Here is a 140,796-nt window from a genome sequence, read left to right on the forward strand (position 1 = left end):
TTTTTATTTTGTGGAACGAAAGGACTTGGTGAGTATATAATAAAACTGGGTTGTTTTGTCAAATTACTTGCTTTTCATTTTCATCTTCAGCCATCAGAGGGGAGATTTAAGGCCGATTCAAGAGTCGAAATTTTCGAGTTTTCGGGTCGCAACGCTTCAAATCAAGTACGTAGTTTTCCCTATTGACGGTTCCTCAGTATTCAGGTACATTTGAACTGCTTTGCACCAATATTTCGTGAAAACTAGATAAATATTACATAGAGCAGGAAAAATCAAAGACACCTTACCGCGTCGCTAGTCAGAAAAAACCGAAAACTGATCTTGAAATGCAAGAATTAAGATCTCAAAAGCGGTACCTAAACTAAGGTCAAAATGGCATTTACAGCAAAAATTTGACCAATTGTAAATTATAATTTCAGGTGTCTGTCCGCTTATTCAAAATAAAAATTAGCCAATAAGCGCGCGAGATTTCATTATCCTCGAACCCAGGGTCAGTTAGTTTTGGGCGGGAGGAAATAAATCGGTCAAAAATTGAAGCGTCGAGCTCGACCAGCCCCAACTAACTGCTGCTGGGTCTCCGAGGATGAAGCAAATTTCTGCAGTTATTGTAAAAAAACGTTCACAAAATTCAACCTGTCTCAAAACATATATTTAAATTTGTATTTTTTTAATAGACGTTTGTCCGGCCGTTGACAACTCACGCTGACAAATCAACTTTTTGATTTGACGGCTTTACCAATTAGATTTCCGTGATAATTAAGTGAACGTGTTTTGAACTAGAAGGATAGCATTTATTCAAAGTAAATATAGTAAATCAGTAGAGTCTCAAAAAAGATCATCAAATCGTGGCAGATGTGACACCATTTTCTGGTCTTTTTCGTCCTTTTCTTGACCTCCGATGTCATTGATCTTCGTGGATCTTCATGGTACTATAATACAGACAATCTTGATACAAATTATCGGAATAAGTCAATTGAAAATAGTTAAACTTTGCACAAGGACCATGAGCTTCAGTGTTGTTTTTTGTTCATTTTGTCGACCGATCATTTTTGACAGTGCATCAGACCAAGAGAATACATGACACACCCTATCCGAAACCGGCTATATCGTGTAAAAGGTCTGAACGAATTTCGTCCAAAAGGGCTGAAACGATAACACACATTAGAGTTTGGTGTCCGATTTTATACCGCTCGAGAAGACAGTGGTGTAAGCAAAGAAAGACTACACAAGGAAAACGTTTGTGTGCCACGTAATGAAGGTCGTGATAAAGACTTAACTGAATTTAAAAGCCACGTTATATACTTTACAGACATAACAATTAGCCTAAATTTTTCAAGATCGTCAGTTGTAATATGTGTTAATCTTCTCTGTCCTTAACCATCCGTGTTCCTTCATGGTTCATTATTATCAGTCTCTTTGGTGCTTTTCTATCCTTGTAAACTAGTATTGTCATATTTCCTTCGATTTAAAGGAAATTTTGCACGTTCCCAAAATAACTCAAAATGCAGCGACCGAGTTCCGTTAAACTCTTTGTATTCTTAAGGTCCATCTGTAAGGACCTAAAGTGATGGTGGTGTAATTTTTGGATATACGTCAACGCATGAGAGGTTACCTGGTCTTACATTGTTTGAATTTACTAATGCATCTTTAAATAGAGTCCGCGTACTATATTTTTGCACCTAACTGGCTTTTATTCAAAGATAAGGCTCCATAATATATTTCTTATCTTGCTACCTCTGCTTGTACGCAATGACACTCCGTTTATTTCAGAACTCCCGAGAATACAGAAAACACTCGCCTTTGTTTCGTGTTTTTACAGTTCTCTGGTGTTCTCAAATCCGCGTCTTTGAGTGTTATACTTCTCTTAGAATCTGTAATCCTATCTGCTCACTGAAACGTAAATGACGTGGATGGATGCAAATAAACACATCTCCCTTTACAGAAACAAGCTCCTCGTTAATATAATTAGAGTTCTGCATAAAAGTAAAAACCGTCTATTCTTGTGATCATTATATTCATTTCCCCTGTCATGTTGCCAACTTAAGTTTAAATTGATTTCTATACTCGCCTATTACCAGCATGATATCACGAATTGTTAGGTTCTATCTGTCTAGACTACGAAAAGGTTCTCTTGAACTAAGGGAGAGTAGTTCCGACCATTCTTGTCCTATCTTACCTTTCTATTTTTCCTTAACTATTACGTCTTCAGACACGTGACCTTATGACTTTAAGGAATTTGAGGACGTTAGAGTATTCCTTCTCTTTACTCGAAGTGGTGCTACTACAAAAATAACAGTTTCATAGGGGAAAATATTTCTGTTTACATACTTGACATGGGATTTTACACAGGAAAGAATTGCCCATGCTACAAATGAATAAAATATGCTAAAGTTTAGAGGACTGACAGAAAACGTTTGGTTGTGACGCCTAGATAGCTACCCAGTGACATACGCTACCTTATATAGCCAAGCAGTCAAGCTGTGTTTTATCATGTACTGAGAAATATTTATTTCAGCCTTCCTTGAAGGTTTTTAAAAGTCTAGTCATGTCAAGTCATATGTAGGTCGTGTCGTGTGATGTCATGTGATGTCATATAATGACATGCAATGTCTTGTCACATCAATATTATTTCAGGTCAAGTGAAGTGATGTCAAGTGAAGTGATGTCATATCATATCATGTCATGTGGTGTTATATGTTGTCTCATCATCGAGTCATTTCTTCGCATGTGATGGCGTGTCATGTCATCTCATGTAACGTCATATGTCATGTTATGCATTTGATGTAGTGTAATGTCACGTCACGTCACGTCATGTCATGTCACATGTCATGTTATCTCATTTCATTTCGTGTCAAGTCATTCCATGTTATGTCTTCTGATCGGTTACGTTACGTCATTTCACGTAGTGTGACTTCCTGCTTTATACTTCCTGTGAAGATGATCTTGTAACTTGGTGATCCCAAATAAGATCAGATGGAAAACAGGCAAACCCACGAGAAGGAAAACGACAATCAGGCCTCCAACGATAGGCTTGAAGTTGTCGTAATCCAGCACTTCATATATGTAAGAATTCCCTTGAATATCGGTGCCACCAAGGAGCCAATAAATAACGGTGAAGGCGATGTAAATTAGAATGTAAAGCAAGGCGTACAGGCAATGCAGGAGACGGACTGGGATGGCGCTCAGGCTCGTGTCAATCACCATGAAGACGGAATTGAGTGCGTGCTTTGTAATATTATTGGCATCGACTGGGTCATTACCTTCCATTCCGCTCCAGTAAGCCGCGGTTTCCAACAAGCCCGTAGTTGCTACAATGACATGGATAAACCACAGGAACTTGTGGTGACACTGCAGGGCGTCTTTATCGCTGACGTCGTCATGTTCCTTGTCAACTGCGCCGTAGTTGCCAGGCTCCGTTTCAATCTCCACCATCTGTTCATCTGTAGCTAGGGTTGTGCTCTCCGTTTGCTTCTTCAGGTCTTTATAAAGGGCGATACAAGAGAGCGTTGTTGCAAAGACAAAGTAGATGTTCAATATAGTGTAAGTCCAGTTGGTTAAGTAGATGAACAGCTTCGCTCCGAACAAGTGGATGTTGTAAAACAGCCATGCAAGGTTGTAAGCCGTTACAATCAAGCGATACGCCACAAAAACCGGTGGAGTCAGCCACTGAAAAAGTTAGGGAAGAGTCAGCGTAAGTCAATTACTTTTTGCTATCGCTACTTTTGGAAAGTTGCTTCTTTTCATGGGGCGGGTGGGTCGTGCTAATGTCGGTTACCTAACCTATAATGCCCAAGCCGTGGCTAATGCAAAAATAAATGTTTTGGATACGATTTTGTGAAAGTCATCGGCCTTCGCTTGATCAAAAGGATTACTTGTTGAAATGAAAGATATCAGTTGCACAATATGAAAATAGGAAAACCGATATTGCCTTGGGAATGGTCACACCACCTGTCGTGAGTACAGTTGTATTATATTAACGTCCTTAACTGCAAAACATCTGTAATAAATGTTGTCGTAAATTGTAATTGCTGGCGTGTTTTTTTTAAGAAGACCTGTTGCGTTTTATAATAAGGTGACTATCGTAAATATCATTTAGTTACTCATTGTCGCAATTTGTATAATAATACTCGACAGCTGTGAAAGATAAAAAAATACTGTCACGTTTGTAAATACGCACCCTATCAAGAATAGATCGTTTTTACTGTGACGCAATAAAAAAATAAATCGAAAAACATCCAGTGGAAAAAGCTGAGAAATTTTGATATTATAGAAGGTAACTAATTAAGACATTTCTCCAAATTTTAGGCCTGTGCGTTTCCCCAAACTTCAGATATTCGTCGAAATGTTTCGCAGAAATTTAGATTCCCAGTATAAAAACGCCATGTTGGTGTACATCCGTGGTACCGATCAATATGGCGGCCGGGAATCATAGTGTAAACATCTGGAACTTACTTTGGCTATCTAGGAACTGATTATCAGTGCTGAACAAACAAGCATTTACATAAGCACATTTCCTAAAGTTCGAACTTCTAAAACAGCTCAAAATCACGAGATAAGTATATATTTTTCAACAAACTCGATCGTAGCCTAGTGTCGTGCACCTCCATAACCCCGAAATTCAAAATGCTCTGGTTTCCAAACGAAGCACGATATTGAGCTCTATAATTATAAAGAGATATAAATATAGCGCCTCCTATACCTGATGAGGATACTGGCTCATTAGTTTTCGATTTTAGAAAGTCATAACGTCACGTGATACTCTTTGAAGGAATTTGAATGGATAGTGTCGTAAAGTCAAGACACATTTCTTCAAGTGGAAATATTTCCAGAACTACTTGCAAGTAAAGCACTACAGTAATAAAATTATTTTGCACTAGCGATATATGCAACACTATTTTAAAATACTTGTGGTGCATAAGAAGTGATCACGGACACGTAAGCAGTCGACTTTTGAATGTTTTACATAATGTTTTTCTCTAGGTTTTTTCTTTATTTCTATTCTAGGTTTAATTTGAAGAATGTTTGCTTCGCATTAGTAATCGATTATAAGAAACCATTGCTCTCTTCAAGTTCCACAAACCACAGTAAACAACAGCATGGTTTGTGTCGAACCATTTTTAGCCTAATGATTAACGTACAGTGGTTGCAGTATGGCCGTAAGTCACGTTAAAAGGAGCCAACATATAGGTACTGACTGATTAGGAAAATAAAAACGAAAATAGACTGCGATATTTCTAAAGAAGAAGGTGTTTTTCTGTGAAAGTAATAGTCCCCTACCTCGCCACTGTCTTCCCAGGCCAGCATCATCTAATCACACCCGTTTAACACGTCTTCAATTCAACATAACGTTATAACGTAACTTAGCCTGGAGTCGGTAAAATCACGGCGAACTGGATACCAGAAGGTAAAGTTTCTCAGACGGAACTCTCCTCGACACATCTTTGGAAGCTGTAGCTTTGTCGATCGTCTCGACTGTGCGTGCGGCTCAAGGTATCACTGTATTTACAATGTTCAACAATTATTGGCCTCAGGCTCAGTGAACATCGGTGAATATTCACCGAGACGAAGTCCAGGTGAATATTCACCGATGTTCACTGAGCCTGAGGCGAATAATTGTTTTAGTATAATTTTCAGAGGTGAATATCAAGGACTACAAAACAACGAACTAAAACATAAAACGCTAATTGTTCGTTAACATACACGTATGTACATCGATTGTGACTCAATTTACTCATCGAGTTCGGCAGTAAAACAAACAAGCGAAACACTGCGAAAAATAAATTCATCCGTACCTCTTTTTTACCGTTGTTGACTTCATCCACAGTTGTCATCATCGTCTAAGTATGAGTAGCTTTAGTTTGAAGAAAAATAAATTTCGGTCAATCGATCTGAGCTGCTGGGGATCAACGTAACCACTGCGATTCCGATTCTTAAATGCCTTGAGTGCGAGTTCTTTATAAGATTTATTACATTTGTGGTTAAAAGTTGTTACATTTGTAGTCAATTCTTATTACATTTATGGTTGGTATTACATTTATGGTTTTTATTACATTTATTGGTGATAAAACTGTTGGTAATCAAGTTTCATATTTACCTTTGAGTGAACAAGATGCTGAAGTTCGTTACGTTGTTGCTCCACTTTCTGTAGATTGCTCTTAACCATAGAACAACCCTCGTATGTGGAAGGGCTTGGCAAAGTCTGAGTTAAAGACTACGGGTTCTGCGAAGAGTTGAAGGTGCAATCCTCTGCAGTTGACTGGTTTGAGGCCGCGAGCGGACATTGCTGAGTGTCACAGTTCGGTTGAAGAGCAAGCAGGTTTTCCTTCGATGCAAAGAGGTTGCCTAGTTTTTCTCGCAAGATAGCGCAACGAGAGTCTTGAGTTTGGACGGTATGAGTTGAAGAATACCACTTTACTATGATATCACCCACCTTGAATGAAAACATTTTCTGGGCTGGATCCTCTGAGATTTCGCCATCTTCCGTAAACTCGAGTAATATCTTGACCAGACAAATCAAATCTTTAAAATCCCCATACCACGAATTGATCCTTCGTGTCCAAGTAGTTGAGTCGACTAGCCAAAGATGCAATTGATGATCACTTCTCGTTTGCAAGAGCCATTTTTAACGATTTGAAAACCGACTTACAAAATACAAAATAACGGAGCGCGATGAAATACGTGTGAACTCTCTGGGAGTAGACAAGAGAAAAGCACCTGATCTCCAAAGATTACAGAAGAAAAAAGCTACAACCGTCACTAGGGCACATCCTCCGATATCCATTTTCTGTAATCTTAATTGTTCTAAATCTAAGGAATATTGCATATTACATTTAGCGACCGTCGAGAAAGTAGTATGTATCAGGTACGTGAATAGCCCGCTTGGCTCCACATGAACTGATAACAACTGATTTAACGAGAAATTATTATAGTTGCAGAACCGATTTAATGAGATGCGTTATCATTATTAGCTCATTCATAACCGGTCACATACCTGGTATGGCGCTGATCCTCTATGCACTCTACTGTGAATACAAAAAGCGCAGAGGTCCTAGCTCCAGTACTAACGAGACACAGGCATTAGTAGAGAGGGGATCTGGTGACGACAACGCCAACCAGAATCAAAAAAAAAAAAACAACTACAGAGGCCCCTGAAGAAGATGCTCTGCGGCTGCCACAGAAAATTTTCTGGCTTCTCTACATCATCAGTGCCAACGTTGGCTTAATAATCACTGCGGGCTACCGGACCGTTCTGCTCGAAGACGAACCGATTGACGCAAACAACATAACAAAGCATGCTCTTAACTCTGTGTTCATGGTGATTGACACATTCCTGAGCTCCATCCCAGTCCGTCTCTTCCACTCGCTCTATCCACTGCTGTATATTATTATGTACCTTGTATTCACCGTCATTTACTGGCAGCTTGGTGGGACGAACATCCAAGGCCAGACCTACATTTACAGATTACTGGATTATAACAACTTCGAGGCGTCAACTGGTTACCTTATCGGATTCTTTCTTCTGCTGGTTCAACCAGTTTTACAGCTGATTTTGTTTGGCCTCGTCAAGCTAAGGGATTGCGTTCGTCCCAAACACAAGACCATGGACTGTTAATTGTCAATTGGATGCAGTCAGATTTACTGTACTCAAACGCGTATTCTACCACCAAGAGGTCGAACAGTGGGTGGTACTTTTTTAACTTGCACTACAATCCACTTCCTTCAGTGCACATTTTTATAAATTGCGTCTTACTTGCGTAGCCCCTCCCCCCCTCCCCGTTCCTTCCCTCTACCAACTGTAAAAACTAAGAAACAACATTCAAACCCCTACAATTTCAAGCACTCAAAGCTCCATGGCAACAGCATAATTGAGATCGATCAGGGCTTAAAAGTCCTTATCACAAATTTTTGAGCAGTTTTTCTCTCTTTTGAAGGGGTTCATCAGGTGGGTGATATTTTAGGTATATATGGCCTCCCATTTATAAACGAGGTGGGACCTCCTCAAGATCACACCAGCGTGACCAATTCACTTGTTTTGATTTATGGGTCAACGCCCGTCCTCCTTGCTAATGCTGCGGAAGAAGCCACGCTGAGAAAATCAGGGCTTAAAATCGATGGAAGAGTAGTTCGTCATAAAAGTAATAATAATGAGTGATTTGTATCAACAGAATTCTACTTTGTATAGTGGGGTTTTATCTGTTTTCTTTTTCAAATTTTACATTTGGCTTTCACGGGTTTCATCTGAAACAATTTAAAATAATTCAATATGATTTTTGAACTGGCGCGCGGAAGAAAAATTTAGTGGTGAACAATAAAGACAATAGATTATTTATGTCTAGGAACTATCAGCCGATAGTTCCTCGACAGGAACACTACTGTTCAAATAGAAACCTCTAACTCATAATCTAATTTTTATTAAATAGAAAATAAACAAGGCGAGAACCAGGATTACTATAATAAATTGTTGAAACCAAGTTTGGCTTGCTACATGCAATACTTACGGTTACTACTTACAATAGGTAGATAACTCGAGATAGCTGTATATAGTTTCTGCTGACTCAATAAAAGGAGATGTAGATAATAATTACAATGAGGAAAGGTTTACAAGATTTCGGCTCTCTTTCAGAGTGATGGCCATCAGTGTAAATCAAATCGACCGATAAGAGGTAGCTTATATATCAAGGCTAATTACGAGTATCGAAACAAGTTATGATATAACAGGCATGATGTAAGAAATAAAAAAAAATTCTAACTCTTTAGGAGCTTAATGTAGAGAGCCTAAGAAATGCTAATTGGAACCAATTGCGATTTCGGTCAATGTCCTCAAGTTAGTGTGAACAACATTACAATGTAATTATTTGTAATCTGTTTACATCAGTTCTATGAAATGAGATAACCTTTTTTAGCCTACCGCGGGGTGACTTAAAATTATAGAGGCTTAAAATACATTGTATTTCACCACGTTTGATTAAGTTAATAAAATTATGTGATTTAAAAAAAAAAAAGATTTTAGGTCTGCATCAGAACGAGACACTAAGGGTTTCTGACATCATACATTACTAGATTAAGTTCCTTTGCCATGGGCTTTCCATAGCAAAGAAGAATTTTAAGACTGCTAAGCTTAGGTTGGAAGGTCAGTAGCACGACAAGAGCCGTTAAAGTGCCGGCTATGGTCAAGTCCCTACCCCTTGCCGGCAATTTCAATGGTTATCATAAAGAATTCCACGAAAGATTGTAATGTTTTCCGTTTTCAAATATCTTTGTCAGTTCCGGAGATATTTCAGTTTAAATAAATTTGTAAAGCATGCAAATTAGGGACGTGGTGACGTCAGAAACAAAACTCTATCTACAATTCAAAAAGAGCTATGTCGGTCAATTTGATGTGAAGACCACTGAAATTTGGTAAACCAGTGTATTTAGAGGCAACACACCTTCAGCTATATATAGAAAAAATTATTCTTCTGGTAACTAACTCTTTTCTACTTCCCTCCAACCTGTTTGCAAAATTTTTAGGAATTTTCAGCTCAAAAAACAAGGCCAAGAACTCGACCAAACATATTTATATGCTTGTAAGATCATGCAGATGAGGCATCATTGGGAAATATCAAGATAAAACGTCAAAAATGGTCAGAAAAACCTTAAACATTGGCGACATTTTACTGTGGCACACAAAATGTTGCCATAGCAAAAAACGTACAGTTAAGCTCGTATTTGTACACCATACATTTCTGATACAAATTGGTTGAGATATCTTTATCTGCATATTTGATCAAAATTTGGTTGAGTTTATGACGTCATCACTCCGCTAACTTGAATATCTCTGGAAGAAAAAGAGATATTTGAAAACCGAAACAGCATTTTTGTTCTCAAACAAACAAATTACTAATGTTTTAAAACGGCATAAATAGGACAGGTGTGAATTTCATCACGGTAACACTTAAGCTGACTTTTTTTTGAGCAAAGGCAAATACGGTTTATTTAATTTCGGTTATCGAACGAAATCAAACCCACAAATTGCGTACCGAACAAAATTGAACGATAAAGCTCGATTTTTTTCAGTTAACAAAAACTGGTTAGAATACGTCTTGTTCGAGTACAATAAATGTGACTGCATCCGTAACATAAAAATTAACAGTCCATTCCCTTGTGTGTAGGGCGCACGCAATCCCTTAGCTTTACGAGGCCAAACAACATCAGCTGTAAAACGGGTTGAACCAGGAGAAGAAAGAATCCGATAATGCAACCAGTTGACGCCTCGAAGTTGTTATAATCCAGTAAACTGTAAATGTAAGGCTGGCCTTGGATGTTCGTACCACCGAGCTGCCAATAAACGACGGTGAATGTAAGGTATACAATGATATACAGCAGAGGATAGACCGAGTGGAAGAGACGGACTGGGATGGAGCTCAGGAATGTGTCAATCACCATGAACACAGAGTTAAGAGCATGCTTTGTTATGTTGTTCGCGTCAACTGGTTCGTCTTCTTCGAACAGAACGGTCCAGTAGCCTGCGGTGACTAATAAACCGGCGTTGGCACTGATGATATAGAAAAGCCAGAAAATTTTTTGTGGCAGCCGCAGAGCATCTTCTTCGCGGGCCTCTGTGGTTGCTTTTTCATTCTGGTTGGCGCTTTCGTCACCAGATCCCATCTCTACTACTTGTGTCTCGGTAGTGCTGGGGCTAGCTTCTCTTCGCGTCTTGCATTCACAGTAGAGTGCACAGAGGGTCAGCGTCGTAGCTTGCAGGAAGTACAGGTTTAGGATCAGGTAAGTCCAGTTTGTCAGGAAAATGAACAGCTTTGCCTGGTATTTGTAGATGTTGTAGATGAGCCACGCGAAATTATAAGCAGTCACGATCAGTCGATAGGCAAGAAAGAAAGGTAACGACAGCCACTGCAAAGCAAAGGACAGAAGATTAAAAAATTAGCTTCGAACTTGAAAACATAAAAACTGAGTTTTTACGATAACTGCAGAAATTCTCGCGCGCTCATTGGCTAATTTTTATTGTCAATGATAGGACAGACACATGAATTTATAATTTATGCGATGCGTCAACGAGCGAGAGCGGACAATTTGACAATTTGCTATCGTAAAAAACAGTTTGATGTCAGTTTTTAATGTTAATGTTAATTTCTGTCTTGTTATTGACAATGAATTTCGTTATAACATTGTCAAAGTAGTCTGCGGATCTACTCGGCTATTGCCTCGTGGATCTACAGTGGCATCCTGAGTATCCGCTACAGTCCACAATAAGCTTCCTCGACACTCGAAAATCGGCAATATTGCGCAACACTCGAAAGAAAGTACTTGGACGAATATGGACATGACGTCATTCGTCCCTGAAGAATTGTTTTTTTGGACGGGGTGGGGGGGGGGGGGGGCGGCAAATTGGTGTCCACCGATAGATAGATAGATATATAGACAGATCTCGAATTTTTATGTATTTCGCGATTAGAACTGCGTTCTGTCGAACGCAATTAGCATTCTCATCTCCAGGAACCTCTCGGGTATTCTTATAGACCTTGGGAACGAGGCAACAGGTTACGCAGCAGGGGTGGAGTCTGTTATTGTGCAATCATTTGTACCTCGCTCGTACCCAAAATGTTCACTAAATTGTTGGTTAATTGTTCCATTTGCATTCGATTTGCTTTAAATGCTTCGACTAGTACGAATCGAAACGGTAGTTCGCAACGAGTTCAGCAACGATTTCGAGGAAATACTTAAAGCATTTTCACTTTCCAGTCGCCGTGACAATGCTTCCGTTCTGATCTTTAGTTTTGAGGTCTATCCAACTGCTTAACTGCCATAATCCACTTAGCAACACACAGTGGGAAACTTTTACTTTCTAGAGACAATTTTTTCTAAACATCAATGCTATAGTTTGGAACATAGCACATATGGCGATTTGGCCCACAGACCGAATATAGCGCATGTATGAATCTTACAATGTTTCCTTTTCGATACAGATTCAGTTTAAAGAGCCAGCCGGAATAGAGAGATTAATTTCTCGTCTTGAGTTCCTTGAAGTTATTAAAAAGAATCTAAAGAATCCCTGTCTCACAATGTCACCGGTTACAATTATATTTTCGACCGCGAGACCTTCAACACTTGACCATTATTTTATCATGAAACGGCAGCGGAACATGTCTGAATCCGCATGGTCGACACTTTGATTCTGCAAACTAACGGTCAGTTTTTATACGTGCTCAACTTTGTTAACAAATATTCGAGCAAAAACAGCGATAAACCTTTCCACCGATCCATCCTGCATACCTCGTACTAAGAATTGTCAAGTACATTCAGAATAGGGGTGTAATTAATTACTGAAAGCAGTGTCCAACTTGTTATATTCCCTTGAATAAAAATTCTTAGACGATTGTTTTGTTAATAAGTTGTAGTTCGATTTATCCACTCACCCGTGAATGCGTAAAATCGCGCAGTATTGGATGCCACAATTTGAAATTTCGAAGGCGAAATTCTTCTCGACACATTGTTGAATCAGCTGCTGGTTTCCAACGGCGCAGACTGTTTGGCAGCTTCGATTTCTACCACTGCAACCCAACGCAGGGCAACACTTATAAATGTATCGGTGATCAAGTGGAAACAACGCATTAAAAATTTAAATGTGTTTTTCAGGTCACCGTGTTTTGATGACCCAGTTGTTTGTTTTGCGGAGTCCGGGTGCTACCAAGGCCCGCGAAAGTCACGCAAAATTTGAACATGTCTCCTCATTTCCCAACATCTTATTGAAATAACACCCAAACGAACAAGCAGAGAAATTTCTCATTATAGAAAACCGCAAAAAATGAATGGAAAATGAGGCAGAGAATTTCTTGAGCATTTACGTCAGTGACTGGCTTGGTTACTAAGGAAGCTTTATCCGCGCGTCACTGGGGCGAGAAAAGAATCCAAGATGGTGGGTTATTTGCACGTGTTTTTGTTTCGTTGCCGATGATCACAAATATTTCTCGTTTTGCTCACTTACCTAATATTGTTTATCGTTTTTGAACAGCTCAGAAGGCAGGCGAGACTTAGGAGGGAGTATCTCTATCGGAAGTCGGCAGAAGAAAAAGAACGCTCGACCTATGAACGAAAGAAGAAGCTCAAGACTGCTTTGGAAGGTCAGTTGTATGACACGAGCTTAAAAGTTCAGATTTCTTTTGCGCAAAGGCAAATGCAGTTAACCTCTTTTCAATGTTGTCATTATCTAGGAGAGGAATGACGACCTCTATTTTCGTTTACCTACATAAGCAAATAGTACATAACTACAACTGGATGTCTGAATGGGAAGCCCATGGTAAATGAACTAAATTGAGTTTGTTATATTTTTTTCCTGGGTTTATGCATAACATGCTTAAATGATTCGAGTGGATCTTTTTCCATTAACTGAATCTAATAAAGATTTTCTTGAATATTTTATGGGAGTAGCAAATGTGCCTTCAAATGGTATTGTTATACCTTCCAACTCAAATACGTTTTCCGATTAGTGGAAAACGTGTCACGTGTCATAGGTCAAAACTCACTAACTCCCTAGGGCGAACAAAACTCACTAACTCCCTAGGGAAACAACAACTTGAACTTTTGACTTGCACATGATCAGGTTGTGCACCTTGAAACTGCGGCAAACTTGTGTGCCAGTCGGCCTGATGTCAAAAAACCATTGAAGTTGGGCAAGGCATTCATTGTTTAAGAAAAGGGATTTATATTTGCAAAAACATATCTGATTAACAAAGTGGAGAATTTGAACATTTTGTGTCTTCAAGGTTTTAATTTGTCACCAAAACATGGGCCGCCTTTGCTCTTCGATCGCTGGCACCAGGTGGGAAAATAGTTGTCTCATTTACAACAAAATATGCCATTCCTCGTCAAATCAAACACAGAACTCTCGAGTTAAGCATTAGTAGAAGGCAAAGTAACTTTAGTATTGTCTTTATCGTTTGTTAGCTACGAAGAAAAACACTGTTATTGTTTCCTTTTGGTAGGACAGCTCGGATAGACTGCGGCTCATACACCATAGGCATCAAGGAAATCATTTTTTCGCATTTTTTTTCTATTTTTGAGTTGGGAGGTGTAACAAAACACTTAATGACTGACCCCTCGGGAAACTGAGTTTTGTTTCCCCTCAACCTTCAATGCTCCCCTCGGTTTTGCCTCGGGGAACATTGAGGTCTAGGGGAAACAAACCCACTGCTTCCTTTGTGGCCAATCATTAAGTGCTTAATGATCATGTAGAATTGGCCAGGTTTATGCCAGGATCTTACCATCTCATTTTCTTTGCAAACACAGTGAAACTCTTGGGTTCACGACTGTATTAGTCTCACTGTCTCAAAGGTTTCAGTTGTTCTATTTGTGAACCCTTTGTACTGGTTTGTTTACACATGGAATTACAAAAAAAGTTATATTCATTTTTCTCTTACTGTTTTCAGAGGGAAAGCCAATTCCAACAGAGCTAAGAAAAGATGAGGCAGCCCTGAGGAAAGCCATTGAATTTGATGATGAAAAACACGAGCGTATGTTGAGTAGATCTTCCTTGTTGTTTTTAAGTGTTAAGGCCATCTGAGTTAGTTTACACCATTGGGAAATACCATAAGCAGAATAGAAAATAATAATGAGTAGATGAAGTGCATTTGGCATTTTCACCAAAATGAAATTTTTTTAGCAAAAATTATCAAAAATTGCATCATAGTAGTGTAGAGAAAAGTGAAGCGAGGGGATGAATCAGTCTGCAGTCTACAGAGAGTAAGGTTTAATTTTTGTACTCTTTTAACAAACTAATAAAGAAAAAATAATTTCTCAGTTGGTGTAGCACTTGTGATTGTTCAGGTTAGGCTAGTTCTGAACAGAAATGCTGATGATTGACATTTGAGCAACTTAAAATCCAAGTGAAAAGACTGTACATGTATCTGTCAGTCAATTGTGTTACCAGTTTCACTGGTTACTTTAAACTTGATTGGTGAGTTAAACCATGATGGTATTGGCTGTAAGACTCTTACAGAATTTGTCAACAGTTCTGGTATCTTTGACCCATCTAAAATTAGCCTCTGTCATAGCCGCCCCTCAGCTCCTCGCAAGAAAAGTTCAGAGACACGTCTCTTCTATTTTTTCTTTCGGGGAGGGGTGGTTGTGGCACAGGCTAAGCTAGAATGTCAGCAAAAGTAAGCCGTTCTGTTTAAGGTCTCTTGATCTAATGTTAGTATTGCTTGTCTGTGTTCAGAGACAGCCAATCATCAGGATGATGAATATGCCTGGGCTGGAGTGCAGGATCCCAAGATAATGATAACGACTTCTCATAATCCAAGCTCAAGGCTTAAACAATTTGCCAAGGTAATAGATCGACATTGTTAGGCATAATTTTTACAGAACTTGTCCTTACCTACACCACACTTACATGTACAAAGATTATTTTGACGAAGAAGAATTACACCTCCAGTGTTCAACGATTTTATGGGGTACTAATGCTCAAGCATTGAGTTGGTAATGGAAATGGAATGAAAAATTGTGTACTAACTGAAAGATAAATGGAAAATGGCATTGTGCTTTTTCCATGTTATCATGTAGCAATCCTCATTGTGCGTGTCTGCACAGACACGCAAGATAACCATCATGGAATGCCATCGACAGCTGTCCATGGACATGTTTGTAGAAAGTACCCCCAACTTCAACCGTACTCTGTCATCTCTTCAATGCCATACCAGTTGTCTCTACATCTTCTTTGGTCAAACCCTTCCTGTTGCTTACCAGCTTGTCCACTTCATGGTCACTTGTTGAATTTCCAATGATGGTACTCTGCAGATGTGGCCAGTCTATTTCCATCTGGGAATCTTCACTACATCAGGGACAGGCATAACAGTTTGGTCATGCCCTTTCTCTGTTTCCATGTACCCATTAAGAAAGGGTGGTACATGTAAATTTGATCTTCGTTGTTTCAAAAATGTTCACAGTGGATACAATGTATGTTCTAAACGTAAAATTATAAATTAAAGGATCTTTCATTTTTCACAAAAAATTCTTATACATGGACATGTACACAACATGGAGGGCTAATGTTTTTAAGAGATGTTGTGTTTTGTCTTTTAGGAGCTGCGCCTAATATTTCCTAACAGTCAGCGGTTAAACCGTGGCAACTATGTATTGAGCCAACTGGTTCATGCATGCAAAGCTAATGAAGTCACAGACCTAATATTGGTTCATGAACACAGAGGAGAACCTGGTATGTTTTGGAGACTTCACATTTTAAAGTTTTGTTTGAACATTAACGGCTCTCTGTACTATTCTTCATACAGTCATTACAATGTGCCAACTTTTGATATGTCTAATAATAATAATAATAATAATTGTACAGTTTTATTGTTATATTGTAATACTGTACAGTTTTATTGTTATTATAGTAAATTGGTCCACAACAGAAAAGAGAATTCTGATTGTTTTCTTGAGCAGTCCGAATTTTGTTATACATGTATGGACCGCTAAGATGGACTGCTCAGAAACAGTTTCAGCAAATTGCTTTTTAAAACATTGCAGAACAGAAAACAGTTTCTTCAGAATTTCTTTATGCCTGGAGGATAATTTCAGTTAAACTGTCATGAAAGGGGTCTGACAAATGCAAATATATATGCGTACGTGAGCTTGGGTACGTGTGCTTACCAAGAATTGATGCATTGGTTTATCAGCAGAATTTTTCCAAAAAAGAGGCATTATTAATAATAAATACTTTATTGAACTAGCCTGTTTGGTCCTTGTTAGGGAATATTGGTCTTGTTCTTTTTTGGCAAGGTTATGGACTGGCCTTCGGTTCAGTCCATAAACTTGCAAAAAATAATTAGACAAATAGTTCCCCAATACATTCAGGCTAGTTCAATAACATTAATTTTATGTTTCACATACATGTAACCCTTGAAAGAGGTAAGGTAAAGTCTGCATACGAGCCAAGTGGCCCATCAGGCTGGAGCTTATCCCGGTTTCTGTAGCATGAAGCGACTAGGAATATTTCTACTCCCCCCTGGATGGGATGCTAATCCATGGCAGGGTTACCCCCAGCATTAAGTTCGCCGGTACCCATTTATACACCTGGGTGGAGAGAGGTACTGTGAGAGTAAAGTGTCTTGCCCAAGAACACAACACAATCAAACCTGGACTGCTCGATTCGGAGATGAGTGCACTAACCATGAGGCCACTGCGCCTCCCATAAATCACATACATTGTATGTATATTTACCAACACACAATTCCTATGATCATTGCCCAAGTGAAATATGCCATCTCAAAAACTGGTATCTCTTTAATTTTGTGTTGATTTTCTTTTCAGATGGTCTTGTAGTATCACATCTTCCATTTGGTCCAACAGCTTATTTCACTTTATCAAACACAGTAATGAGACATGATATTCCCAAGATTGGTACAATGTCCGAGGCATATCCACACTTAATATTTCATAACTTCAATTCAAAACTTGGAGAAAGGGTATGTTGTGAACATGTCATATCTGTCATCCTTCCAAAAAAATTGTCTAACCTACAGTGTACAGCTACACATGTACACAGAGTGACAAAAAACATGCACCTTTCTATTTTTTGGAACAGGTAAAAAGCATTTTGAAATATTTGTATCCAGTTCCTAAAGATGATAGTAGAAGAGTGATTACATTCGCAAACCAAGAGGACTACATCTCATTCAGGTGGGTGATTTTTAAAAGGATTTTAACACATTTGGAACTTTTTACATGTAAAGTAAACATTAAATACATGTACAGTTTTAAAAAGCATGTGAACTACCAAAGGGCTGGTACACGAGTCTGTGGTTTAAATGTATCTCAGATTGTTCAGATGGTCATAGGTCAGAAGAAATGGAGGTAGCAACAGCATGAACCTTGCTGTAGCCACTGAAAGACAAATACCCTTTATTGCATGCTCATCTCCACTATCCTGCAAGTGAGAAGTGTCAGATGTTAGCTGAAATGTGGGTTTTCATTTGCATTGATCCACATGTACTGTCAAGTAAACTGTGTTATTTACAATGATATATAACTAGCTTTCGTCCCAGGTTGGTGTGGAGCAGATGAGGTACATGTATCAAGAAATCTCAAGATAATATGTGTATTTTTTGAGTCTCTACCTCCGCGCTGCTTTCAAAACTATACACATGTGCATTTAGTGCCACAATTGTTTCTGTAATACAGTTTGTGGCTTCACTTATAACATGGGTTGCAAATGACATTGTATATATATATGTATTTTTTTCATGTATATATATTTTTTTTCAGGCATCACACATATAAGAAAGTAGATGGACAGGTTGAATTAACAGAAGTGGGACCAAGATTTGAAATGAAAGGTAAGTTGTCAACTTAAAAATATTTTTCCCCATCTCTTTTTAAAGCAGTAGGCAAGGCAAGGTAAAGTCTGCATACAAGCCAAATGGCCCATCAGGCCAGTGCTTATCCTGGTTTCAGTTCTGAGTATCATGAAGCAAGTAGGAGTATTTCTACTCCCCCCTGGATGGGATGCTAGTCCATTGCAGGGCTACCCCCAGCATTAAATTCACCAGTAGCCATTTATACACCTGGGTGGAGAGAGAGGCACTGTAAGAGTAAAATGTCTTGCCCAAGAGAGCAGCATAATGTCCCTGGCCAAGGCTTGAACCCAGACCACTCGATCCAGAGGCAAGTCCACTAACCATAAGACCTCTGCTCCTCCACTTTTGAAGTAGTACTCATCTAAAACTGGGTTTTGTATTCTTCTCCAGTTTATGAAATCAAACTTGGAACAGTTGATCAGAACGAAGCTGATGTGGAATGGAGATTACGACCTTACATGAATACGTCTAAGAAGAGAAAAATGCTAAGTAGTCAGTAAGTAGCTAGTAAGTTAGATCTCTCTTCAGGAGCTGGAGTAGTTAGTCAAGAGCTAGTCAATTGGAATACATGTACATGTTGTTTGATGCTTATAGTTATAACATTTGAAATATATACATGTAAATCTGTTAGTGCTTTTTCATCTCTACTAATATTATTCTTACGATATTCAAGATACATGCAAAATTGTTAAAGAACCAGGTTTCAAAATATTGCAATATAATTGATTCATTAACACACACATTTTGTTGTGCTTTTCATTATAGAGTTATATGTAGTCTTAAAGTAAGTGATATTTTTGCCAAGCAATCTCTCCCATTCTTCATTTCCTTTTTTTTTTCTCTCTCAAGGTTATCTTTGCCTTTTCATTGTTTGTTTTTTTAATCCTTGTTAGCTTGTTTTGAGTCAGACGTACACATGTACGATACAGATTAGAATCAAGAACATTTAACCAACCCTTCCCCTTCCAACCCACTCTGATATTGTGAGTGGACCCGTCAATGTACAGTAGAACCCAGTTAATCCGGTCACCAGCAGGCCACAAAACTCTCGTCGTATTAACGGGGTGGTCATATTAAAGGGGTTCTTTAAATAAGAAAATGACTGACTGAGCTTTTGTTCGAGTCAGAATAAAGTGGCCGTAATAACGAGGTGGTCGTATTAACGGGGAGGTCGTAGGGCGGGGTTCCACTCTACATACAGGTAATTAGAACAGTTTCAAAGCAAATTTTAATTTATTGGGGTAAAGCTATATGGATAACGTTAGTTACATGCATCTTACTGTCCAAAATACCACTTAAACGTCTTTTGTCCACAAACGGGTGCAAAGTAACTTGCCCAATATCCAGCGATCTTGAATTGACGCTTGGTGAATAGATCTTTATCCGTCTATATTTATAAATATTGCAACGGTTTTAGTTTGATTGGGTTGTGATGACATAGTTTTAATCAGTTAATTCTATTGTTTAGTGTTACGAAGACCTTGAACTTTACTTGAACTTTAATTTTATTTTGCTTTCTTACACATATATAGTTACAATTGCTTGCCCCCCGCAACTAGTTCCAGAACTGATCGAGGCGGGGTAAGAGTTTATATTGAAAACTTGTTTCTCCTTACAGCAGTACTTGAATGTTGTTAAGTAAGCTGTGGGGGAGGGGAATATGAAATGAAATCAACTAAAAGATGAGCTTCGTTTTACATTTCTTAAATCAACCTGAAGATAGGCAATCAAAGATGTCTCACATTGAAGGAGTTCAAGTAAGCTCTGTGTGCGAAACATATTGCATATTTTTCTTGAATAAACAAACGCAAGCAAATTCGGAATGACACACCAGTGACACATTCTCGAGGTACGATTATAGCGGAACAGAAGCTTCAATAAACTAAACAAGTTCAAAGCTTACTGCTGTTGATCCACGACAGCTTACAGTGCAAACAAGTCATTAGATGTTCCTGTAGCCATGAGCGTTTAGTCCCTTAGAATTGCGGCACTAGTTTTAACGCAATGTAAGTCTCTTACTTCATTTTTCAACATTAATGTTTCTTACAAAACGCAGTAACGTCAAAGAATTTCAACGATTGACTGTATACTTGCATATTTAAAGCCCACGGGCAACTTAGAGAAGGTGTTCTTCTCTGAAGTTTGCTAAGAGAGGTAGTTTATTTATAACGATAGTGCCAGAACACCTAAGCTTGCGATTGGTAGCATCTAATGCCCTCTTCAATAGATTAATCTTAGAAGGTAAATACGCAAAATAAGCAATAAGTTATCAGCCCTCCTTATTTGCTTGGCGAATATCAATATTAAAACCACCAAACAGCTCGCATGTTTGCATATCGCGGGACGTTTAGGGCTCTCGGACATCTGCAATTTTGAATTTCTCCACAGAAGTAGCCCAAATGAAAACATAAACGACTGGGTTTTCTTTGTTATTTTTTTTTTATTGATAATACAACGAGAAAATAAAAAGTGTTTTTACTTTATCGTGTGTCTTACTTTACTCGCCGCCATGTATGGGTTAGGTAACGAAAACATGGCTGTTTGCTATTTGTTTTCTTAAATTAAATTTTTGGGATGTTGGGTGACCATTCACTCAGATCAGTACCAAACCCCTATATTTACTCTAGAGCTAATTAAGGGGCTCCATGTAGATTTTGTAACAATAGGGTGCGAGTTTTGAAAAATTAAAATTCCACCAACCCTAGTTTTTCACTTTTGACAAACTACGCCAAAGTGATAACATATGAGCCGAGTTATTTGTTTTTTGGGTTTCTTGGCAACAGAGGTTACCATGCATGGGAACGGCTGAAAGATTGTTCCCTTCAGCGGGCGGATTACTAATTTGAAATACATTTAGGACCTTAAGTCCAGTTTCCAATGCATTTTAAGCACTTCCCTAAGTGCTGCCTACCTCTTAAGCGGACTATCACATAATACGAAGACCATGATGGTGGCTAACGTTCATACATGTAGGGTAAAGGTAAAGTCTGCATACGAGCCAAGTGGCCCACCAGGCCGGAGCTTATCCCGGTTTCTGTAGCATGAACCGACTAGGAGTATTTCTACTCCCCACAGGATGGGATGCCAGTCCATTGCAGGGTTACCCCCAGCATTAAGTTCACCGGTAAACCTGGCTGGAGAGAGGCACTGTGAGAGTAAAGTGTCTTGCCCAAGAACACAACACAATGTCCCCGGCCAGAGCTCGAACCCAGACCGCTCGATCCGGACACGAACGCACCAACCATGAGGCCACCGCGCCTCGCAGCCCATACATGTAGGGCTTATTGTTAACTAACGATAGCTTCGGCAAACCCGTGAATATTGGTATTTGACATTTTCAGAATTCTTGTTCTCAATACTGTCAATCAGTTTAATTGGAATGTAATTAGTAACTTCGCCTGGTTTTATTCATTGATCTATTATTTTATTTTTCTTTGTTCGGGTATGTTAGCACTACCATGCTACACTGACACCCGAATGAAAGTAAAGTTACAGTTAAAGTGAACTTGTCTGTTTATAAGTATTATCGATAACGATGAAACGTCTCTGATGGAAGTTCATCGGATGAAAATGTTAGCATGGGGATTAGCCACATTTTTCATGTAAGTCCATTGGCCAGACGTTACACCACAAGGATCACTGATAGGCCAGTCCTTCCGCGTACAACCGTCGAAGTAGTAGTATGCGTCAACCCAGAATGAGGTTGAGAGAAACACTGGCCCACAACGCAAACGATCACTCGGTGAAACTGAGGAAGGTGCCGGCGCCTCCAAACACTTGTCAGTCATGCGTTTGACGATCTGACAACTGACGCTCCCTTCCTGCCAATCAACCAAACTTCCTGTTCCCGGATTACATATCAACCAGTTGTTTATGTTGCTCTTGATGAGGACCTGTCTGCCAAGTTGTTTCCACAGCGAGAACTCCATGGCGTTGTAGTCTGTTTCGCTCAGTGGTGGAGTTGTTGATATAGGAACATCCGCTTTCTGGTGCACAAACCAGTTTGGTCTTGGTGTGACTGCGTTTGAACTGGCCATAAAGAACTCATAATTAGTGAAGGTATGGCTCCACACTAGAGTCCAGCCTCCTCCATTAGTCTCCATGTCACAGTAAGCCTTGAACGCGTTGGTATGGGACCCACCGTCTGGATCAATCCAATAAACTCCCGAGGGAGGAAGTGGCAATTGACTGCGCAGGGTCTGGCACGAGGGGACTGCTGAAGATTGAGTGGTACCTGCGCCTTGTTAATCAGTGTAATATACATTTGTTGTCAATCATAATGATATGTTAATAAGTTGCAGCAAATTATGTCAATCTAAGTAAAGACACCTGAGATTATCCAACACTTCATTCTCTTCACCTAGTTACTTCGCATAACAACGTCAAAGATGGCACCAGATTCTGCGGCAACATTAAGTTGTGGTATATTTCTCGCAATCGTAGCCATCGCCATTCCTTTCTCCTCTGAAAAGTCAACTCTTATTTTGGTTTTCCCCTCAGTTTGAAAGTGATCCTGTGCATTATTAGAAAAACGGCTTTAGAAATGTGACAGCTTCTTTAAGTTCTGCTACAACTGATGAGAATCAGTCAGCCTTGGAAGAACTGGTAGAATGTTCTTAAAATGTGACACAATCACACATCGCGGCTTGATGTAGTTAAAGGAGAAAAATGAGAACTATTGCTTAGTTTTTACATCGGAACTCGAGTAAGACTAATGAGAAGAAGAAAAAACTGTTCAGCTTACCAAATGAAGTTACAGTCGACGGCGATGTTGTTGAGGTGTTATATATAACCTGTGTAACCTTGTAAAGAAATATATTCATGAATGATCACTTAAAGGGTAAACATGCAGGAAAAAGCGGGTTAAAAGCAAGTTTAGTCAGGATAGAAGGGTACTCCTTTGAAACGAAATAGTGACTGATCACATGTTCAAAACCTGACTAAGTTAAAGTTTGAGGCCCAAAGATCAAATTAAGTTTCCCTAATTGTCTCCCTTTCCTAAAACAAAACAAAACTGCACAATACACCTTTTTCAAATAGAACGAGTGTTCTCGTTGTAAAAGCAAGTGAGAAAGCTTCGTTTGTTTTTCATTGTGTAGCGAGCATCTTCCTTCACTTGTTGTAAAACTGGCACTTCTGCAAGTAGCTTGCTTTACACACTTTTGTGAACAGGAAAGTAAGGAGGCAGCCTTTCCATTCCAAATAGTATTTTCATCAGAGAGAAAAGAGTTTTTTCTGATCTTGAAGAAAGCGCCATCTAGTTCTGCTCTCATCGATGCTGTTAAGAACAGTATGAATACAACTGTGCCCCGCGGGTTCTGCGAAGAAAGCCGATGGACAGGCATTGAGCTAGGGAAATGAACGTGGAACGAACGGCAAATTTGAGTTAATATAATGCTTAGAAATGTAGCAGCTGTACATTCAAAAAAAAATTTGACGTGATATCTTCGAAATTTAACAGCCCTACCATGGATTTTTTAAATTTCCTTGTGTGCACTAATGTTCTTGTAGATATATCGAGTGTTTTGTTTTCCTTCAAATAACCGAGCCCATGTGAAGCCTTCTCATTTATGATCTTTGAGTATGTGTGGCACTGTGTTTTAAGCTGATTTTCCTTCAGCACGTGCGTAAATAGTGAATTGTCGAGCTATAATATCTTTGTCGCGATTCGACATTTAATAAAACCTATTGTAAAGAAACACTTAGCTGTTCTTGAAGCTGAAGATAGCAAAAGTAAACCGTTTAGTCGAGGTTATTGGCTTGGTTTACCAAAATCTTTTCGTAGCTTTTATTAATTGTCAGTTCATAAAGTTAGTTTGCTATTTTAACGTCTTAAGCTTCAAAACTGAAATTAAAGTGTTGTACACTAATCCTGGTTTTCCAGATGATTGAATTGTAAACTAGTGGAACTAATACAAGAACATAATTTCCTACAATAAAATAATGCTTGCAATAGTCTTTCTAATAAACACGTCAACTCACACACGGACACAAACTTCTGATCCTTAAGTGTCAGTGCTTCAGCCCTTTTCTTTGTTTACATTCCTCATAACACTATAATCCAGCGCGTAAGTGATGCAAATTCAGCCAATCTCGAAGTTTTTGCCCGAAACTCCCTCGCATTCACTTTAGATTACATTGTTTTGGAAATAACAAAAGCAACCCGTGGAAAGAATAAAAGGCTACTGGCGAGATGTCTAAAATTTCACTTTTTTTACAAACACATCAAATACACACTGCTGATCTTCAGTTGTCAGTGCGGTTTGTGTCCACCATGTTAGATTTTACTAATGGTTTAATTGCATGCGAATAAACAGATATCTTATCACACGCTTGTCGTAAGTTCTCGGTACAAAGTAAGTTTTAAACTCAATACCTTCGCTCACTCGTAAAATGCCTTCAGAAAACCAGGTGGAAGATATCCTGTGAAGTTTTGAAGAACGAGCAAATTGTACTTGATAGCAATTCAGTTCCAAATCACAAGGACAAAGTTTGAAAACTGTGCTCGACTTTTTTTTAAATTTTGAGATCAAACCCTCTCCCATGCGTATAAATCATTGCAACACCTCATTAATAAATTCAGAGCACGAGAATCGTAACTTTAAATATATTTTTATTCTATTTTAATATTGTGACTTAAAACTACACGCCTACTTTAACTTTTATGATGGTTTAATTAATTTTGAAGTGGCTGTTAAGTCGAATAATGCTCCCATGTGGGTTCAGTTGATTTGCTCCACAAGGAACAAATGGGTTGGCCAGTCAATGTTTTGTTATTTAGCCTTTGAAATAATGTAGCATGCCGCTGCACAGTAGCAACTTGATTAGGACATCGGTACAGGGAGTAAACTGTAATTTCCAGTCAATAGTCAAACTACCGAGTAGCACACGCACGCTTTTGAGTTATTGGTACGTCACAGAGTGGTATACACACTTAGATTTGATTTCGTGTTCAATAGTCAACTTGTTGAGAAGCGCTCTCTGCTAATACATACATTGGAAACTGCGAAAGTGTCAATTCAGCATACTTAGCTTCGCTCTAGCTACGTATGCTATAAACGTAAAAGATGCATTGCTTTCAGAGCTTTCTTCACTTAAGTTCATCGTCTAGACCTCCTTGTCTAGATTTTTTTGCATAGGGTATACAGCTATTAATTTACTGGTATGTCTTTGAGGTTTTGGCTCGACCTGGTAAAAGAACGCAGCCGAAAAAAATTCCCATGAGGATTTTCCACATTTTTCAGGCCTTTATTCAACATTTGTCCTTAGGGATCATGAACTGGGAAATCTCTTCCTGTGCATCCGTCAAAATAATAATAAGCAGCCCCTGCTGATCTTCCCGGCTGAGTCCCCTTTAAACCTGGAGTGCAGGGATATACAATACGGAAAAATAAAGGCGGAGGCACCTCTGAACACGTGTCTTTCACCTGCTAGGCGATCTTACAAATGAATTTTCCCTGCTGCAATTCAACCAGACTATGTTTCCGGTAAACAAACCAATCAGTTGTTGATGTTACTTTTGACGAGGAATTCCCTCCCAAGCTTCCTCCAAAGGGAAAACTTTACAGCGCAAAAGTCGGTTTTATGCGATGGCGAGGTAGTGGGTACCGGAATATTCACATCAAACTTGGCTGGCCAGTCAGGTCTTTGAGAAACCACGTTTGCCCTATTGGCAAAGTTGTCCTAATCAGCTTATTGTTAACGAAGCATAGCTTCCGCTAAGATAATATCAGTATTTTTGATTTTCAGGCTTCTTGTTCCCAATAATGTCGATCAGTTTTATTAAAGTGTAATTGGTGACCTTGCCTAGCTTTATTCATTGATCTATTTATTATTCTTTGTTTGAAGATATTAGCACTACTATAATACTCTGACATCCGAATGAAAGTAAAGGTACATGCGAATGAACGCTATTATGTATTATTATGTATTATGTATTAATTAATTTTGTACAAGACTTGTATCTTACCCCATCTGGAATACTGTAGTCCACATTTGTTAGGAATAAACAAAACTTTAGTTAACAAACTTGACGCTGCTAATCATTATGCATTGAAGACTCTTTTAAATACTGGGTATGATTTGGATTACAATTCCATAGTGTCCATAGCGGGAATGAATTATTTGGAATTTAGAAGATATGAACACTCACTTTCATTACTATATAATGTATTAAGGGAAATGGACCCTGTTATATTTCTAGTTTCTTTAAGTTCCTGTCTCACATTATAACTTAAGGGGTGGAGGTGTATCCCTGTTCAACACTCCGATAACAACCAATACTTCCATAATTCTTTTACTTACAACGTTACTACACCTGTTAAGCAGTCACCCAACTTAAGTGCATTTCAAAAAAATTTGATCTTTTAAATTTAAGGACAAATTGTCTATGTCATTACTGTCAATCTTAAATTTTTATATTTTCGTCACAATTTTAGGTTAGCTGTGTTTATATTTATAACTAAATAGTTATTATCGCGCTTGTTGGATAGTTGGATAACATGATAATTGTTAAAAATTGCAGGTATGTATCTTTTTTACATATAACTTTGTTATTACTTATTTAATTTTCTCTGTGTTATTTTAGTCATGCATTTTATACATGAGCCTCTGGCTCGGATACTGAGGGCAACCTCAATCCCACGCAATGACTTTAATAAATTGATTGATTGATTGATTGACTGATTGATTGATTGATTGATTGATTGATTGATTGATTGATTGATTGATTGATTGATTGACTGCTGAACACGTTTTCAACCTTTGGTTAAGAGTGCCATTGGTCTCTATTTTGAAGGATTATCGATAACGATGAAACGTCGTTGATGAAAGTTTATCGAATGAAAATGTTACCGTGCGGGTTCTCCACATTCTTCATATAATGCCACTGGGAAGACCTTACACCACAAAGATCATTGATAGGCCAGTCCCTCCTCTTACAACCGTCGAAATAGTAGTATGCGTCAACCATGAATGAGGTTGAGAGAAACACTGGCCCACAACGTGAAACCCGAGCACTAGGTGAAACTGAGGAAGGTGCTGGCGCCTCCAGACACTCGTCCGTCACGCGTTTGACAATCTGACAACTGACACTCCCTTCCTGCCAATCAACCAAACTTCCTGTTCCAGGTTGACATACCAGCCAGTTGTTTATGTTGCTCTTGATGAGGACCTCTCTGCCGAGTTGTTTCCACAGAGAGAAGTCCATGGCGTTGTAGTCTGTCTCGCTCAGTGGTGGAGTAGTTGATATGGGAACATTAACTTTCCAGCTCGCTGGCCAGTTTGGTCTTGGTGTGACTGCGTTTGAATCATCCTTGAAAAAATAATAATTAGTGAAGGTATAGCTCCACACTAGAGTCCAACCTCCTCCATTAGTCTCCATATCACAGTAAGCTTCGAACGCGTTGGTATGGGACCCACCGTCTGGATCAATCCAATAAACTCCCGAGGATTGACTGCGTAGGGTCTGACACGAGGGGACTGCTGACGATTGGGTCGTACCTGCGCCTTGTTAATCAATATAATATGCATTTCTTGTCAATCATAATAATACTGATGTCAGTCTAAGTAAAGACACCTGAAAGTATAACTGGGTTATAGATTCTGGAGCAATTTTAGTTTTAGCCTGTGAACAGACTCCGGCTGCAAGGGCCAAAAAAGATATGACTGAGGGGGAAGTGGCCGAGAGGAAAGCTTTCCTTTTTCCTCCGCTTTCTCTTCGCTCTATTCTCGACTAGAGAGTCTTTTCACAGGCTATTTTAGTTTATATCTCTTTTCTTATTTTTTTTTTTTCGCAAATTGTCACAATCGTAGCCATCAACGTTCCTCAATCCCCTGAAAAGTGAACTGTTATTTTGGTTTTTCCTTCAGATTGAACTTAATTCTGTGCATTATTACAAAAAAAAATGCCTGAAACATATGGCAGAGCTTCTTTTTAAAGGTTCTGTTACAGCTGATCAGTTTCGTCCAGTTACAATCAGTCAACCTCGAAAGAACTAACAGAATATTCTTAAAATTTGACACGTCCAAGTTTGATACAACTAAAGAAAAATAAGAACAGTTGCTTAGTTATCATATCCGAACTCAAGTTGATAGAAAAAAAAAAGGCAAAAAAAAAAAAAAAAAGCTGACTGCTCAGCTAGCTTACCAAATGAAGGTGGAGTCGATAGCGAAGTTCTCGAGGTCTTATTTATAACCTTTATCACCTTAAAAAGAAATATATGAAAGATCAGTAGACGCATGAACATGCGGGAACAAGTGAAATAAATTTTATAAAGCAAGTTTTATCAGAATCAAAGGGTATTTTTTTTGAAACTAAATAGTGACTGATTACATGTTCAAAACGCGACGAGGTTAAAGTTTAGGGCAAAGGTCAAAAAAGTTTTCCGTTATTGCTATCTGGCCACTTTCGATATATTAAAACTCAGCTTGATAGTGAGGCCTAGAGGACACAAACAAAAGAGATGAATAAACATGGTCATTCAGTTTCCTTTGTTTGTTTCCCCTAAGCCTCACTGGCAAGCTGAATTCTAAGTATCGCAAACGGTCTATTGGCCCCTGTTACTAAACCAGAACACAACTGCACAACACACCTTTTTCAAATAGAACGAGTGTTCTCGTTTTAAAACCTTGTCAGAAAGCTTCGTTTGTTTTTCATTGTGTAGCAAACATCTTCCTTCGCTTGCCATAAAACTGGCACTTTTGCAAGTAGCTTGCCTTACACACTTTTGTGAACAGGACAGTAAGGAGGCAGCCTTTCCATTCCAAATAGTGTTTTCATCAGACAGAAACGAATTTTTTCTGATCTTGAAGAACGTGCCATCTAGTTCTGCTCTGGTCGATGCTGTTAAGAGTAGTATGAATACAACTGTGCCCCGCGGGTTCTGGAAAGAAAACCGATGGACAGGCATTGAGCTAGAGAAATAAAGTGAAACGAACGGCAAGTTTGAGTTAATCCTGAGAAATGTAGCAGCTGTACGTTAAAACAAATTGACCTGATGTCTTCGAAAGTTAACAGCCCTACCATGGATTTTTTTAAATTTCTTTGTGTGAGCTGATGTTCCTGTAGATACATCGAGTGTTTAGTTTTTCTTCAAATAACCGAGCCCATGTGAAGCCTTCTCATTTATAGCTTTTGGATATCCGTGACACTGTGTTTAACTGTTTTATGCTGTTTTTCCTTTAGCGCGTGTATAAATAATGAATTGTCGAACTATAATACCTTTATTGAAATTGTTGATACAGTGTTTCCAAAAAACACATCGCACTTGAATGACTGTCTTCTGTATCGTGTTTCATTAATTTTTTCTCTTCTTTGGAGGTAAGCTGTCTAGTATTCTAAAACGCGATTCGACATTTAATAAAACCTTTTGTAAAGAAACACTTAGCTGTTCTTGGAGGTAAAGATAGAGAAAGTAAACGATTTAGTCGAGGTTATTGGCTTGGTTTACCACAAAATTTTCGTAGCCTTTATTAATAGTCGGTACAAAAAGTTATTTTTATAGTTTTTGGCTTCAGCTTCAAAACTGAAAAGTGTTGTACACCAATCCACGTTTTCCAGATGATTGCAAACTAGTGGAACTAAAACGAGAACATTATTTTGTAACCAACAAAATAATGCTTGCAATAGTCTTTTTTATAACCACGTCGACTCACGCACACATGACTTCAGATCTTTAACTCTTTGCTGTTTTAACATAAGCAATCTTACCGAAAGACTTCTTGGCGCAAAATTTACCTTGGAGCAAACACATTATCATGGGTATAACAATGATTATTAAAACGTTATCAGTGATATTGATACAACACACACACATTGAAACAAATGTGAAAACAATACTCTTTGCCAACTGAGCTACCCGTTTACCTTGTTATGATAATCGTTTAATCATAAAATTACCTTAAATCAAGAATAATATAACATCCTTTTATGTCTAAGAAATATCATGTTACATTTTCGGAAAGAAAACACATTTCGACCTTATGCAGTAAAAGGCGTTTAAGACATTTTGGTTGAACTTCATGATGACTAGACGTTCGATTTATTCGCGGTGTTGTTCTAAGTTGTGAAATGATAGAAAAAAGAATGATGACAGAACCCTTGAAGCTTTGGGGTCATCAACTTCAGTGCTATGAAACGTTTCAATGACAATTTCAAAAGATTACTTTGCTTCAGGCCATAATTTGCATGCCTTCCTAGCTATAATGGCGTGTCCAAGTCAATCCCTGAACGATCGACTTGTTTGACTTGTTCAAATCAATGTACAACTGTTGTTATTAATAATGACCTGGACGAAACGAGCTGTGTAAGACTAGCCACGAACAATGTATTATCACAAGTAACTGTCAACTTTATGGTCAGTTTTCACTCGTGAATTTGTGGCGGGTCTAAAACGCAGGTCACGGGTCATTGTTTTACTAATACTGGAACAACCTTAAACCTTTGCTAATACTAACCTTAAGCCCAAACATTGTCTTCGTGTAGTATTTAGGCCTAAGGTTAGCATTAGGAAGGGGTTAGGGTTGTTCCATTATTGGTAAAACAATGACCCGTGACCTGTGTTTTAGACCCGCCGGTGAATTTGTGCTGTCAGCAATCCATGTGCAATATAAGACGAGATTGCTGTCATCATTTTGTAAGCGAACGGGACTTTAGGCGCAATGCTCAACGAGTTTGCCGAGCAGAAAGGTCTCTAATGAGTCCCTTGGCCTAGACAAAACAAGCTGCGTAAGACTAGCCACGAGCAATGTATTATCACAAGTAACTGTCAACTTTATTGTCAATAATAACAAACTAGTAGCGAAAAATGTGCCATGGTATTTTCTTACAAATTGAGATATTAAACTTGTTCGAGCTCTTCAATTCAAACAAAACACTCCTCTACAATACGTAAACAGGAACATGCAAATATTTGCTGATGGTCAATCAAGCAAGGACTCAATTGCAAGTGTCTTGATGGAAGGCATATTTAATTTTTCGTTCGGTCGGTCAAATGGCTTCACGAAACCTCAATTTTGGGTTGATTTCTTAGCTTGTGGAAAACACATCGATTCCAGTCGTTTTATTTGGTGAGATGCTGATTAAGCCTTCCCTTACAAATTACTAGTGAGTATAACACTTTTTATTACATGGTAAGCGTGGAATTCAGTGTGAAAAAGCCGTGGATAAAATTCATACCGCCAGGGAAGTGATTACGCCATTATTTCCCGGGAAATGATACGATATCACTCCTCGGTTTGTATTAGCCAATCAAATATTTCTTTTTAAATGTCCAAGACCAATCGGGTTACTCGTTATATTTTAGCTGACTCCAGCGTTGACGTGAGTACTCGTGAAAGAAATGGTGGCTTTGGCGACCTTCTGTTTTTCTCTAGTCTTTAAAGGTGATGGTGCTTGACATTGCCCGTTTTATTGAAGAATCCGAGAATAAATACTGATTAAGTTGAGGGTAAACTCTTACTATTTCGGAGGCTGTTTGCGTAAAAGAAAATGATTAAACTAAACTAGAAGACTCGCTCGTTCGCGTTATGGTATTACCAGTAAATACTCGTGAATAAAACCGATATTAGACTCTCAACATGTAGTAACTGCTATATTTAAGACGATTATGCCAAGCGCGGAGCATAACATAGAACTAAACATACTGAAAAACAAATGAATAATCCGAATTTACTTCAAGAAAAGAGCGAGGGCGTCCTATTTGTCTTCCAGCAGTGGCTGCATCATTCAACTCCAGAGCTACGATAACGTGGCCAAACGAAACTGAAGGATTGGCAACCAGGCAGTCAATGAGTCAAATTGTCAGCTATCTCAGCAGACCTTAATTGTTTTCTCTGTCAGAAACCGCAACTGCTCGCTTAAAAGGAACTACAGTTCCACTAGACTTTTAGCCACGGTAAACTGATAAGATAATTGTGCGTATAATACACTGAACTAATAACAAATGACCTTGCTTTAGTTAAATCCTTATATCAAGGCTTGTAGCAACAAAATTAAAGTGATCTATATTGACTGGCAGTGATTACCAGATGCAAAGGGTAAACACTAACAAATATTTGTTGTAATCTACGGTTTATTTTTGAAGATAACACGGTTACTAGAATATTAAAAACATATGATTAAATCTGGTCCAGCAGTAGATTAGATTACCCGCAGTAATCAAAGGGCAAATTAAATACAAAATTTTCCATGTCAAACCTAACTTCTCGAAATAATGTTATATAGTCGAGCCACTAATAAGGGCACACACTTGTACATACAAATTGTCTCTGTAGCAGAGGTATGGAAAATTTAAAACGTAATGTCAGAGTTCTATGTGACTAGAACACTAAACAAACATCCTCTTATGAGTGTCCACAGGAATGTCTCTCGGAATTAGTTGAGCTTTGATCATATTCTCACACTAAGCTCAATCTACATCTAACTCAGGTATCGTGATGTAATCGAGTTTACGTTTCATTATTTCTTTAGAATGCAAAATTAATTGGCTAACATAGTCAACAACAGCGCCTATAATGTAATTCTCGGGGACCAATGAGAGGAGCCATTTGAGACGCTGTTTCAAGAGAGCAAGCCCTTTGTGACTACCTTCTTTCTCTGTAACACCAGCAACGTCTTTGAAGAAGCCTGAGGCGATGAACTCAGAAGACACTGCCTTGTGAATAATTGGTAAGGTTGAGTTGTTTTCTTCAGTATAACAATCAACAAGATCTTCTAACCATCCGAAAGCAACTTGACACGGAGAAATCTGCTCGACCTTTTCTTCCGACAGCTCCTTGTTCTCAGACTCGAATTTCTTTTTCTTCTCCCAGGTTCTGATATAGAATTTACGAGCTAACATGTTTAGTTCCCCTTCAAGAGTATTCAGTAACATCTTGAAGAAAGCTTCCAACCCATTCCATATTTGCTTCAACCTTCTGTAGGCATCTTCATCAAGTTCTGTAGTGTTGAGGTCAGTTAGCTGATTCCAAAACCAGCCAAACTTGCGAGACTGCGGAACGTTACTAACGTTCACAAACATTTTGTTCCAGACAGCAGTAGGGTTTTTCCCAGCACGGATGCCTGAGATCATGTAATCTATCAAATCAGTCATTTGTAAAACTCTGATCTGTTGTTTTCTCTTTCTGGCGCCCTCTGGTGTGTACGCCAATTCCAAACCCTTCATCTGATTTAACAAGTCTTCCAGGACACATTGGCGCAGTTTGTTCTCGTGATCACCCACTGTTAGTAGATTTTGTCTTGGTATGAAGAAGTTCTGAACTTTCTCCGTCTTCACGCCTTCCAAAGCCAACTCTAAAGCTTGAATTATTCTTTGCGCCCGACAATCTTTTTCCCAGCGATAGCGGCCCGTTATGAACAGCTCAGAAAATAGGACGGTTTTGAACATGTAAGATGGAACCAAAGATGAATCCCATCCCAGCATCTTCGATATCTCATCTCTCACGACTTTCAGGACTCGGTAGCATGTTTTCAAGCCTTCCGGGGAAGAGGCCAGAATTTCTTTTTCTACCATGGAGAACGAGATGCGCCAGCTGTCAAATCCAGCGGGAACAACGTGGAATCCACACTTCTGAAGAACTGGTTGTATTTCTTGTGAAAGCTTTGTCAACTCAACGGGTAGCTTGGATTCTTGGTAATCCAAAGTCAGTGTCAAATCCACACTTACAGCCAGATTTCTGTAACTATTGCCGCCTTGCCAGTAGATTGTAAGGGTTGTAGCCGGGCCGTGTGATTCCGAGTACATCAGACCAGAAGACCTTTCTTGGCCATCGACATTTCCTAGTATCTCAGAATACACAGGCCACCATGTTTCCTTAAACATTCTTTGTCCTACTCGTTGGATGACCAGTCCTTCAGGTACTTCGGCGTCACTAAGAGATGTATTGACAAGCTTTTTGAAGAAGCGGGAGAGCATATGTGGGTTGAAGAAGCCCTCTTCATCTTTGAATTCTTCCCACCCTTCTTCGTCAAGGAGGAGTTTGACGTAGCCTTCGCCTTTGTCGCATGGACGAAATGATGGTTTGTCGGTGAGTGAGTCAATTCTTATCATGAAGTCGAATTCATCTGGCTGGCAAACCTTCGTTCCTTCGTAAACACTTCCGCTCTTAATAAGAGTGCTCTGAAATCGCTTGTCTCGCTTTTCCACCTCCGCTAGAATGTTGGTCACGAATTGCTCGAGTTTCTCTCGAATCAATTCGGCCTCGCTTTCGTCTTCAAACCTTGCATTTTTCTCAAAACGTTCCACAATTTCGGCCATGACGGTGGAGTTTGTCCACTACGATTGACTCTGCCAAAAACTGGCTTTGCATCACTAGCGATTTGTGAATATTGGACCGTTGTTGAGATACCTAGCATAACATGTCAACATCTTTTGTTCCTTGGAATGCAACTATCCGCAAAACACATCCTTTATTCGAATAACACATCAAACAGACACCGCGGAAATACGCTTTTTGACGTCACCGTAACTGGTCAGTGGTCATCACCATCAGGCTGTGCTGTCCTTCGATCGATCAGTTCTCCGAGATCAGTATTTTGGTTCGTTTTAAGGTCGAAAATATCCTTGATACTTCTCGTTATTGGTGAGTTTGACGTCCTTAAATGGGTTTTTAATACTCAAACAATGTTTCGGTAATGAATAGGGGTACAGGGGAGTCATTTTGTGTGGAGTAATGTGTAGTTTGCTGACTCGAGCCTGGATCGTGTTGCTTCAGTCGCCCTCGCCTCAGAATTGTCGAAAACAACGATGGGTATCCAGCAAAGCAGAAGATTGGTTCTGTATGAAGCTTTTGCAAGGATTTTGAAGACTAGTTGGATTGCAAGTGTAATTTGCATGAAGTGGTTAAGGTACATGTAAGTCGGGACCGTTTTATTCACACTCACTTTGCGCCGACATGTGGTGCTTGTTCATTTAGATTATATTTCGCAACGCGTCAAAGAAACTTTGATAAGAATTTGTCTTTAAAGACTGGCTTGTTTGGCGTTTCTATCACCTTTCTGACTTTCTGCGCCTTTTGGAACAGGTGAAATAATGTTTTTGTACCTGCCGTTTGCTGTCAGAATAAAACATTTGTTCATTTCATTCACAAGATATTTCTCTATCATTAAAGATTGTTTAAGCCTACATTTATATATAATGGTGGCGTTTGCGAAGGGAGTAGAGATCGAAATTGTGATTTGTTGGCCGCAGCGAACGCTGGAAATACTGAAAACATTCAAGACCGCTCAATATGTTCGGTTCATAGACCATTTTTCCTCGCTTGAGGTCTTTTTTGTTTACATCGATTACACGTTGATAGTACATGGAAATTTTCAAGACCGTTTCCTTGTACATGTATGCACAGGTAACTAAATATTTTAAAATGCCCAAACACCTGAATTTGTTTACACGAAACCGCTTCCACTTATGGGATGTGGTCAAGTTTCACATCTTTTGATGCTGAAAAGACATTCAACATTTCAGAGAGGCAGTAATCAACTCTTCAATGAAACCCACTAGTTTGTTTTGTTTACTCAGTCATTTGAAGGTTTTCGATTTCTATTTCCCAATCTTACATGTGCAGTGTATCAACTGATATAAATAATTGCTGTTGTTTTTCCTTTCATTTAATTTAATTCAGATGAGCTTTGCTCAATCACTACAAAATAATTTTTACATTGTATGTGCTTAATGAATCAGACATGTACATATCATGTGCTTTGAATCAATATGAAATTAATTATGATTCCCTTAGTCATAATATTGTATCATCCTCCCTTCTGTAAGATTCTTACTTAACTTGTAACCACTTTATTACAAGACATTATAGCACCTGATGGCAATAAATTATATAATTATATGTATTTATTTTTTTTCCTGTGATATTTGGCTAACAAGTGGGTTTGTTTATGCCACTGTGTCTCTGAATTGGCTTACTGTCGTCTACAAACCATTGGTAATGTATCTTCGCTACATCCAACTCAGATACTAGACACAAAAGCATGTATTAAAGAACAGATACATTTCTTACAAATTAATATTTATTGCATTTAGTTCATCACTTAAGTTCTACAACATCGCTTTTCTCCAGTGAGAAATTTTGTGCAAAGTCTGAAGTTGTAAGTTGCAAAAACAAGTTCCACTAGTAGTTACGAATCACTTAAAATCAGGCTTTGGTACTGTAAACTGAATGGCAGAAAGCGAGGAAATTAGAAATTGTCTCAAATACACAAGTGATAAAAGAGATAAACTTGACTGAAGTCTACAGAGTCCTTTGTTTAGGTTTAGGGTTAAGGTTAGGCCTAAGGGACAAGGTGGGAGGTGCGGTGGCCTTGTGGTTAGTATGCTCAGCAATGGATCAAGCGGTCCGTGTTTGAGCCCTTGTCAAGGACATTGTGTTGTGTTTTTGGGCAAGACACTTTTACTCTCACGGTGCCTCTCTCCACAAAGGTGTACATATGGGTACTGGTGAATATAATGCTGGGGGTAACCCTGTGATTGACTAGCATCCTATCCGGCAGGGGGTAGTAGAAATACTCCTAGTCGGTTCATGCTACAGAACCCGAGATAAACCTGGCCTGATGGGCCACTTGGCTCTATGCAGACTTTACCTTTTACCTAGGAACAAGGTACTGCATCAAGTGGGGGAAGAGACAGTGGAGTCAGAACCTCCCACTTCCCATACCCTGTTCTCCCACTTCCCATACCTCTATCTCTTGACTCCCACCCTTGTTCGTCCTGCTCCTGTCCCCTGTAAATTAAGAGGCCCAAAACACATCTTAGTCATTTAGCTGCACACCCCTTGGGCATTTCCTTTTCCTTCGTTTTCTTTCTTTCAAGTGAATGACCTATGACGTAACCACTGTCAAAGGGTTTCATTTGGGGCCTCATTTTGAGCCCAAGGGTGAATTTTTCTTTGCCCGTCGGCCTAGAAGTCTCTAAAGACACTAAATGAAAGTCAAGTAACATTTTCAGTTCTTGTTTTTGAAAGTATTTGAAGCCTTAATGAATGACAAAAATTAGCATTTTGCATTTCTCTCTGGATTCCTGCCCCCTATTCTCCCGGGCTCCCGCCCCATATTCTCCTGGGCTCCTGCCCCCTGCCTCTCCCCACCATCAACAGATGGCTGAACGTTCAGGAGAGGAGTTGCCATATGGAGAGCATTTGTCACTGTTCTCTCAGTTGGTGTTTTTACAGCATTGATGTTGTGGAAATCATCCATGGACAGTATCTAAAAGGATTTTTGCTGAGCCAAAATAGAAAAAAATTTACAATAGGAGAAGTTTTCTATTGGGAAATCCAGATAATAGTAATATGTAAACAAATATTAATCTTAGAAAGTTATACAGAGTCTCAGGCTCTAAGGTAATGTGGTCAGAAATTATCTGGGTGGCCTTACAATCAGAAGATTGCTGTGTGAATACAGGGGGGATAGCCTATTTATACCTAAAAATGAAATTCATTTATTGAGTTTTAATTGGAAGTTGTTATTACCCAGATTTTATGGTATTTTTATTGTCTTGCAATAACATATGCATGTATTTTTAATTACCCTTTTAACAGCTTTGTATTCCATGTCTTCTGCCATCTTAAGATAATCAGATGTCATGTACTTCTTGTGGTTTTTTCTAATAGCTAAATAGCTTTTTTTCTAATTTCTAATAGCTATGCAACTAGTTTAAAATAATCTTCACACTTTAGAGGCGCTAAAAGCAAAATACAGAACTGCAACAATTCGAAATTATGATAACAAACAAAGAAACAATAATAAACATGAAAATTTAAAATTTTATTTTCGCCAGCCTCAAGCTTACTGAAGTACAGTATAATTAAAATTGGATATTTTATGATAAAACATACCTCGGTGAATTCTTCCCAGAGTTGAGGCCAGATTTTGAACCCTTTTAGGGATTCAGTCCTACACTTGTTACACCAACGTGTCCAAGATTTATACGAAGCACTGCTTCGATTTCGGCTAACTTGGTCCATAATTCGGTGATACCGAGTGATGTGAGACCAGGATGATCTGAGAGGCAGTTGTTGATCGATGAGAATACATCGGAAGGTTGGGATTCGGGGCTGCTGGCACTGAAAGCCGCGGTTTGCCAAATACACTGTCGACAAATCCAGCTAATTGTGTTCTCTTTGATGCGCATAAAATCACTTGGTTTAACATTTCCACACTTCATATGGTAAACGCACCCACAGTTCGAACACGTTAGCGATCGGTGATTTATTGCTATCGTTCTTAAGCATTTCTGGCAGCTCGGTTTTGGTAAGGGTCCAGGGTTTGGACAAATGTCTCCACTGATAATTAATCTACGTAGTTGGAATGTAGAATCGGTGTTGGGATAGCGGCTGACCCGGAGACCAAAGTATCTCTTTACTTTAAGTCGCATGAAATCAACATGGCCTCCGCTCGTTAGAGTAAACTTACTTAGCAGTGGGTTGTTTCGTGTTGGTTCTTGTCCTGGAGCTCCTGATATGATCACATTGCGATGACCAGGTACATTTGGGACACGAAGATCTCTTCTGAGATTAAAAATACTCGAGAAGAGCGACAGAGAAACTAAAAGAACCATGGATAGTTTCAAGGCACGTCCGCCCGCCATTATGCCAAGTGAAGCGTGGCAAAGAGTAGGGAAGACTCAACGGAGGCGGTTTTGTTTTGCTTCGACGTCACTGGCAGCAAAGCGCGCGAACTTTGCAGGCGACGATATTGTTACCATTGAAAACTAGGAAAGAATGCCGTGGCAACACCGTAATTGTATGTTGACCATGTTTACTTACGCGAGTGCCCTCAATCGAACAAGTGGACGAACACGAGCTTGTCTTCCCGACGAATTTGATCGAAATGCCGTTGACATACCGACTCACACGGTTCAAGCCCATCAATTCAACAAACTTGAGAAGTTGATGTCCTCAGAACACCGCTACAGCAACACAAAAGCTGCTTAGTTTTAGCCTTAGCGCACATCGTAACGTAAATTGCCACTGGCTCGCCGCTTGCGAGCATGAACTTTCACGAAACAACAACAATTTCACACCGTGTGCAAGTTCAGTTTGGCTTTGGCACAATATATAATATTAACTGAGAACTATCCAACAAATGAGCGGAGTTTAAAAGCTAAGTTTACAGTGTGCGCTCTAAGTTTTGTATCTTTTTCACTGTCGACAAGACTAGCTGCGATAACAATGTAAAAGTTGCAGGCATTTTGTAGTTTTGTTAAGGTGTACCGCTGACCAGCAAAATACTGTATCGCGCCCCAAAAAACGTATTTCCGCGGTGTCCATCAAACAGGAACTGTCATTGTAAGTTGATAGACTTTGCCCGAGGAATACATTCATACACTTGTGCTAATTTCATTCTAGAAGTGTGAGATATGGTATCGAAACGTGGCCAAATCAATCGAAATCAAGTCGGCTTCGCTTCGATCCTCAAACCATGCTTTTTTTTTCTCAAAACTTTTAAAAAATGTCTGCCATGACGATGCAGTTCGACTTCTTCAATAGACTTTCCCAAAAGTCGTTTTGCATCACTGGATATCATGCAGTGTTCAAATAACTAGCATAATATTTCAGCTTCTTTTGTTCCTTGGAATACATGTTCACCCGCAAAACATATTCTTTCAAACAGGAACTTTTTTGCCCAATGAATACATTCATACACGTGCACGGGCATTAATTTAATTTTACAAGTTTTAAATAATTATGGTCTACAAACGTGATCGGATTTTTTGCACTATTTTTATCACTATTTTGCACAGTACTCTGGAATAAGGTAAGGGTCTTAACAAGAAGGTCCATTCTCCGCACCAAAAACTCCCCTCCTTCCCCTGGATTGATCAGTGCAGTATTCCCTAAACTATAAAGTAGATAGTTGGGGTCTTTGGAAGGTATTTGCACTCTGAGCCGTGCTAGGTTATGCAGAGTGACAAACGGAACCGGATTTTTTGCACTATTTTTATCACTATTTTGCACAGTACTCTGGAATAAGGTAAGGGTCTTAACAAGAAGGTCCATTCTCCGCACCAAAAACTCCCCTCCTTCCCCTGGATTGATCAGTGCAGTATTCCCTAAACTATAAAGTAGATAGTTGGGGTCTTTGGAAGGTATTTGCACTCTGAGCCGTGCTAGGTTATGCAGAGTGACAAACGGAACCAAGCAGTAGCTCTTAGTCGTTTTTAACAATAGCAACCTTATTGCAAGACTGCTCGGCGCCAAGTTTGCCTTGCAGCAAACACATTAACCTAAGTGTAACAATGATTATTAAAAAGTCGTCAGTGATATTGGTACAACACACAGACAATGAATCGAATACCAAAAAAAAAAAAAAACCACAACAACACTCTCAGCCAAATCAGCTGACCATTTACGTTAATATGATAATCATTTAGTAATTCGTTTTTTTCCTACTTAACTTAAATCCCGAATAATACAAGACCCTTTGATGTTTCAGAAATTTAATGTTGCGTTTTTGACTGGAAACTAGAAAAACAAGAACGGTTGATCCTTATGCAAGTGGCATTTGAGAAATGATTTTGGGTGAACTTCTTGATGACTAGACTTTGGATTTATCCGCGGTGCAGTTCCAAGATGTGAAATGATAGAGAAAAGAAATCTAGGATGACAGAACACTTGACGTTTTGGAGCCATCAACTTTAATTCCATGAAACGGTTCCTTGACAACTTTACTGATGTTACTTTGCTTCAGGGCATAATTTACATGTCCTTTATTAAGACTCTTCCAAGCTTTAATAGCGCGTCCAAGTCAATACTATTCCTAAACGACCGACTTGTTTGATCGTTCGAATCAATGCACAGATCGATGTTCTTATTAATCTAGTGACGAAAAATTTATTTACGGTCTTTTCTTACTAGTTGAGAAAAAAAAATCGATCTCTTCAGTTTCAAACAAAACACTCCTCTACAAGACGTAAACAGGAACATGCAATTATTTGCTGATGGTCAATCAAGCAGGGACTCAAATGTCTTGATAGAAGGCGTTTTTGCCGTTCTGTCAGTCAAATGGCTTCATCAAGCCCCAATTTGGGTTGATTCCTTTGCTTGTGTAAAATACCTCACTTCGAGACGTTGTGTTAGTGAGATATTCATTAAACCTTTCCTTATTATAAATAAACAGTTAGTAACACTTCTTATTAAGCAAACCTCGGTGCTTTAGGATGATTTCCAGACCTGAGGAGAAGTGTAAAATTACGACAATTTCACTTTGATGATATCTATGGCGTAATGTGTTTGACCCTTTAACTGAACTTAAATTTCAGTTGTCAATATTTTGCTTGCAACTTTTCTGTTTACGTGACACTTACGTACGATAAAGACGAAAGTAAGCTTTTGCTATTTCGGAAGCTGTTTGCGTAAAAGGAAATATTGACTAAGCTCGAAGACTCGCTCGTTTTCCATATGGTATTCTTGGTAAATAATCATAAACGAACACGATATCAGACTCAGGTAATAACAGCGATATTTAATACGATTATACAAGCGCTATGCAGAACATAACACAGAACTAAACAAACCGAAAAGCTAATTAAAAAAGATCTGGAAAGACGCAACAAACAGGAACTGTTTTCTGTTCAGTTGGCGGCGTGTAAGACGTCATTTTGGTCACACTTCATGATGACTGGAATTTGGGTTTATTGGTGGTCTTGCTCCTAGATGTGAAATGATGAAAAAAGAACTTATGATGATAGAACTTATCGTGTTCCACTTCAATTCCATTCAACGTTTCAATGAAAATTTTAAAATTGTAACTTTGCTTCGGGGCATAATTTGCATGTGCTTTATTATGACTCTTCCTAGCTTTAAGGGTGCGTCCAAGTCAAAACCATTCTGGAACGACTGATCGACTTGTTTGACTTGTTCCAATCAGTGTACAAATGTTCTTATTAATACCAATCTGGTAGCGAAAAATGTATCTTGGTGTTTTCTCACAAGTTCGATCTGTTCAATTCCAAACAAACCAGTTTCCTGTAAAGACGTAAACAGGAACAAGCAATTATTTGCTGATGGTCGATCATGCAGTTAGTGTCTTAACAGATCTAAAGGCATATGTTTGACTCGTTCCAATTAGTGTACAAATATTCCTATTAATACCGATCTAGTAGCGAAAAATGTATCTTGGTGTTTTCTCACAAGTTCGATCTGTTCAATTCCAAACAAACCAGTTTCCTGTAAAGACGTAAACAGGAAAAAGCAATTATTTGCTGATGGTCGATCATGCAGTTAGTGTCTTAGCAGATCTAAAGGCATATTTTCCGTTCTTTCAGTCATCAAACCTCAATTTTGGTTGCTCATTCCTTGGCTTGTGTAACAGCTCATATATATCGATCCCTAAAGTTTTGTTGGTGGGATATTGATAAGGTCTTACCTTAATATAATTGCGCAAAAAGGTTAGTAGCAGTTTTTAATAGGTCGGTCGGTCACACCAAGTTTGATACCGGACCGATCATTAAGTGTCAGTGCAAGAGCCGTTTTCACTGTTAACTTCACTCATTTGCATAACACTCCAGCGCGTAAGTGTGGCAATTTCGGCCAATTTCGAAGTCTGTGCAAAGTCGGTAGCCAGAGAAAATTATAAGTGAGGAAAAGTATATGGTTAAATTCTCTTCCTAGGTATTTAGCAGTGTTTTTCTTTCCCTCCTTCAAAAAGCAACAAGACAACAACCACAACAACAACAAAAAAAAGACTGAGGGATGCCTCGGTTCGAAATTGCCTCGTATCCACTTTTGATTACATTGTAATGCAAATGAAAAAAGCTAACCGTTACAATGATAAAAGGCTACTGGTGAGTTATCTAAAATTTTAATTTTCTTTAACAAACATATCAAATACACACACTTCTGGTCTTCATTTGTCGGTGCAATTTGTGTCCACCATTTTAGATTTTACAAATGGGGTAATTGCATGCGAAAAAATACAGATATCTTATCATGCTTATCACACGCTTGTCTCAGTTTCAAGGGGCATTATCGCGTGGATTTTGTTGCATTTTAGGTAATAAGTTTTTAACTGAATTCCTTCGCTAACTCGTAAAATGCCTTCAGAAAACCAAGTTAGTGGGATGTATTCTGTGAAGTTTTGAAGGACGAGCAAGTTGTTCTTGATAGCAATCTTTCCAAATCATAAGGACAAAGTTTGAATTTTCTGCTCGACTTTTTTAAAAATTTGTGATCAAACCCTCTCTCGTGCGTAAGTCATTGCAACACCCCTTTAATAAATTCAGAGCACGACAATCGTAACTTTAAATAATTTTATAACATAACTAAAGCAAAGCGCGCGCTCTGATTGGTTAATTTAGCGTCTACTATTTGCCCATGGGTGTACGCTGCTGACGTGTGTCCTAATGTTTACAAAGCAAATCCTTTGACAGACATTGTTTCCAAAGTAATGGCCGACGTCCTTCTCCCAGAAATGCGAAACTGTCTTCACAGTTGTGTGAAGATGAAACTTTATCGAGTTACTGGTGCGCAGTCGGTTGTCATGATTGAATTTTCGCGCGCTTGTTTTCTCTTGTCATGTAAGACTACACGAACATTTTTTTGTGATGTAGCTCAATAAAAGGACTTCTGTTGTTCTAATGTCTCAATGTTATGTTATAAAACAAATGGTAAACGCCATAGTGTGCCCTGTTGAGTTATGGATGCACTTGGGAGGTTTGCTAAGCACTCAAGAAGCTAGAGTCGCACTCGGCTATCGCCTCGTGCGACTCTTACGCTTCTTTCGTGCTTAGCAACCTCCCGCGTACATCCATAACTCAATAGTACACGCTATGGCGTTTACCATTTGTTAAAAATTTTTATTGTATTTTAATACCGTGACTTCTGAAATTACACGTTTATTTTTGAAGTCAACATTGATGATGGCTGAATTGTATAGTCGCTGTCATAGTCGAATGATGCTCCCATGTGGGTTTAGTTGATTTGTTCCATAAGAAATCAATGGGTGGGCCAGTAAATGCTTTGTTGTGTAGGCTTTGAAACAATGGAGCGTGCTACACCACGGGCACCCCCCCCCCCCCCTAACAGGCGAGAAAACGACTGTCGGCTTTTCATACAACGAATTCGTTCTGAGCGGGGGTCCAAAAATGTCACTGAGGTGACAGAAATTGCTTGACAGCTGAACCCACATCTTCCAGCGGTTATCAATCACACGCGACCTTCAGCGCAAAAGCATCTAGACAAAACCTAAGTTTTGGTGGACGTCTCGTTGCCGACTGTGTGCGAAATTTACCTGAAAAAGTGAAACCTTGCAGCGGTCCACTCGTAAAAATTTTCATTTTACTTTCGGTATGTACAGCTACTAGGTCGCTAAATACATTGGCATTATTTCTTCGTTTGTCGGGGTTTTCAACGGCCATTCGCATGCATGAATGACCCCGAGAGCAAGCATATCTACACGCAAACAAATTATTTCTGCACGTATTTTTCCTGTTTTTCTCAGACTGAACAATACTTACAAAATTATAAGGTTTATAGGACGTTTAAGTCTTGTTCAGTCCGTAGCCCCAAGAAAAATACGTGCAGAAATAATTTGTTTGCGTGTATATTTGCTTGCTCTCGGGGTCATGCATGCATGCGAATGGCCGTTGAGAAACCCGACCTGCCCGTCTTCAGTAATAAATTTCAAGGAATATTGCCAAAGTATTTAGTGAGCTAGCCGTTCATACTGAAAGTAAAATGATAATTTTTACGAGTGGATCGCTGCTAAATCGCTCGCAAACGCATCCAACTCGACGTCGCCCGTTTTCCCGCGAGAATTACTGTCTTTACTGTGAAACTGATACGGCGTCTATATCTTTTTGATGAGGTGTGAGTGACATTTGATGACAGGTTGCGTCAGAATTAAACCAATGGGAATTTCCCGTTGCTGGAAGAACGGGAAATTCTGAACGAATTTAACATATGCATGGTGGACAGTCGTATTTTTTAGCGTCTCTCCCCATTCTCCCTCGCCGTTTTTACACTCGCTCCAGACCTTTCGTTCGAGTATTGACCGTCGCTCGCGTTCGCAAAAAAATACGCCCGTTTGCAGTCTAAGGAAAGGGACTTGCACGAGGGAACAGCCAGCTCCGGCCTGGAACCTACGCGATGAATCAGGCGGATCTGGGAAACAACCGACAATTTTAGTATTTCTAACTCCACTGAAAATTACAATAAGGTGATATTGTTCAATATAATTTTTAGTGGCAATATGACACAAACGACCACATAATTAAACCAAATTAAGTAAATCCCATGAAGCAAATATCTTTAATAGTCAGAGAAAAGTAATTTATAAATTCTGTCTGAACTTACCAAGGCCTTGATTGATCTGCAAAAGATCATAGCAGTAAGGTAAATAAATATTATTGAAATGAGCCATAGAGTGAGGATACTTTTTATCTTAATGTCGATTAAATATTCCTGCTATTAATACTTGGCTTCACACTAGAGCTTGTAAGGACAATCTAAGTGCACTTGGAACCTACTTTGAGTGTGAAGGGGTAAAATGTACTTACTTGGACTTTACTTAGTGACCATGGAAACGTTCGTAGATCAAAGAAGCCGACGTGCGCCGCCAAGTATAGTCTACACCACACTTGAGAACGCACTTGACCAATAGGAAATAGAAGCCAACTAAAAGCTATGTGCAGCGTTGCTACAATTCTGATGAACGGACCGATTAACAGCTTAATTGTTTGAATTTCATTTTCATAGATAGCCTAAACGTAACCATCGCTTTTCATATCATCCGACCCCAAATGCTCTTCTTGAAATTACAAACCAGCTGCTGTTTCAAGTTTCAACCAGATCATTTCTTTGCACTCGAAAAACTCGGTTGAACATTGGACGAGTCACACGGAAATGCATTTTCTAGGTTAGATAAAGCCATACAGCGATTTCTTTGCCGAAAACCGCGTTGAGTCATTCTGGAGAAATACAGAAGATGTCTTTTGTTCCTTTGCTCTTTAGCAACGAAGCAACTATATGCATTTCTTCACGATTTTACTGACGAACAATCGCATTTGTGATATCTACGACTGATTTTACTGCGAAAATGCTTCAAGTGACACACTTTGTCATCAGGTGTGATGCCAAGCGTTGTGTGTTTTCTAAAGTGCGACTTGAGATTTTCAAGTGCACTTGAGTCAACTGCTTATTTGAAATTAACTTAGCTACTAGTGTGAAGCCAAGTGATAACAAGCTGACAGCCTTTCCTTCCTAATTTTTTTACATTAACGTTTGATCATGTGTCTTTTCATCGCATTTTTAACCAATATCTTTTGGTATGAAAATGGCTGTAAGCTGGCATTTTTAATTAGAGCATCCACTGGCGAGCCGCTTTCAATTTGAAACTTTAATCAGATTTTCTTGTTTTGAAAGAAAAGATATAAAACATTTGAGTAGGAAACTTTCCTTCCTTTCAGATACCATTTGCATGATGAATTCCGTTTTAATTGTTGTAATTACAATGTTTGCAATTGGTAACGTAACTTTAGAATTATTGAGTGATATTTAGATTTAAATTTGCGTCTTAAAATTTACAACGATAAGTTTTGAAAAAATACCCTATAAAATAAACTTTCGTCTTCTGAAATTAGAGGAATAAAGCAACTGCACCAGAAACCCAAAGAGATGTTTTTAAAAACATTTTTAAAAAAAATGATTAAGTTTTGAGCTTCGTTTAATTACTGTATCTTTGTCAAATATGCGGCATCAAAAGAAGCCGCCCTTTTTGAAGCAAAACGTTGAAGCCTACATGAATATATTTTTGAAGCAAAACATTAAGTCTAGATGAATATTTATCAATCCTGGACGCCTGGCAAGTTACTAAAATCAAACCTTTTCCAAACGAAAGTGATCCCCTCGTCTTATAAGCTTTTGTGGTTGTTTAGCTTGTTCTTCGCGAAGAAGACAGCAAGTTTCTTAGCTTGCTATAAAATTTGCTATTTTGCAATCAGCTCGCCCTGCACATATTTGTGAACATGACAGTAAGGAGTCGAGCTTTCTACACCATATGGTTTTCCATCAAAAGGAAAGAAGTTTTTTTGATTCTAAAGAAAACGCCATGCTCCTCTGCTTCTTTTTTGACCATTAAAGGCAGAATAAATGCAAGTGTTCCCAGCAACGTCTACTGTAGAGAACGAAAAAAAATCTTAAACAGATTAAACCTATTTAGTAAACACCTAGAGGCTAAAATAAGAAATTATTTATGAAGACATGAATTCGACACATTAGCAATCAAGTTTCAAGGCGTTAGTTACCATTTTCTTGTGCAAAAACAGCCAAAAAGCGTAAAACATTACGTGATTCAATTTTGACGTACTGTTTTTCTTTTTAATAATACATCTTGCCATCGCTCAAGTAATGATGTGGACGTTTTGGAATTTTATTCTAATTCAGTTTTTATCCACTTTCTCAAGTTTTGGGAACATCACATAATTTTCTTCAGAAAACGCTACATGCTTGCACGAAAATTCATCTAGTTAAGAATAGCTACTGAAGATGTACTCCATAGAGTAAGTTCATCGTCACGCAATAAAAAAGTAAAATCAAAAACCATTCAGTGGATAAAGTTAAGAAATTGGGATACTATAGACGATAAATAAAGAAGACAGTTCTCCAAGTTTAAGGTGCGTGCGTTGTCCCAAAGTTGAGATATTCTTCGAAATGTTCCGCGCAAAATTATAGAGCCTAGTATGGAGCCGCCATGTTGGGGGACCTCCTTAGTCCTCCAGTATGGCGGCGGGAAAACAGTGTAAACATCTGGGACTTACGTTGGCTGTCTAGTCGACTGATTATCTTAACCGAACCAAAAAAAACTTTACACAAGAACTTATCCTAATACTACAACTCCTAAAATGGCTAAAAATTACGAGATAAGTGTATACTTTTCGGCAAACGCGATCTTAGCTTCATGTCACGCACCCCCATAAACTCTTTTATTTCGTTAATTTTGCGTGGGACGCCGTTTGATTTTTTTTTTTTGGGATGGGGGGACGACACGATTACACCTTCATAGGTTGTTAACTTATTTTGCCTGGCTTTACTTACTTCTTCTTTTCTTGAAGGCCACTAAAATACACTATTTTATTATCATCAGAACTTTACATGCTTACTCAGTAAAATTAGATCATCAAACTATTTCGCTCATCAAGAAATATTGCGATTCGTTGGTAGTTGCGTTGAAATCAAACTAGACAGCTGGCCATTTTCCCATTTTAGGCACGCTCAAACTTTTGATTTAACGAAGATATAATATTTCTTCTGACATCGAAAGTGTGGACCTTGTCTTCATGCACTTAATATAGCAAACGAAAACATCCATTTGACAAGCACTTTATCGTAGATTCAGTACACGATTTGTTTTTGTCAAGAGGTTGAGTCGGAACGTTCGCAAAAGAACTTTAGTTTAAAACGTCACATAAGACCCACTCAGATTTGTGAGGAAAGCGGATACCCCCGAATATATTGTTATAAAGTATGTTTGATAAAGCCTCAAATCATTGAACACTGTAAGAAAATGACATTGCTCTCATAGAAGAATTCAAATAGATTTAATCTTTTCTTTACAAGAAAGCCCCTGCTCTTGTTTTCAAACCTCAGTTCAGTTATAATGTCTTCAAACAACTTTGCTTACCAGTTAAACGAATAACGACACTCGTCAGCAGTAATTTTTTCCATGTAATTAAATTGTTAATGATAAGTAAGTAAAAATATAAAATTGCTAAATTAAATAGCTGCAGAATTGAAAGTAGGCTGATCCATGACCTTTAAGTTTTGATAAGTTCTCTCAATGCAGTCTAAAATATCTTATCGGATTATTTGCTTACTTCTTCACACATAGATGCAAACTTGCGTCATTCTTATTGTTAATGCTTTTCAATTAACTGCGTTTCGAATGAAAATGTTTCCATGTGGGTTAACCACATGATTTTCTTGGTTGGCATGGTTTGTGCCGCAAGGATCATGGGTAGGCCAGTTTTGCAATGTGTAACCATCGAAGTAGTAATAGGTACTACCAAAATAAGTGCTGGTGTAGAACATCGGTCCATAACCCTGACTCGGCGAAAATTTGCCAGGTGCCAATTTATCTTTACACGTGGCTGTCACGTGTTTTACAATCTGACAACTGACGCTTCCTTCTTGCCAATCAACCAAACTTCCACTTCCGGGATGGCATATCAACCAGTTGTTTATGTTGCTCTTGATGAGGACCTGTCTGCCAAGTTGTTTCCACAGCGAGAAGTTTATGGCGTTGTAGTCTGTTTCGTTCAATGGAGGAGTTGTCGAGATGGCAACATCCACGTTCGGGTCTACTTGCCAATTTGGTCTTGGTGTGATTGCGTTCGAGGGACTCGCGAAATTGTTGTAATTTAGGAATGTATAGCTCCAAACTAGTGTCCATCCTCCTCCATCGGTTTTCATGTCACAGTAAGCCTTGAACGCGTTTTCCTGGGACTCACCGTCTGGATCAATCCAATAAACACCTGAGGGAGAAGAAGGAGATCGGCTGCGGAGGGTCTGGCACGAGAGGACTGCTGAAGATTGAGTTGTACCTTAATAAAGCATATTTTGTTAATGATCATATTATACATCTGTTATAACTGATTTCTCATAGTATTCATTTACCGAACTTGTTGCTACTAACCAGGCGGCAGACTTAAAGGAGTGTACATCACATCATATCACATCGCAGCATTTCACCCACATCGCATCACACCACACCACACCACACCACACCACATCACATTACATCACATTGCATCACATCACATCCTGTCACGTCACGTCACGTCACGTCATATCATATCACATCAGATCACCTCACATCACATCACATCGCATCACATCACATCACATCACATCATATCACACCGCATCACACCACACCACACCACATCACATCACGTCACGTCACTTCACGTTAAGTCATGTCACGTCATGTCATATCACATTAAATCACATCATATCACACCAGACCACACCACACCACATCACATCACATCCCATCAGATCACGTCACGTCACAACACATCACGTCACATCACTTCCCTTCACTTCAGTTTAAACCACATCAAATCACATCACTTCAAATCACATCACTTCACATCACATCATATCACGTCACGTCACATCACGTCATGTCACAAAACAACACATCAAAATATATCACATCACATCAGACATCAAGAGGCTCCAAAGATTATATCTTCTCATAACATCTCATTATTCACTGTGCTCCTTACCCAGAATTCCCGGAAAATCCACCTGTAAATTAAGTAAATATGTGTAAGAAAACGTGGCATAGAAAAAAATGAAAGTGGAAAGACATGGTTGGTAATGCGTTAACTAGCTGACTTGTAAGAGGAGAAATCAATTTTCACCCAAACTTCTTTTGAGTGGTTATTTGAACTGATATACAGTAAAAGTTCAGAGAGATTAATCGTAAGCATATTCGAGCATGCACAGTAAATTTCCTTCGTTTCGGCTATATTCTTTGTGATGGGAAAGTATTAATCATTATCTTCAAGTTTTGTTTCCTTTTTCATAGCTCTACGTTTGTTTTTTAACTTGAAGGGATTCATTCAAATATGTTTCTGAAACGATTTGAAGGTGACAACACCCGAAAAAAAAAGAGGTTAATTCGGTAACGTTGTGGAAACTTCAACGAGAGAAGATTTCAACACAACCTAAAGAGTAATAATAGTTTCGAATTTATCCATTTATTTAATGTGACATCGGAGAGAATCCCGCATTGAATTATTTTCTTTCTCTGGATATCGAAAGCTTGTCTGCATAAATTAACATAATGCTTGTGTCTGGACGACAGACTGTCAACAAACCTTTTCCAAATAGAAAGAACCATCTCCATTTAAAAGGTTTTTGGGTTGATTTGTTTGTTCCTCACTGTGAAGGGAGCAAGTTCTTTGACTTGCTATAAAATTTGCACTTTTACAAGCAGCTCGCCTGGCGCAGATTTGTGAACAGGACAGCAAAGAATCAGCCTTTTCATTCGAAATAGTGTTTCCACCAAATAAAAGAGCTTTTTCTTCGATTTTAAAGTAAACTCCTTTTTCTTCTGCCTTTATCTTCGCCGCTAAGAACAACATGAATACAAGTGTCCCAAAAAACATCTGCAAGAAAGAAAAAAAAGTGTTTAACATTTGGTCAATATATGGAATTTAAAAGAAGAGTTTAATGCCTTACGGGAAGTTAGTTGAGTTATGAAAGATTGAATTACTTACGATTTTCCCGACGAAAACAGGCGTAGGGTGAAACCTGGGAGCGACAACAGGTACAACGTTAACTAAAGGCGCCCGTGAGAAACGACAGCTTTCGAACTATGACAAATGCGTAATAGAAATTTATTAGCGTGCAAAACACTATTTCTTTAATTGAGGTTGACATGCTGTTTTTCTTTTTTTAACATTATTTTTGCTATTAACCAAATAAGTCGACATTTAATGATAAGAGTGCGTGCGTAAATCGAAATCATTATGCCCAAGAAATATACATTTTAATAAGAAATTTTGGACGCGTTTAATTTTCGACCAAACCTTTTCGGGCTCAGCTTTGCTTATTTTGGACAAAAAGCGGACAAAACTCTGCATACTATGATATATATTGGGATTTTTTTTAACAAGGTAAATACAGACTTTTGAAATGAGAGACTTCAACTTGTCAGAATCCTAAGTTTAATATTTGCTAATTTAATGTTGGATACATAGTCTAGATCTTCAGATTCAATTTCCGCGTTAATTGCTTCCTCCTTTCAATCTAAATCACATTTGTAATCTCCGCTCTGTCGAATGAGCCATTTAGCTTGATACGGCCTATCAAGGACAATTCTGGGCCAATGTAGACATCCGCAACCTTAGTAACCGATGAAGTGGGTGTAGTTATGTATATGATTGATGATAGCATGGAGGAAACCAGCAAACCAAAGATGTAGTGATAAGCGTTTTATACCTCAAACTATTACATTATGTAAGATGATAGAAGGGAAGAGGAGGATCTCGGAACGAGGTTGGCTCTTACAATTTTTTCTCTGGTTCGCAGCGAACAAATGTCACTGAATCTGATCTTCTTTAAGAAAAAAGAGTTTTATTAAATAGAATAGGGATGTTCACTATTTTCAAGAAAGTTTGTAATGATTCTTGAGCTCTTGCGCTGGTTGTAAAAAGATTCTGTTGCGCAGCATCGGTTGACAAATTTAAAAAGCATGTGTCAAAGATGAAGATCATCAGATTAAAATTTTCAAAAGTGCTCAGATCGATACGTAATCAAAAGGCAATGGTTTTGAGAGATTTAATGTTATTCTAAGGTTTGATAGGGATAAAATACAATTTTAATACCATTTTGTGACATGCATGCATGAGTTCAATAAAAATTCAAAATGTCGATATTGAAGCTTCAGAACAACACTTTAAGAAACGTTGCTCAAGGCAGGAAAAATATTGATCTAGTTAACAATCAGCCATTGCGTTGTTCATGCAATATGAAGCCCCATGTGCCGAGGTTTGTGAGTGGTTTCTATTTGGGTTTCTTGATAAGCCATTGAAATCGAACGGCTGGTTATATATCTGATTTTTAATTATTTACCACTTGAACTGAAACAGAACGAATTCTGAAATCTTCTTCATTGGAAATCCGTATGTCACCTCAGTTGAAAATAAAGCTCAGCAGGAGATACAAGACGGGGCTTTTTTAAAGCTTTTCAAAAGCAACGTTCATGGATTCAAGACGGATATAAAGTGGCAGTTATTCGTTTATTTTAAACGTTGCATGTGAATAAATCTATATTTAGGTTTTCTCATTTGACTAGAGCGGTTTTCGATTAAGTGTGGAAAGTAATCAGGCAATTATAGTTGGTTTTGGTTTTGGTTTTCTTTCGAGTAAAGATTGCCCAAGACGTCTAATTGGTAAGAAATTGGTTTGGTTTTGGTTTTACGACACTCAATTGAAAACCGCTTTGTCAACCTAATTAAAACTGAGGGATGGAAGCAACGACTTCGTATCTAAGAGGAACAAACAAGATCATATATATATATATATATATATATATATATATATATATATATATATATATATATATTTTTTTTTTTTTTTTTTATGAAAAGGTTGTCCTCTTGGTATGGAATTAGTTTTAAATTGTTTTAGAAACTTGTTTAAGTTGTAATCCTTGAGTTTGCAAACGCTAGTTTATATATTATCACGTAGCATTCGGGCTATCTGATTTCACGTTCATCACTTCTCTCAGCAGTAAGCAAGTATATGTAACTTTGATACATAGAAGTCTACAAAGCAGTTTGCAAAAGTCAAAATGGAAAAAGCTGACAAACGGGATGTTTTAATACATTCTGAGGCAATATTTATTTCTCACAATCAGCACGAGTACGCATATTCAGCCTGGACGAAATAGAGTATGGTTATTTATAAAGGATGGCTTTTATTGGCATAGAGCTATTTTCAATTGAGTGTCGAAAGCAATGAGGGATTTACTTTGCTTTTGGTTTTGGTTTTACTATGGTTTGAGATCGGCTTAGTAGTCTAATCTAATACGCAAAATGGTCCTAGAACACTAAGATTATATTACATTGAAAGATTGATTAAGGGAGAGCCCGTAAAATCAAACTTTGGAAAAGTCTATCCGACAAGCTAGCTGGTGCTTGTTTAGTTTGAGACCACAATCTTGTCGATATGTGACTCATAATAACACCACTTAAATGGCGTCAATGCACTATACTATTGGTTATCAATTTCCACTAACGTAACTATGTCTCTGGGGTTTAAACTCTTCGTAGTCATATGCTACTTTATTAATTAAGAATTTAGAATCTCCTTAGCCTAGATCGGTTGCATACGTTGTGACGCTTTCTGTACATCCGTCAAAGTAAAAATAAGCTCCCCGCTGCGTCCCCTAACCCTAAACTAGAAAATGCAAAACAATATATACCTCCGTTACATGCTTCGCCTTCACTGGACACCTATATCATTCCAATGTATTCAGCCTCGTGACTGCCAAATATTGAAACGAGTCTTACAACTATCTTTTGAACTAAATTACTTACTTATATATATTTTTGCAGGTAATATGTCGTTGTTCCTAACGAAAGTAAGTTAACTGTGGCGACTTGCAATTGAACCAGAGCTATTAATCAAATACAAACAACTCGTGATGGCGTTAATGGGGCAACAGTGCCTTGCGTTTGGTTAGCCCATGCGACTTCCGGCGATAGCGTAACAAACAACCTCACTTATCTCCTCACCAGTGCGAGCTGAATGACAGACAGCACGTGCTGGATCGGACAAGAGTATCAGTTAGCAAGCGATGTTCCTTGGGGTCGCTGTGCAGGCTTAACCGCCACTGATGCATGCAAGGCAATGCATCCCCCAAGCCGTGGAAAACCAATTCACCGAAAAACGTTCAACAACGGCGACCATCCTGGGCGCTACTGACTCTAATGTAGATTGAGGAGTTCTTATATAAAGCTGGTAACAGTCTGAGGACTAGCGACCCATGACTTGAATAAGCCAGTCTGGCAAGCTGGCAGCAGCGGCAACCGACGCAGCACTATGCGGAAGCTATGGCCCTTGAGACTCTGGTAAGGAAGACCTCCGACCCTCGAAGTGTCCCCGCGTAAAAAGACCACCTGACTGGAAGTAAAATAAGGGACCCTGTATATGTTGTGGCCGTGCTAAGAGAAAGTACTCTCGCACAGCCGACACGGAGCAAAGGGTGGACGAAGTGCAAGCGATGGTGAGAGATTACCCTCGCCTGTATGCATCTGTTTTTGACGATTTTAGCTGCACCGTCATGCGCTGCGAGCATGCCAGGGTTGGATGAAAGGCTACACAATCGGTAGAGAGATCAAACAACAGTCTAAATTAGCGGACACTGTTGTAGGTAAATTCACTGCAGCGCAGAAACGCGAAAAAAGCTAAATTAAAGGCGGCTCAGATCATGGAGAAATCCCGGTAGCTAAGCCATGATTGCAAAACAGGACGGATTACTGAGAGCACCTGAAGGGTGACCGGTTCACGGCGAATATGCTGTTCGCCTTGATAGCGGAGAATACCGCGTAAAACCTAGGGGAGAAGAGGCGTGCCCTTAAGATGGTCACTATACCCGACGGTAATATGGATGTTGCGAACAGCCGCTAAATAGGGCTTAATTGTGCCATGACGCACTGTTCTAGCGAGATAGGAGGCAAAATAAATAATTGTTCCCTCGGGGCGGGAAGTACATCCCCGTCTGGCCCTAGGAGGCGATTCATCAGGCAGAATTGTAAAAAGCGTTTTTTTCCCCAACTGTAGGCTCGATTTGTGTTCTTGGATAGACCCCAAGAAGCATAGGTGAGCACTTCCCCTCTCAAAGGGTCATTAGTAAAGGCGAGACGGTACAAGGAATCGGGTTGGCGTCGGGTGCGAGGACCCAGAAGCACTGCATCTGAAAGCGGAAGAGGGTATCAGCAATCTAATTTGAAACCCCAGGAACATGACGGGCCCTGACGAGAAAATTATGTTCCATAGATACGAGAACAAGCTTTCTGACCAGTTCCATGATAAGGGGGGCTTTTGAATGCCACGAATTTATGATAGATACCACTGACTCATTATCACACCAAAACTGCAAACGTTTTCTAATAAAAAGTGAGTGCCACATAGCACAGGCAACAACGATGGAGAAGAGTTCTTGCCACCCAATGCTTATACCCTGCTCTCGGTTCAAAAGCATATGGGGAAGCCAGTGCCCTTGGAACCACTTTCCCTGAAAATAACCACCAAACCCCACGGAGCTCGCTGCGTCAGGATAGAGCTCTAGGTCTGGAGTAGGGGTAGTGCTAGACTCAAGTAAAAGGGAGCACCCGTTCCATTTGGAGAGGAAAACTTTCCACATATCGAGGTCCTTAAAGATCTCCTTGTTAAGCCTGATATGGTGAAAACGACTTGAGACACCTTAAGTCGAATTAATCGCGCGTTGAAGGAAGGTCCTGCCGAGGACTACCACTTTACATGCAAACTGGAGAGTTCCAATGAGTGATTGTAACTCAACCAAGCGCACGAAGCGGCGTTTCTTGAACGATGTCAGCAAGTCATAAGTCCTGGAAAGTTTGTCCTGGGGTAAGCGGGCCTCCATGTGAATGCTATCTAAAACGATCCTCATAAATTCTATTTCTTGAGAGAGGCCTATCGTCTTGGACGCTACTATCGGGGCCCTAGGTAACATGAATACCCGTAGAATAGTGCTGAAGCTAGTGAGACAAGCTAATCTAGAACGTTCAGCAATGAAGAAGTCGTCCAGGATGTGAATGACATGCTGGATACCGTAGTTATGTTTTAGGATCCTTTCAGGCCCATCGGAGAGCTGTTTAAAAATGAACGGGGCACTGCGAAGCTAGCCCAAAGGGTAAGTACATGTCCACGTCATTGAGATTTCTAAAGAATACCCAGTAAGTTCCAGTAGTCGTGGTGGATTGGTATAAGTCGAAAGGCTGATTTAAGATCAGTCTTAGCCATAAAGGCTCCCTTCCCCAGGGACTGGAGGATATGAGTTGCATCGTCCACCCTAACATAACTCAGGGAATAGGGATCCTTAGCAATGTGGTCATTTATACTATTTCCCTGTGGGTAGGACAGGTGATAGATAGTTCGCCAGTCAGATGAGTGTTTTTTAGGAATAATTCCCACTGGATGACATTGGAAATTTGCTAAGGGAGGGGTGGGATGGGGGCCGGCTACCCGTCCTAAATTCACTTCCTTTTGCAGGTTGGAAGAAACTACATCAGGGTGCTGCGTTGCAGAGATAAGGCTGGGGGAAATCCGGGCTGAACGGGCTGAAATCCGCCTTCTTTAAGTGTACTTAGCAAATTAAAGACAAAATAAAGATCTGGATGATCAGTTAATTCCAAATTTGAGCGATAAATGTCAATAGGTGAGGACACTGAGGGCTGCTGATGACGCCTTTGCTGCTTCATTTTACTTCTTGCCTCGCTCACTAGGTCTGGGGACTCCCGTGTTCCGGACTGGGACCACTGGATTGTTGTTGAGGGCAGTCTGGGAGGGCATGGCTGTTGGATTGGGAGCGGCGGCACACGCGCGGGTAGCTGCAGTTTCGGCGCCGGCACCCGGAGGACTTGTTGAAGTCAAAGCACACCGTCTGGGACGACGCTGTTTTCTGTAGGGGTCAGCGGAAGGAGAGAGACCTTCAGCGTGATAGGGACTCGAGCAGATACCGCAACGGGGCTTAGCTAAGCCTGAGAAGGTCACCTTCCATAACTCATGGTCAACTTTGTCCCACTGAAGGGACAAATTGGAAGAGCCACGGCGACGAAATTGCTGGTCGTACGAAAGCCAAGCCACACCTTTAATTTTAGTTACCGCTCGACTAATTATCTGCTGGTACTTAATAAGCTCAAGCCGAGGGCCCGTCTTGGATAGGCAGTTACAATTATCAACATGTACAGCATGTAGGCCTCCAGCCACGTCTGAAATGAGTCTATAACGGGTTTTCTTTTCCTAACCACGGTGACCAAGGAACCCATGGGACATGAAGACAAATCGTCTAAGCGGAGCTGGATTTCAGGGGTCTGGGACTGGTATAAGTTGTCAGGTAAGAGTAAGGCAATATCAACGTACTCACCCCGGAGTATTTTTTCCCCTATATGCCGGTCCACTGGCCTCGAAAGACCCAAAGGAGACGCCATACCCGAAGCAGCGAGAGTTTGGTTGGAGGGCGCTGTTTGTACGAACGGTGTGCAGAGCGTTGTGCACAGACTGGGATATAATGTCCTTGATGGCAGAACGCTTCGCTGGACTAAGGGCGTCTCGAGCTCGTTGATTGCTAATCTGATTGGTTTGCAAGAGATCTTCCTCTGCATCTGACTGCAGAGTGTCCCCGATAGAAGACAGCGAGGCGCGGTCGAAGAGGGCGCTGTCCTCCGAAATGCTGCGACGTCAGCTTTGCGTGGCGTCGATTCCACCAGCAGCAGTGGACGGCCGTTGCAGATCTTCGTTTGGATTGACTGGCCTTTCCCGTCGATGCTCGCTTGAGTCGGGCTAGGAGTTGCCTTTTGGAGCCCGTTATGGGCAAATTTAGGGCTTGAAGACGAAGTTTTAGGACCTCGCTGGAGAGCTTCGATAGGTCCTTGCTTCTGGTAGCGCTCTTAGCACTGTTCGACGAACGGCGAGGGGGAGCCATGGAAGGTTTACGAAAATTTAACGATAGATTTACAGAAACTAATAGCCACTTTGCTTAAAAGAACTCAAAATGGACTCTGAACAGTTGTTCAAGCTTTTATAGGTAGACGTTCGTCTGCTGGTAAGCCGGTAGAAAAGGCTGTACTACCGAACAGCTTACCCTAGCACGTGTAACGTCTTAAACATGAATGGTGTTTTAATGCTTTGCACCAATGCTATGGTTCGTTATAACGCTCTGAAGGTAACAAAGCTACAATGTTTTAGGTTTAGCTACAATAAGGCTCACAGTATGCTGACCCTTGGAATACAACTGCTCAATAGCTTTACAGAAAGCGATGCAGCCATGAACGGCTCCTTGAGAACGTACGTCACACGCCATTAATTAACTATATTTTCCTGGTGTTACAGTAAAATCTCAATTGTGATGTCAATTGATAAACAAATACATGCGACTTTGTGTGCTCGTGGCGAAGATATTGTGAATAGAAACAAAAACTGAACTAAACACAGCAAGGAACCCAATTGATATATTTTTGGCAATAACTGTTTATAGTTACCTGTTGGTCTCTAATTGGACGCCGAAGAAGCTTAGTCCTCAGCAAACAAATTAACGCGGCATGGTCACTTTGGTGAAAATATTATGAAACTCAACAAAACAAAGAAGAAAAGAATAAAAAAACAAGCAAAAGACAGAACCGAAAAGAATTTACTGGACGTGCATGCTTGCTGGTCTAGCCCTCGCCAAGACTGTTTTCTAAGGGTACCTTCCTTTGACATGATCTGGATCAGGATCAGTGATCCAAGATCTGTCTGGATCATGATGCACCAAAGGAACCGATGAGTTCGTGGTCAGGGTTGGATTCATCGGTTTCTTTGATGCACCATGATCCAGACAGATCTTGGATCACTGATCCTGATCCAGATCACCCCTAAGGAACGCACCCTTAAAGTCTAAATGGGCGGTCCACTTTATTTCCAAGACGCAAGGAAATGCAAACTCACACAACTTAAAGTAATCATCACAGTTTCGCAAGGATTCATTTCTTTACTTTTCAGTTGGAAGAACAATCATTTATCTTTGCACTGTTAACTTCTAAAGATAATCGTGTTTCTTAGCAATGATTCAAATCAATTTAATTTATTTGCACTTTAATGAGGAAGTGTATAGAGCTTTATTACATTAGAACGGTGAAACGCTTCAAAGCTTTAAATGCAAGCAGAGCCAATATCTTCCTCTTGAAATAGCGAAAACACAACATATCATTTTAATAGTAAGGTTTACATATATAAAGATGGCTTTCATTATCATAAGCAAACCCTAAGCTGGAGGTCATGAAGAAAGGAAACGCTACAGAAATACCCATTAATTTCTAATTCCAATACGTTTTCACAATGTTGCCCTCTACTTTATGTACGCGCTGGTAACAACTTCCAAGACAGCACTATCAATAGCGGTTAAGTTTCAGAATTATAAAAAGAGTATTTTCTCTATTAAGCTGCTCATTTATTCCTCCCCGAAACTTTAAGGTGAGGTGTCAACTGTTTTTCCTCGTCAGTTTACATTGCCATGGCGATCGCATTTTGCCATGTAGGTTAAACAATATTTGTCTTTTTTGCCAGTTTTCTTGAACATGTGTCTGCTTGCCGTCATGTATGGGTTAGGTTATGCCCCATAACTGGCTGGATTTTACTTGTTTTCTTCGTACAAACTTCTGAATGGTGCGCTATCATTTGCCATGCGCATGCAACCTACGAAGACCTGTGATAGTCTGGGACAGTCAGGGCCGAATTTGCTGAGTTCGGTACCAAGCCCCTATATTTACTCTGTTATTAATTAAGGGGGCTAAATGTAGATTTGTCAACGGTAGGGTGAGAGTTTTGAGAAGTTAAAATCCGGCCAACCTTCGATTTTTGACAAACTACGCCACAACAGAGGTTACCATGGAATTGTGTGGTAGGTTGTTTCCTTCAAGAGGCTGATTATTAGAAATGTATTTAGGAACTTTGCCTCCCGTTTCCAATGCATTTTAATGGTACACTACAAAACCAAGATGGCGGGTATTGTCTGTACATGTGCATGTATAGGGCTTATTGTTAACTAAGGAAAGCCTCCTTAAAGATAATATCGTTATATTAGATTTTCAGAATTCTTGTTCTCAATACTGTCAATCGGTTTTACTGAAATGTAATCAGTGACCTTGCCTAGTCTTATTCATTGATCTATTTATTATTCTTTGTTTGAAGATATCAGCACTGCCATGCTACTTTGACATCCGAATGAAAGTAAAGGTACATGTGAATAAATATATCTTAATAGATGTTTTGGTGTGTAGTATCGCTGTTTATTTTTTTCTCAAGCATCTGAGCGGGCCGGATTCCTAAATCCTCGAATTTGATTGGTTAATCATACGCACGTGACCGGTCCAGCTTTTTACGATACGGCCCACGGGCCCGAATTTTTCTTCGCAGCCTAAATTTCGCTCCTAAAAGTTGGCGGTAATCGTCAATCTTTTGCCTTTTTTACACGTCCATCGACGATTAGTCAACGCAAGTTTATCTCTGTTCACTTTAAAATGCCAAGGAAAGTCACTGTAAGTAAATTCAATGGAATGTTTTGAAGTTGTGAGAGTTTGCTTGGTTGTTAGTAGCTTGACGCTGTAATGGCGCGTAATCCTGTGTTTCTCTCGCCATAAAATTTGAGTCAATTTCAGTCGAGTTTACCTCTCTGATCGTTGCTGTATTTAGGAGAATTTCTGTGGAATACACTTAACGAATTTCCTCGCTTTCTGCTATTCAATTTACGGTAGAAAAGTCTGATTTCAAGTGATTTTAAAAGCAACGACTGACAGAAATTGTTTTTGTAGTAAAACTTCAAACTTCGCACGAAATTTCACACTGCAAAATAATAATAATAATAATAATAATAATAATAATAATAATAATAATAATAATAATAATGGCATTTCGGGCAGTATATCCACAGGGTGGCTCTTCGCCTGCCCGATGCTAACTAAATTTACAATTAAAAAGATATCTAAGAATTTTAAGAATTTATATCTATATGTAAACGAGATAAAATTGTGTTTTAAGATATGCTAAAATAAGTAAATGAATAAATAAATAATTAAAATTATGCCAGGTGTTCTAAAGCTCTCTTAAAAATAATGTTTTTGGTGTCTTTACAAAATTTAATATAGTCTTGGCAGCACCTCACGTTGCTGGGCAACGTGTTAAATAAACTCGCAGTCTGGTCCTGTAGAGTATTATTAATTAAAGATCTCTCTAACTGAATGCTGTTACTAGATCTTAAGCATCTTTCGTGTTGAAATACATTAAGTTTCAGATAACTTGGCCAATATGGGTTGTGAAGGGCTTTGTGAGTTGCCTTAAGTAGGTTCCATTTGCGTTGTTCCTTTACGGGAAGCCATTTGAGTTTCGTAAGGATGTCTTCGGATGACACAAATCTACCAAGCACAAAACTAGCTGTAGCCTTTTGTACTCTCTGGAGACGTTTCGTTAAATAATCTGGGAGTGAGTGGTATACTATGTCATTATAAAACAATTTTGGAGAACTTAACTGGTGAAATAAATGCAACTAACACAACGTAGTTCGAAAAAAATCTGTTCTTTAATACATGTTTCTTAATTTGTCTACTATCTGAGTTACTCGCTCGTTGCCGAGAGTTTTTTTACAAATCGTTAGTAGACGGCGCGGAAGCCGATTCAATGATAAAAGTTGCGTAAACAAACCCATTTGTAATCTGTGAAACCAATTTACTGCAGGAGAAAAAAATAAACATGTTATTTGCCGGCTTAGGGTCGGTCCGTATAGTGAAAACCTGTGAGCTCGGGCTTGACCTCGACCTTTCAAGACCTCGGTCACAGTTTTTCACCATACGGACCCCCCAGCCGGCAAATAACATATATATATATTTACGAGTTGTGCCGTATTTTGACGAGCAAGTAACAACGAGTAAAATATTTAAAGCGATACTGCGCACCAAAACATCTAATAAGAGATTTATCATCCAACTCTGTAGTCAATAATTTATCAATGAAAGAGGGAGAGTGTGACAGTTTTGTGCGCGCGCGCCGAACTGTGCGGCTGATAGGTTTTCTATTGTAAAAATAACTGTACAATATTGCTGTATAATTGTACTGTTATTTGGACGGTATTCGCTGCAGTTGGATAATAAACGCTATTATGCAGTTTGGTTAATATCACGATGTTACGCCTGAAAACTTTTTCAACCTTTGGTTAGAAAGTGGCATTTTATAAGGATTATCAATAATGATGAAACGTCTATGTTGAAAGTTCATCGGATGAAAATGTTAACATGGGGATTAGCCACATTTTTCATTTGCCAGACGTTACACCACAAGGATCGCTGATGGGAAAGTCTTTCCCCGTACAACCGTCGAAATAGTAGTATCCGTCAACTTAGAATGAGACTGAGAGAAACACTAGCCCACAATTTGAACCATCACTAGGTCACGCGTTTGACAATCTGACAACTGACGCTCCCTTCCTGCCAATCAACCAAACTTCCTGTTCCCGGATTACATATCAACCAGTTGTTTATGTTGCTCTTGATGAGGACCTGTCTGCCAAGTTGTTTCCACAGAGAGAACTGCATGGCGTTGTAGTCTGTTTCGCTCAGTGGTGGAGTTGTTGATATGGGAACATCCGCTTGCGGGTTGGCTGGCCAATTTGGTCTTGGTGTGACTGCGTTTGACCCAACCAGGAAAAACTCATGATTAGTGAAGGTATGGCTCCACACTAGAGTACAGCCTCCTTCATTAGTCTCCATGTCACAGTAAGCCTTGAACGCGTTGGTATGGGACCCACCGTCTGGATTAATCCAATAAACTCTCGAGAGAGGAAGGGGAGATTGACTGCGCAGGGTCTGGCACGAGAGGACTGCTAAAGATTAAGTGGTACCTGCCCCTTGTTAATCAATATAATATACATTTCTTGTCAATTGTAATAAGTCAATAAGGCACATCAAGAGAAACAACATAATCTCTCGGTCAGATAAGGTCAAACTCAGTAAAGACATCTGGATTTATCAAACTCTTCATTCTCTTGATATAGTGCTACTTCGCATAACTGTGTCGCATGGCATAATTCTGAGGCAATGTTAGGTTATAGTTATTATTATTATTATTATTAAAGATTCGCACAGCTATTGATGATATTGAAGCTGGTTTCGTCATTGGCTCCGGGCAACAACAAGTTGCCTAGGGAAGCCAAGAAACACCCCTTGTTTACTTTTTCTCTTCTTTCTACATCTCCAGCACCTTTCTAAGTGTCTTTATTATTATTGTTATTATTATTATTATTATTATTATTATTATTTTGGTTTTTGCAAACGTAGCGATCAGCGTTCCTCTCTCCCTTGAAAAAATAAACTATTATTTTGGTTTTCCCGTCAGTTTGAGAGTAATGCTCCGCATTATTAATTAAAAAAAGGGCTTAAAACTTGTGACAGATCCTCTTAAGGTTCTGTTTCAGTTGACAAGTTTCGTTCAGTTAAAATATTTCAGCCCTGTAAGAACTAATAGAATGTTCTTAAAATGTTGCGCAATCACATATCCTGGCTTGATGTAAATAAAATTAAGAACAGTTGCTTAGTTATTATATCGGAACTCAAGTTAATGAAAAGAAGAAAAAAAGCTCAACTTACCGCATGAAGCTGGAGTCGACGGCGATGTTGAGGTATTATTTATAACCTGTATTATCTTGAAAAGAAGTGCATGAAAGATCACTTGACGCGTACGAACATGCAGGAAAAAGAGGGTTAAGTTAAAAAAAAAAGGCTTCATATCATCAGAGTCCAGGCTTTTTTTTAACTAAATAGTGACTCATCACATGTTCAAAAACCGACGCGTTTAAAGTTTGAGGCCCAAAGGTCAAATTAAGTTTCCCTTAATAAAAGACTACTTTCGATATACTAAAACAGTTCAGCTTGATAGCGAAGCCTAGAAGACACAAACAAAACAATTGAATAAACCTGCTCATTCAATTTCCTTTGTTTGAGTCCTCTAGGCCTCATTGCCAAGCTGAATTTTAATATATCGAAAACAATCTATTGGTTCCCGTTACTAAAATCAAACACAACCGCGCAACACACCTTTTTCAAAAAGAACGAGTGTTCTCGTTGTAAAAGCAAGTCAGAATGCTTCGTTTGTTTTTCATTGTGTAGCGAGCATCTTCCTTCACTTGTCATAAAACTTGCACTTTTGCAAGTAGCTTGCCTTGCACACTTTTGTGAACAGGACAGTAAGGAGGCAGCCTTTCCATTCCAAATAGTATTTTCATCAGACAGAAAAGAGTTTTTTCTGATCTTGAAGAAAGCGCCATCTGGTTCTGCTCTGATCGATGCTGTTAAGAACAGCATGAATACAACTGTGATCGGCGGCTTCTGGGAAGAAAATCGATGGACAGGCATTGAGCTAGAGAAGTGAAAGTGAAATGAATGGCAAATTTGAGTTAATGCTGAGAAATTTAGCAGCTGTACATTAAAAAAATAAATTGACGTGATATCTTAGAAATTTAACAGCCCTACCATGAATTTTCTGAAGTTCCTTGCACGCACTGATGTTCCTGTAGATATAACAAGTGTTTTATTTTTCGTAAAATAACAGAGTGTACGTGAAGCCTTCTCGTTTATAATTTCTGGATATGTGAGACACTGCGTTTAACTGTTTTACGCTATTTTTCATTCAGCAGCCAGGCAGGTGTGTAAATAATGAATTGTCTAACTATAATATCGCTTGTTAAAATTGTTGATATTCTGTTTCCGCGAACAAACCACATCGCACTCGAGTTACTGTCTTCTGTTTCGTGTTTTATTACATTTTCTCTCCTTTTGGGGTAAGCTGTATAGTATTCTAAAACGCGATTCGACATTGAATAAAACCTATTGTAAAGAGACACTTAGCTGTTCTTACAAGTGTATATATGAAAGATCATATATTTGAACTGCGGAGAAAGATATGACCAAATGATTGATCATCCCAGGTATACACCCACACAACTTAAGCAGTTGTGAACGGGTATGAACGGGATTCGAACGTAACCCATGACCTCTGCGATACCGATGCAGTGCTCTACCAACAGAGCTATCAATCCAGCTGGGAGCTGGTCACATTGTGACTTCGGCATATACCTATAGATGGTGAGGAATACAATCGACTATGTAAAAGATCATATATTTGAACTGCGGAGAAAGATATGAACCAATGATTGATCATCGCAGCTATACACACAACTTAAACAGGTGAAATTAAAAGATGGTTCGATACAGTTTTTTTTTCTGGACCATACCTAGCATTTTCAATTGGCGTTTTACCAACCTTGCCTTACACCAGTTGTTGGAAAAAGATTGAAGTTTGGTTGAATATGATTTTTAACGTAATCGATATTTCCATGGAAACGATAAACCAAAGATATGAAAATCTCGGTAAAGCATGAATTTTGCACGAACCAGGTCTGTTGTAGAAAATTTGATGCCAATTTCTGAAATTACGATGTATGGCAAGGGCCGGAATATGCAAGAATAAAAACAATCTGTGTGTTTGATTTCGAATAAATCGCGAAAACATTTCAGAACATGCTTTTTGTTTAATGAAATTAAATGGACTGAAGGAAGGACACGTGGTGGGTCTTTTTTTTTCTTGAAATAGTTTTTAAACCCGCCAAAAGATCACAAATTTGTTACGGCCCCACGTCTGGTCAAAAACAAGCAAAATTTAGGGACTCAGACCTTATCAAAAACTTCGCTCTTTCAATCTGCATCACAATAACACTCCCGTGTGAGCCTGGAAATGCATTGTTGAGGGTTTTACAAGTATTTTTGAGGCCAATCATACTTCTGTGGGTCAATTTTCAAGCTCACGACTAGCCGCTTAAAATCACTAAAATTCGCTTCCTCAAAATTCTTAATGACGCACACTTTTTCAATAGGCAAATTCCCTACCCGGTAAAACGACTATTACCACTTTCATTGTTAAGTTATCAGATCTAGACTCTCTGTTAAAGAGTTTGCTCCGCTCTTTAAACAATAAAAATGGAAACAAGCATACTTTAACAACAACAAAAATATATCTACTCTTTCTACTTCGTCTTCAACACCTATTTATTCCAACGCATACAATCCCGTTACAGCTGAATATTGAAATGAATCTTACAAATATCTTTCGAACTAAATTATTTACAAATAAATATTTTTGCAGTTGTCATAGCAGCGGGGATATTGTGAATAGAAACAAAACAGAACTAAACACAGCAAGGAACCAGATTTGATATATGTTTGGCCGCAAAAGCTGTTTTACCTGTTGGCCTCTAATCAGACGCCGAAGAAATTTCGAAAAACGCGGAAGTTCAATCCACATGACTTAAAGAAAACATCCCTTCTTCGAATTCGTCAAGATTAATTTTTTTTTGTTTCAATTGGAAGAACAATCAATCATATTTGCACTGCACATTTCTAGAGATAATGAGAAAGTGTATGGAACTTCATTACGTGAAAAAAGCAAAAAAAGGGTATTAGAACGGTGAAAGCTTAAAATTGTTGTTTTCCCAGTCTTTGCATGAAACCAGAGCCAGTTCTTGAAATATAATAAACTCAAAATATCGTTTAAATAGTCAGGTTTATAGAAAAAGATGGCTTTCATCGGCATGAGCAAAGCATACATTAAAGGTAACGATAAAAGGACTCATTAAAAAAACACGTCAATTCTCGGTTTACAGTTAAAGGAGCTAGGTCATAGTTTGCGCTTGTTGATAAGGTTGGCGTACAGTTTTCAAGTGCGTCGCTTGTAATCCATATTAACTTCTCCGTCCTTAATCATCCTTGTTCTTTTATAGTTTATTATAACTCAGTGGTGTTTTTCTATTTCAGTAAACTACTATAAATACCGTGACTAAGTTCCTTCGCAATGTCAAATAATTTGCCACTTTCAGTTAAGCTCCATGCAAACCCTCATATGACAAAGCGCAAGAAACATCAGGAATCTTCGTCAAAAGTCCGTATGTACAGTATATTGACTTAAACTTAAATCAGACACTACAGGCAGAAATGATCGAAATTATAGACAACTATAAAAACAATAATTTTAAAACTGATCAAAGAAAAGGAAATTGCGTTTTTCGCATGAGAATGGTATCCACTCTCAGTCAAGTCCCGGTGTGATCAAGTTGACATGCGCATCAAATCTTAGCGAACAAAAATATTCCCATGAGGATTTTCTACATTTCTCAGGCGATTGTCCTCGCCCATTCTACAGGGGTTATGTGCAAGTTTGCCTCTTCCTGTGCAGCCAACGAAGTAATAGCACTGTCCACCACCTTTCCATAAAAGGGCTGGTCCGCAAAAACCTCCAGCCCTGAGATGCGAAGGTGGAAGCCCATTTGAACATGTGTCAGCCACTTGCTTGGCGATCTTACAGGTGACGTTCCCAGTCTTCCACTCTACCAAACTTCCTGCATCTGGTGAACAAATCAACCAATTGTTGATGTTGCTCTTGATGAGGAATTCCTCCCCAAACTCCTTCCACAGTGAAAACTCCATGGCATTGTATTCAGTTTCATTTGCTGGTGATTTCGTAGATATTGGAACATTCACACCAGGCTGGGCTCGCCAATTAGGTCTGGGGGTAACTGCGTTTGTGTTGGCATCAAAATTCCCGTAATCAGTAAACGTGTAACTCCACACTAGAGTCCAGCCTCCTTCATCAGTATCCATTTCACAGTAGACCTTGAACGCGTTGGCATGGGATCCACCATCTACATCGACCCAATACATGCCACTAGGATGGAGGTTTGAGTGCAGAGCCTTGCACGAGGGAACAGCCAGCTCTTGAGTGAAACCTACGCGAAAGAGGCAAAATTCTGTTAGCAACACAACGGATGATAAATTGAAATTTTACAAACGTTTTTAAAAGTTTTCGAAAAACATAATTCATCTGTTCAAATAAATTTGCAAGTGTAGCGATAATAAAGGTTTTAAAAGAAAACAGTGATGAATTAAGTGAGGCCGAACTTACCAAGGTCTGAATCGATCTGTGAGAGACCAAAAAGAGAGTATTACTGAAATGAAATTGAGTACTTGCTTACCAATCATAAAATTATTATTTAATGATTGAATACTGTCTCAAGATTTTCTACTGTTGTTACAATTTTTATTCTCGGATTATTTCCCATACCTTTAGCAGGTGAATTGTGTTGTCTTGTCTTTGAAATAGTAGCGGATGTGTTCTCCGTGTTTTCTTCGTAAGAGAGCACATCTCTTCGCTTTTGATAAAGTTGGCGCTCTTGCAGCGTTTGTCCCTGGTACATTGCCGTGAACAGGATGTCAAAGATTCAGATGTTCGTTCAGAAAAAGGAGTTTCATCAAAGAGAATAGAGTTGTTCACTATTTCAAAGACAGCTTGCATTGATTCTTGAGCTCTTGTGTTAGTTGTTTGGAAACGGAAAAAGATTGCAATGGCCAGCATCTGTTGACAAATATAAAATGCATCTGTCACTAACAAATAGAGATCATCGGATTAATTTTTTTTAAAAGTTCTCAATTCAATGCTGCAATAAGAATCGAGCAGTTTGGAGTGATTTTTCAGGCTGAGATTTGTGCATGTATTTGATCCATCTTTTTTGCGAGTACAGCATAATCAAGCAACGAATGTTTTACTTCTTGTTTTGGGGGTTTGTAAAGTGTTTCATAACAGTTGAACCGCACCAATTTGAACTCAATTATCTCGAATATCCCGTCATTTCGAACTCAAAACCATTTTCCCTGGATTTTTCTTTCAGTCATTTACTATCGGCTGTTTTGAACCCCCACCATTTCGAACTATTTTTCGTTTCCGCTAAGAGTTCGAAATAACGGGCCTCAGACAAACCATCGAAATGGCTAGTTATGCATTTCGTTCTTCAATTATTAATAACTTGAAATGAAACGAACTTAATTTAATTTCCTGTTGAAGGATGCACAACCTGAAGGCAAGCACAAGGACTTTCTATTTCAGGGGAACAATCATCTTGATAATTGATATCAAGGCTGTATTTGGGAGTGTGAATTTACTTTCGAATCTAGTTTAAAATTATGTCATACAATTATGTAAGTTTTCATGCCTGATTCCGATTAAAATTATGATTCTAGTGTCAAAGTTATCAGAATCCCTCTAATTTTAAGAGTTTCTTTCGCTCTTTAAAGACGAGAAGAAAACGAGAAAATATGACTCAAATATGTTACAGTAATAAGAATCACTAGTAGAAAAGATTGATACACTACAGATACCTCCATTAGATGCCTTGTCTTCAATACTTGCGTTACTACAACGCGTTCAATCCCGTGAATATTAAATATTGAAATGACTCTCTCAAATAAAGTTTGAACTAAGTCATTAACAGATAAAAATATTTTTCGGTTGTCATTAAAATTAATGATGTTTTCATGCACTCACGTAGCAATGTTTAAAGATCCACTAAGAGAACCCAAAACATAATCGTGATCAAACAATGCAATCGCAGTTTAATGAAATACATGCTAACTGTGATTAATCATTGTCAGCTTGATACTGTTTTTATTGAGTTTCCTTCGTGTCAGTTCAAGTAATATTTTAAAAACGAGGTAGTGTTTCGACATCGTTTACAACTCTTGGAGGAGAGTTCAAAACATGACGCAAAGAGAAATATTTTTGACGATCTTCGAGATTCTTGGAATCCTCAGTAGGAATAAAGGTGGCGACCGGTATATTTACCCATAGTTCTTAGCGCACGAGAGCTTTGACATCACTCATGAAAACGTACACTACATCAAACATTGCAAAAATATGGCTTTCGATCTTCTTTGTACTTTGTGCGCTATGTAGGGCTCGCTTGGTATTGTGGCAAAATGTACAGCCGCCATCTTTGCTCTTACAGAAGATTACAGTGAGTCTCAGTCCTTGCCAATTTTAGATCAGATGTCCAAACCATCAACTATTACTTTCATCCAAATTGCAGTTTGTTATCGTGTTAATTGATCACACATAAATTTAATATTTCAGGAAACGTTTTCCTTTTACCTACTCGATTACAGTTAAATTTGATAATCTTATCCAGAAAAGTCATTTTTTAGGTTTTTGGTTGTAAGGCAAATGGAACATCATTTTCGGGTTTTGGAAACTTTTTCTATTTTTTTCCCTAAAAACAGGATAACCTAAGACTTTTGATAGTGTCTTCCAGGAAAGTTTGTTTCATTCAGTTTGGCTCTCATAACGTTCGGCGATAAGTCTGTATCTTGGACATTAAACATAACTCTTTTTCGCATTTTCTTGACACGACTGATCTTCTAAACTATCCGTACAGATAACCCTCTAACAGTGCGAAAAAAAGATGACGAGGAACAGCTGATTCGGCAAAATTTCGTCAAGGAATAGGTGGGCAGACCAAAAGAGTAAGTTCCCTTCAAAATTCTGGACCGTAACCGCTGTCATGAAATGTCGGACAAACAGTACAACGCAACATTTTGAAAACGTACTGAAATTTGATATTCATAGATGTTTCCAAAACAACGTTTTTCTCTTGATCTTAAAGTTGTGCTTTGCTTGTGCCAGTTTTGCACCTTAGCTATTTCAAGAAGTAAATATCGGCTCAGCTTACACGGAGAGATTGATAACACGCTATTTTTCAAACTTTTTCGCGGTCCAAATAATCTTCCAGTGCTTTCATTCTTACGTAATAAAGTTTCATACACTTGCTCATTACTAAGAAAAATGTTTATGTCACGAGAAATTTACAGTGCAAATGTAAATTAGTGTTTTTCTTTCAACTGAAAAAAGAAATCCTTAGGAAGCTGTGATGTTTTCTTTACGTCGTGTGGTTTGCGTTTCCTTGTATCTTGAAAACAAAGTGGTCCACACATTTACATGTAAGCTTACAAAACAATTTTGGTGAAAGCTAAATGGCCGAGCATGTCCAGTTTTAATCTCTCGCTTCCCATAATCTTTTGACCAACGGGACAAAACCGCGTGTTTTGAAAGATAGCTTAAGACGTTTTTGCGTCTGATTAGAAGTCAGGAGGTTGATCTACTATATGTGTAAATAGGTATTGCTTACTATATATTAGATGTGATTTTTTTTACTGTGTTTGGTTCGGTTTTCTTTTCTCTTCACCATTTCTTTGCCACAGATACACAAAGTCGTTGAAGCTGGAAATCCTCAAGGTACGAGGTCCTTCGCATCTTCATGCATGATGCTTCTGTGGCATATCTGATTAGTAATCATCCAATATATAATTCAATTTTCCCAGTTTTTTTTTTTAAAGAAACGCAATCAAATTAAATTGCGAGACAAAATACTGAGACAAACATTAAAGTTTACACCTTATTAGGTTAGTGGATTATTACCTTATGGCCTTAGCGAACAGCAGCCCCCTAAACCATCCCAGTGGTGCACTCTGCATTAAAGATGGTGTTTACCATATTTCTACTTTCGTGTTTCTATTCATGCATGTGGTTATTTTAATCAAATTTAATTATAGACGTAACGTGAAACAGAACAAGGCAAAGCAACAGGAGATTGGAAGTCCATTTACTACTTTCAAAAGGAACAACGTCGGGCTACTGCTACAGAATTCATGGATTTCATGCGACTAGTAGCAGTTCATTGTTTTGCCGGGACTACAGTACTGATAGTTTTGAGCTGTCACATGTTGACCAACATGGTTGGAGTTATTAAAGGTCAAATGATACAGAGAATAACCGGAAGGGAAACGCGGAAAATTAAATCAAGTTAGCAGAAGGTTCCAGTTACATGGTCAGTTATCGGGGGGGTAAAGTTGCAGTAAATTTATGACGGAATTTAGGAGAAATCAATTTTGGTTCGAGTTAGAGCGAGGTTCGAATTAGTGAGGGTTCGAGTTATCAAAGTTATTAGGAGTCGACTGTAGCGTGTTTCTCTAGACACTAAATGGAAAATACATAAAGATTTGTTAGTTGTAGCGAAATTTACAATAAGCAAGCAGCCGCTGAATACAGAGAGCGCTGTCAGATCTGTTTTTTGCAACCGACTTTTTTCACCAAAAAGGCTCTCAGGCGTTGGGAAGAGTAATGTGACAAGGGAACTTCCCAAACAATGCAAATTTCACGGGGGTCTTATAAACTTTATGCAGTTTTTCATGTGTCTGGTTGTTTCAAGTCTCAAGTTAGGTAACGCTGTTTACTTCCAAGAATGTCTCCTTGTTTAAATGAGTTTTGAGATCGATATTAATTTGAAGTGGTTTTGTGGAATATCAAAACCGGAAAAACCTACGATCATTGCTGGCAACAGAATAAGACCATGCTATTGCGTGACGATGTTACAATCAAATTGGTTCTTGTTATAAAATGAGTTAGAAAAATTATCCAGAATCAACACCAATCTGCCGTTTACCATTAGCTACAAACTCCATGATGTTTAGCTGTCTTGCTGGGAATAGTTCCGTGTGATTCTAATAACAAAGTCACCAATCAGTTGTTTAAATTAAACCTTGATAAAAGTATGCCAGATGATATCACGTTTCCTAAGGTAAAACAAATTCTTAAGTTGCTTTCTTTTCCGCTGTACATCGTAACCAGGCAAACTTGTTAGATTAACTTTATCACTCAATTGTTAAGAGTCCACTGAGTGTTGCTACCGATTTCCAGGGGCTTTTAATTCACAGACACAAAAAATAACTCTTGGATCTTGCATCTGGCGTCCCCGCGTTAATTTCTTTTACGCGTAAAAGTAACTCCAACGTTGATTATTCACGTGAACCCATTGTCAGCCCCTCCTTCCGTTTCCAGAACGGGTAGGAAAAACGACTAGTTTATGCAATTCTAACAAATACAAAATACCATCCAGATAACTGAGGCAGTAACACTTGTTTTTATTTCCATTCTCTTCTTTTCATTGACCTTTCAGCTGCAACATTTTATGAGTTTCTGACCAAAGAATCTTAGGTATATTATTGGCCATGTAAAATTATGATTTGCAACTATCTAGATTAGTAAAGACCACATTCAAATTATTTTTCTGATTATAAATCATTTCTGCAACAGTCTGCTTGTCAAAATCACTAAAGTATAATCATTTAACGTGATCTTGATAGAGAAAAACTGCATTCAAATCTTATTTCAACACACAGTTACACTAATATATACAACTACAAAAACTAGTTTCGTTTATGCTCTCTTAATTTGGTCCCCATGACAGATTTTAATCCAAGATAACCTCATGTAACCATACATGAAATATAAACCTTGATACCACATGTTCAACTAATATTTTTCATTTTTCATTTCTACTTATTTATTAATGTACTGGTTTATTTGTATCTTATTATTATTGTTTCTATCTGTTTATATTATTGTCAGTTGTTATTCTGTATCAAGTTCTATTTTTTGTACATGGTTACATGAAATCATCTCAAATTCAAATCTTTATTGGCGATCAACTGAAGAGGTCACAGACAAAACAAGTCTTGAAGTCGCTTATACTGTGTAACTATGTATCAAAGGAAAATTCGAACGAAGCTTTTCCCAAATCAAGATGCTGTTTAGTAATCATACTTTCTTGCTTTAACAAATAGAACTTTGTGGAGACTATTGTGTGTGGTTTTATATATGCTCCCACAACAATGCAATGCTCGAGTGAAAGTAAGTAAGTGAGTGGCGAAAGCGTCCATAGAGGGGTGAAGCCATATAGATTTTTCTATGTTTTCTTCCTTAATGACTAGAGCAGGGCTTGAAAAATTAAAAGTGCTGTCCAGTTGTCAGGGCCAAGTACATTTTGCTACTGGGCAAGTTACATTTCATTCTCACTTGGCCGATGGGCAAGGGCCCAGGCAAGTCATCCTCCAACTAAATAAGAAACCAAGTAAACCAAGACTTTCCCAGGGCAAGCAAAATTTGAGAGCTGACTGTCCGAAGGGCAAGCTTGAATTTAAGTTTTTTTCCGAGCCTTGTAGAGGAGTATATTTATTTTAACAGACTTCTTATCCTTCATTTTCAGTACAGTGTTCAAACTGTTAATTCTCCTTCACTATCCTTCATTTCTCTTGAGTTCTGAGAATTTGTTGGTACATTGAAGACAATAGCTTCCAGTTGATGGTTACCGTAATTCTCATCACTGCTTTGATTGATAGGAGACTGGCACTGTAAGGAGAAACCAGTGGTTGATCACTTGGCCACAGTCACATTTGTCCAGCTGTATAAATGCCACATACTCAAGAACCATTTTTTGAAAAAAGTTCTTGTTCCTTCAATCACTTATCTCCATTGTTTTCCACTTGTGGCAGTTTGGAAGTGACTACTTTTACGGCATTTAGTGTTGGTGAGTTAGTCCAAACAAATCAATAAAGGCTTGGCCGTCTTCTAAGAATTGCGTTAGACTGGGATCCAGTGGAATAGAACCTACAAAGAAGTAACAACAAAAATTATTCTTTCAAGATCTGAAAGCTAGATATAGCTAGAAGACTCTCCTCAGCGGAAACCGACTGATTTCAATGTCAAATTGAACGCATCACATCAGTGAGAATTTTCTGTAATTTGCAATGACTCCTAGACTAAATCACAAACAATCTGTTTTGCTATGTGATAAGCTTGACAAAACAAAGAATTTGGTTGACATTCCTTAAGCTTCCAGCAAATGAGGCCTTTGCATTTCCAGACAATATACTTTGAACACTGTTTGTTTTTTGTTTTTTTGTTTTTTTGTTTTTGTTTTTTTTTTCAAATACTAATATAGACAAATGCAATAAATGGTGAAAAGACCATTTTCCCGGCAGGTATATTTTGCAGGTTGCAGGTTGAAATTTAATTATAACTGGAAAACTGCTGGCACTTAAAAGAAACGAACAGGTGGTAGACTTACCGTGACTGCACGTTACATGACGCTGTTTACAGTCGCTCAGAAAGGTGGCTTCCACTTAAGTGCCAAACCGGCCGAAGCGATGGGAGGAGAGTATATTCCTATGATTTTAAGCCTGCAATGAATCATTTTTTTTGAAGAAACATCTGAAATATCATCTGAAATATCTGCTGAATTTGGTTTCTTCCCTGTGAGTACCAAAATGAAAGCACACTGAGCTTGTGCTAGTATATTCCGTTGGTTAAAATCTTATATTATTTCATTTCTTTATTTATTTGCTTCATTTGTGATGGCAATCTTCTGTTGTTGAGGGGTGACCCGAGCCAAATCTAGAATCGACGGAAACATCTGCGGAGCGGCCATCCAGATGGCTTTGAAGAGATTTCACTGGTCTCAGCGTGTCGATCGATAAGTACTTATAGCGGATCGATCGTGTTTTCACTATGTGAAAGAGGCGAACTACTTTATGTAAGAACCCCTGACGAGTATGTAGGTTATTAATTATTTTTAGTGCCAGCACTTTTCCAGTTATAAATAAATTTCAACCTGCAACCTGCAACCTGCAACCTGCAGCCTGCAAAATATACCTGCCGCAAATGAAGGCGAACACGTAAGAAAGTAAAACCTTTCAATCACAAGTATCAAGGTGTTTGGCTTCTTCCCCTCACCCCCACCCCCTGGATGGGATACTAGTACATTGTAGGGGTACCCCCAGCACTCTGTGAGGTTGCCCCGGTAATGAAGTCTGCATCAAGCCAGTAGCCCCTACAGCCGGAACTTATTCAGTGGCATGAAGCGACTAGGAGTATTTCTACTCCCCTCTGGATGGGATGTTAGCCCACCCGCGGGTTACCCCATAGCATTATAAAATTTACACAATTTTCAATGTGGCTGGTTGTTTCAAGTCTCAAGTTATGTAACGCTGTCTACCTTCAATGACGATGTTATAATTAAGGAATCCACTGCAAGTTCGAGCAACAAGGGAACAAAAGTTTTGCACCGAGGCTATTTACATTATATTGCAAACTTCTGTGCGACTGTTATAAAATGTCTTCTCAAAAGAAATCATTTCTAAAAACACTAACTGTCGAAAACAAATTTTGACGTTCATATGAAACACTTGAAAGTACTGGTGAAATGAAACTGATGACGAAATGTTACCTGTATTGGGACAATTTCTCTGAACTTTGAAATTTATTTTCTCGAGTTCCCATGTGAAATTGTTGTTGGTGTTATCTCAGGCAACTGATTATACCTTTCGGGACTTTTAGAAAACGCAATAAGAACTGTATCATATTTAAAATTATTCTGGTACAAGGTTTTTGCCCATTAAAACACCAATCTGCCGTTTACCGTTAGCTACTATACGTATTATACACAGACTGCATGATGTTTAGCGGTCTTGTAGGGAACAGTTCCATGTGGTTCTAATAAACAAAGCCCCTGATCGATTGTTAAAATCAAACCTTGATAAAAGTATGCTAGATATCACATTTCTTAGGGTGAAATAAATTCTAAATTCTATTTTTTTTTTCTCGCTGTACATCGTAGCTAAACAAACTTGTTGGATTAACCTTATTATAACTGTTAGGGTTCACTGGGTGTTGCCACATCCAAAGGGCTTTTCATTCACAAAAAATAACCTTTGCGCGCCTTGCGTCTTTTGCACGCCTTGCGTGCCTATGTTTTTACCAGTCAACATTTGCTAAACGTGCATTCAGCTGAACTAACTGCAGTGACCTTACAAAATTGATTGCAGTTAAAAAAAACCCTCCAGGATTTGGAGACTTTACACTAATTATCCTTAAAAATGTTACATGTGTTAGCTGGGGATTCTCTTAATTAAAGTTCAAGAAAAAAAAATAAAAAATAGGGAGATATTTTAGTTATACTTACGTGTGACTGCCAAGCAGTGCATTACAATGGTGGAAAATGTGTAAGTAATTTGACAGGTGTAGTAATTATAATTTCTGTTGGACTGCCTTTTAGACAAATTAGGTTGGCAAATATCGCAGTCTAACAACCAATCAGGAGAGCTGGAATAATACGAAAAATAAAACGCTTACAAACACAATTTGCTTTACCAGGTAAATTCTGATCAATTACAGGTGTTGAAACTTGTTTCAGTTCCGAGTTTACTAATCATTTGTATATTATTTCACCGCCAGAGGAACATTGTGTTATACGGGGAGCCGGGGAATACGAACTGTAAGCAGGGCAGACAAAAAAATAGGTATTTACTTCCTATATCGTTCATATGGTCAAGAGTGTCTTTTAACAAGATTTCTGAATTGTACGGCCTTGTAGCAGATTTAGTTATAAACACGTTGATTATGCTTTTGTGTGTGTGTGTGTGGTATGTAGATTTCTTTCTAATTTTCTAGATTTTTCTTGGAAATGCTATCGAAACTCCTAGCAGAAACAAACAGGAAACATGGAGACTATTAACATGATTTGTCGGCTTTTTTACTTTATTGCTTCGTCGATCTCAGATACAGGCATATAAATTTGATATATTTTTTCGTCAACTCTGTAAACAATAGCCGCGCGATAACTTTTGTAAAGTTTTTTCTCTACACTGCTTCCTCGCGTTAAACCTCACACAATACTTAACAGGTTTCTAAACTGGAATTAAGTTCTAATCTGACTAACGAGCATTTACTTTCAGTACAGTTTCAGGATTTTAAGATCGCTCAGAAAACATTCAGGGATGTTTTCAGAAAACACGTATTGCTCATCTACAGCAATGGTTTTGGCTGTTGTTGCTTTCTTGGCTTTTGAAGGAGAAGGTAACAACAGCGTTTGAACTGAAACTGAATAGACCTTATCACGGTTTCCGACGCCATCTTGACGGGTAGGCAAAGCGGTCAGAAATATTACAGTGTTTGTATGGGAATCCGATGGCAAATAACTTTTTCCAAAATCGAATTTTACACAATTTGTGAATCGCAACGTTACAATACTGGCTAGAAAATTGTATTCACCAAGTTTGAAGGATGTAGCTTGGCCAGAAGAGCTCAGTTGATTTTTCTAATTTTCCATATACATTTGTCTGTAATTTTTTTTCTGCGAGCCGCGTCTACCCAGCCAAATTTACAGACAACTGACAGCTAAAGTTTTAACCAATTCCCTTGAAGGTTCCATGCATCCATCAATATCAAGAGCCAATCAAAGAGCCGAGGCCGAGAGGTGTGTTGGGATTACGTCAACCATAGACGTTCCTTTTCTGGAGAAACATCTCACTGGTGACGTATTGGTCACGTGCTCCGTGTTGTCCAAGCTTCACTTTGAGGACCTGTGTTTGAGAAATCCGCATTGCCAAGGCTTCAACTATAAAGACCAGAAGTGCGAAATTTTAAGTGACATTTACAACGATTTTGACAAAGGGATGAGTCAAGGCACCCGAGCCTTCATGAAAACGGTAACGCAATTTGCTTCCTAATGGCCGGATTCGTCACGCAATCAGGAACGACAGAATGCGTGACGTGTCCTTCGAGAGTCAACGCATGCGTAAGAACTTATAACGCCGTTTTCGTACCCAGTGCTACCCGTTAATGTTTGAACGCAGACTCTGGGGACGAGAATAAGTTTAACTCTTAGAAAACGAACGAATCCTTGTGTAAAACCTAATTCTTATGAAGGGCAGTTTTCATACAAGTCAATCTCCTTGTCGAGCGATAGCCAGGACTCGCAGCCAGGAATCGATTCAAATGAAATCGGATTTTGAATTTCTAATTTATATCTCAAGGATTTGCAGTTGCACAAATTTGTCCTTTGTTTTTCTGGGCTAAAGATAGTTATTATTTGTGCAACTGTGAATGATTGAACACCTGTTCTGTTCACATCACCTACATGAAACCTTGGGTCAGCGGTAATTAACTATGTCATGCAAGCCACATGAAAAGTACCATGTTGAAAGGTTTGCAATAACATAAGGAACTTTACGGGACGCGACGAATATAGACAAACGAAAACACCAATTAACCAATTAGAAGTCGAAGCAGGAGCATACGAGATAATGTATAACCGCTAACAGGCGCGGGAAGAATGTACCTGGCGCCAAGCGCGGGAAATAAAATGCGTGAGTGGTAACAAGCGCAGGTAGAACTGTGAAAGCCACCTCCTCCAGTCACTGCGTAATTTAATTATTTGAAGCGATCAGAAAAGAATGGGGAGACACTAATTATTTTTCTCACGGTTGCGTCGTATTCACTTAACACAGGACAGCCTATGGACTCCTGTGTTATCCTGCTCCCTCCAAATCGTTGTCTAAGAAGCCACGTTCACGTAACGAAGAGAAAAAAAAATTGAAAAACACACTCTGGAACTGATTGCTACACAAAACTGCTGACTGAAGGAAAACGTTAACAGGATCCAGGCAGACAGAACGAGAGATTCTTGCTTTATTCTGTCGTTAATTCTTGATCTTTCCTAATACACTTTCATTTTTTGCTGTTGCAGTTCCTGCTCGGTAGAGGACAGTGTATGAATAGTTACACTCAAAATCAACCCTAATGAAGACAGCGATTAACAACAGGGATATATTACAGTAAAACCCGCATAAAAGAACAAGTGGATTAAGAACACTCGGGCTGAAATTTGGTCAAACAACTACCATATACATAAGAACACATTCAGCCTGAAAGATGAAAATTGTTCTTATATAAAAAAAAACAACAACTGGCTGCCAGGTAGATTAGAAAAACTTACTAGGGTACAATACTAAGTAGATCAATATATGTGCTATCCATTAATTAATTAAAATGTTGTGCTTGCACATTGATTTCATCTGTTAGTAGTCTATGCAGCATTCAATTTTTAGAAACAATTTTAAGGACACCTTAAAAACATTTTCAGGCTGAGTTTGCAGAAAGCACCTGATATATCAGAACAAAATCAGCCTGAACCCCCAAAACATGTGCTCTTTTATGCTGGTTTTTACCGTAATAGCTTTTCCCTGAATAGGACCTTGAAGGAACAGAGAAATCAGCAGCCGTTTGCTTTTGACTAAAGCTGTACAGAAAGCCTGTAGAAGAAGATGTCAGTAGTGTACGCAGATATTTAACTTTTACCACCGGCTCTGAGGGTCAACCGGTATCAGAGCAATGAGCTTTCCTGGAACAATCAGTAACAACCGAGACTTTTATTATCAAAAAAATAACTTTTAATTCGAATTGTAATAATAATGTAACTAATTACAAAGTTTGCCTAGAAAATTGTTCAATGTAAATCTTATATCACTAATTGACTAAAATTACAAGCGATAACGTTAAATTTAGCTTGACATAGTAATATGAGTGGGTTCAAGTAATATTAATTATCATAAAAACGAATTACATATATTGGACAAATTTATGCACACCTACTGATTCATTCACTCGTTCAGTCACTAATTTATTCATTCCTCTGAGTTGTAAATAACAACGAAGTGTTAAATAATTTGAATAATATTCTAAATAACGGCAAAATTACCGATCCACAGACTGTAAAAATAATACAGTCCTGGCCTCACCCTGAAGCAATTATTGCTGTCCTCGAAACATTTCAATACTAAGGGTTATCAAAAATAGTTACATTTCAAAAACACCGGATTGATTTCCAAACTTAAATTTCAAACACCCCGTTCTCAGGGCCTAGTCGACCTTGAAATGCATGATGGCTACTTCTCATCAGCAATCGCCGGCAGCTACAAGATTTTCGTCGTCAACTAGGATGCAATAACATATTCTTTGCCCTCGTTCAATACGGAAGGCTTCTCTTCCGATTGTTTAACTTTCAACACGGCCATGATGTACTGCATTACTGCTTTGTCTAGCCAAGTGAGAGGAGATACAGTGAAAAGGCCTCCCTCATAAAATCCAAGATGGCCACCATGGTGGGTGACAACAAACAATGCTGCTTCGTTGCATTCTGAAAACGAAAAGAAAGAGATGAGATCTTACAGTAATAAGCCAACAAACACATCTATAGAATCACGAATAGCTAATAAATGGCTGAAGACTATGTTTTACCTTCTTTTCCCCATCACAAGAAAGAAATAGGAATTGTAAGGACTTGTAACATATGAGCGATATCGTCGGAAATTGTGAAAGCACCCCGTTATTTCATTTACTCTAGTAAGGACGACAAAGTTCTTGTCGCATCTTTCAAGCTTAATGTCCGGAATGGTATCTCAGTTTACCTTTTTTCCAAACTTTTGTTCCTCTTCCGACGCCCGCGCTACTTGCGGTTCGCGGCTTTGCATATCACGCTCGCAGACGCTCGCACCAGGGCCCAAAAAAGGCGACATATAAGCGCCCTGCTCGCACGCTCTCGACCGCTCACTTGTGTTGCGCGCGGGCGGTTCTTTTTTGCGTCCTTTCTCTCGAGCAAAAGAGACTGTTCGCAGTCTACTCCAAGCGGTAACAAATCACGAGTGATGTAGCCCCCATCACCATTTTATGGGTTGCCCCCCTGCCTGATCCCACACCCACTGAGAATTGCGTCTCGTTATATCTCTAATTATTTCTGCCAAAGTGCATGCCAGGTAACCGGTCGTTTCGCCCGATGTCAGTTTGCCCGGACTTAAAGTCTGTTCGCCCGGACTGAAAGTTCAAAGAAGGATGTGTTAATTCAAATAACTAAACGAGCGCAAAAGACAACATTGTGGGCATTTTGAAACAAAATTACACAAAGCATGAAAATTTCTCGTTAGACCACGGAGTTAACAGTCCGGGCGAGCTGGCTTTCGGGCGAGACGACAGCAATTCGCATGCGGGACCTACAACAAAGCACGGGGCCGCAATACATCAATACTCACTGACATGATTGTATGGCGTAAGGAACAATTCCTCTGGAACAAGAGGATCATCAAGAGCATTTAATAGAAGAACTGGGATCTTAATCTGTAAACAGAAAACAAGAAGGAAACATATATAAACGTTAAAAAAAGAAAACAAAAAGGAAAAAAAAAAGGTCTCTTACGCGATCTCCTAGGAGCAATTAAAAAAAAAAAAAAACAGATGAAACGGTGTTAGGTATCTTTAAATTTCTCACAGAAGAAAATACCACTTTCCCTATCATATTTTTTAATAAATACCTGATTGATATAATTGCAGGAGCTGTTGACTGCATAAAACTCGTCCAAATGATGAAATCCGGCCATTTTTCTAAAGGAAGAAAACGGCGAAAAATTTGCAAGTAATTTCTTGACATTACTTTAAGCAAGGGCACTAATAAGCGACGTAATGTTTAGTCATCGCACGCGCGATCAAAACATCTAGCCAGGATTGTTTACGCTAAAGGCGTTTAAGACGAAATCCGATAGAAAATCGAGCAAAGTTAGGTTTTAGTGGACAAAAATCTGGTACCAGAATAATTTTAAAGTATTTTACAGTCATTTTTACATTTTCTTAAAGGTAAATACATAAATAATTGCCTGAAATAACACCGAAAACAATTTCCCATGGGAACGAGAGAAAATAAATTTCAAAGTTCAGAGAACTTGCGCAAACACAGGCAAAATTTCATCACCAGTTTCATTTCACAGTACTTTCAAGTGATTCATACGAAGTTCAATATTCGTTTTCGACGTTTGGTGTTGCTAGAAATGATTTTTTTTCTTTTTGAGAAGATATTTAAAACAGTCGTACAGAAGTTTGCAATACGATGTAAATAATCTTGGTACTAGGTTTTTGTCCACTCGTTACTCGAACTTCTGGTGGATTCCGTCTTAATACGGCCTCCTCATTATTATCGCCACTTTATTCTGCCCTGAACAAAAGCTCAGTCAGTCATTTTGTTAGTACTATCTAAAGAACTCCATTAATACGGCCGGCCCGTTAATACAGCCAGATTTTTGTGACTTGTTAGTGACCAGATTAACGGGGTTCCACTGTACTTTAAAACACTAGAAAGCTCGAGCTCCATATAAACACACACAAAAAGAGCGAGGCCAATATCTAGCCATCTTGACCGAACAAGCTTGGTCAATTTAAAAAATTGACGTCAGTTTTTCATGTGTCTGTCCTGTTATTGATGATGAATTTCGTCATAACATTGTCAAAGTAGCTGTGGATCCGCAGAGTACTTTGACAATGTAATGACGAAATTCATAGTCAATAACAGGACAGACGTATGAAAAACTAGGCAGGCGTCAATTTGTTTTTTACGATAACAGATTGTCAAGTTGTCCGCTCTCGCTCGTTGACGCGTCGCATAAATTATAAATTCTTGTGTCTGTCCGCATATTGACGATGAAAATTAGCCAATGAGCGCGCGAGAATTTCTGCAGTTATCGTAAAAAAAGTATTTATCACATGGCTTCGGGACATACATGTAACGCGTGCTCTTGCCGGACACGGCACATAGTCCCGAGTGGGCAGGGTGGCGCCATCTTGCCCGCTCGGAGTAGCCAATCACAGCGTAGGAATTGGTTCATCTTGCTGCTCACAGAGCTAACCATATAATAAATTGAGTTATTATATGGCTTGAGTTTGTAGCCGATATAACGCACGCTCTGGTTGGCTAATTCTAGGGCATTATTCTCCCGTAATGCCCACGGACCGATTAAGGGCCTGTAGAAACAAAGCAAAAAGCCATACAATAAACAACGTATTGACCTCGGCCTTCTACAGGAAAGTATCGGTTTGAGATTTTCCGTAAAGACCTCACTCTCGGTTAATAAGCAGTTAATATTTACCAAGGTGGCTCAATAGGAATTTATACTTAAAAAGTGTCACTTACTTTATATAGACATCATCAAGTTCCACAAGAGATGAAGATGAGCGCACGTGATGAATCGATGACTTGTGAGGGCATGTGAAGTCTGGACCGTGAAATAACACTCTCACGTGACGATCGATCACGCTCTTCACGGTTTGCGTGATCGCCCAGTTGTAAAAACGTCGAAGACCATCCCATTCATGCAAGAGAACCTTGGCTCTGTAAGAGTAAAAAAAACAAACCAACCAACCATTAAACAAACTTTCTGGTGTAAACACTCGAATAAAAAAACAGAAGTCTTTGCGCACTCTATTCTGTCCCTTCTCCAGAAACATGTGGTGGGTGGCCCGCGCTAATGTGCAGAAAAATTGAAAACTGTGCAACAGCAGTACAACAGATATTAGGGAGTTTAAGAAACCACGACGGCGACGCCGAGGACAACGTCGGTTAAAAAATGAACTTATGTTTTAACTACGAATGGTAACCTTACTAAATACATTTAACCTTTTCAATTCTGATATTCATTTTGCCTATGATTATTTTTGACAACTGATTGATTGACAAGGTCACATGATGAGAAATCTGCGAAGACCCCACAGAGCAGAAAAAAAGCTAAAGTAGAGAGATTACTACGCCTTTCAATAACATGCGGACTCTAAAATTCAAAGCTCAACTGACAAATGCATTTTCCGCTACCGTCAAATCAAATGTTCGGCAGCTCCTCCCAACTTCCGACTTCTGCCGAGCGCGAGGTAATCAAATCGTTGAGCACAGTTCAGACAACGAAACAGTGTTCAGCAGTAGTCGCAAGCTGGGAGAAGCTGCCGAACATTAGATTGACGGCAGCGAAAAACGCATTTTGTCGGTTGAGCTTTGAATTTTAGAGTCTGCATTTATTGAAAGGCGCAGTAAAAGCAAGAAGGAAACTCTATTTTAGGATATAGATGTCAAACTACAGTGGGAGAATGTCACCTGGCAATCAGTGTTACCTTAAAATGTCATATCCCTGGCAAACCGAGACAGCACATTCAAACAATGCCTGTCTTGTTGGTTCCTCACCAAGATATTTTATCAAAATGTTTCCTCCCATGGAAAACCCAACTCCTATTAGTCGCTTGTGCTTTACCACAGAGGTCAGGTGATTTACTACAGCAGCAAGCTCCTCTGTACCACCTGTTTTGAACATGCCAGTTACATATGGTGTAAGAATGCAACAGGAAAGTTAACCTGGTAGACCTATTAAGCCCGGATCATAACTATGTACTGCAGTCGAGTGTCAATCGATGTCCTCGATCCATACCTCTGATCAAACCTTCATCGACCCTCAATCAACACCTGATTGATACTCGATTGACACTCCATCGACACCTCAGTTGACACTTGATCGACACTCAATCAGCATCTCAGTCGACAGTAAGTTGAGAGGCGACTAATTTTTTATTAATGTATATTAGCTGATTGACACTCGGCTTACTATCAACTGACTTTTGATTGAATGTCAATCAGTCTTTTGGCTGAGTATCAATCAGGATGTCGATTGAGCGTCAATCAAGATGTCAATCAACTGTCCATTGGGATGTCGATAGAGGGTATTGATTGACACTCGACCATGGACTTCTTTAATACACATGATCCTTAAACCCAATAATGAGCAGCAGGTGTTAGGGGTGGACCATTTGATTTTTGAGGGCTGTGTGTGTGATTTAGTACAGGTACACATTTTTTTTAAAACCCTTTCATGCAGTTGGAAAATTTTTTTCTCCTTACATGTGTACGCATGATATATTTTTTTCTTCCTTTACTGACCATGCATCAATTTTTTTTTCTGGCATTGGTCATGTGCATTTATAAATTTTTTGGGTGCAAGTATTATATGCTTGCAGGACATTCTTTTTTTCAAAATCACCCACAAATGGTCCATCCCTAAATTTATATATTCTTTAAATCTTTTTTAAAAAGCCATTTTGATCAGTATAACATGCTGTCTATATATTGTGTTGAACAAGGACACCCAAGATGGTTGTAATTTGATATCATTAGATGCATGAAGCCCTAGTGTCATAAGGTACTGTTTTGTTATGCCATACAAGGTGGTTCTAACTTTTAAGTCTGTGGATGAAACCCTAGTGTATGACCATTCAAATGAAAGCTATTGAGCAGTACTTTTATGTGGTACTGTTTATTATGCTGTACAAGGTGGTTCTAACTCTCAAGTCTGTGGATGAAACCCTAGTGTGTGACCATTCAAACGAAAGCTATTGAGCAGTACTTTCATATGGTACTGTATATTAATTACATTATGCTGTAAAAAGATGATTCTAACTTTCTAATTAATAAATAAACTAGTAATATATTATCATCATCATCAGTGTTATTATTGTTATTATCATAATTATATAATTATTATGTTACTAACAAAGTTTTGTTTTCCAGCTTTAAACCTGTCACTCTCTGGAGTGAAACTGGAAACTTTAGATGCATTTTCAATAGGTATTAATACAATGTCATGTACCACGGATCCATCTCTAGAGTCCTAATCAGTAACAAAGTGTTGTTGGAGTAGAAAGATGTTGAACTGTACATCCTTACCATATGTGAATATCCTTGGAGTGGATAAACCAGCTTCTTTCTTCGCTCCCAGATGATTTAAAACAGCCACTCTGAAGCCCTGGCTAATAGCATAGCCAGTAAATGTACGGACATATTTGGTCTCAGTGCAATTTGCAATCCCTGGGACTATAACAATAGTAGGCTGCTCCTAAAGTTTGAAAAAACAAATCATTATTTTTACTCATTATAAGCTGGGTTTCCATAATGATGGATAAGGCTGAAAGGATACAGCTAATGTCAAACTAAAGCATCAAACTGTGTTAAAACATAGAGCTATAGAAAAGTTGTGCCATCGCACTCATTAGTATACATAAGTGTGCATCATTCTGGGGCAGATTTGGGGGGAAGGATGGATTGGGTAGCTAACCATCCCTCTCTTGTAGAAATAATTTTAAAAAATGAAATAAATTGTGAATAATATTGGCAGAAATGAAGGGAAACACTCTGGATAGTTTGCCTCACTGTAATTTCTACTGTGTGGTATTGCTATTATTTGTAGCATAACAGCTTCAAATTAGGTTCCACTTCTCAAATTAAAACACTTTGAGGGTAAGCCCCATTGATTCAGTCTATAACCCCAAGGTACAATTCAATCCCCCTTGAAAAAAAATCCTGCATCTGCCCCTGAATCCAAATGCAAGCTCATGGCATGAGCAAAGTTAACTTTGCTTTGCTAATTCCATTGGTAATGTTATAAAATCCATTGCTTTTAGCTGAACATCATAAATTAAGATGAACTTGGGAAGTTGACAAGCACTCCAACTAGTAGCTAATAACCTGAATTGCAGGCCGGCATTTTTGTTCATACTGGTCACATATGTTTTGTGTTATTTATAGCTGCCCTGTAATCTTGGATTCCAGAGATTTTTTGCCATTCTCACTACCACCCACCCCCCCCACCCAAGTCCAATGTTTTTACCCGCCCAAGGCTCTCTAACCACTCCAATATGGTGGCTTCAACACTTGATTGGAATATTCTGCACTTGCTTGCCAAAAAACACACCTGTCATGCAGGCTATCATGAAGTTAGAGTAACAAGATCTTGCTCTTGGCTGCAGCTTGAACTTTATTTAGATTAAACATGTAATTTGTCATATCAAGTATTATTAGGTGATTTTCAGACTCAGAGCTAAAGATGGAAGGGCCATGAGCAAATTTGCACACCTGTTCATCACATGAAGATGAATTTTTGTCAGGTTCAAAAATCTCATACGTGACAACTGTGCCATCACCAAGTTGAGTAGTGTGTAATGTTCCTTTCAGTTCTGGAGGAGAACGTCGCCCATAAAAACCACCAACAACTGTCTGGAAGTGGCCACTCTTTCCCCAAATAAGTGGAGGGCAATACCTGTGAACAAAAAAAATGAAATACTAACTAAAAAAGCTCTGCTTATTCTACATTTGAATTATTTATTGTTACAGTAGCATGTTCAGACACCTTTATTGTTCAGAAGGACTGCATGCATGCTAAGTGTGTTCTATGTTATATATCAGTGACTAATTATTTAAAGAATTTTTTTACCATGCAGTGTTGTTACATCTGGTGAAATTTTTCAGAACAGCTTTCAAATGAGTGTTGTGAAAGCAAAAAAAGGGTCAAAGTGTACAAAATATCATTGCTCTCATTGACCAGCTGCTGAAAAAGACCTAGATGTATGTACACTCCTGTGAAAAGGTTGTAACTGGACACTTATACATGCAGGGCTGTCAATAAGAGTTGTTGCCTGTAGCACCTGTTTATGGCTGAGTATGCCTAAATTGTGGGTTCTTGATATTATGGGACAGTGAACTTGCCTGTAATCGACCCAATTCACCCATGAGGTAAAAAGTGCGTTATGGATGTGAAAGTCAAGGCTAACAGGTGATTCAAAACTGAATTACAGCCCTTGAATATATGCATTGGAGCTGAAACAAAACACAGAAAAGCCTGCAAGATCAAGTCATGACTGGTTTTGGCTTATTTCTGATTGGTTGACAAAGTGGCACAAATTTCCTGGGGTGGGGCTTCTGTAAGACCAAAAACAATTAAAGAAAATGCTTGAAGCTTAATTGGATAAAAAATCCCTTCGGTGGGAGATGTATGGATATTTTCTGAAACTACACAATTGCCTAGCATAGCAAATTATACAAAATCAAATTGAATGCTAATTTGACACCCATGTGAAAACTCTATAAAGTTACTGAAACTATTTTGTAAATGCGATGTCTGTCAACATCCTAAAAAAATTCATATAATTTGCAACAAAATTGCAACTAATGTATTTCAAGTACAAAAACAAATTTTTATGGTGCAAGCATGGAGCCATTTGTGTAATAAGTAAATTACTTGTAAATAATTAATCGCAGCAGTATGACATTGAATAATTTGCGGTAACGTTTACATTGTAAGTTCTCTTTAAAAAGCTGGATACCTGAAATATTAAACCAAACCGTTTTTCGTTGTATCGCATATGAAAAGAGCACTACATAAATTTTACAATTTGGCGATAAAATAAGCTTGAGTAAGCTTAAAATAAACAATCTACGCGTTACCTCTTGCGCGTAATTTAGACATTGTATAATCAGCAATAATAATTAGACGAACTAGATGGTGTGTTAAATTCACAAATAACAGGCATACATGATTACTTTTAGTTACGTTCTAAAATGCATTAAGGAACAGAAACAAAATTACTGCAATGATTATTTGAGAGAAAATTAGCTTCAGCTGCAAAAGGCTTTCAAAACAACCTCGAGGCGTTCTGTTCTTCACCGCAGCGAAAACAATATTTGAAAAAAAAAATTCAAGCTTATAAACATACCTTTCGAATAAAATGGGACAAGATTGCAAGACTTGGTCGACAAAAGGATGCTTGGGTGCAAAAATCTTTGGAGCACGAGCCGAATCTGTCAGATTTAGGATACGAACCAGCAAAAATACAATCACAATTACAAAAGCCAAAACAACAAGACCCGCCATTACTAAGGCCTCCCGTGATGCGGAAATGCTCCAGAATACATGCGCTTCGAAGTAAACGCAATACACGAAATGGTAACGCAATCTTATACCGAAAGTCTTAAAAATTGCTTTACGTTTCATTCTATTTTCTCTAACGATCTATTAACAGTTATGTCCTAAACATATTACTGTATTCTTTTAGAAAAGAACGTTGTGCCGTAATATTATTCACAGTTCGATCAACAGTTTCAATCGGCGTCCTACATGTTGAGTCCGCGTCACGGACACAGCTGCGCTTCTCAACACACAATCGTCTGCTTGCTAACCTCGTATTCAGTCGCAGTATCGTAGCATCCCCAATAGTTTAATATCCATCTCTTAGAGCTATATTTCATAACAACTGAGGAACATGAAACACAGAAAAGCCGAAATGGGAGCATGAATGAGCAAACTTGCATCATGGAGAATATTTTAAATACTCTGACGCACACACAATGGTGCAAGAGACCGCAAAACGAAAATGCTGCCGGTGTACGTAGATCTGTGAAAGATCTAATCAGCCAAACATAGAAACATAAGAATCGTGTCGTTATCTCGTTCAGCTTTCTACCTAGTTATCAGCCTTGCTTTATTGTTATGTTTTTTACATTCAACACCCCAACATTGGATTAGTGAATTAATCCAAGTGGATTAAAGCAAATAGAGTGAAAACCCGTTAATACGGTCACCAACGGGCCATGAAAATTTGGCCGCATTAACGTAACGAGGTAGAAAAAAATTTCATGGCTGGTCGATGATTTTTTAAAAAAATAATAATAATATGCCACAGTTGCACTTCTGAACAACTGTTCTTTTTAAAATAAGCTTTCGGAATTTGGTTACATACAATATTGCATGTAACCACGAAGAGATGAGTATAACTGATTCGAGTGTTCGTTATTGGCGGGGTAAATTATTACGTATTATACAGGCTGGGGCTTTCAGAATGTGGCAGTTAACCGTATTAACGAGGTGGCCGGATTAACGGGGTGGCCGGATTAACGGGGTTTTCTTATGAGAAAATGTATGGGCGTTTCACCAGGACAAAAGAGATTGGCTGTAATAACGAGGCGACCGTATCAACGAGGTGACCTTTAGGCGGGGTTCCACTAGATATGAAAGGGCCTAGATAATTGCAAACCCTCGGGGGCGGGGGTACTCCCAGAAAAATTGGGTGGGGTTGGTTGGTTGGTTGGTTTTCTTTCTCCTGAGCTGACAGTGTTGACCAGTTCGCGGCTACTAGTTAAGCACAATCCATTGTACTCTCATATGACAATGATGTAAGAACCAGGAACCATCGTCAGTCCGTATATCGACTTTAAAATAAGACACTTCTGGCCAATATGATTGTCTACTAAAGCGGTCTAATCTAAGGACACTACATTTTTTGGGTATCCGGCAGTACGGATAGTTATCGAGATCAGTCAAGTCCCGATGTGATCAACACTTTTGCCACAAACGGACGGGCAAAGACATTCCCTTGAGCAGGAGAAATTTTAGAACGCAACAATCACTAGTCATTTTGTATTTGTGTTTGAGGAAAACTCGGGCAAAGAAGTATTATGATTATCGTAATCTCATTGTTTTCGAAAAGCATCGTTTTCAAAATGTTTTTGTCCACACTAAAACGCAAAGCGCCATCCGGCGTTTTCAAATTCCTCCGGTTTGAACAGCGTTTTCGGAAAGTTCCTTTTTCGCGACGTATCAGTGTTGACGGAAAATTAACCCTGACCGGAAAAATAACGCTGCGTTTTCAAATTTCTCTGGCGTAGTGTGAACAGAGCCTAATATAAGCGCGCGCATTACCATGGGCACGATTCATTTAACCAAAATTTTAAGAAATTTCAGTCTAAAACTGAATAGATCGGTTCGGTCCAACCGGAAAAGTTTCGAGAAAGTCGGTCCACCTTTCGTCCGATCGAAATGGACAGTTCCATTTGACCATTCCGACCCATTTCCAATCCCAGTACTTCGCTGTCCGGTATTTTCCATGTACAACGTGGCTTTTAATTATTTAAGATATAGAAAACATGTACCGTGTTTCAATCGAGTTTTAGTATAAATCTACTAGCGTTCTATCACGAATGCCGTTCTCTGATTGGCTACGCTACTCACTATCTATTCTGTGATAGATAGTGAGTAGCGTAGCAGTGTGCCCTTATTAACGAAATGACGGCCGCTTCTTGGCGTTTTCGAAGTGTCTGTGAAGAGGATTTAGATAAAGTTTTGAACGACTAATAGATTTATACTAAAACAATTAGATTATTCGCTCTCGCTTTCTATGCGTGATAGTTGACTTGGGCTGCGTCCTGGTCAACTATCACGGGATAGAAATCTCGAGCTCATAATCTAATTGTTTAATAGAAACACGATTTTAACCAATAAGCGCGCATATTTTCTTAGGACTGTTTTCCAAAGATTGTTTACAACGGATCTATCAGTGTTACTCGTACATCCATGTGCAGTTACAACAGGCCTGTAGCTGCTTTGCAAGTCAAGTGTATGTCTTGGTTGTTAACTGGCTCTTAAAGACGATTTATTTCCCGAGAGAATTTGGAATGTTCTTTTCGTCATTCGAAATTGGTGTTTGAACTTATACGGCAAATATCTGGGAACGGTCTGCTTATAATAGCCCGTTATACTGGTTAGATTACTACGCATGAAACAGCTCACACTGAATAACAGTGATCCAACATCCCCCATTTTAAATGAGCGCGAAACTCGTTTTGCGAGTGCAATGGAACGAGACCGTTCGGACCCGTCGCTAGGCTTCTGTACATAATGCTGGCATTTTTTGGAGCATTTTAGTGAGGCAAAAGCATTAAGCATTATTCGAGCATTTTAGTCCGGAAAATTAATATTAATACTAGCCAGCCAGCCACGGGTCTAATTGCAAGTTGAAGAGATATTTGTTTGGGAATAAAACGAAAGAAAGCGTCACGCTCGATTGCGCCAATTTCGCTACTCGAGGACTATTACTAATAGTCCTCTAGTAGCGTAGCCAATTAAAATGCAGGATTTGTATTAGTCCACTAGTAAACTTACTCATGCGGAAATAAGTGTTGCGTGACGAACATAACTTCCGGGTGAACTGGAAACCGGGGTGACTGGGACTGTGAAACACCGTGGAATGAATCACGAAAAGGAATTTTTGCTTCATTTATGAAAGGTAAAGGTCTTTATTATGTCGTTCAGTACACGATTAACATGTACGTGAATGTTTGCTAGAGATTGTTGGAAAATTCTACGTTTTCATTTTGGGTTATTTTCGATTTATCGATCATCCTCGAATTGTTCAGTTGCTCCCTATGGCTCTACATTCAAACCAGGCTCGATTTCCGCTGTTCTCTCTGCTGAGCTCGTTAGAAATATCAGACGTCAGTTAGTATTTGCAGACTGTAGACTGGATGTAAACTGCAAACGGGGGAAAATAAGTCATTGGGGTTAAGCAACAATATTAGCTGGGAATGCCGACGCCGCCGGGTGATATTGGTTCATTGTCAATGGTAACGTCAAATAGATCGATAAATAATGTCAAAAACCTGCAAAAACCAATCAGCGAATTAAGTCAAGGAATTGCGATATGATTCAAGATAACTAGAGAAGACACTTCTCCAAGTTTCAGGAGTGTGCGTTACTCCAATTTCGTCAAAATATTTCGCAAAAAATTACTGGCGAACGCAGAATGGAGCTGACATGTTGTTGCATGCATACGTAAACTTTATTTGAGTTTCAATAAGTATTTAGCTCTAAGCTAAGAGCTAATTGGGGACACTTAATTGAGGCTAAAAATTGAAGAATAAAAATTTCTTAGAAAATATTTGAATAAAATTTACAATTCGCTATAAAAGACTAAATTATTTACGATGTTAATTTTAACCTATTTGCTAATTGTAACCTATTAAAAATCATCTGGAACTTACTTTGGTTATCTAGGCGACTGATTATCTGTTCTGAACTCATAAATAAACACTTTTCCCAATATTCTAACTTCTCAAATGGCTATAGTTCACAACAAACCCAATCATAGCTACAATTCTGAAATTCAAAATGTGCTAGTTGTTACAAACTTAGGAAGCTATGTATTCAGCTGAAACGTTGTAAACAGATATACATTTAGCGCCTCATATGCCTGATGAGGATAAAAACTTTGGTGGATCTTTAGTTTTGGATATTAGAATTTGATAAAGTCGCATAAAAACGCTCTACACCTTCCAGCTTCGATTGGGAACCCTTTTTGGCCCCAGGGTGGGGTGGGCGAAGGGGTTGGGACTGTGGGGGTATTACTTCCATATATGAGCTTTAGTGGTATGATTTTCTGGCAGTTTAGTCTTAGTCTCCTCCACAGCCGTTATTAGGGTCGTCACGCAACACTTCTCCCTGTTGGTGGGGGAGAAGCATTGCGTGACAACCCTAATAATGGCTGCGGAGGAGACTAGTTTAGTCTGGGATAGGGTATTATTTACCAGAAAAGTGTCCCGTGCATGAACAATTTAGCCTAGGACGGGGTTCTTTTCTCGGAGTTCTACAATAGAAATTGAAACTTGAATGTGACTTCGAAAGATACTGGTTAAGTTAGCCTATGTTGGGCTACAATATTAGTGATAAAGTTTCTGCATGGCAAACAACTAGTCTGGGATAGAGTAGGGGTCTTTGTTGCCTAGTCTAGAATAGATAATTTGAGTCATAATGCACATTTAAACATATCCACATGGAATTTGTGCACTACAAATTCTTCATTATTGTTATTAGGGTTGCAAACTCTTGTTAGTTAACCACGGTGTAGTATAGGGTAAGGAATTCAGTGTCCCAGGGGCACATCCCTACCCAAAGATTTACAGAGTGCCTCCCTCCCCCTAGCCATGCGGTCAAACTTATTAATGCTTTGAAACCAACTTGTAAATATAGATTTGCATGCTAAATCCAAACCTCTGTGTGCTGTGTTTTATAGAACTGTTAAATCTTCATGCCAACAAAAAATGCTGAGTATCTAAATTTTTAGACCAGTAACTGTTTTTTGTTTTTTTTCTTTTTTTTTTCCATAGGGTTCAAAGTAGGTCTATGGGTGATTTTCTTGAATACCCCTCTCCCTACCCCTAAATCAGGTGGGTATGTCTTAAGTTCACTGCCTGGCCACCTGAAATGTCTCCTGAGTGTTAATTTCTTAGGCAGTACTGCAGGATTACACCCAAAGTTGAGCAATAATGCAGAATGAGAGCTTGGACCTGTCTTTCTTTTTTTCATTGGCCTTTTGAGGAAAAAAAAAGTAATTAAATGAATGGATGTGTTACTGCAGGACATTCTTTTCTAAGATTGGTTCATCTGAATAATGTGCAGTTCCAGAAAATATCCATACTCACCCCACAGGAGGGATTGGAATTTCCTGGGGGGTGGGGGGCTCTCTGAGACCAAAGCATTTAAAGAAAGGTATCAAGCTTAATTGGGATCTCTAGAGGGGTGGGATGGGGCATCTTGACAAAAAAATAGTTTTATTCGGGGCCCTGAGGGGGTAGGTGGTTGGGTGGACTCCTATGTGAAACTCTCATTTCCTAAACTTGAATTGCTCAGTTTCTATTCATGAGAGTCCCCCCCCCCCCCCCCACACACACACACACACCGTTTTTAGGGTCATTGTACAGACAGTTGTTATTGAGGCAGCACTTACAAGCTAGTCAGAAGCTGAACTAATTATTTGCGTACTCTTATAAGCAAATAAACATTCAGTTGATTGGTTGACCGAAAAACAGATACCATTTTAAAAATTCTGGTCTCTCAGACTGGAATAAACTGGCCCATGGTGTTGACCTTAGATGTTGCTAAGCAACCAGTTGTGTGATTATGTTGTGACGAGTTTTGGAGTACTTCAGATTGTCGTGTTTTTTATTCAGGCTTTTCTTTGATTGGATGATAAAACTAAATCATAAACTTTATGGGTGCTTAATAGTGCAGGTTTGTGTGCCAAACTGGCACTTACTCCATGGCCCCGACTGCAATATATTTTTTTTCTCTAAAATTGTGCTTTGGATTTTTAGATGCATCCCCCTGATGTGTAGCAATTGAGTTTTAGAGGCTTTCACTCAGCTGCACAGTTGGGATTCAGCTACACCACAATATGAAAAGTTCTGGATTGTGCCTTTTTGTATTATTAGTCTGTGTTCAAGTAGTAGTGTTGGTGGTTTTTTACCTATATCTTCATCAATATTCAAGTTATAAAGACAGGACATTATTGAGAGATATAAAAAGAAAAACGCATTCAGGACAAGAATCAAATTTCACTTCATCGTTGCAAATGGACAAGTCAGCGGACTTCCTTCAAAATTCAACCAGGTACTCATCGGTCAAGAATATTCGTACCCAGTGCTCTCAACTGACGTTCTCGTTCGTTTCTCACATCACCCAGCCGCGTTTTGATGACAGGAACACAGATATCTTTCTTCTAGTTTTAATCACCTCTGGAGTTAGGACGTCGTATGTGACGCGAAGAAACCGTGTCCGGGACACATGGGGTAACGAGGTCAACCACCCTGCTTCGAAAGACTGGAAACGAGTCTTCCTCTTGGGTAGGACCCAGGCCGCCGAAATCCAACAAGAAGCGTCAGTCTTCAATGATATCCTAATACTGAACATGACAGATAACTACGACAATTTAGTAATCAAGGTTTTTTCGGGACTGTTATGGAGTATAATTCATATAAACCCTCGTTTTATCCTCAAAGCAGACGACGATGTCTATGTTCGTGTTCCTTACCTAATTTCATGGCTGGAAAATTATGGCTCTGATAAATTGTATGGAGGTCACGTGATACCTGACGGAGCAAGGGTAAACAGGTCAGTGACGTGGAAGAACCGGGTTTTGAAGGATTGTTTGGCTGAAGACGTGTATCCTCCATATTGCTCGGGTCCGTTCTATGTCATCTCTTCAAACATCCTTCCTTCGGTATTTGAAAGTGTGCGAAAATGGACGGCTTTTCCAGCCGAGGATGCGTATCTGGGAATCCTGGCACGAGAGAACGGAATAAAGCCGGTTTCGATAACCGGTTTTGATTTGAAAAAACTTGAAGATTACGGAACTTGTAACTGGGCTTCAGCAATAGCACTTGGACATCGCTTTGACTTGTTAAAGTTACATTATGTGGACAAGAAACTTCGGGAAACCAGCAGACGTCCCAGTGATTATTACAAATGTTTACTGGACGACTGGGCAGTCATTATCGTTCCGATTGCAATCCCAAGTATTTCGATTTTGGTTGTGTGTATTGTTGTTAAACTCCAATCATGTTGGAGATAAGTTAATTATATCGAATAAATCTCAAACCGAGTTCTTGCCGTATTTACTGAACGATAGCTCATTCAATACAGCAGGGCAAGGGGTTTGAGATTTTCCCGCAAAGACTGGACGTTTTTTTTTGGGGGGGGGGGGGGAGGGGAGCCGTCATCGGCCCGTGGGCATTACAGATAGGTTATTGACAAAGCGTGAGGTCAAGATGGTTGGATATTGGCCACGTTCTTTTTTGTGTGTTTATGGACCAAGACGGAGTCGAGGTCCGTAAACACCACAAAAAGACAGCGAGTAGTCCCGAGCGGGCAAGATAGCGCCATCTTGCCCTCTCGGCCTAACCCTAATTCAATCTTGGTTCATCTCGCGCGCTCACGAAACTAACCGGCATATGACAAGAGAGAAAAATGGTGCAACGGACATTGAACCTGTCCGCGTTTTACTGTAAAATGAACTCGGAAAGGATGGAGGGATACACAGACCTGAACATAGGGACTTAAGGAGCTTTAACAAAATATAACGCAGCAAATGAAATCGGAAAGACCGGGGGCGGGTTTTCGAAGGTAAATCAAGGCAAAAATACGGCGAAACAACACGAAAGTCAAGAAAATGGTTTATTACGCTTTAGTTTCTCTTAATTACAGAATTAAAATACTCGTTGACCCGAACAACATATTTCTGCCGGCCTATAAATCGCTATTTTTCAAGCAATTTCAAGCCCGTTTTGAAATTCAAACTTACGGCAAAAAGAACCGTAAATTAAATTTCGTTTTTCGTTTCTCCGTATTTTGGACCCGAAATTCGCAGAAAATTTTGTCTAAGCCGTAGTGAATTTCCCACTACGAATTAAAATAGAGAGTTTTATAGTCCTTCAAAGCGCGTTAGTCTCAAAGGTTATCTATTGTTTCGGCTATTAGACATTTGAACGAAATACTACATACATTGCAACTTAAGCAATAGAGCACTTTTCCTTGTTTAAATCCTTCACGTGCCACCAAGACAAGAAGAGCCTAACAGGTTCTAAAAACGAAAAAAAGAAAGATTACTATGATTCTGAGACAGAATTTGGTGTTGGTACGGCTTTAAAACAAAAATGGTCACCCGGAGAAGAGAGTCAACCGTTTCGCACAGTACATTATCATAAGAGCTATCTAAAATACTATATATTTCTCCTAGAGTCTCTTAGTGAGACTTATTTATACACACCGAGCCCAGGAGAGCAATTCAACCGACAAACACAAAGTTAGATGTGAGATACTGTTTGTCATTTGAGTTGGAAACACGTATTTCCACAAAAAGTCACAAAGACAGATCTGATGGACAGGTAGCTGTGAAAAAATACTTCGATACCTCTGTCCAAACAACTGTTTCACCCTTCACAATTTATCTCGGCTTGTGCTATGTTCGCAAGAGGAAGATGTTACACATAATAGAGAGAAAGGGGACACGACCTGCTCCCTCCCCCTTCCTGGTGATACTCCCTTCATGGTGGGCTATATCGCCTTATGTGCAGCCCTAGAGGGTATGGTTTTTGAGCAATTTTGGCCGGTCTGAGAAAGGTTACAGTATGTTTTTCACTCTGGCTTGGCATTGGGTATTTTGATTAAAAGGAACTATTTTTCTCCGCATCCACATTGGCATATTCGTAGCCCTTTTCAAAGTTTTACACAAATGGAAGCCGTTTATGGTTACAGCCGTGTACTTATTTTAGAGGCTTAAAATATGGTATAGAAAATCACCAATTTTCGTCAGAAATAGGTTACAAGACCTCACACCCCCACCAAAAAATTGGGGAGTACCCCCCGGACACGATTTTGTTGTTACATGAACTTGTATTCTAGAATGGCGACGTATTAGATAGGAGGTGATCATAATTACCCTATACTATAGTTCCCATTCAAATTATTGCTACCTGAAAAACTGGACTTGAGCCATTAAGCGAGAAATGGGATTTCGTACGTTTTAAAAGGGGTGTTTCACAAAATTTCCAACGAGCACTACAGTCGCTTTGGTGAGAGAGACCCCTTCGAAGAGGATATGTGGGTCAGGAGGGGGGAAGGGGGGAGGGGGATCGGAGGGTTTGGATTCCACTGTATCATTACGACAAAGTAGAGTTTGATCAAATATCACTCACCTTTTTAGCTCTCTCGCGCTCAAACAATCGGAAACTATAACCAGGACTGTCCTTTACGACTGCTACCTCGTTCATCAGTTCGCAAAACTTCTCTTTCACTCCCGCCTCTGCCGAATATTGATAGTTGTAAGCCACACATCTGGGCACTCGAAGGCAAAGGTCCTCGCACATAACCTCTGAGAGAACGAACTGGTGCCAAATCACGTGACCTTGGAGTTGTTTGTCCCAAAAGCGATCTCTGCTGATTGGTAAATGTTCAAAATGACATTCAGGTGTTGGTGCTGGTGTAGATACGACACTTATACTAGAAGTTGCTTTTATTGTTGGTGAGACTGTTTTTGATGCGGCTGGAATTTCTGTGAAACAAAGAATAGTGGAAATCGTTGGGAGACACATTTTATTGAACAAAATTGTCATCACTCAAAGGAAACCAAAGTTGTTAACAATAACAACAATAACAATAACAACAACAACAACAACAATAATAACTAACAATAACAATAACTAACAATAACAATAACAATAACAATAACTAACAATAACAATAACAATAACTAACAATAACAATAGCAATAGCAATGACAATGACAATGACAATAACAATAACAACAATAACAATAATAATAATAATAATAATCGAATATTACCCAGCATAACCCTTCAGTACAAAGTACTGTTATCAACGGGGTTCTGCTGACTAAGAATTAAAATCTAATAGATATATAAGAATTATTAAGATGTATAAAATAAGATACATATTAGGGCAAAAATACACTAATTTAAAAACCGTTAAAAATACCATAGAAATTACATGTAATAATCGTCCAAGGTTTTCGTAAATAAAGCTCTAGAATTAATGTTTCTTAAACTTAAAGGCAATAAATTAAAAATCGAAGCACTTAAAAAATAGAAGCTACGGCGCGCAAAATCCAGTCTGACCTTTGGTAGTTTTGCTGTTTTCCCATTGTTTCTTGTGTTTAAAGTGTTATGATGTAATCGTTGAAAATAGCCTTTAAATGGAAAGCATGCATATGCAGTTCCATTAAGGCAATCAAATACAAAGCAGCACGCTCTTTTTTGTAAAAAGTTATCAATTGTTAAAAATCGAAGATCACAGTTCTGCGGACTGCGTTTCGGGGAAATGATTTAGAGGCTTCAGGTCTCAATGAAGCGGATCATGAGTTTGGGGGACTCTGACCATCCAAGACCAGAATAGCCGCAATACGTAAATATTGGCATAATCATCGATTGGTAAATTCGCTGGGCACTAAAAGTATCAGTACTGGAACGGATGTGCCGTAAGAGGTTCACTCTTCCTTCTGCCTTCTTGTAAATTTTTTGAACAAACAAACAAACAAACAAACAAACAAACAAAGAGGTGTTTAGTGGTTTGTTTATCTTGTTAGTTAGTAGTTAGTTAATTAGTTATTTAGCTCGTTCATTCGTTCGTTCGTTCGGTCGGTCAGTCGGTCGGTCAGTTGGACGGTTAGTCAGTCGTTCGTTGGTTCGTTCATTCGTCCGCCCGTTTGTTGGTTGGTTGGCTGATTGTTTGTTTGGTTGGTTAGTTAATTTGTTAGTTTTTCGTGTTAATAATTATTTACCTGTTGGAACGGGACAAAAGTTGCAAGTCTTTTTGCATTTGTTGACGGCATAATCTGAACTTCTGACGCACTTTCCGGTAGTCTTCCAAATCCAGCACAAATAGCCGATATCAGAACAACACGCTGAAAACATAAACGACAAGCATTAAATGTAAGAAAATAACATTCCTTTAACTTGTTACAGATTTATCTATTAACACTGGACAGTCAAGAGATTATATTCTAATTTTATCAATTGATTGAAGAGACATGCGCAGAGAACACGCGTCGGTAGCAAGTGAAAAGTGAATGCTACAGGTATGTCACGTGACCAATATTGAACGGAGATGTGATGTGCACGGCAGATCAGACACTTTGAGTAATTTGTTCCCCTAGCAGAACTTGATTTTGGACCCGGATATGAATCAATTGAAATGTTTGATTAAATATATGACACAAACTGTTACATGAAATTGAAAATGAAATTGTGATCGGTAGAGACGGTAAAACATCCGGCGCATCAAATCCTTCTTCCCATATATACAAGGACCGTCTCAACCGATCACAATTATCCAAAGTCATTTATAAAGCTAGTTGCTGGGACTGCAATTAATTTTACATTGGGAAAACGAAGCAAAGACTTCACGACCGGAAAACGGAACATTACAAGGCCCTTTCGAAACGTGATCACACTTCTGCTATTGCTGATCACGTTAAAACAACTGGTCACAACATCAAATGGGAACATATTGACAGTTTGGCGTGCGGCAAAACTGACTACCATTGTAACGTTAAGGTGACCTTGTTTATTCAGGGGTTGGAGCCAACATTGAATGCCAATGTCAGCAGTGAAAAGCTTTTACTTTATTAGGAAAGCTTTCACTATGTCACTTTCCAGACAGTTTCCGTTTGAAACGTCTTAAATTCCTACTGCAGATGTTTTCTGTCTAGGTTCTAGATCCCAATTTATACAGTATAAATAGCTTTCAAAAATTTTATTGGTTATACTTTTGAAAATGTATGTTGACTAGCATACGCAACGTCAAGTTCATAAAATGCATGTTTTTAAAATGTTTGTCATCGCTGTTTGTGTTATATTTTTAATCAAGCTACGATGGCCGAAGACCAAGAGTTTATATGAATCAAATGTTCTTTACAAGAAATGGGCAGGTTCCGTTGTCGATTAGCAATACAGATGTTGAAATTTGAAAAGAAAGTGTTTCATACCTGCTAATGACACAAACAAACAGAAATTCCAGCAAAGAACTGAAAACAAACCAGTTATTATTGTTAACAAAATCATGATCGTGTACTTTACAATATTATTTTACCGACTAGATCGTTACCATGGTCTTTCTACTGACTGACTGACTGACTGACTGACTTAACTGACTGACTGACTGACCGGCTGACTGACGTCTGCAGTCACACAATTGCTCCAAACCTGTATGAACAACTTTTATTTCACCTATCCATACGTACTCTAAGTAAATAAGTACAGGTGTTTTGCATTCGCTTATCTCGTCAATCGCCACTCTCAAAACCCTTTGAGACCATTATTTTTATCTGTTTGACATTAAGATAGTGCACTGAAAAAAAGTCATTAATTCCCTAATCGTTCAGGTGAGGTGATATTCAGCAACATTTTCGTCCGCAGAACTTTTGCGAGAGTAATTTTGTAAACGAAAAAGAATCGAAGCTAGTTAAAAAAACCCAATGTTAGTATTGAATGCAATCCTGAAATGTATGTTGCCCCAGCTGTCTTACCCAATAAACAACCGCTGCACTGCTAAAATCATCCCTTTGTCTTTATGTATTAAATGAAAACAGGTTTAAATGAACTGTCTAGTTTCTTACAGATTTGCTTACATAATATTAAAATGACTACGTTAAGTTCAAGAAGAACTAGAAGAGCTGCATTTGTCAGATTCCGGTCACAGGCATTGCTGTGTTGACTACGGGAAAGTAATATTCTTTTCAAAGCTGTAATAAGTTGATGCCGTTTTTTCACTCTTTGACTCTATTGTCACATTTCCAAGTCCCTAACATCTCCTGTTCAAATATAAATACACGTTAACTTTAAAATCTCCAGTTTCTCACCAAAATAAATAATAATATATTTTAGGTTTCTTCTCCTGCAAAGCGAGAGAGATATCTTGTTCAGGGAATGCCATTTTGCTAGGGGACCATCTCAGTTTGAGACGTTGACTTTCGATAAATTAGAGTTAACCCTAGTAAATCTAATACAAGCCCTTCAATAAATTTACAATTTCTGCTATGGATCTCTTACCTGTAATATTTAGCCATGCCATTGTCTACACGACGAGTTCACCACTGAAGAGCGGGTTTCTTAAGTTTTGCTTTTCAACAATCTTTACCTTTATATTCATCAGTTTTCACTGCAACACAACGAGAGGTGCCTTTTAACATGAATGAATTAGTTTCAATGGTCATCGCACATAATATAAATATCTCCCTTATAGCGAGCGGACAATATATAATGGCGCCGGAAAACAATAGGACCTCATTCATCTGCTATGCAAAGTAAACAAAGGCGTGAAATTGCTGTCAAATGTTTCATTAATTTTTTGCAATAGCAAGTTGTGTTATTATATACTAAAGATGTGTGCATTTCTACTCGGAATAAAGTAGTGGTTCCAAAGCTTCTTTACGATCTCCTCATGCAAATTGCTTCTATCGGATATTCGATGTTTTTGGCAACAACAACTAGTTCGGTTTTTATATTGATAGAGAACATCTATTTTAATAGCACTTCAATGGTCCTTTCCTATTTACTTTAAAATGATGTTGCGAAACATCTTGAGAAAACCTGACAGCGTGATAAATGAATAGTATTGCATTAGATTTATCTTTTTTATACGTGATAGGCTCATTTCTGTTAATATACACCGTTGTTTGGAGAGATCAAGTTCTACGCAAAATGACTTTTAATTAGAGCCCCCTAATTTCTCTCTGAAATAAATTTGAAAATATTAATACAATTCAAATTGGTGCAGCTGCCAAAAATTAATGGCGCCGTCAAGCGATGAGTCAGAGTGTGTCATTACTTGTTTGGGGAACACATGCGATTTTTCATTAAATTTTGGTCAGAGCAAACGTTTTTACTATTTTTTTGCTGTCGTATCTTAATTTATTTTGCGCACTCTTTGCTTTCGTTTTTTTTTTTTCAGCGATTGTCGAGGCCTGCTCTGAACCTGTCCGAAACAAATGAAAATAAAATAAAGAGCAATAAATAGTCCAGGGAACTTGAAATAAGTTTTTCTGCCTTGCAACTTGAAACAGCTCGTAAACGTCTACTCTTTGGCGAGCAGAAAACGCAAACCAAGATCCTGGGAACGAGTTAGTCCGAACGAAAGAATTAGATATGACGAACCTCGTTCCCACGGCTTTTAGGTTGAAAATCGTGACGCTTCCCGATTTTACGAGCAGCTGCAAGAAATCTTACCAAATTTCGAGCAAAGCCACTTCGTTCAGCTTTTATTCACGCTATTTCCAGTACACAAACTGGTTCGAGGACACGGCGTATGCATTGTTATTCGCTTCCTATACAGCAACAGCGAATGTTGCTATAAATTAACTGACGAATACTGCAAGAGTAATTTTCAGAATGCTAGAGGTTCTCACGCTTTCCTCCACAGAGAATCAAAACGTTCGTTATAGAATGCCGCTGTGCGAGGTGAGTGCAGGTGCATAGTGGAAATGATTTAGAGTTAGAGTTCTTTGTGATTAACTGGAAGGATGATTTTTAATCGATAATTATAACTTTAAAGCTGAAGAAAATGTTCTTTTAGATACTTTTGGCCTTAAAATTGGCAATCTTACTAAATTCTTCATTTCCTTCCCATTTGTTTCATCCATTTCTAAGGCAACTGTTGATTGGCAAGCCCAGCTCTAGGGTATCAGCAAACGGTCTATTCTAACTACTGGCTCTTAATCGAATTCCCTGAAGTGTTCAAGAACGTATAGTAACGTAAGAAAAAGTATCAGAGAATTAATTGAGACAATACGCATGTAAAGCAAGAAAAATGGTTTTCCTTTCCTTTCTTTCTTTAATTTTTTTTTTTTCCGTGAGAGACACAGAATCCAAAATATTTGAAATACCAGTGGATTGGGTCTAAACTTGCGACAAACTTTTACATCAGTGAATCTTCCCAAAACTAATCATTTACATACAAACAGATATCTTTCAAGACCGTGTGTTGACCGTCCGATCGATCTTGCTTTATATAAATTCGCAGTATGGTGTTGACATACATAATATATCAAACACGAAAGACCGTGTTTGATCACCATTTTAAACACCGAGAAGAGAGTTGAAAATACGACGCGTAACGGAGTATATTTGACGAACTTCGAGGCGTTTGGAAATGTGGTCAAACACTCTCTTGAGTATTTGATTTATATTCTTAAACTGGGGAGAAAAGGGAAGAAATAAAATCGTAAAAAATCTATACTAATTAAGATCAAGTATCCAAACATCGTCACGATCAAGATTTCCTTTGTTTCAACTTAATGAATTATCAATGAGTTTACGAAAACTACGGTGAACATATCATCAAGGTATCAACTTTGTAACTTCCACTTAATGTATAAAACCTGCAAAAATTTAGAACTGCCGCTTTATGTATAAAAGCTGCAAAAACTTACGACGAAAAATAGTCGTCCACTATGAAGTCTATGCGTTCGTATCACACTGATAACACCAGAATTAATTTTTTACATTACTTCAGCCAAAGCATTATGCAAGGGTTCTGTCACAGTTACTACAAATTCAACGCCTCGCATTCCAATGGACAGAGAACCCAAACCAGAAGTTCAGTCCCATTTGGGGACATTTCGTCAACCCGTTTAGCAGTTGGGTGGATAGTACGGGTTATAAGGGACCGATGGCGCCCAGCCATACTTCTCCATCATTTCATCCTCCAGTTTTCTCAGCTCGATGATGTTATTGCGGTGTGATGAGAACACGCTGTGGATTGATACGCCCAGCAGGCCCATGGTGGTGGCAAGAAACGCCAAAATCAAGACCTCTCCAAAAATCATGATGATATCTTAACACCTAAGGAAAAAAAAAAAAAAAAAAAAAAAAAAAAACGAGATTGAATGATTTCAAGTCTTGCTTTAGACCTTAAACAGGAACCTGTAGCTGCTAGTCCGAGGTTTTAATGGTGACCTATATACTACATCATGAAAAATGGAGGACCTGGACTATGATACTTATCAAAGTAAAATTATTTTGAATGTAATTTAACAAGATATCTAAAGTAGTTTGCAAATTAATTTATTTGAACTCATAGACACAAGTTGTATTGACCGTGTTAAGAGACCTTCTCTTCCCTTTTCCTGAAAAATATAGAAGCTGAAGTGGAAACGTCTTCGCCTTCTCAAGCATATGGGGCTAACAAGAAAGGGTACATTTACCAAGTGTAATACTCCGTTAAAGGAAAGAACTGACAGATTACATGTTTCCTGAGCAGAACTAAATGCAATGCCTTAAGTCCCAAAACCCATCGTTTAATGTTTCTTTCACGTACTTATTTAGAGTTTCTATATTTTGGCAGCGCTAATATTGGGGCGAGGGCAAAAAATAAAACGAGGGGAGGGTGAGGGGAGAGGAAGAACCGTCCCTCTCCTCCCCAGTTTCAGAATGCAGAACTCTTGCTGAAAGGGCTCGGGGTGAAAAAAAAAACGATATTTAATTTCTTTCTTTAATATTCAAGGACTCCGGTTTTGAGAAGGACAGAATAAATTAGATTTTATTCAGTCAAAGAGGGAGGGGGGTGGGGGAGGCGGCATAATCCACAGTGTATGCCGTTTGAAAATGAAACAGTCAAGCTGGTATTGCTATCTATGATGGAAGCTAAAACAAGCAGTTTAATTCGCTCTCGTCAAGAGCCTTCATTTGTTAAGCTAGCAGAATTTAAACGAAAGGGAAATGCTCGATCATACCAGTCTGTGCTAGTCTTCACCGCTCTAGCCAAATAAAAACAAAACCTTAGCTTTCGCCGAAGTTTCCTTAGTCCTGAATGGCAGCTTTTGCTTGGAAATGATTATGATTACCACACAAGGAGATCACAGCTTTTTACTGCGGGCAGTCTGTTAACTGAGTATCTTGCTCGATAAGGCAGTAATTAAACAGTTTCTTCGATGCATGCGGTCGCCCTTTCTTCGCTTCAGTGCACGAACTCATAAAAGCGTACTGTTCCATTGCACGTCTAAGCAGAAAATATTTAAAAAAAGGTTATCAAAGCTCGAGCTCTTATCTATACTATGCATATTTTCCTTCTGGTTGAAAGAGATAACGTTCTGTGCATCCACATCTTACTTAAATACGCCATTGTGATGCTTAAACAATCATAGAAGGTTCATCAGTTTTCGCAGCGAAAGGAAAAGAGCTGCGAGGCAACAAAGACGCTATTTTTCAAACCGATCTTTAACCACCTCATTGTAACAGACCAATTCTCCACCAACGTTCAATCAACGTTTTCTACACAGTACAGTAGCGATAAGCTAATAAACACCTGTTTCAGAAATCTTACCTTTTCAACTTTTCAGGCAAAATAAGCGATGCGTCCTTCTTGTCGAATGTTCAAGTTTGTTTTGATGTGCGTGTCTGCACATTTGAATAATTATATAAACGATGAACAACAAAGCAAAATGTCTTATCAATATTCATGTATAAATAGCTCATACGTGCTGTACTCCAGCTCGTCAAAATATTTTGCGTGTATATTCAAGTCAAATAGTTCTTTGTGGATTTGACTCAGCATATTGCTGACCTATCCTCCAAAGACAGTTCTACCTCAACTACTAAGACAATGCTAAATGACTCTTACTTCACAAATTATGGTTTGCATTTATTAAACCCAGAGTCAACACTGAATATGTTATTGTACCTAAATGGTCAAGGCGCATATTTTTCCGACGGTGTCATATCTCATAATCCAGTTGTTCGACTGTTCAAACATACACACCGCGTGTATTTACTGAGGATATTATTATGGTCAATCTCGCTTTGGTCGTCTATACTTGTGTGATATAACTGTGTAATAAAGCGAGAAACTGAGAACGAAAAAGTCAGCTGTATTCGCAAGCAAACGATCTGGGGATTTTAACTGCTGTGGTAACTGCTGAGTAAAATGTTGGCCAGGACATTCAAGAGGCTGACGAACAGCGTAAACCTGTTCCTCCTTTTTGTGGCAAACAGATGTATGTAAGCTGGCTTGGTTCAAAATGTAAACTACATGCAAGTAAGATATTGCCTGGTTTCTTTGGCGAAACAAAAAGGTCTCTGTTGTTAGGGGGTAAGGGAGCTAACTTAGATAGTCTGATGTTAACCTTATTACAGTAGAACGTTTTTTCCCGTTCGCCAGATGCATCTCTTACAGAATTAACGGAGCCTGTATGGGAATTCTTGACCTGGTTCGTACGAGAGAAAAAGGTTCAGTAACAGACTCCTTTGTTTACTGTTTTGGTTGCGAAGTGAAAGCGAGCGAAGAAGTTGGATGGATTGGGAGAGGCATGATGGGCGACTGACAGAATTTCTCGCCGTTAAGTAGGCGGCAGTAGAAAATTAAAGGGGGGCGGGGCTTTCAGGAAGCTTTTGCGAAGAAAATGCAACGAATCTTAAAGAAGAAATTTCAAGTATTTAGCACCAACTCACATTTGTCCGTGGACCTAGTAAATATTTTTTGTACCAAGTAAATACTGTGTGTATTTTAATTCAAACAAACAATATCCATATTTACTGACTTGTGTTATTGTATTTATTGACTTGTGATAGTTATTCATTGTGCTTTACATGTCATCATTTGTAAAGTTTGCGAATTACGAGCGATTCCTCTTTTTGCGGAAAATTCTATTCATCTACGGTGCTTTCTAAAAGTGAATAAAATGAATTACAAATTTATTTTAAAACGCGTTCATCTATCTGCTGCTCCTTTATTTCTACTACTTAGGAGCCAGGCAAGAAACCCTACCATTAAGAATTTCCAAACAAAACTTTTTACATCAATTCTACATTGTAATTTTCTACATTTGGTTTTTGAGAATCAGGCACTTTAACCCATTTACTCACGTCATCAACTAATAAATTATCTGTAGCGCTCTGTAAACGTTTGTGTTACTCTAGTTGGGAGAATTAAGCTCTTAGTTACGACTTCTTTAACATGATCAGATCCTTTCTTCTTATGAACAGATCATTTGCATCTAACATGGGAAACTAATGAGAAGTAAGCTATTAATCAATGATGTGATGAAAGGGTCAAGTTGTCGATTTGATAATTCTGAAAGATTGCAACACGAACAGTTACGAATTGCGTCTACCCTAATAAAACTGTAGTTTGCAGCTTCCTTTGCAAAGAATTTCACAAAAGCCTAACGTGGTGACATACTTTCCTGAGAAAAGCACCGCCTTTTTTAGAGCGCCTGACTCGCATCGCAGTCCAACCAAATCGCGTGACATTCACTCTTTACGCTTGTCACGGATTCTTCCTTCACCAGCTTGCGCGACGCGCACAAAAAGAGAGTAGGTGGGCGCACGATTGAAGTCGAATAATTATTCTCTACAACGCGATAAACTCTCGCACTCCCGTTACCCTCCTACTACGCTCATGCGATTTAGTGCCCCAGGAGGGGTAGTCAGGTGTAATAGTGGCAGGGATGTGCGAAGAGCTTTCCATTTCCTCTTTTTTTTAGGTGGGGGTTGGGTGGATTAAAATTTGACTTTAGAGCACTTTTTATGGGTGAGGTTTTCAGTGATCCTTTTTTGGGTGATTTTGAAAAGGACGTTATTAGAAGTTCGACACTTTGGGGGGCCTGGTTTTGGGTCTGACGATTTGGCCTCATTCGCACCTCACGGTCACTATTATACCCGAGTAAGCCCACCCCTTCTGGGTTAAGTGGAAAAGAGTTCTAATTGGACTGTCGAGTACTCACAGCTCGTTTGACCACGCACTGCCGATGATCTTTTCATCTGACATTTACTGATTTTGAAACTCAAGACAAGGTCTGTTTCTTGAGGCAAAAAAGTGAAAGCGACAAACTATCTATTTCATAACTCCCTAAACCTAAAAAGCCAAAACGTTACGCGATTAAAACGTTGCGTGTTCAAACCAGTATCACGTCCCGTCTTTCTGTCTAAAATACTCTCTTTATCCATAAATTAAAAAAGGCCGTTTCTCCGCCGATATCTACGACTAACAAAACAGAATATTTATACTTGATAAGAATTTTTCTTTTTTCATATAAAATTAATTAAAATCCACAACTAGTTGGAAAAAAAAATGCAGATATTTTTTTTCCAAGTCCGTCGCCATGACTACGTAGGATTCAGAGGTAACCAGCCCCGACGATTCACTGAAAGTACCAGACTCCACGCGAATATATACGCCCCTCCGTGGACGATAAGTAATGGGACCTAGAACAGCATACTTTGCCGCCGTCGACCCGGACCTGTGGCAGGAAAACACAATTGTTAGGCCATGCAACTTAATTTGTTTTATTATGGTTGACGGAGTGGAATTCCATTTAGTCTGACAATGAGTAAAGATTACAACTTTGCTAAGGTATAGATCAAACCCTTAGTGTGTGATCATTCAAATGAAAGGTATTGAGCAGTACTTCCATGTGGTACTGTTTATTATACGGTAAAAGGTGGTTCTAACTTTTAAGTCTGTGGATGAAACCCTAGTGTGTGACCATTCAAATGAAAGCTATTGAGCAGTACTTTCATATGGTATTGAGGCCATTTCAACGTTTCAACCTGAACTGTGACAAGTCAATGAAAGCTATCTGCTCCATTCCTGTCAGCTCTTACCTAGACCCGTTCTCCCAACAGGTCTGTATCCAGGATCCTTGGTCAATCGTATCTCTTCTATGTTAAAGATCGACTCGACTGAAAGAAAACCAACATAATACCAATTGTTAGCTCGCATTTTTGTAGCCAGTAATGTTGAGCCCCAAAAAACAAAAGGTTAAACCAACTGGGCAGATGGAGAAACAAGAGTCTACAAAGCCCTTTGTACGTAATAAGTGCCTATCCAGATACCCACCACCCCCCCCCCCCCGAAAAAAAATGCTTAGTTATCTCATCGAGTGGTGTTGGCTGACGTCGTTCATTTTTTACATATCAATAAAAGCGCATTTGGAAATTCACCCCATAAAAACACAGATATGTAAAGAAATGTAGAACGAGCATTCAAAAGCTGCACACAGATTCGCTATCCTGAGACGAATACTAAATTCATCAGCTCACTTACTATTCTTTAATTCTCGAATGTTTTTGCCCAGACAGGAGAAGTAATCGTGCCTCATAGCATCCGAAGCTGATATTCTGTTCTTTACAACAAACTAGAACGAAAAGAAGTTCACACGAGTAAGTATTAAGACGGAAACCCACAGTCCCGCAAAGAACACTCGGCAAATCCTCGAATTAACGCCCGGGCGCTTATTTCAAATTTAGGAGAAGACAAGGGGCGCTTATTCGAGGGAGGCGCTTAATTGAAGAGGGACGCTTATTAAATTTTTCCCATCGTGGCCAATGATTGTATAAAAAAAAAAAAAAAAAAAAACTGGACGCGAGTGATCAAACACATCCAATACTATTCATCTTTTGTTCTCAGTACTCGTTCAGTCATAAAACAGGGTAGGGGGGGGGACGCTTACTCGAGAGGGGGGGGCTTATTTCAAACTTTGGCCGATAGGAGGGGCGCTCATTCGTGGGGAGGCGCTAATTAGAGGATTTACGGTATTATCTCTAGGATTCGCTGTAACCACATTCGGTGAACGCCTGATCAACCAAATCGTGACAGGATCAAGTTGCTATGAAAGAAATAGAATTAATTCCTCCGTCCACTCACCTCAACAAATCTTTCAAGCAAGTCTAGCCCTGAATTATCGAGTCTAAAAAAGATGAAAGAATATCAAGCAATAAGAAGTTCTATCCCTTTAGTTTGTCAAAATATTCTACAGTACATGTAAGTGCTGTAGTTGATCTCCCGGAAGACAAGCCACCGCCGGCACAAAGCGCGGGAAAACGTGTAGCCTGAGAGAAGCGCGAGAAAACATATAGTGTGAAGTGACGATTCAAGGGTGCAGCCGGTGGCAAAAGCTGGAAAAAGCGCGGGAAAAGTCACGTGAACCACATTAGACTTATTTTGATCTTTGCTGTGATTGGTTAGAGGACGCTACACATGTTTTTATTAACCAGTCACAACGCTGGTCAAAGGTGGTACAACGAAAGCAAGCATATCATTGTTTTCAAAAGTTATTACTGGAGGAAAAAAGTTCTGCAATGCATAGACTGTACCTTGGCGAGTGATTTATAAGATGCTCCTTTGGATAATATGGAAACCTTCCTGCAAAGGCAACAAAATACAAAAATAAGCCACATAGGCGAGCTTCTGACAAAAACAGAGCAATGGAAGTATTTACCCGAGAGAAAAATTTCATTACTTGTGATTCCCGGCCACGTATCTTCAGTTGGAGTTCCAAGAGTCTGAAAAAAAAAAAAATGCGGACATCAAACTTGTGTAGTCAATCTATGATGGCTTCTGTTTCTAAGTAACCAATCAAAATATGGTCGGAACACACGCGAGTTGTCACGTTAGCGTGACTCGCAAATCACTTCGGTTTGAATCGAGCTTTCCTCACCTTGAAAATTAAATGAAGTTGATCTTCCACAGTCGAGCCAGGAAAGAACGGTCTGCCTGTCGCCATCTCAAAGAATATACATCCTACACCCCTACACAGAGAGAAATGATGTAATTTCGTGCAGGAAGAAGCTTTGTGATTTAAGGTTAAGATCAAAATTAAAACATTGCTTAAAATCAGCTACATATAATAAATTGCTCTTATCAAGAAGTCACAGTTTGGGAGTTTATTTTTCCAAGGATTCTTACCACATGTCGATTTGAGTGGAATACTCCGTTGATCCCAGTAACACATCTGGTGGTCTATACCTGCAAATCAAAATCATACAATTTGAATGAATGCAATGAAAAGCACCATGTATGAGCCACTATTAATAATAGCATCAGGACTGTTTACCCAAAAATTAACGCACAATGACAGACGCCTTAGCTAGTTGTTTACAACTACATGGTAAAAGGATCTATAAGTCACTCAGACATGCACACTTCTAGATCCATGTCGTAATTTGTGTGCAGTTCAAGATGTGCCAAGCTCTGTGTTACTGTGGCTAAAATGTAGTACAGTAATCTGTTGTACAACTGGAAACGTATAAATTTCAAGGACATACCATAACGTCACAACTTCATTAGAATATGTTTTAGTGGGCACAGACTTCGCTCTTGCAAGTCCTGAAAAACAGAAAGGAGAAGCACATAATGTTGAGGAATGAAGCACCTTTAATGAATTCTGATAACATGATAAGTACTGGGAACTCAACTCTGTCCACAGCAGGGTTGTCTACCCGATTAAGTCTTAGTTGCATTTAAATGATTAGGAGTGTTGCTCTGGAGAAAGGTACAGTGAGAAGAAAGTGCCTTGTCCAGTCCGAACAAAACACAATCTAGCTCTCTGCACACAATGCAGGCCTATGATGATAGATAATAATATTATTAACCCAGTCTGGAGTCCAATACAACCAACCGGTGATCCGCATTGTCTCCCTGAGTGTGGTTGAAGCTAATAAACTTTCTTTGTTAATTTAATGACTAGTGCTTGTGATAATCACACTCACCAAAGTCTGCCAGTTTTAACTCTCCTTTATCATTTATTAAAAGATTCTGTGGTTTGAGATCTCTACAAAAAAGAAAAACAGTTATTTGGATTAGTATCACTGAATAGGTATGTCAATTCAAGTGTCTGTTTGTCTGTTGGTCTGTCTGTCTGTCTATCTCTTGGTCTGTCTGTCTGTCTGTCTGTCTGTTGGTCCGTCTGTTGGTCTGTCTGTCTGTCTGTACAGGTGGTGATTTGGAAATGTGTTACTTCAGGGAAAAATTATTTCATTTCCCTACACTCTGTACTATAGTATATTTTGAAGTTGTTGAGTGGGTCAGCCTTCTTTATAACATTCATTGACTTTCTAGACAGTGTTTTGACATCAACGTCTTTCCTTAGAAACCTTTCGTCTGGAGTGAATAGGAATTTTGACACAGAGTTTAACAATATAGTAATTTCCATTTAACACCTGAGAAGCAACAGCTAAAGCGAAATGTTACATTATTACCTATGGAGAACTTTTCTGCTGTGACAGTAATTAAGTCCTCTTAACAACTGGAACAAGAATATCTGCAAAAAAAATGGCAATGGTTAATTGATAATAAAGAAATAACTATCATTATAACTATTATTTATAATATTTAATTATAGTTATAATAATTATTATTGTTATCCATTATCATTTATGTTTAATTACACTGATAGTTGTTTAAACTCACTACAGTGTTTTCATGCTTGTGATGAACAAATGTAAACAATCTACTATAAACTAATAAGAAAATAAGAAAATAATGAACTACTGGTCATTCTTGCGAATACTCGATTAAGTTTAACCAGTGGTTGTTAGTGATGGAGGTTGTATGTACATAGGAAAGAGCTTTCACTTACTCTGACATTGGTCATACTCATTATGCCTCCACAATCATCCATGTATTGTTTGAGATCTTTTTCCTGATAACAGAACAAAGCAAAAAAATGTATACCACACAATCAAAAGAACGTTTAATTTCTAATCGTCGTCGTCATCATCATCATCATCATCATCATCATCATCATCTCTCATCGCACCAGTGCACATATAATGTTGTAATGTTCTCAAACCAACAATCTGTTCCACATTGCCACTTGGTTACATTCCAACTCTCCCACCCTGCCCTGGTTCTTTCTTTCTCAACAGTCCTTCTCCAAGTGATATTTGGTTTCCCCCTTGCCCATCACACGTCAGGTGTCCACGCCAATGCTGTGAAACAGTCAGTTAACACCCTAGAGCTTTCCTGAGCATGTGCCCTAACAAGTTCCAACTTCTCCATTGTACTTGCAGCTTACATCATTAAGGGACTTAAGATTTTAGTATGAGTACCAGATTGAGTACGACTTTCCAATTGTAGTTTGCAGGCTCCACATTATCATGTCAAACCATAAGCTACACTCTCTAGATACCAAAAACCAAGAGCAAGGGCTCTACTAGTTTGAAATTTGAAAATCATTTTCATACTCAGTTACATAGTCGTGGTCCAATATATAGGTCCCTGATTATCCATTTCAATCACATTTTTACAAATGTAATTGCAGCACAACATCTTTTTAGTACAATGTAACATGAACACAAGCATGCATCCTGCATGCAAATTACTAAATGTTCACTTGCTAATTTACAGTCTACCAGCTAGCACTTACCAGATATTCAAAAACTAGCGTCAGAGACTTGGGTGTGTGAACAATATCATGGAGAGTGACAATATTTGCATGCTTCAAATCTTTCAAAAGAGAAACTGAAAGAAGGAAATGTTGGTTAACCCAGGAAATTTGGATTTAACGCTGCCAACACAGTTTATGTAATGAGGTTCTAACTTTTAAGTCTGTGCATGAAACCCCAGTGTGTGACCATTCAAATGAAAGCTATTGAGCAGTACTTTCATGTGGTACTGTTTATTATGCTGTACAAGGTGGTTTTAACTTTTAAGTCTGTGGATGAAACCCTAGTGTGTGACTATTCAAATGAAAGCTATCGAGCAGTACTTTCAGGTGTTACTGTGTATTATGCAGTACAAGGTGGTTCTAACTCATTGAAGTCTGTGCATGAAACCCTAGCATGTGACCATTCAAATGAAGGCTACTGAGCAGTACTTTCATGCAGTAACTGTTACTGTGGATGAAACTCTTGTGTATGACCATTTTAAATAAAAGCTAAATGTACTGAGCCATACACTCATGTGGTAAAAAAGTAGGTATTACTAAGTAAACATTGTTGTAATTGCATGCAAAGGTCATATCAAAATTGACATCTCCCACCTTCTCTTATAGCTGTACAAGGAGCACCTTCCTCGTGTTCCAGCCTTATTTCTTTTAATGCGACTAAATTGTCTGTAAGCCTGGAAAGGAAAATGGCCATTTTTTGTTAACTCTAAAACTCTGTACATGTATTAACCAGCATGAATAAAAATCAGAGCATCATGGGAAAGAAAAATCCCCTCCCCTCATCTATAATATACATGTAAAGCACTCTTGAAGACATAAGAGTGCGACATTTTGCGAGCCAACATGCAAGGGTTAGTTAGCCTAAATATTGCAGTCTGGATAGCACCTGGTTAGCCTCAATAGTTCCCCAACCCCCCAGATATTTTGCTGGCTTGTGGTTAGCCTTAGAGACAGTAGGGATCACTGGCTTACATGGCTTGTGTGGCTCACTTGCTAGTTTGCCTATTTACCACTCCTATTAGCCCAACTAGCACTCTGGCCCTTGGGCTACATGTAAGTTAGCTTGATTAGCTTGTGGATTAGCCCTTTTATCGCGGTTACAATCCCGGTTTGCAAGGGTCGCACACTTGACTCGCTGGCTCGCTGGCTCATAAATTGTCTACACTCATATCAGTGCACAGTTACTTTAATTTATTTTAGAAAAACATTTTGTCTTAAACTTACTTGCTTTTCCCTTTGAATACAGTTGCATATGTACCCTAGGAAACAAGGTAAAACAACTCATTGATATTCCACAATACTTTACTTACATGTACAGTACTATTATAAGCACATGTATGCTCATTAGTTAAAGTAAAGTAATTCAACATGAATTAATATTTACAATGATTCATATGGTCTTAGTCAGTGGATAACAGAACATTTGAAAATCCATTCACTAAAATTGCAAAACTAGTTATTAACTGTTATTACTTACCTCTCCCAATTTGTCCAACTTGACGTATGTTTCCATTTTTCCATAACCAAGTTCAGACTGTGGAAACATATAATGCATTCTATTTAGCCACATGTTGGTAGCAAATAAGCCTAACCATTCCATGAATTACAGAATTACATCGCCAATCTTAAGATGTAGATGAGAGTTATTCAATAAATACCTTTTCTTTGAGATACAGCTGTACAACATTGGTCTTGAAAGAGTAAATAACAGGACAATAATCCATGGAATCAACTGAATGAGGATCATGTCAAACCAGAAATGTACTAAATACATGTACATGTAAAGGTGATGTTGCATTAGCCAATTTTTAAAGCCGATTTTTAGTCCATGTTACTTGAGACGACTTTTATTGCAACTTTGTCGTGGCAAAGATCAGCAACAGTATGTTCCACAGGACGATTTCTATACATGTACACAACTTGCAAATTTGGGCAACAATGTTGCAGGTTTTTGAATTGCTCTAAAAACCCTGCAACATGTTGTCATAACAAAAAGTTGTGTTAAAAGTTGGTTGCCCCGTGCGCAGTGTTAAATGATCTAGATTTTTAATGCAACAGTGTTGCATTTTTTGTGTGTAACATCACCTTTAAACAAAGTAGAAACAGCTTCAGTCAAACACAAGGTGTTGTTATTGTCACATTGAAGACTTACAAGAGACATTCTCCTACTTCGGCGACTGAGGTGCTGCTCACTACCATACGGAGGACTCTTTGATGAGCCAAACTCCGTTGAACTTCTTGTTCTGTGGGCTGGACTCTTTCTCATGGAGATGTCATTCAGTGATGTCCCATAGTGAAGAACGGGTAATGAAAGGCGTTTGCTGGAGTTTGTTGGTGCGGAGACAGTCTAAAATGGAAAAAAAAGAAAAAAAGAAAGTAAAACAAGACAAATTCTTTCAATGCTTAAATCTAGCCTTGATCTGTACAGGTCTACAAATTAAGTCATCAATAAACACGCTGAAGAAATTCTGGTATAAAATGTTTGCAGCAGGTGTATAATAAGTTGCATAAAAATAGACTGAGACAGTTACCAAGTTAATTAAACATAACTTTATATCAGTTGCTCAGTTACAGATGTTAAGAGTGTTTTTGTGAATTACCGTTAACTTCTTAAAATTTATCTTATCATCCATCTACTGGCATGCAAATCCCATACGAAGGAAAAGGCAGTAACTGGAAATTCACTATCTTTTTTTAATGAGCAAGCCACATATCAAAACACAAACTAAGTTAATACACGTACAGCCTCCAAAGAAATTGCTGAATTACTCTTATTTTGAATATTTTCTTCACCGTAAACCTGATTTAAGTTTTTAGCTGGTGTACCAAAATACATAAAATTATTATAAATAAAAGTTTATTACTAACAAAATTAATTAGAACAGAACAAGAAATTCTGTAAATTTAAGGTACCTTCAAGTTCTTAGTATCTTGAAATTTAGAACACTAATTATGGATATACTTGGTTGGCTTTCCAGACAATCTACACTACTGTCATGATTAAAATTTTGCACTCTTTCGAGTTTCCTGTGATAAATCATGACTATTTTATTATGATAATCATTGTTTTCCAATCCACCTGCAGATTCCACCTGTCTCCTACCTGGGGCAGATCAGTCTCATTTTGGAAGTAAAAATTTATACAATGCGCATTGAACAAAATAATACATTTACTATCTTTTCATAACATAATACGTTGTTCCAGAAAATATCCATCCCGCAACCTTGATGGACTGTTGTTTGGTTTGAACCCCCCCTCCCCCCTACCCCACCCCAAATCCCTTACGCTCCATGCAATTTACATGTATGCTCTTTCCTTTAAAAACACCTGGCTTTTAGCGATCCCCACCCTACCCTCTTGGATTTTCCAATGACCTTCTAGGGGTTAGATAGGGATAGTTTGTAGAATTGCAAAATAAAATTTCATTTCTCAAGGAAAAATTATGCTGTCAGTTGGGACAAATAATTTGAAACCAGGCAGGCAAATGGAGACAATTTTTCATCCAGCAACAAGAAGCTCAGAGACCAGTTAACCAGGCAGCTAATTTACTTCTCTCATAAGAAATAAAGCCTTAGGAGAATATTAAACACAATTCATATCAATTACTGGGGTTTACAGGATCCACAGGGTTCTATCTTTAGCAAAGATTGAGTTCATTTCCCAACTGGTCAGTGATTTTTACAAGTTACATGTAAATGTATGAACACAAGGAGAGAAATTATTTAGTACACTAAAAAAAGAAAAAACATAATTCTATATTATCCTAAAATGGCAGATATCTACATGACTTTGTTTGTAGCATAATGTAATTAATATTTATAATTTTAGAGGAGAAAATGAGTACTTACTGATTTTGACCTTGGTTTTCTCATAGGAACTTGGAGAAATTCGTCTGCCGTTTCTACTCCTGCTTCAAACTCATCTTTAATTGGCCCATTCTGGTGATCAAACCCTAAACAAATGAAAATTATCTTTAGTCATTATTGCTTACATCTCACTGATAGAACACAAGGCGTGGAAGAACATTGCCAAATATCTAAAGTTCTGTTACACGTAAAGACTGTAACAGTAACAGTAACAGTACAATATAACTTTATTAATTACAAAATTTCCTTTACAAGCCTTAGTAGTTCGCAGCTAGAAAAGCTATTCTGGGCAAGCTGCTATTACTTCAGGACTGAACAAAGCATTTCTGCTAGATGAAGCCATTTTTCTAGATGGTGCAGTCCAGAGTTAGTGAGAGTACCAGTAATAGCAATCAGACTACAGTGTAAGTGAAGTAAAATCCAGGGACTAATTGCGTGTCAAGTTATTTCAAAATTGGACATGTGTCCAATGTGGGGCTGCTATTTGTGACAGGCTATCACTAGTCTGGTATCTGTATCTGTAGGTACTGTAGATTGATACGAACTAAATGAATATCCTTTCATGCAGGTACATTTACAGGGTTCTAATTTATAAAATGATAGTCAGAGCAGTTCTCAGTCAAGTGTAGTAAAAACCAAAACCAACGAAAACTGTATTCACTTTGGCCAATCACAAAGGTCACAGAGAATCCAGTAAACCAACCACTGGTCTCCAATATGTGTAGCATGATAATGAAGTGTGGGATAACTTGTGCAAGTGAGTCACGATTAGTTTTGGTTTAACTTCTCATTGGAAGAGAATGGCATGATTTTTTCTAACCAATCACTATGTGTAAAATTATGTGAAACACTCAGCTGAAAGCAGCTCTAATGAAGATGCACAAACCAATCAGTCATGAGACAATCATTTTTGACCAGAGAGAGAGAGTGAAAAGACAGGGGATAAATTCTGTATTCACCTAACACTGTGACTAGTCTGTGGTATATAATGCACATAATTATATCCAGTTATGCTGACCAAGATTTTATTATATTGTTATTGCCCCCGCAGGTTTTTGGCCCAGACGCCAAAACCCGAGGGGACACCCTAGGATTCCCCGCGTGTATACATACAAGGAATTTCAAAAAAGTAAGAAATGTGTTGGTAGTATACGAAGCGTTCTCAAGTTGATGAAACTAGGCACACACGGTCGTCATGGGTAATGTTGGGCAAGGAACGCGGACTCACAAAACGATTGGAAATTGAGCCTAGGTGGTGTCGGTACATGAAATTCTTGATTTCAAGGTTCTTGCAACCACAAGTTTGTGTTTTGCCATCTTCTAGCAGCATTTCAAGGCTCTTGTAACCACGATTTCACGTTTTGCCATCTTCGAGCAGCATTTTAAGGTCAAAAATACACTCCAATTACAATATGGCCTGCATGACGATTTTAGTGCGATCAAATAAATTCGCTTCGAAATGGCCTTGATTCTCATCTAGGACAAATTGAAAATGATTTCAAAGATTCTGACGATGGATTTTGGGAGAAAAACAACTCAGAAGGTATCGTAAGAAATTCTGAAGTATACTAGAAATTCCAGGCCAGTGTGGTTCATATTGCAACCAAATAGCTGAATACTCTTCCGATCGCCAGTTTTACCTTTGGCATCTCGTTTATTCAGATCGCTTATTTGTATTGAGTAATCCTACGTGGCGTAGAACTCATGTGTGGGCTGGGTGACTTTGCAGGGATCCAAATATATATGCGAATGTTTTGCAGCATTTTCGTTGAGGTCAAAAAGCTTGACTCTAATTTGCATATATGGTGACTGTAATGCGATACTTCTGTTTACGCCTCGGAAAACAAACTCAACGTCCATTCTGCTTTCGAGATACATTTGCTCGTATCTCAAGACAAATGGTTTGTTTCAGCATCAAATTGGAACAGCGGAGTAGTTTGACTTAATTTTTTGTTTCGCTATAATTTTTAACCTTTTTTCCCCTATAAAGTCCTATTGAGGGAAATTTTTGTAAAAGAAATATTAGTTTCCATGAAGGCAACCTATTTTTTCCAGAGTACTTTTAAGTACTTCTAAAAGTACTTTTTGAGTCCTTTCTAACGAGATATGGTAAAATGCTCTGCTGTAAATACTCTCACGAGAGTATTATGTAAAGAATATCATGTGATAGAATGAGTTAAACAGAATGTGTTGGTTTACCGTTTAGTTAACTTAGTTGATTGTTTGGATCATATTCATGGTAAGATGCCTAAGTTACTCGAACAGTATGAGTGGTATAGTTTAAATTTTTAATTCATACACAAATGTTCAATATTATTGTTTTCGATCAAAAGAAATAAAAGAAAGCGAGGGCAGATTTAGTGATAACTATTACTAGTCAATATTTGAGGAGTTTTTACATAGGGTCGACCTCTTAAGTCTTGTTTTTTTCAAGATTTGTTTTCTTTTGTAAAGTACTTTTTTCCTTTGGCATCATTAGATAAACCTCTTAAGTAAAGAAGCAAATTAATAGATCTTGCTTATTGGTTACAATGGACTGTACATCTGATATAAATGACAGAAGCACACAATGCTTCATTTACCTTTAAACATTAGTGCAATATTAATGATGTTACCTAATGTACTAGCACGATTAGTCTTTCAAACATCTTTACGTTATATTTTAAAGTACTGCAATTGTTACTGACAATAATTTTGATCTTCTTTACATCAAGGCAATAATGTTATCATTAATTTCCACTCTTACAACTGTATTAGTGGCTTCACATGAGAACCATCCCTTGAAGACAATAGTGTCATGAGAGGTGATTCTCGTCTAAAGAGACCAGACAATTGTTTCACGATTCATTATTGCAAAGTCAAAGCCATTTTACATTCACATTGTGCTAAATACGTACAGTTGCATGCAGATGTGTCAAAGCAAGTTAATGCTAAAAGTATATATACAATTTGTTTGTTAATTCTACAGTGAGGAAAAAAAAGTTGCTAAAAAGTTCTAAGGAAAGCAAACAACAGTCCATACCAGAAACACTGACACTTAAAGAAAATTATTCTTGACAAATTCTTTAAAGAGATAAAAGGTTAAATTTTACTTAAAAGAAAGAACAAAGTATATTGTTTATTTAAATGTATGTATTTATTTTTTGGGAATGCACTGTCAATATTAATACTTGTAAATGTCAAGTATCTCATTTGAAAAAGAAAACAGATTTGAAGAAAAACACCAAATTTGAAAATCTTTTATCTTATCTTCCAAAGTCACTGGAGAAATAAAATTTAAGTCAAACTTATATTTCTCATTTCACAAATATGCATTATTAATATCTTCGACGTCAAAGTTAATGATGATGTTTTTTTGCAAAAGAAACAGTATATTTTATGGGCCTGCAATTTATTCCATGTCATTGTTAATTGTTGCTAAAAGCAAATGGAAGTACATGTAATACTAGCATTGACAACCGAAATCTTCTAAATTTATCCAACGAAAATATTTGGGGGACAAAGAAGTCGACTGCAAATTATTCGCTTCACAACAAGTACATTGACCAGTGTTTTTTTAAACGCATTCTGTGTTCAAGCGAACGACACCTTTAACCTTTGTGTACAAGGAACAGAATCCAACATCATAGATCTCCGATCCGATGTGATCTGTTTATTATTTTTGCGACTCGCTAAATGTACCGCAAATATTGACAGAAAATTATGCTAATACCACAAAAAAAATCGGAATTCTTCCTCAGAGAGGAATACATCATAGACACCCTTTGTCAGAAGGTGTTTGTAGCTCCTGTTACGAGAGCAAGAAAGTGTTTTATACGAAAGGCAGAATAAAATCTACAATAAATGCACACATATTGTGAAAAACACTCGCTTGAAGGAAAATCAAATCACTTTTATGTTTACTCAACCGTCTATCCTGTAAACATGAAGTAATTTCAATTCTCTTGCGTGTTATTAAACAACAACGCTTCAATCAGACATAAGAAATTATATAGTTTGAAGTTTCCTACACTTGTTGAACACAGTATCATACGTACACGCCAATATCAAACTAGTTGACCAAGTCTACAAATGCACTTTATCTTTGTGTCGTTTAAACCCGCACAAGTCTTACATAACACGGGTTTTAGGTGAAGCTTAAGTTATATTGATCGAAATCGAGCGTCAAACAGATCTCTTACAACCGACGCTTTTGGACCTTCAGTGTCACTTGCTACAAATATTTGCAAATAAAAAATTATCTGCGGCTAACAAAGCTACAATTTTAATGAGTAGAAGTGAATGTTATTTGAACCACTAGCCAGTATGATACACTTCTAAAAACATCGATTAATCTGTAGCTTACACATGATTTGCAAGTAAGCGATAATATAATATGACAAACCAACTCACCATTGTCTTTGCCGTTCACATCGAGGGACATTTGCTCGGCGAGCTCCGAAAGCGTGTCATCAACTCCCTTGCCTTTCAATGAGAGAGCTCGTTTAATTTTCTTCATCCCCGATTTTTTAGATCCTGGGTAACAGCACAAAGCTTCAAGCCATAGAGCAGCCCCAACTTCACTTCACTCGACAACTTGGTCGCCTACAAATTACGAAGCAAAATTTGAACTTGAACCTCAACCTAATCTAATGATTCGAATGTCCACAGCGACTCGGAAATTCCTACTTCTCTGATAGCTAATCCGTTGAATCTCAGTAATCTTGGACACAAAAGCAATTTTCAACGGTACTGCAGCTTTCTAGAGGGAACTTGTCCACAATTTAATTGCACGGTTAATAATTTTATGGCACTAAAGAAGAAATGTAACAGAATCTTGGAAGTCGCTTCTGCAGTGTTTTTCTTCTGATGGATAAGTCGCCATGGCGAGTTAGGAAAGTGACGTTAATTGCCCTTTCTCCACACACATCTGGGTGTGTGCAAATGTTATTTCCTGTCCACGGACTTGGAGAAAACAGATTAGCTATCGAGGAAAAATTTTGACAATAACGTTGGGGCGAAATTCTAGAAGCACCGCCCCGGACTCGCCAATCAAACAAAAATCGAAAGGTCGATCGTAAGCATTAAAGTAAGGCACACTAAAGCTATTAGCCAAGATAAAGAATCGTACCTTTGGACGATGCAGAAAAGAGCTGATTCCTTTGTTTATCGCTCATGTTTGGGAAACGCTTCGCCGATCGACCCGCTCAGTTATCGCCATTTTGAATTACCCACAATGCAATCCGAGTGAGGCGATTAAGCACCTTTTAGCAACATCGGATCATGTTCGTTTTGATTGGCCAGATGTTTCACGTAGAAACGTAGAAGGTTTACGCTATATAAGCGCCGTCATATAACTAGGTGCTAAAACACTTCAATGACTGAGGTTTTCAGCGTTCGGCTGAAAAAAAAAAAAAAAGAAAAGAAAAGAAAAGAAAAGAAAAACCTGAAAGACAGAAAGTGGCTGGTGTTGAGGTGTGGAGCTACGGACGCGACGTTTCGTCAAAGATTGCGTGACATGGCTAGGATTTAGTGCATTGCCTCAATCCAAGAAACAAGAAGCTTTCTTTTCACGTACTCCTGCAAAAACAAACAAACAACAACAACAAAAAGAATGAACAGAAGCATTGAACTTCGTGCTACACTTAAGTGAACCATCAATTCCTGTCTGGCGCCCCTGAAACTAACTCCTTCCGTTCTTCTTGGCTCTGAATCAAAAACGTGACCAAGTTTGTTTCCTTTTTTTTTCTTTGCAGTTTCTGAGGCAATGCTTGAAACTAATCAGAAATCGACCCTGTCACGCAATTTTTAAAATCTTGACACAACGTTTAAATCTTGCCCTAAATGAATTTTACAACTTTTGCCTTCATTTTTCTCGCAGCTGTGATAATTTAGTGGCCGCAGTCGGGCTGAGACGTCTCTCCCCCACTCCCCCTCCCCCCCCCCCCCCCCCTTCCGACTGAATATATTAAGAGGGGTCCTGGACACTATTCCCATCGGCAAAGGAAGAAACAAACATGGCGAATGGTTCTGTGGTGATGAAGTCCGTATTGGATGTTGACGGAAAACCTTTTGATGTTGTCCTATCGGACACATCTTTGTCTTGGGGCCATGTTGGTATTGAGGAACACGGATTAGGTGAGAAATCTTGTAATAATGTAATCATAGCTGAAGCACACACCGGAAAAAGAATTTCCTAATACGAACCATGCATGCGATGCATTGCAAAATTGCATTTTAAAGGTTACAGCTAGGCTTTCCTATCAATACAAACTTTTCACGCTGTGCAAAAAAAGTGACAAGATTTTGGAGACATTGGTGCTAAATCTGAATAGTGGATGCGGAATGAACTCAAAGGATTTTCGAGATTTCCATTCAATTCAAGAGTACAGTATTTGTTTTGAATTTGTTTTGAAAAAAAAAATCTTCCTGGTTTGAGATTGAATTTCAAATTGAATTTCAGTTCGTAGCTCGCCGTAATGGTAGAAAAATTCTAGTGATCTTCAGGAAGTAACTGTCTAGGCCATCATTTGTTCATTTTCTCGAAAAAAAGAAAAGAATCTGATTGATTCATTTGATTGGTGATTGTTCCAGTCATTGATTCTCGGCCAAAAACTCAGTTCTAGATCTTCAAAGCAACTTTCAACAATCATAAGCTGTGGCCAAGCAACGATAAGGCAGGCTAAGAATTTGAGATTTTTGCTTAGCCAGGGACCCTTCATGGCATTATTATAATTATGTACATTTGAAGCCATTCAAAATATTCCAGACTGCTTCATCTGTAGCTGCAAACCAAGCATCAGCTTCATACTTGTGAAGAAACTATAATTTCGGCCTTTCAGTTATATGTCCGTGTAGTTCTTGACAGTACAGATCAAGCACATCAAGATCTGTATAGAAAAGACTGGCTTCGTGAATAAGGGATGAAGCAAACAGATTGGAAGTTGAGACAAACATTTTTTTATTTCCAACCAGCGAAGCACTGTACGTGTACCCTAACAGCAGAAGACTGATATTTTCCCAGTGTGGCATGGTCTCAAACAGTCTAGTTATTAATTTACTTTAGAAAATATTGGACAATGTATTCAACTGGAAATAAGATTGAGTGTATGATCTTCAATACCAACAGAGATATTGAGTACGCTATTAACACTATAATACCTACATGTATGTTATTTTAATGATTATTTTTGATTTTTTAATTACATGTAGCTCATTCTCTTTTCCCAGGAAATGCATGCTTCAAGAGGTCATTGCCTTTGTCTGAGGTTTTTGCCATCATTCCTCATAAATTCAAGGCAAATCAATTGACAGAAGGAGAAATCGAGTTGACGTCACTGAAAAGTTCTTCATTCTGTGTTTACGCTGTAAAAAGAACAAGAAAACATAAATGGCGGGATAAAACATTTGTGTTTGATTGCGATGATACATCTTTGTGTCAGGAATGGATTGATAGCATCCAAAATATCCTTTCAGGTAAATAATTATAATTTACATCTGCGGAATGGTTAGGGAAACTGCATGCACTTATTCTGTACATGCTTATTTTTAAATAAAAATCCTCTTATAATAACAATATTCCCCTGGAACTGGAACAATGAGCCTTGTTGGTCAATTGAAAACGCATAAATTTACATATACACACATGTATTTTTAAATTGCGACAAGTGACAAGATGATAAAACATTGACAAAGAGGAAATTGAAACTGCTACATGTAATTAAAGCAGTGGAAAAGAAATAAGGATTCTTGTGAATCTTGTGAATCTCGTGTTTGTGAAAGTTCAATAATGACCCCATGGATTGGTTTATCCAGAAACCCTCAGTGCCATGTAGGGCATAAATTTTGCATGTCTGCTTTTCTCGATTAAAAGCTATTGCCTAATAAGTGACCTGTAGTAGAAAGTTTGTTTTGGGGGCCAAGATAAACAAGCAAACTCTTTGTAAACAGATTGATTTATTTTATTTAATAGTTTTTCTGAAAACCTTCAGAACCTCTCAAGTTTAGCAAAAATTGCAGGCACACAGCAGACAACCAAGAAACTGGGGCTGTGGGTGCAAAAAGACCACAAAGTCCACCATATTGTGCTGAAACTATGGTGCCAGGGGAAGAGCAGTAAAACTGCCCGAAAAATAACATTTTAAAAACATTCTAACCTCAGAAAAGTCCCATGTAGAACAATATTTACTTAATATTTATTTTATTTTATTTAGTTAGAAAAGAAACCTGATCAATATGATCTGTTTAAGTTTTGAACCCTATCCCAGTGACCAACAGTCTGAGTGACTGTAGAGAGATTTAACTATTGTTAAGTTATTAAACAATATTCACCATATGTCTTCTTAGGTTTTAACAGACCAAAAAGATTACTTGTTTTTATCAATCCGGTTGGAGGAAGAAAACTTGGTCGAAAAATATACACAGAACAGGTGCAACCCTTGTTTGAACTAGCAAACATAAAAGTTGATATCATTGGTGAGTATATGTTAAACATTTAATGAAAAGAAAACTTCGTTCAGTGTACTGCATTGTAGAGAATAACATAGTCACGAGGCTAGATAAACAGTGCAAGTATCTCAAGCTTCATGATGCATCCAAAACACAATTTGCTGCAATAAAAAAATGAATTATGAGATTAACTAAAGATATTTTCATATATAGCCATGCTAGGCATAATTTGTTAGGCAAATTGTAGTAACTAAGTTCAAGATTTGAGGATTAAATTAAAGTTTTCAGTGAACTCAGCAGTCAAATTTTAGTCAGCATTCAATTTTTCTCTGTTTAATTTGGGTCCATTGTTTTAAGAACTACAATAAGTTTTAATTCTAATGTCAAACATCCAAGGTTGTTAATGATCACATTGTTTTGTTATCTTAGAATCAATGGATGCATTTTGCTATAATTGGTTTTACCACTATTAATAATTATTTTTTATTGCCTTGACCCTGTTAATTAGAGCTTGAAAAAGCTTTAGATCCCCAGAATTTCCAGAATTATATTTATTGTTGGTGGTTATGAATGGGTTGTACAATTTCAGAAACTTAACAATTTGGAGTCCAGATTTTCCAGAAATGTTCTTTGGGCAGGAAATTCTCATACCATTTATCCCTGGTTTGAAGGTTCTAGCATAATTTTTGTATTGATTAGACAGTACCCTCTAGCTTAAATTACCCATGATGAGAACTAAATATTGTCTTATATTTGTTCATAATTTTATGCGCTGACCATTAATTTACTGCTCAAAGCAATTGCTAGTGACAGTATAATGTGTAGTTCCAGAAAGTATCCACACCTCCCCATCAAAGGGATTTTTTCCAAGACCCTCCATCCCTCTTGAAATTTGGCCTTACAGACCCTCTCTCCCCCTCCCCCCCCCCCCCCCCCCCCACTTACCCGAGGAAATTCCAATCCCTTCTGTGGCTGAAGTATGGATATTTTCTGGAACTGCACAATTTGAAGCTTAACGATTTATTTGCATCATGCAAGTGAGTCCTAAGAAAGTATCTGTTCAGTATTAAATTATGAGGTGACTGTAACTTGTCACAAAATTTCTACTGTTAGAAAAAAATGTTTTTCCCCTTCTTTTTCTGTATGTATTACAGTACTTGACTTAATATTAATCTTAGTACTTGGGCCTCTTTTGACTTTATTTGCCCAAATGTTAATGACCCGGAGGCAATTAAGGTGAATAATATTAACTTAATGCATTGACATTGAATAATGATAAATCTCAATAAAATTATCTTCTGGTTTTTAGATTATTTAGTTAATATAGTTATTTCTTGTAATTTACTAACAGAACTTTTCATTCCGTATTTTTGAACAAAATGTACCTTTTTTCTTCAGTTACTCAGAAAGCTAATCATGCAAGAGACTACCTTCTTGGAGAAGGTCTGGAGAAAATTGATGGGTATGAAAATGTGTACAGTACTAACTTTTGGAAACAGTCAAATTGAATTAATGTCTACTAAGTATAACTACAAATCAGGGAAGAAATGAAAACAAAAAAAGCCTCCACACTAATGCTCTGTTGATTATCTAATCCTTATTAATTATTTTGTCTTAGAAGAAGGGAAATGAGGCACAAGATTAATTACACTTTTGCATTTTTAGGGTGGTCTCTGTTGGTGGAGATGGTATGTTTCATGAAGTGTTAAATGGTCTTGTCATAAGAGCCCAGCAAGATGCTATGTTGGATTCAACATCACGCGACTTTCAGCCAGTACCTCTAAATATTCCCATAGGAATCATCCCAGCAGGTCAGTAGAACTAAGTTCTCTCTTTGTGGTATGCGCAGCATCATGTAGACAGATAATGATGTGTCCCGGACCACCTTATTGTAAAGACATTGATCATCTCTGTTCGATTGGTTAGAGCATTTGCGTGGAGTTTGAAGTTTTTCGGACCAATTTGGAAACTTGCTCAAAATTTACAGCAAATGCTTGGAAAATGTACATTAAGATTATGTGCTTTCAGAATATTTGGAATTGAATTGCATGTAATTAATTTACAATTAGATGTTTTGTCATCTCTCTCATTTAAGACAGGTGTTCTCTGTGAAGCCCAGCCCCTCAAGAGTTCAAAAGAATTAAGAGCAAACTGACAAATAGAATTCTTTGCATCAGACTGTTTAATATGTACATGTAGATGTATTATCAATAACTGAAGTTATTATATGGCTTTGTCTCACAAGGACTGGGAACTACCGAATTCACGAAGTTGATTGGCTGAAATCGATATTGACTGTGGTCTAGATTTTCCCATCTAGACCGGCATCTAGACTGGTTTCATTTTGCGTTGAAAAAGTAGCAAACTAAAAAATTATACAAAAATGTTCACCGTTTTCTTTTATTTTCTTCTCAATCATTTATGGAATTGCCAAAAAGCCTGATGACAAAAAAAAAAAGAAAGAAAAAAAAAGTAAAGAGGACAAGCAAATTTTGGCAGGTTTAAGTTAAGCTTTTTTCCGTTTGCAAGCAAAATGTCAGCAAACCAGTTACATTAAACTAATTAAAGTTTTCTTCTTTGCCATATAACAAACATCTTATTAACCTAAGTTGGTCTGTATGGGAGAATCTTGACCTCGGTTGTGTGTACAGACCTCACTGCATTCAGTCTGTACTCACGACCTCGGTCAAGATTCTCCCATACAGACCTCCTGCTCAGTTAATAAGAGCTAAGTAATTTAACCAGTCAACATGCACAAATTAACCCCTCACTACATATTACATGTACATGTACATCAATGTGCATCATGTACATGGTACATAATTTTTGCTATCTCCTCCATTTCTACAGGCTCAACAGATGCGATTGCTTTCTGCACAACAGGAAACAACGATCCCATAACATCAGCCCTTCACATCATTTTAGGTTAGTAAAAAGTTTAATTTCCACTCAGTCTCATTATCATTTAATTAATATCTAGCCCTTGTAGATGGTCTAGTAACTGAGGCGAATGGCTTGTTTACATGTCAGACTGACAGACAGGCAGTCAAATGGACTAACAGACTACCTGAAGAACAGCCAGACAGACAGACAGACAGACAGACAGGTAGACGGACCCACAGACAGACAAACAGATGGATGGAGAGATGAAAGGATAGACTAACTGACTGACAGACGGACTGACTAACTGACTGAGCGACGGATTGATTGACTGACTGTCAGACTGATTGACTGACTGACTGACTGACTGACTGACTGTCTAACTGACTGAGCGACAGACTGACTGACTGATTAATCTGGGCACTGACTGATTGACTGACTGACTGACTGTCTGACTGATCTGGACACTGACACTCTCTTGTTTTAAATTCATTTTTAAGGTGACATTCAGCCTCTTGACGTTTGCTGTGTCAAGAAAAAGAATGAAGTGTTGCGTTACAATGTTGCCATGGCAGCATACGGATTTTTTGGTGACGTCATGCAGGATAGTGAAAAACTTCGCTGGATGGGACCTAAGCGTTATGACTTGTCTGGCTTTAAAAAGTTCATGTCAAACAGGTACAAAATTAACTACATGTATCTCTTTGAACTGTATGGTAAGTTATGATAACCTCAGGCAAAGAACAGGCTACCTACAAATGACAGAACGTTCTTTGTACATGCAGCCAGCTTTCAGTGACTTGTGAAGCGCGTTGTCTACAAATTTGTAGCACTATTTAGGAAGCGTCCACGCTACGCTGGAGAAAAATGAAAACGTAGCTTTATTATTACAGTTAGGCCCTGAGTTAGGCCTACCGTCCATGCACGCTAAGCCGTCACGAAAACGGAGCTTTTCGAAAACGCTCTTCAAACCGGATGAATTTGAAAACGCCGGCTTTTCCTTTCGAGTGGACAGAAAACATTTCGAAAACGGAGCTTTTCGAAAATGATGTGATTTCCCCTAGTGAGTTTTCCTCAAACACAAATCCAAAATGACCGGTGACTGTTGTGTTTTTAAATTCCTCCGGCGCAGTGTGCAAGAAAAACATCTGATGCGTTTTCAGAGCGAAATCTCCGTTTTCAAATTCCTCCGGCGTATTGTGGACGTGGTCTAATACTGCTCTCACGTACTTCATGCCGTACATTAAGTATTATTTGAATTCCCTTGTGTTGTTAACATTTGTTTGAAATCTGCGCAACCCTTTCAAGGTCGGAACACACGAGGGGTCTAGTCCCTGCAACTCGTCCCTTGAACAGTTTACACGAAGGGACTGGTCGCAGGGACTTGTCCCATAGACTACGAGTAGACCCTCTTTCGCTTAGTCCGTCGTGCGTTACGCGAAAGAAAACCGCGAGAAAAAAAAAAAATGGCCACGCGAAATCCTGGGGCTGAGGAGCGCGCGAAAGGATTTCGTGCGGCCATTTTTTTCTCGCAGTTTTTTCTCGCGTCACACCCGACGGACTAAGCCGCGAAAGAGGGACTACTCGTAGTCTACTTGTCCCACGAACAGTTCACACGAAGCGTTTTGAGGAACAAGTCGCAGGGACTTGTCTCAAAAATTCTAACCAGTTTGAATTCGTGGGACTAGTTGCAGGGACTAAATTTTAGCCCCTGCGACTAGATTTTGTGGCATAAACGGCTACAGTAGTTCACACGATGGGACTTGTCCCCGCGACTAGTTGCAGGGACTACACTGTAGTCCTCTCGTGGGTGCCGACCTTTACTGCCACAAGGAACCTGCTTGTACATTTGTGAATCTACCCTCTTCTTGTTATGTAACAGGGGTTACGACGGAGTGGTAACATTTCTACCGGCTCCAGCTGTGGAGAACAGTCCTCAGGACAAGACCAGGTGCCGGTCTGGGTGAGTTAACAAAAGTGTGATGCATGCAACTTGATGATCTGATTGGTATAGAAACAAAGAAGGGGGAAACAAGACGTGACATCTTCATGCTTGAAGAATGAAGAACAACTTCGCTGGAGCACTAGTTACGACTTTTAAGCTTCCACCAGTTTTCAAGATAGACAATGTTAGTGTCTCTCGATCGAAATTATGTGAACGTTTACTTTGTTATCCTAAGACTTTGAAAAAAGCGCTTCTTTCTCCCTCCATCTGCTATAGCATGTCTTAAAATGGCAAAGCGGCTGATTTTCTTTAAACGATGTTTTTATTTCATATAAGGTGCAATGTATGTAATGATGTCTGCGACTCCAGTCTACAACCAAGCTCTCGACAGTCCAGTGAAGGTTAGAGAATGTTATACCTCCAAACAACTTGCAATACTCCTAATATCTCAATCCTCTGTCGTTTTTGTCCATTTTGTTTGGTTTCAACTTACAATGCCATGGAAACTCACCTTTCTTGAGTTTATCCGATCAACCAGTCGGACTTCAATGCGGTGCTGTTTACAGCAGCTGAAATACATGTATTCAAATTTGTCTTCCGTCATTTCGTCTCAATCTTTACTAATCTCAGCAATCCTTGTTACTTTTCGGTTTGTTGTTACTAGTTTAGTGTTTTTTTGTTTTGTTTTTTTTACCTTAGTGAATTATTATTTTTAGGTTTTTTTATCTGAAATTAGTTTTGTACCGCTCAAAAAATGCTCGTCGTAAATATCATTTCAGGTTGGCATTCCATCAAAGGGCGCTTCATCAGTGTGATCGGAGCGAACATCTCCTGCGCATGCGCCAAGAGTCCTGAAGGTCTGTCGCCCAGTGCTCACTTGGCGGACGGTTGTTTGGACCTGATTCTTGTTAAACACACGTCACGGCTGCAGTACCTCAGACACATGATCAGACTTTCGTCTAAAGCTGATCAGGTCAGAAGCCATAATAACCTTACTGTTACATACGTTTCATAACATCATCATAGGAGAATATCGGTTACAGTCAGACTTATTATTTCTTGGAGGCCATCCGAAAGAGACGTCGAATACTCGAATCAAAAACTTTGGCAAAGGTAAAATCTGTATCGGGCCAAGTTGTCCCATACCGCCGAAGCTTTGCCTGTATCCAGGTACTTACTTGCTCTTATCACTTTCCTTCTCCTCATTTGCACAGTTTAACTTTGACTTCGTGGAAGTTCATCGCGTTCGCGAATTCTATTTCCGACCCCTTGCTGAAGAGAGCGAGCTTGAGAACGAGACTGACGGTATCGAGGAGACTGGTGCGAGAGAAGATGACGAAGAGCGGCTGGCTGCCAAAACGTCATCATCTACGTCACGACCTCGTGCCAGGAGCATATGGAACGTTGATGGGGAATTGGTAACACATCCCGCCATTCACATCAAGTACGAATTGTTGCTTGTTTAGTTAAATTACGTAGGGCTTACAATATACTGTGCACCTGTGCCACTTACAATACAAAAGTGCTCAAAGTTCTGAAAATGTTAGGGGTCTTTTTTTCGTTTACCAAGGGACCCCACTTGTACAGCATAATAAACAGTACCTCATGAAAGTACTGCTCAATTTCTTTCATTTTATTGGTCACACACCAGGGTTTGATCCACAGACTTAAAAGTTAGAACCACCTTGAACAGAATAATAAACAGTACCACATGAAAGTACTGCTCAATAGCTTTCATTTGATTGGTCTCACACTAGGGTTTCATTCACAGACTAGGTTTAACAACCTTGTACAGCATAATAAACAATACCACGTGAAAGCACTGCTTAATGGCTTTCACATGGATGTTCGCGCTTGCAATTAGTTGCAAACTATAGTGTTTCCTCTTTAGACTCAAGTACAAGCGCTTTTAACACGACTTTTTTTCCTTTTTATACCATTTATTTGTTGATATGGAATTTGTTTACCTGTTTAGTCATTGTTCTAGTTTTTATAATCCTTTGTTTTTCAGGGTCCACCGCCAACTGATTCGTCTCTTCGCCCGAGGAATTGAGGAATGCGAAGACACTCCCTCTTGTACAGTTTGCAAAAGACGATAGATTTAGTTTGCATTTCAGAATTATTTTTAGCAATTCTATGCGTATTAGTCTATTAGAGGTTTTGTGACCGAGGTTAGACCTGGACAGATCTTTGTCAATTCGACTTAGGTTCTCTTGATGTAAAGCCTTAATTTGTTATTTACAAATCAATATCAATTTTCATAAGAGTTTTTCAACCAAATTAAGCTTAAGAAAGATCTCTATAAATACATGCTACAAAAAAGTAAATATTACAATTCCCACTCGAAAATAACATAGCTAGTCGAGTCGGGAGAGACAACAGTTTATAATTACATGTAGTGGACACGCTGAACGGGAAAATCTTTTGTGGTTGTTTAATCAACGTGTCAGAACTCACGTTTCCGAGCGTCGCAGACGGGACCCTTTTTGATACGTCTTTCCTTCGCACTACGTATATGGATATGGAAGTTCTGACCTTTACGACTCAGTGACTGGGCGATCCTGACGTTACGGACGGGGCTAAGTGGAATATAAGATTAGGTTATTATAAGATTGAGATAATTCACATTGCCTCACGAATATTCGTTCTTGTTTGCCTATAATGTACAGCCAAGAAGTACCTCGCTGCTTTAACCAAAGTATTTTATCACCAAGAACCAAGCATTTTTGTTTTGTAATTTTATTCACCTCATTCTATTTCCTAAATCCAATTGAATAATTAATGATTTTGTAAGATTCCAAACAATTATGCAATGCGCGTCAGTGTCAGACGCGTTTCCGCTGTTGGGCTCGTGGAGGGCTTACTCTCTGGCTGACACAAACTGTTGGTTGAAAATATCATCAGAAACTCTGCGGTTATGAGTTTTATTTAATTTTATAAAGGAAATTATATTATTGGGCTTGTACTGGGACAAAGTATAGCAAATTGGCTTACTTAACTCTAAAATCATCGCCCGTCAAAAGTGCTCCATTAAGGTATAGTGGCAAATGCGAGTGTTAGTAAGTTAAAGTTTTTCTCGCCCGTGCCTCTCGATTCTTCGTAACCGGTTAAGCCTGGGCACTATTTCCGTTCTTAGGCCCCGCCGACCGTAAGAATCAAGTGTCCCTGGAGAGGAAGATGCCCTCGGATTAAAACTCGACAAGAGGGACTTTTTTGTCAACATCGATCGGTATTTGTAGAACCACAGAAATTCCGCACAAGCTTATTTGTGGATATTTAATAGCTCAAAATTAGCAACAACAACAAAAAAAATACCATGGATACACATTTTATTATTTTTTGGCTTAGCAATAACAACTACGAAGCTTAAATAGTTTGTCAGTATGTAAGGTAAACAGGTCAAATGTTGGCTGTCAAGTTATCTTTGTTTGGCAGTTCTTTTAACATATTTTGCGCTGCCATCTGTGAATTTCGACCAGCTTTGGCCATGGGCCAGCTGTGATGTCAACATCAAAGACGTCAACAGAAATGATTTCTATTTAGTTCTCGTTTTGTTTTTAGGTTTTCTTCTGGTGTTACAGGAATTATGTGAGAATCAACTTAAATTTCTGCCTATCACAAAATCTAGCGATAAAATACGCCTATTTGAAGTGCAAAATAAACGGAAATTTGGCATATCTTAAGAAAAAAGACCCACAGATTTTTTTTTTCCTTTGGAGGGAAAGGGTTATTGTGTTTTTCTTTTCAATTGCAAATTGGCCCTCTAAATTAATAACCACAACTCAAGTGGGAGTAAGGAGCCTTACTTAAATTTCCTATTTTTAAAACTGCTTTGCTGAAAAAATAAATTAATATGAAATGCTAGAGCGTCAGTTTTGACCAACTGAATATATAAGTAGAATTCTAGTTTGGACATCTCTTGTCAGGAATTTAATGATGAAAAAATAAAAGAAAGACGTGGTTATGTAATGTCACATCTGTTTGGACATCTTTGATTCTGTTTATCCGTTTCTCTTTTTATTTCTTTCTTCGTTTATCGTTTCAATTGCTGCATCTTTTACTTTTACGACCAAGGGTGGTTGGCGTTAAAAGATAACCTTTCAAGATCTCAACCAAATGTTTATTCCATAGGCGTTTATTGTGCCATGTTGTCGGTTATTTGCGGGAAAAAATTGCGGAAGTTTTGCGTAGGAGCTAAAACCATGGCTATTACACCACATGACAAATGAATATTTTTATTAATATTTTTCTTTCCAAATTTTCATACAAGTTCTAGTTCTTTTTTTCTTAAATTCGTGATACTTTTTCTTTCCCCTTCTCTTAGTTTTCTAAATTCATCACTGATATTTGTTCGTGGAGAAAGTGAGAGATGGCATTTATAACCCCTGGGAGGACGTGATAAATGTTTCGTGGGGTAAAAAAATGTAACTCATTTGAAACCACAATGATTCATTTTAAACCGAGGTTAATGTAATATCGGTTTAGTAAAAGAGAAGATTAATCAGATAAACCCGACGAGAAAGTTTGAAAATAAAGATTTCGATAACTTACTGAATGCGAAAATCGTTCTGTGTTTTAAAATGGCCTTCAAGATCACGTTTTACGTAGCTTGCCATATATGGTTGCTATGGTTACCTGGATTAATTGATAAGCTCTTTCTTCGATAAAACTCTTTTCGTTGTTTTCTCTCTATTGTTGTATTATGTTCTATTTCTTGTGGCTAAATCATATTTTTAACTATCAATAGTTGTTTCATTTCAATCGTCAGTTTTAGCCCAATTCAGTATCCAACAGAAATTCCCCTTATAATTTCTTTTCAATTTGAAATTTATACAATCTTTGTTTTGTGGGCAGCTATTGTTTTCGATTTCCTGTGGCAAATAGTCATAAAATTTGCAATGCTAATTTTGTCTTATTCATTACAGCGGTGAAAAGGACATGAAATATTGTTCGCGTCGTCTCGACCTTCGCGCGAGCATACGGTTTTTCTCTCCGACGATGCCTTGAAAAAAACCCGGCGATAAGATTTTTCGAAATTGGAATTAACCCCGGCTACCGAATTTCTATCAGCTTGAAACCATGTGCGATCGAATCAAGGAACTCTTTTGTAAACTCAGCCCGGAGGTGGGAAAGAAGCCCTCGGACTCGACAAACTGGTTGAATCTACTATGTTTCTGCGTCTTCGGGACACTGTCCTTCTTCAACCAAGAAATGCTTTACACCGCATCGGAGGACATCCTCAGTGGCCGACAACTCCCAACAGCGACAATACTCGTGTGCTTTGTGACCCCGTTGATGATCACAAAAATTATCGCACCCTGGTTTATACAAAAAATTCCTTACTTCGTGAAGGTTTCTCTCGTCGTTCTGTGCATGACTCTGGGACTTGTTCTCATCGTTTTTGTTGATGATATTAAAGTAAAGCTGGTAGGAATCGCGTTAAACGCGATGGCGACCGGGGCTTGTGAAGTTACATTTCTTGGCCTCACTTCGTTTTACCCACAGATTTGCATAAGCGCTTTCGTCGCAGGCACTGGAATGGCTTCGCTGTTCTCTCCGCTCTACTATACAGGTAAGCGAAATATTCTTTGCTTGGAACGTCGTCGCTTTTCTGTGAAATATGTCCGCTGTTATTTTATTTCAGAACTGAAATGATCCCCTTTATTTCAATTTGTACCCGCCTTAATACCAGCCAGCGAGTGCCATTTTGTTTGAGAGGGTAAATTTTTTGTTTTGAAGAGTCATGCAATTGACAACTGTGGTTTCTGTTGTTTTAGTTCACATATCTGGAACTCCAAGTAAATATTCTTCACTCACAATTGTAACATTCGGTTAACAGAAGGAAACGCCTGTATTCTTGCCTAACTCATTCGGATAAAGAGGTGCAAGTTGATCGTAGTTTGTTGTTACTAAAAGTTGTCACCTGACAAATCGTCTCGTGTTTTCATGTTTTTCAAACAGAAATTTAAATTCACCGCTTGAGTGGTGTTGAACAAGAGAAACGCTTCGTTAAAGTTCAGTGTAGTGGAAAGCTTTTAGTTGTGTTTTGTGTTTTGTACTGACGTCTTTTGTTTTAATATCCGGATCCGTTTTCGCAGGAAGGAACCAAGCCTTGTAGTTTTAACCTGGCAAGGGAGAACATAACATTGCAACTTTTTCAAATATTCCTTCTGCGTGTATTTTTTTTTTTTCTTTTTTTTTTTTGTACGTATGATGATCATAAAAACCACTTGACAGCTAGAAATTATTTAAGAATAATTTCGTAAATTTACGCAATTGACGGGCGACAGTGTCGGTTATTGTTCTCAAATACACCGCGTTTTGAATTGATTTTGTAAATGGTTCATTAGTTTCTCCCTTTACCTAAATCGATGGCTTCTGACGTCCTTCTGGATAATTTCGTAACTGAAATATATTTTTTTCTAAATTCGGAATTCTTTTTAGCTTTCCTGGTAACCACGGTACTTAAAAGCTCAAAAGTCATCAAACTGACAGAAGATGACTTTACAATATCAATAGATTTAACTGAAGAAGATAAGTGCCAAAATTTGATGGCATTAGTAATTTTTTTCAAAATTTAACTTATTTACCGATGAATGTTTTGAACAACAACCGGTAGCCCAAATGTGATTTTACGTGTTGTTATTTTGATATTTGTTAAGAATTTTTCCTTGAGGGCAATTGTCAGCTGACTGAAATGTTTTGTATGTGATTTTTCCTGTGTGAATGCTCGACTAACTGCTTCAACCCCTTAACTTTGTTTGCATAGATCTAAATATTACAAACACAAATATTTTCAAAGTATTCTGAAATCGCCCGGTACGTTAATTCTGAAAGTTAGCTTGTTATATGAAGGAAACATGATAGCTGAAAATTGGTCAGAATTTTTGACTGCTGACAAATGACGCGGAGTTTTTACTAATAGCTAAGACCCGCGATCTGCAAAATTAACCGATAATTGAGAAATGGGCTGAAATTTTAAATCATAGGTTAAAAAAATTTACTGAACTGATAACTCAATGGAATTCCACGCCCTAGTCCGAACCCGCCCGATCGAAACATATCGCAACATTGTTGGGTGACCCTGGGCGCAACATGTTGCGAACATTTGGCCATCCTGTTGCGAATTGTCGGGTGTTGTTGGCTCAAATTTGACCATTTTCAAACTAGGGCCGACAACACCCAACATGTCGCAAAACGTTACAACAAGGTGGCCAAACGAGCGGAACATGTTGCGCCCAACAATGTTGCGATATGTTGCGTTGGAATGTCACGATCGGTTGACCGTGGCTTTATAGATACGCTTTTTTCTTTCTCAATTGTAATGTCATTATTCATCTCTTTACTTGTACTTCCATTCTTCAGGATCTACTTGAAAAGTAAGGAACGCTCTTCTAATCTTAATAAGTGATAAACCCAAAATTTGCCAACGTATATGACATTCATTGTATATACGAAAGGAATGGAGGTTGGCCGTAAACTGACCGTCTAAATTTGACTCCGTCTGTTTTTCCTTAGCGACGCAAGCCGTAAGGAGCACAATTAACAGAGTGAAACGCTGAGAAACCCAAGCGCAATTATTAAAGCATGAGTTCAACTGAAACTCATGCTTCTGTTACTAGTCCTTTCACTGCCAAACTCAAACTCTCAATTCTCCCAACAGTTTGCCATATATGTCTTTGAATTTTAGTTCTGAGAGTTTGGTTGTACATCAAGACAGTATTACCATAGTGTTCGTTTTTCTTATCAACTTAATGATGCTTGTCAATGTACTCAAGTCTAATGAGAATTTCGTTTGTGATCAACATCTTCAGGTCTTACCACATGGGGTTGCACCTCTCCGAAGACGGCCATCATGATAACGATTCCTTTACCTTTGCTTATCTTGGTGTTCTACGCAGTGCTGGACAAGGATTACATCACGAACGGCTCGTATAGCAGACCCAGGGAACACATTGAGGTGGAGTACACGATAGTAGCATCTAACACCGCTGACACCACAGACAGTGCGCCTGTCACCAAAGGCAAAGTCGCCACTAATTCACAAAAACTCCCATGCGGCGAAAAGTTAAGAATTGGATTGAGGATTCTGCCGTTCATCATTCCATTATTCCTGAGCTTCTTTGCAGAGTACCTGTCCAATTCTTCTGTGATTACCACGATCGCCTTCCCTAAATCTCAAGTGCTTCCCCGAGATCACTTCCTATACTACTCGCTTTCTTACAGAATCGGCAAGTTCATCGGCAGAAGCTATCTGTTTATATTCGCTTGCCTCCCGCCTGACGCCATCGACTTCCTGAAATGTGACAGAACGTGGATCTTCGCAGCCTTAGAAATAGCTCATCTGATCTTCTTCCTCTTCGAATCCTGGTACCATTTCGTCTGGTACATCTGGATAATAATTTCCCTGTGTTCCACCCTCGGGTTAGTAGCTGGAATGATCGTCCTGCACTCGCCCCACGCTGTCGCGCGGCATATTGCACCCGAGGAGAGAGAGTTTGCCCTGGGACTCTTGACATCTGGTAATGCCGTGGGAGCGTTTGTGGCCGGGTTGCTTGGCCTGGTTGTGGAACCTTACCTGACAGA

General features: G+C 38.6%; 15 protein-coding genes, 1 long non-coding RNA gene and 1 pseudogene across 21 annotated transcripts in view; 6 read left to right on the plus strand and 11 right to left on the minus strand.

The window, feature by feature from the left end:
• Positions 1-2,898: 2,898 nt before the first annotated feature.
• Positions 2,899-5,786, minus strand: LOC145503059 (uncharacterized). The gene is made up of 2 exons (XM_081482483.1): positions 5,356-5,786; positions 2,899-3,666 (listed from the first exon to the last, which is right to left on the minus strand). Exons 1-2 carry the CDS (start codon positions 5,437-5,439, stop codon positions 2,899-2,901), a joined length of 852 nt encoding a protein of 283 aa, XP_081338609.1. The 5' UTR covers positions 5,440-5,786.
• Positions 5,787-6,847: 1,061 nt separating this feature from the next.
• On the plus strand, positions 6,848-7,769 carry LOC145460383 (protein rolling stone-like; annotated as a pseudogene).
• A 716-nt stretch (positions 7,770-8,485) lies between these two features.
• LOC145502913 (uncharacterized) lies at positions 8,486-12,869 on the minus strand. Its single transcript, XM_081482313.1, has 2 exons — positions 12,414-12,869; positions 8,486-10,890 (listed from the first exon to the last, which is right to left on the minus strand). Exons 1-2 carry the CDS (start codon positions 12,486-12,488, stop codon positions 10,126-10,128), a joined length of 840 nt encoding a protein of 279 aa, XP_081338439.1. The 5' UTR covers positions 12,489-12,869; the 3' UTR covers positions 8,486-10,125.
• A 16-nt stretch (positions 12,870-12,885) lies between these two features.
• Positions 12,886-58,742, plus strand: LOC145502920 (U3 small nucleolar ribonucleoprotein IMP4-like). Of its 4 annotated transcripts, none has more exons than XR_014051403.1 (9): positions 12,886-13,294; positions 14,424-14,507; positions 15,212-15,321; positions 16,075-16,207; positions 17,302-17,456; positions 17,576-17,670; positions 18,256-18,326; positions 18,738-19,530; positions 58,666-58,742. XR_014051403.1 is itself a non-coding variant. In XM_081482324.1 (9 exons), the coding sequence occupies exons 2-9, from the start codon at positions 13,216-13,218 to the stop codon at positions 18,845-18,847; spliced, it is 837 nt and encodes a 278-aa protein (XP_081338450.1). In that variant the 5' UTR covers positions 13,076-13,118; positions 13,209-13,215; the 3' UTR covers positions 18,848-20,830. The 4 variants fall into 4 exon arrangements, 3 of the variants coding, with proteins under 3 accessions (XP_081338449.1, XP_081338450.1, XP_081338451.1); XM_081482324.1 differs by lacking the exon at positions 58,666-58,742 and having other exon boundaries at positions 13,076-13,118; positions 13,209-13,294; positions 18,738-20,830; XM_081482323.1 differs by lacking the exon at positions 58,666-58,742 and having other exon boundaries at positions 18,738-20,830.
• On the minus strand, positions 21,104-23,692 carry LOC145503444 (uncharacterized). Its single transcript, XM_081482904.1, has 3 exons — positions 23,375-23,692; positions 23,092-23,149; positions 21,104-22,587 (listed from the first exon to the last, which is right to left on the minus strand). The coding sequence occupies exons 1-3, from the start codon at positions 23,690-23,692 to the stop codon at positions 21,905-21,907; spliced, it is 1,059 nt and encodes a 352-aa protein (XP_081339030.1). The 3' UTR covers positions 21,104-21,904.
• LOC145503077 (uncharacterized) lies at positions 26,886-28,362 on the minus strand. The gene has a single exon (XM_081482502.1). It carries the CDS (start codon positions 27,727-27,729, stop codon positions 27,181-27,183), a length of 549 nt encoding a protein of 182 aa, XP_081338628.1. The 5' UTR covers positions 27,730-28,362; the 3' UTR covers positions 26,886-27,180.
• LOC145503076 (cyclic GMP-AMP synthase-like receptor) lies at positions 31,109-34,698 on the minus strand. The gene has a single exon (XM_081482501.1). It carries the CDS (start codon positions 34,601-34,603, stop codon positions 32,756-32,758), a length of 1,848 nt encoding a protein of 615 aa, XP_081338627.1. The 5' UTR covers positions 34,604-34,698; the 3' UTR covers positions 31,109-32,755.
• LOC145502882 (uncharacterized) lies at positions 48,328-51,601 on the minus strand. The gene is made up of 4 exons (XM_081482284.1): positions 51,578-51,601; positions 51,176-51,466; positions 50,579-50,600; positions 48,328-49,888 (listed from the first exon to the last, which is right to left on the minus strand). Exons 2-4 carry the CDS (start codon positions 51,464-51,466, stop codon positions 49,212-49,214), a joined length of 990 nt encoding a protein of 329 aa, XP_081338410.1. The 5' UTR covers positions 51,578-51,601; the 3' UTR covers positions 48,328-49,211.
• A 4,252-nt stretch (positions 58,743-62,994) lies between the features above and the next one.
• On the minus strand, positions 62,995-63,551 carry LOC145460138 (uncharacterized). Its single transcript, XM_081444870.1, has one exon. The coding sequence runs from the start codon at positions 63,341-63,343 to the stop codon at positions 63,020-63,022; it is 324 nt and encodes a 107-aa protein (XP_081300996.1). The 5' UTR covers positions 63,344-63,551; the 3' UTR covers positions 62,995-63,019.
• A 4,037-nt stretch (positions 63,552-67,588) lies between these two features.
• Positions 67,589-68,383, minus strand: LOC145502134 (uncharacterized). Its single transcript, XM_081481409.1, has one exon. It carries the CDS (start codon positions 68,339-68,341, stop codon positions 67,754-67,756), a length of 588 nt encoding a protein of 195 aa, XP_081337535.1. The 5' UTR covers positions 68,342-68,383; the 3' UTR covers positions 67,589-67,753.
• A 10,156-nt stretch (positions 68,384-78,539) lies between these two features.
• Positions 78,540-79,915, plus strand: LOC145502742 (uncharacterized). The gene is made up of 2 exons (XR_014051388.1): positions 78,540-78,753; positions 79,870-79,915. It is a non-coding gene; the product is annotated as an uncharacterized LOC145502742 (long non-coding RNA).
• A 787-nt stretch (positions 79,916-80,702) lies between these two features.
• Positions 80,703-89,680, minus strand: LOC145502741 (monoacylglycerol lipase ABHD2-like). The gene is made up of 8 exons (XM_081482102.1): positions 89,523-89,680; positions 87,886-88,069; positions 86,701-86,869; positions 85,101-85,284; positions 84,133-84,330; positions 82,487-82,556; positions 82,208-82,292; positions 80,703-81,318 (listed from the first exon to the last, which is right to left on the minus strand). Exons 1-8 carry the CDS (start codon positions 89,678-89,680, stop codon positions 81,116-81,118), a joined length of 1,251 nt encoding a protein of 416 aa, XP_081338228.1. The 3' UTR covers positions 80,703-81,115.
• Positions 89,681-92,804: 3,124 nt separating this feature from the next.
• Positions 92,805-97,090, plus strand: LOC145502919 (beta-1,3-galactosyltransferase 1-like). Of its 2 annotated transcripts, XM_081482321.1 has the most exons (3): positions 92,818-92,867; positions 94,744-94,803; positions 95,731-97,090. In XM_081482321.1, the coding sequence occupies exon 3, from the start codon at positions 95,811-95,813 to the stop codon at positions 96,984-96,986; it is 1,176 nt and encodes a 391-aa protein (XP_081338447.1). In that variant the 5' UTR covers positions 92,818-92,867; positions 94,744-94,803; positions 95,731-95,810; the 3' UTR covers positions 96,987-97,090. The 2 variants fall into 2 exon arrangements, with proteins under 2 accessions (XP_081338448.1, XP_081338447.1); XM_081482322.1 differs by lacking the exon at positions 94,744-94,803 and having other exon boundaries at positions 92,805-92,887; positions 95,752-97,090.
• A 33-nt stretch (positions 97,091-97,123) lies between these two features.
• LOC145460253 (uncharacterized) lies at positions 97,124-102,563 on the minus strand. The gene is made up of 4 exons (XM_081445000.1): positions 101,916-102,563; positions 100,710-100,832; positions 99,109-99,464; positions 97,124-97,994 (listed from the first exon to the last, which is right to left on the minus strand). Exons 1-4 carry the CDS (start codon positions 101,989-101,991, stop codon positions 97,959-97,961), a joined length of 591 nt encoding a protein of 196 aa, XP_081301126.1. The 5' UTR covers positions 101,992-102,563; the 3' UTR covers positions 97,124-97,958.
• A 5,956-nt stretch (positions 102,564-108,519) lies between these two features.
• On the minus strand, positions 108,520-124,174 carry LOC145502916 (cyclin-dependent kinase 17-like). Of its 2 annotated transcripts, none has more exons than XM_081482316.1 (20): positions 124,069-124,174; positions 123,351-123,542; positions 118,941-119,044; positions 117,244-117,438; positions 116,569-116,625; positions 116,316-116,350; positions 115,686-115,765; positions 115,071-115,165; positions 114,282-114,344; positions 113,902-113,963; positions 113,413-113,474; positions 112,969-113,029; positions 112,610-112,669; positions 112,362-112,452; positions 112,164-112,206; positions 112,018-112,066; positions 111,569-111,611; positions 110,969-111,059; positions 110,527-110,604; positions 108,520-110,162 (listed from the first exon to the last, which is right to left on the minus strand). In XM_081482316.1, the coding sequence occupies exons 2-20, from the start codon at positions 123,454-123,456 to the stop codon at positions 110,128-110,130; spliced, it is 1,410 nt and encodes a 469-aa protein (XP_081338442.1). In that variant the 5' UTR covers positions 123,457-123,542; positions 124,069-124,174; the 3' UTR covers positions 108,520-110,127. The 2 variants fall into 2 exon arrangements, with proteins under 2 accessions (XP_081338442.1, XP_081338441.1); XM_081482315.1 differs by having other exon boundaries at positions 112,143-112,206.
• Positions 124,175-124,271: 97 nt separating this feature from the next.
• LOC145502914 (ceramide kinase-like) lies at positions 124,272-136,725 on the plus strand. The gene is made up of 13 exons (XM_081482314.1): positions 124,272-124,412; positions 124,819-125,075; positions 126,168-126,413; positions 127,284-127,412; positions 128,784-128,847; positions 129,051-129,196; positions 130,236-130,310; positions 130,766-130,943; positions 132,148-132,228; positions 132,547-132,611; positions 132,990-133,183; positions 133,425-133,654; positions 134,222-136,725. The coding sequence occupies exons 2-13, from the start codon at positions 124,955-124,957 to the stop codon at positions 134,307-134,309; spliced, it is 1,617 nt and encodes a 538-aa protein (XP_081338440.1). The 5' UTR covers positions 124,272-124,412; positions 124,819-124,954; the 3' UTR covers positions 134,310-136,725.
• A 259-nt stretch (positions 136,726-136,984) lies between these two features.
• The window catches only part of LOC145502918 (uncharacterized), a 5,310-nt gene continuing 1,498 nt past the window's right edge, over positions 136,985-140,796 (plus strand). The window contains exons 1-2 of the mRNA XM_081482320.1: positions 136,985-137,782; positions 140,025-140,796. The exon at positions 140,025-140,796 is cut by the window's right edge and continues 1,498 nt beyond it. Coding sequence (XP_081338446.1) covers positions 137,290-137,782; positions 140,025-140,796 — 1,265 coding nt within the window. The 5' untranslated portion in view covers positions 136,985-137,289. The remainder of the gene's footprint in view (positions 137,783-140,024) is intronic.

This window comes from Orbicella franksi, chromosome 11 (assembly GCF_964199315.1).
Source record: "Orbicella franksi chromosome 11, jaOrbFran1.1, whole genome shotgun sequence".
NCBI lineage: Eukaryota > Metazoa > Cnidaria > Anthozoa > Scleractinia > Merulinidae > Orbicella > Orbicella franksi.

What these genes read in the sequence shown, in the direction of transcription:
- LOC145503059 (XM_081482483.1), bottom strand. Translation starts at nt 5,439, where the DNA reads ATGTGTCGAGGAGAGTTCCGTCTGAGAAACTTTACCTTCTGGTATCCA. An exon ending in CCGACTCCAGGCTAAGTTAC is followed by an intron (nt 3,667 to 5,355) that starts GTTATAACGTTA and finishes TAACTTTTTCAG; the next exon opens with TGGCTGACTCCACCGGTTTT.
- LOC145502913 (XM_081482313.1), bottom strand. Translation starts at nt 12,488, where the DNA reads ATGTGTCGAGAAGAATTTCGCCTTCGAAATTTCAAATTGTGGCATCCA. An exon ending in GCGATTTTACGCATTCACGG is followed by an intron (nt 10,891 to 12,413) that starts GTGAGTGGATAA and finishes TTTGCTTTGCAG; the next exon opens with TGGCTGTCGTTACCTTTCTT.
- LOC145502920 (XM_081482323.1), top strand. Translation starts at nt 13,192, where the DNA reads ATGTTGTCATTATCTAGGAGAGGAATGACGACCTCTATTTTCGTTTAC. An exon ending in GTCTGAATGGGAAGCCCATG is followed by an intron (nt 13,295 to 14,423) that starts GTAAATGAACTA and finishes TACTGTTTTCAG; the next exon opens with AGGGAAAGCCAATTCCAACA. An exon ending in ATTCAAAACTTGGAGAAAGG is followed by an intron (nt 17,457 to 17,575) that starts GTATGTTGTGAA and finishes TTTTTGGAACAG; the next exon opens with GTAAAAAGCATTTTGAAATA.
- LOC145503444 (XM_081482904.1), bottom strand. Translation starts at nt 23,692, where the DNA reads ATGCCTGTCCATCGGCTTTCTTCGCAGAACCCGCGGGGCACAGTTGTA. An exon ending in ACTCGTTCTATTTGAAAAAG is followed by an intron (nt 23,150 to 23,374) that starts GTGTATTGTGCA and finishes TTTCTTTACAAG; the next exon opens with GTTACACAGGTTATATATAA. An exon ending in GTCGACTGTAACTTCATTTG is followed by an intron (nt 22,588 to 23,091) that starts GTAAGCTGAACA and finishes CTGATTAACAAG; the next exon opens with GCGCAGGTACCACTCAATCT.
- LOC145503077 (XM_081482502.1), bottom strand. Translation starts at nt 27,729, where the DNA reads ATGGAGACTAATGGAGGAGGTTGGACTCTAGTGTGGAGCTATACCTTC.
- LOC145503076 (XM_081482501.1), bottom strand. Translation starts at nt 34,603, where the DNA reads ATGGCCGAAATTGTGGAACGTTTTGAGAAAAATGCAAGGTTTGAAGAC.
- LOC145502882 (XM_081482284.1), bottom strand. Translation starts at nt 51,466, where the DNA reads ATGTTTTTTGGGACACTTGTATTCATGTTGTTCTTAGCGGCGAAGATA. An exon ending in GTTCTTTCTATTTGGAAAAG is followed by an intron (nt 50,601 to 51,175) that starts GTTTGTTGACAG and finishes CTTAATTTACAG; the next exon opens with GTGGATTTTCCGGGAATTCT. An exon ending in GGATTTTCCGGGAATTCTGG is followed by an intron (nt 49,889 to 50,578) that starts GTAAGGAGCACA and finishes TGCTTTATTAAG; the next exon opens with GTACAACTCAATCTTCAGCA.
- LOC145460138 (XM_081444870.1), bottom strand. Translation starts at nt 63,343, where the DNA reads ATGGAGACTAATGAAGGAGGCTGTACTCTAGTGTGGAGCCATACCTTC.
- LOC145502134 (XM_081481409.1), bottom strand. Translation starts at nt 68,341, where the DNA reads ATGTATTGGGTCGATGTAGATGGTGGATCCCATGCCAACGCGTTCAAG.
- LOC145502741 (XM_081482102.1), bottom strand. Translation starts at nt 89,680, where the DNA reads ATGGCGGGTCTTGTTGTTTTGGCTTTTGTAATTGTGATTGTATTTTTG. An exon ending in TGTCCCATTTTATTCGAAAG is followed by an intron (nt 88,070 to 89,522) that starts GTATGTTTATAA and finishes TTTTGTTCACAG; the next exon opens with GTATTGCCCTCCACTTATTT. An exon ending in TACGCCATACAATCATGTCA is followed by an intron (nt 81,319 to 82,207) that starts GTGAGTATTGAT and finishes TTTCGTTTTCAG; the next exon opens with AATGCAACGAAGCAGCATTG.
- LOC145502919 (XM_081482322.1), top strand. Translation starts at nt 95,811, where the DNA reads ATGAAAAGTTCTGGATTGTGCCTTTTTGTATTATTAGTCTGTGTTCAA.
- LOC145460253 (XM_081445000.1), bottom strand. Translation starts at nt 101,991, where the DNA reads ATGATTTTGTTAACAATAATAACTGGTTTGTTTTCAGTTCTTTGCTGG. An exon ending in TTTGTTTGTGTCATTAGCAG is followed by an intron (nt 100,833 to 101,915) that starts GTATGAAACACT and finishes TTATGTTTTCAG; the next exon opens with CGTGTTGTTCTGATATCGGC. An exon ending in CTTTTGTCCCGTTCCAACAG is followed by an intron (nt 99,465 to 100,709) that starts GTAAATAATTAT and finishes TTTGTTTCACAG; the next exon opens with AAATTCCAGCCGCATCAAAA.
- LOC145502916 (XM_081482315.1), bottom strand. Translation starts at nt 123,456, where the DNA reads ATGAAGAAAATTAAACGAGCTCTCTCATTGAAAGGCAAGGGAGTTGAT. An exon ending in AGTTGGACAAATTGGGAGAG is followed by an intron (nt 116,351 to 116,568) that starts GTAAGTAATAAC and finishes CTTGTTTCCTAG; the next exon opens with GGTACATATGCAACTGTATT. An exon ending in TGAGTATGACCAATGTCAGA is followed by an intron (nt 113,964 to 114,281) that starts GTAAGTGAAAGC and finishes TTTTTTTTGCAG; the next exon opens with ATATTCTTGTTCCAGTTGTT.
- LOC145502914 (XM_081482314.1), top strand. Translation starts at nt 124,955, where the DNA reads ATGGCGAATGGTTCTGTGGTGATGAAGTCCGTATTGGATGTTGACGGA. An exon ending in CATCCAAAATATCCTTTCAG is followed by an intron (nt 126,414 to 127,283) that starts GTAAATAATTAT and finishes ATGTCTTCTTAG; the next exon opens with GTTTTAACAGACCAAAAAGA. An exon ending in CATAGGAATCATCCCAGCAG is followed by an intron (nt 129,197 to 130,235) that starts GTCAGTAGAACT and finishes CCATTTCTACAG; the next exon opens with GCTCAACAGATGCGATTGCT.